Genomic DNA, 143,720 nt, shown 5'->3' with positions numbered 1-143,720 from the left:
GTCCTTTGGGATTTAGGAAGTCCAGAGTGGTGCAGGACAGGAGCTCAGCGCTGGGGCCTCTCTCTGGGCTGCGGCAGAAAGGATGAGAGCTGGTCAGACAGAGAAGCAAGTTGATCTGAACTGCTCCACTCTTGTCCCTGTATCAGAGCCCCGAGATATCCCTCCAACCCTCAGCTCAGGAAATCCCTCGCTGGCTGGATTTGGGTAATGTCCTCCTGTGCATTGCTCCTGGAAACTTCCCAGCCCCCTGTGCCACCATCCAACTCCATGGACCCACTGGAGTGCAAGAGGCTCAGCACCTGGAATTCTGGTTTTCAGTCACCAAAGCAGTCATGCTGGGAGTATTTAGCACATCTGAGTGTTTCATCTGTGCCCTGAATGCTTTTCTTAGACAGCATAAAATTAAAAAGCTGAGAAGTAAACCTGAAGATGCTGACAGCCTTACACAGCACAATTTCACATCCTTGAGAACAAACACTCCGAATTCCTCTTCTGAGGAGGAAGAAGGGCAGGAAAATCTTTGAACTCCCTCATCTAGTAGGTTCTGACCACGTCCATTTATTCAGCTCTGTGTAATTATTGCTCTTGCCTTTTGGTGATTATTTTACTATCCATGAAGAATTATAAAGTCATTAACCTGGAAGAGAAAAAGACAAAAGCCTGGGCATGTGAGAAAGACTTTGAACACCAAATTCATTCACCAGCTAGAAACAAAAGTGCGTGTTCAGAAAGTTAATTAACAAGAAGTCTGTCTCAAGGCAACTTCTGCTTACTACTAACGGATATAATGAAAATTCATAAACTTATTGGTCCCAATGGGAGGATTTGCTGACTGGAGACTGCTGTGTGGGACCACATCTCTCTATTCCTTTGCAATGGGGAGGTGGGGGATGGCCAGAAAAGCCCCTCATCCATGTGAAGGGGTAAATTCCTGATGAGTTCAGCAAGGAAAGCTTTCACATGCTGTGTTCTTGTCTGCCAGGAACACACATCATCCTGTGCTCAGGGAAAGGTTTAAATGGCAGCCTTTGCTATTTGAAGAAAAACTGAAAGTTATTGACCCAGAATTAGCACTGCCAACTGCACTTCAGGCAGCACTTTCACTTTGCTCTAGATGTGATGTGAAGCAGGAAGGTCCAGAATACAAAAGCTTGGGGACCCATTCCCACAGATGGCAGCCATGTGCAGGCAGAGCCTGTGTGTGATGAGAAGCAGGAGCTCACAGGTGCTCTGGAAAGTGATGGCTTTCCCATTAATGGCTGTATCCTGTCCCTCCCTGGCCACAGTCAAAGTGAATTCCTGGAGGAAAATGCAAAAAAACCTACTTGCCCTGGGTGCAGCCTGGCTGCCAGAGCCTTCCTGAGGTGTGTGTGGCTCTCCTCTTCTAAATAGCCTTTTGTGAATCTGCCCAGCCTCTCCTTAAACTCACAATCATTTTTATCATTTGCAATAGAATTGCACCAAAGGGATATAAGTCACATGGGGTCATGTTCTGCCTTCCTTCACCAGGGCACAGCTGATACTAGCAGAGGCAGAGGGGATTTAGGACATCTGCATTGGAAGGGCTCAGTGCATTTGGAAGCTGTTATAGATCAGCTTGCACAGAGCTTTTCTTCAGGCCCCTCTGCAATGACTGTGATTTCTTGTCCCTGAGCTTTAGTGATTCACCTGAGTGGAGTCATGCACAAGGCAGTGTGGCTCTGGAGGGCTTCCCACCACAACTGGTGTGCTCAGCAAGTCCATCAGCTGAATACAAGGGATCTTGCAACTGCTAAGCCTTCTAGGGTAGGGGGGAGACTTAAAAGAGATTAAGTAATTGCCTGCACTAATCAGAACCATAGATTTTACAAATCAATCTTGGCTCAGTTGCTGGAGAAAAGCAGCTTCTGGATTTGAAGGGAGATGACATAGCTAGAAGGCTGGTTTTGGGAGACAGGAATGGGTGTTGGGAGGGTAGGATGGACTTCCTAAAAATGACAGAAGCCAAAGAGCCAAAAAGCAACACAGAATTGACTCCAGAGCCTATCTTCCCGCAGCAGGCATGGGGCAAATAGTATAGCCTGGGTGAATGAGTGAAAACCTGGTTAGCAAGACAGAAGAGAAGGCAGAGAGATACCATAAGGCACCAGGGGCAGCATCACTAGGGGTCTAGGGAGGAGCCTGGCAGTCAGTGCTGCAGGTGGCATTGCCAGTCAAAACAGAGAGTGGAAGAATACACAGCATTCCTCAGCACCCAATCCTATGCTCATTCCAATCAGGAGCTAAGCTGCTGGTCCTTTCAGCAGGGCATGATGGAACAGGGAAGAGGGGTGCAAGGCTTTGCATAATTTCAGCAACACTTCCCCTCACCACTGCTATGCAGCAGTTCTACTATCCAGAGTATTATTAAGAGGGTTTTTATTGACCAAATGACACATCATTTAGCCCCACCTGTGTCTATTCATACTATCTGTGTGTTGTACTGTCCATACCAACCCTCTGAAGCCACTGCCAGCATAAACTGAATGTGCTCTCAAGGTGGGATTGCAGTAGCTTACTCAGAGGACACAGCAGCAAGGCAGGGCAGGAAGTGAGCAATCAGCCCTGCAAGTCCATGGGCAGATAGATGTCCACACAGACATTCCAGATGCACAGAACCACCCCAGCTGCAGAAGGGAGGGCATCAGACAAGAAAACTTGTCCACTTGCAATTCAGCACCTTGAATAGGCAGAATCCATGGTGGCATTAACATTTCTGGTTTAATTTTCAAGATCTGTGTTGCTTGAACTTGTTTATCTTGTGTCTAGCTCTATGATCTGATTAAATCACAAGCCAGCAAAAGAAGTAAACTCAAAATTTTGGGGTATGCCCAGCAGTTCTCTTTAAGGTGTTAGAATAGAATAGGATAGTTCCAGTTGGAAGGGATCTGCAATGATCATCCTGTCCAGCATCAATATTTACCTATAAAAAGTTGTGCCTGTTCTCCTCAAAGCCACCTGCCTTGTCTGGTAGATATGCCCAGTACCTCTCACAGAGGATCAGACTGAGCAGAATATTCCAGGTGAAGTCTCACCCACATCTGTTCTAGGGCCTTTGTCCTGCCTTCTATCTGCTGGAAATCCATCCCCACCCGTAACAACCTAGGAGAGGACACACCACTGTCAAGGCCACGGCAGCTGGTGGATCTCAGTCCTCCTGCCCTCAGTGGAGCATGGATGTGTTCTCCTTCCCAGTCATTCCTAAGTCTTGACTACCTGTTTGATAGCAGAAACTCTATTGTTACTCCATCAGTTCATGCTCACAGCAACTGAATTTCCTCCCTATCTCCTACTTTTTCCATCTGTGACCTACTGGGACACCCCATCTGCCCTGTACCGGCAATGATTTTCCAGTCTTTGTATGGAATGTCTCCAGCAGCTTCCCCCAAGGCTTTCCCTGCTACTCACATTGCCCTGGCCAGTTTCTTACCTCACCACAACATTTCTACCACTTCCCATCTTAGGGCATAATTTCCCAAATGGCACTTTACCAATTGCTCTGAGAGACCAGGCAAGCAGTGTATCAGTGCAGTAGATCTTATCTGGAAGATCAGCTCTCTTATCGAAGGAAGGTAACAGGTTAGGCTGGCATGGTGGACTTTGGGTAAGCTCTGTTGCATCTTATCTCATTTTCTGTTTGCTCCCATGTTGGATAAGTACTTATCCCTTCAAAGCTTCTTTCAAAGCCTTTCATCCCACTGAAGTGAGATTACTCCAACCTGTGTTTGTCCTGATTTCACCCTTCCTCTCTGCTTCTTCCAAATTTGTGCACAGATGGAGTGTGTAACTTGTCCTAATATGTGAGCTTCTCCAGGTCAGAGCATGTGTGCTGCCTTCCTTCCTGCAGAAGGTTTCACTGCAAGCTTTTAGCAAACAGCAACAGTAATAAAACAGAAGTAACCCAACCACCCCATAACAGGATGGTTCCAGCACTTCAGGGAGAGGAAAGATGAGGGATCAGGGAGTGTAGGGACACAACAAGGGCTAGCAGTTTTAAAGGTAGATTTAGATATCAGGAAGAAATTCTTTACTGGGAGGGTGCTGAGGCCCTGGCACAGGTTGTTCAGAAAGGTTTGGAATGCCCCATCCCTGGGAGTGTTCAAAGCCAGGCCCAGCCAGGCTGAGAAACTTGGTCTGGTGGAAGGTGTCCCTGCCCATAGCAAGGGGTTTGGAACTGGATGATCTTTAAGGTCCCTTCCAACCCAAACCAATTTATGTTTCTGTGATTCCAAGGTGCAGTGAGGTGGGGAAGGAAAGCATGGCCTCATTTCTCCTGTGCAGGCTTTGGAAGATAACACACTGTCATTGGCCATGTGTCCACCCACCTGCAATAATTCTACAGCTCCCCATCAGCTTTTAGATGCACACTCGGGATAATTAGTTTACCCCCTCCTGAGGCAGTGAAATTAAACTTGTTTTTTCCATTTTACAGAATAAAAAATAAGTCACAGGGGGACTAGATCTGTGTCACGTAATATCATAATAGCATAAATACAAATAATAGCCATGTAATGACTATTTAACAATCTTTAGTCACACTCTTTATTATTTATCTAGCTTTCTATCTACTGGACATGCATTCTCTTACACCCTAGGAGTGGACCATGGCAGCTGCTGGATCTCAGTCTTCCTGCTGTCACGGAGGCACATTTTTTACAGTGCAGTGAAAATCAAAATGTGGTTTTGGTTGCTCAGTGCACAAAAATTGCTTACTGTTACCAAAAATATAAAGTAGGTTTTCACAGAAAAAGAAAAAAAAAAAAAAAAACCCATAGCCTCAAAGGTGGTTTCACTTACCTTTTTTAGCAAAATACATTTATACTCAAAATACGCCCCTTACAGAAACTACTGTAATCTATAGGTGCATCATACACATTTTAAATTATTTTAAGGTGTTTGCCTACAGCAGGTCTTCCATTTTTGATGTACCTGGCCACATCGATACGTTTAACATTATGAAATGGCTGGCACTTAGTTTCACTCCAGGATCAGCAGATGGGAGCTGCCCTCACAGGCTCAGCCCATGGGGGTTTGGGTTCTGTCACCTCCTCCTGAAGCCAGCCCGGGGTGGTGCCAAGCACCCACTGCCTGTGTGTGCATTCCCCCTTTTGCCAGCAGCTTTGGCGCTGCGCTTTTCCTTTTGGAGGCGAGGTGCGAGCGCTGCCTTCCATCCACACTAGAGGATGCTCTTGGGCAGCAGTGAGAGGCAAACCTCCTCTCCCTTCTCAATCCGCTCGGCTTCCAGGCTCCCGAGGGCTTAGCCAAGGTTTAGGCGGCGTTTCAAGGCTTAACAAGATAAGAAGAGAACGTTCACACGTACGGAGGTGTAATGCAAGTGACAAAGTAGTGACAAAAACTACTTACCCTGCTTTTGCAATGCTGTTACCGCTCAATATGCATTTTGAACCAGCATGGAGGCAGGCAGGGATACTTCGATAAGGCCAAGAGTTGTTTGCTGGGGTTTTTTTCAGTCACCTGTTTGTGATACATTCTGTGGGACATAAGAGAAAGCTCCAGGGAGACCCTCCAGTACCTAAAGGAGAATACAGGGGACATGGAGAGGGGCTTTTCACATGGGCAAGTAGTGACTGGGGAAGGGGGAATGGCTTTAGACTGAAAGAGGGCAGGTAGAGATTAGATATTTGGAAGAAAATTGTGTCTGGGAGTGGTGAGGTACTGGAACAGCCATAGAAGCTGGGATGTCCCATCCCTGGGAGTGTTCAAGGATGGAGCTCTGAGCAGCCTGGCCTGGTGGAAGGTGTCCCTGGCCACGGAGGAGGTTGGAACTGGATGATTTTTAAGGTCCCTTCCAACCCAAATTCTGTGATTCTGTGATTTTGACAGCAAATAAGGGGCAAATTAAAGGACGCTTATAAATCCTTATGTCTCTTTATCATAGACAACAAGGAAGGAAATGAGGAAATTTGGGTTGTTATGCATTTCTCTAGCACTGTGCAGATGCACCCACCCCACCACAGCACCCATCTCCCAACAGGCAGGAGTTCCCAAGGCTCAGTGAATATTCTGAATTTCAGCCCCTCCCACTGGAACAAGGGAATTTCTGCAGATGTTTGTGTTTGCACCAAACACTTGTTTATAATGGCAATAGTCTCTTGCTCTACCATGGTTTCATTTTTCTGGTTTGATAGACTTCCTCTAAAACCCCCCTTTTCTGCAAACTGCCTCATTTTGAAGGATGAAACTCATTTGTGGCACACAAATCCAGTCTAACAAAACACCTGGATGCAAGTTGAGACTGTCCAGTGAAATCCAAACTAATAATAAAAATGGACTTTAAATGAAGGGCTTGATATTTCAGGGGAAGCTGGAAAACCCAGGGGGGAATTTTTTGTTTTTTAAAAATGGTCCTGGCATTCTCAAAACAAAAGTGAAAGAAAACCCAACCATTAAAAAGCACATTAATTTCAACACGATGTGACTACAGGAGTCACAGTTTTGTGCTCATCAAAACTATACCAAACCTCCAGCTCAGGTGGCTCTTCAGGGGCCCTGTGAGGCTGCAGCCAGGAGAAATATTCCCAGGAAGAAGGCTTCCTCCAGCCTTCAGCCTTGCAAGCCCATCCAGCAGAGCTTATTTCATACACAAAACTTCCTGTGGTTTGCTCCTGTCTGAAGGGAAGGCACATTTTGACCTCTCCCACAGCACAAAGTCACCCATCAGCTGGAGTGATGAGGAAAGCCACTAATGCCTTTGCTGCCCACATAAGAAATCATTAAGCCCCGTGTATCATAGTGCTGGTATGGCCCAAGGAGGAAGGTAACAAACTGTACCACTGCTGAAACTCCTCTGGTGGGGAAGTTTGTGCTGCTGGGTGAACTGGTGGTAGGAGAAACAATTATGAAAGCAAGTTAACAGCATAACCAGTAGTTGTGATGCTCACTGCAGGTTGCAATTCAAGACCTTGCTGCAGTCCAGAGAGCATCTTAATCATTCAAACTGAAGCTAAAACTCCTGCTCTGAACTTCAGACCCCTCATTCAAATTTGAACCTTTTTCCTTGGAAAATCTGCTTTCCATATAAATCCCCAGACACCCTTTCCTCCCCCCAGAGACATGTGAAATGTTTGGCCTAAGCAGCTCCATGTGGTAACAAATCCCAAAGGCTAATTGTGTGGAAAAGCATTTCCTTTCATCAGATTTAAATTTTCTGCCTTTTAGCATCGACTGCACCCTTTTTCTTGCATCATGGGAAAGCAATGTTTAATGCACAGAGCTGGAAAGAGCCCAAGACCACCGAGTCGATGCGTGAAGGCCAGTGGGCTGCCAGCAGCTTTGAACAACTGTTGATCATCACCACCACCACCAAATTCCAAACAGATTACCCAAAAAGGCCAAGGCCAAATCCCTATTTCTAGGCTAGAAAAACAGATTCTTCCAACTGTTGTTATGGTGAGGAATTCAGCTCATTTGCAGATGACAGGCAGAGTGGAGCTGTCAGTCAAGGGCAGGGGGAGAACACCCAGGGCTTGGGAGGTTGTACCTTTCTCCTCTGTTTTGCCTGGGTAGCTGCTAACATTGCAAGCAGCTTTTCAGAAGAAAATGCCAAATCAATCCTCTATTATCTTGAAACAAAGCAGTAGTTATTCTGACTTGCCTCAGCAGCATCTCTGGGGAGGTAGATGCTCGTTTCAGAGTAAGTTTTATGAAGAGCTGCTGAGAGAGCTCGGGGTGTTTAGCCTGGATAAAAAGACACTCAGGGGAGACCTTATCACTCTCTACAACATTCTGAAAGGACTCAGGTGAGGGTCAGCCTTTTCTTCCAGGCAGCCAGTGACAGGATGAGAAGAACTGGCCTGAGGCTGCACCAGAGGAGGTTCAGGTTGGACATCAGGAAGAAGCTTTTCACTGAAAGGGTGGTTTAAGCATTCCAATGTGCTGCCCAGGGAGGTGGTGAAGTCACCATCCCTGAAATGCCTGGATGAGGCACTCAGTGGCATGGTTTAGCTGCCAAGGTGGCATTGATTGAAAGGCTGGACTCGATGACCCTGGAGGTCTTTCCCAACCTTGAAGATTCCATGCCTCTGGGATGTCTGCAACATCGTTTTCCTCCTTCATCCCCAACCTCACTTTGTCCTCCCGAGCATCTACAGGGCTCCTGGAAAGTTTCCTGCTTTTGCATGAGGGGTTGTGTATGTGGGCTCTGCAGAGCTCAGGCAGAGGCACTGAATTTGCCCCTGCTGGGAGAGTGACACAGGTTTGGCTGGACCAGGGGGAGGATGCCCTTGTACCTCCCTTGCAGCCCAGCTACTCCAACAGGGATGAAATAACTAGCTGAGATAATCCTAATGAAATTGCAATTTAAAAAAATTAGGTATTACCACCCAAATCTTTTGCTGTAACAATGTATAGGGGAAGCTTGCAGCACATTAGTTGGCAGCTCTCAGCTATCCCCTATTCATGTGCATAAACTCCACTTTCAAAAAACAGCTGTTCCTGCATCCTCAGATAAATCAGTCCTGCTTTGCTCCTATCTCTGAGAAGATGTGGTGTGCAGGGGTAAATGCTCATCAGAGGCAAGAAAGCTCTGGGGTAAATCTCCTTTTTGTTGTCTGTAGATGTAAACAGGGGCTGGAAAGAAGTCAGCTCAGAAAATACCTGGCTCAGAAAACACATGAAAAAGTGGTGTTTGGGGATATTATCTGAAGGGCAGCAGCCTGCTTAGGGCTCAAATCTTCTTCCATCTAAGTCAATAAACATGAATTTCAGCTATTTTAGCAGAGATTTCTTCATAGATCCTTTTTTCAAAATATTTGAGTGAAAGAAAGCGTGATTATGATTCTTTGTAGTTTTGTGGCCAAGAAAATATAACCAGGTTGTTAGAGTGGAAATAGTGTCACTTGTATCACCATGGGGACAATCTCAAAGTTGGGGTTGAGGCAGAGATATGAATATGCAATTTTGGGGAAAAGTTTGAAAATACACATTTGTCTCTACAATATAGCCAAACATAGGAATAAGTAAATTTGAAAATTCAGAGGTCTGAGACCTTTGTTGTTGTTTCTGAGGGGTGTTTTGCTCTTCATATTTGAAAATGGCTGAATAACAGTTTTTAATACAATCTCCTTAATAATTGGTCTGATTTCCTCAAACAAAATTAATCTAGGATAAAAAAATCCCACCCTTCACTTTATCCATCCTCACAGTCATCTCTGACTTAAAAAAGCTTCCACACTAAGTTCAGCATGAACATCTCTTCTGTGCATGTCCTACACACAGTTGGATGGGCTGGTTTGTGTGTTCATAACCTCAGCAGTTAAAATTTTGCTTAAAAAAATTTGTCTAAACAACTCTGGAACAGCCACTTTTGTTGCCTGCTGTACACAGGCCTCAGAGCAAGGCCTGATTGCATTCACATGTGGCTAAAGGCAATATTAATGAATTAAATGAAAAGGTACAAGTGGAAAAAGGCTTCAAACACTTGACAATAATGCAACGATAATTTTACATTGAAATAGAAATTTCAATATAAAATTGAAAAAGAGCTGCTTTACTCCAAAGAAGCAGAGAAGGAAGTGGAAGCAGCAAAAGTGCAGACAAATGCTAAGGCAGCCTCTACATGCAGAGGAGGAGACAGGGGAAGAAACTGAGCTACGGGTTCTGTTTGTTGTCAGCTACAACCAGCAGAAGATAGATAATTTTCTCATCCCAGTTTATTTCCCTTTCTTTATGTTTATGATGCACATACCCAATTTTAAACTAATCCTGAACTCTTGCATAAATTCAAGTTCTACAGATAGTTCGGAGGGAAAAAAGAAAGATAAGTGTATGAAACCGAAATATTTTTACAATTGGTTTCTTTAGGAGAATGGAGGTAATTTTGTTGTGTTTCTCTGTAACGAAGAGCCAGATGGATATTATTTTTTCACCTCAAAGGGTAAAAGCTTGGCTTGACAAAGCTTGAGGCAGGGTTAGAACCCACATTCTGACAACATTCATCTCTGACATACCTTCAAAATAATTTTCTTCTGCTTTTTTTTGTTGTCTTCCCACTGCCTTTTCCCTACTGCCTTCTATAAAAGGGTCTGTGCTCATGGCATCCCCCATGTGGGGGTGGAGGGGCTCACCTGGGCGTGCTAAAAACCCACTGTCCCTTCTGTGCTGGACAGTGGCTTTGATTTAGTTCCATTTGTTGCACAGTTTTGCATGCTCAAATTATGGAAAAAATTGCACAACAGGCTCAGTTTGATTTTTTTAAAGGGATTGAGAGGTAATATGGAAAAACAGCACGTCAAGACTCCTCCGTGACCCAGGTTTCCTCTCCCACATCCCACGCTGCAAATGTTTCATATCCTCGATTTGGTTTCTGGGTCGTTCTGGCACTTCTCCCAGCCCAGCCACGAGGAGCTCAGCACGGCAAGCAGACCCTGCTCCATCACCCCACCCTGCTAAGGCACTCCCAGCCCCACATGGAGACTGCTTTGGCTGGGAAATGCTTTCCAGCTGGGTGTGCAGGACCAGGCACCAAGGGCACCCTGCTGCTGGCAATAGCAGAGCTCTCCTCCGTCTCACAGGACACAAGATTTCACCCAAATATATTTGGCTGTTCTGCATTCTAAGGAGAAAGGGATGCCTGTGGGAGATGGCAATACTGCAGAAGTGACTCCAGCAGTACTGGCTCTACCACAGCCAAGAGACAAACCCTTTCTGCTCTTTACTCCTCAAACTCTGGGTAATATTTACAGTACTGCCCTCAATGCATTAGTGAAGACATTCCCTCACATTCACTGCTTGCCAAAAAGCAAGTAAATTTAACTCAGCGATTCAATTCAAAGCAGTTTGAATCATCTACATCCTTGGCTATGGGTGTCCAGACACCACATCCAGCCACACATGCATTAATAAAGACTTCAAAATAGACCATCAGTTCCTCCAGACCTGGAGTGACACATCTGATCCCAGCTAAGCAAGAGACCCAGCAGGGACCACCACCTCAGCGAGGGGGTGCAGTGCAGGTGGTTTTCCTAATGTACCTCCAGTGCTGGTGGCTGGGTCCTCCTGCTCTCCTGGTGGCTGGGGAGGGGACCCTGGAGATGCTGTGGCAGTGCCAGCGCTCCTGCCTTGCCTGGGCTTAGGTGCTGACAAACAGAGGATCAATTATTCATCAACTAAAAGGCAGACTTCTATTACAACAGATGTTTCTCCGAATGTTTGACACTGCCCATTAACTCACCCTTTAATTTTAATTGCTTAACTAATGGCTGTGTTCAAGGTTAAATGAGCTTAAATCTTTATTCTTCTCTTGTGCTGCTTAATATAAAGATACCATTGGACTAACAGGGAAAAGGGAGGGAGAAGGAATCAAACCAAGTAACACCTTTGACCAGACACAAACAGGCAGCCAGTTTATCCTCCACATGCCTGCCTAGGGATAGACACAGCACTTGGATGTGGTTTTCTCTGAAGCAGAGAAGTGATGGAAGGATCTCTCAGGCTGAAGGGGTCTGTGGGTTTGTAAAGCCAGGCTGAACCCGAGTCAGGAAGGAGGTGTCTTGGGCTGAGCATCCTTCCTAAAGCTGACATAGAGAGGAAGTACCTGCTCAGGGAGGCGAGAAGTGTTTGAACACGCTGTTTAGGTACCCTCCAAACCAAGAATTCAGTTTTTAGGAGTAATTTAGGTTTGTAAGCCACAGAAGTGATGGCCTGGCATGACCATGCTCCTATGCTTCCTCCTTTAAATATTTATAGCCCATCTGAAGAGTGGAGTTTCCTGGCCATCAGGGCAGGAGCTCCAAGGAAAAGAAGAGGTTCACCTCACTGCCTGGACAACAAGGAGGGATCATGTCTCAGAGGATACAACCTCAAAGAAGTACTGGGCTTCAGGGCAGGGGACATGGTCCTTACCTCACTGTAGCCATAGTTTTGCTATGTGCCAAACCAGTGTTTACCATGCATTTTAGCTCTACAGCTTGGCTCCCTCTAGGAATGAGCAATGTAGGCACTGCCAATGTCACAAACAAAGCACGCCCTGTCCACATCCTGCTCCCCACCAGTGTCCCCCCAGCAGTACCTCCCTGCCAGAATCAGTCCCTTCAAGTCACACCAGAAGAAAACAAAAGGATGCATCCTGGAGAGGTCACATCACCAGGCAGGAGGCTTTTCTTCAGCTCAGGCAGGTTCAAAGATACCTTTGGCATCACATCTGTTGACCTAATTCAGGAATACATGGCACCATTTTTCTAGCAAGGCCCATGGATTTAGTTTGGATAGCTCGGATCTACTCCCAAAAAATAAATTACCAGTATCAGTAGGAACAATGGGAGAGGCAGGACCAGACCCAGCACTCCTCAGCCCAGTGAGTAGCAGTGCCACAGCACCTCCATCCCAGGAGAGGGATTTGATAAACATGGTCGAGAAAAACACTTTATTTTCTGTATCTTACCACACTAAGGACATGAGGAAAGGAAAGAGGAAACTGGCAGATAAGTAAGCTTTTTTTCCCTCAACATAGAGGAGAAAAGGAAGCACATCTCTTTCCTTTCTGGCTTGCTTTCCTTCCTTTTGTGCCTCTCTTAAGAGGTGAAGGAGCAGAGATACCTAGTTGAAGATCAGATAAAAGGGCACATAGCAATAGGAAAACCAGGAGGTGTGGTTTTAAGCTGACAGAGGACAGGTTTAGATTAGATATTGGGAAGAAATTCTTTACTGTGAGGGCAGTGAGGCACTGGCACAGGCTGCCCAGAGAAGCTGAGCCTGCCCCATCCCTGGAAGTGCTCAAGGGCAGGTTAGATTGGGTTTTGAATAACCTGGTCTGGCAGAAGGTGTCCCTGCCCATGGCAGTGGTGTTGGAACTAGATTATCTTTAAGGCCCCTTCCAACCCCAACCATTCTGTCATTCTGTGAGGATGTCCCTGCTCATTGCTGGAGGCTTGGACTGAATGAACTTTAAAGTTAACTTCCAACACAAATTATTCTATGATTACCCAAGGAAGTTATAACCAGTTGCTTCACTATCATTGTGCATAAGCCACTGCTACGATCATGACCTGGAGCATGCCCAGGGCTGGTTGTCCATGTGGGAAGAGGGAAAACCATTAAAGGACATCAGCCCATCCCCTGTTGGCACTATCAACATTACGCCACACCTGTCAAGACCAGGGCTGGCCATGGTTAAACATTCCTCTGTGCCCTATGGACAGTTTAACATAAGATGCTCCCTCCTTCCTGACAGAGTCTCTCCTGCTACAAATCAGTACCAAGGAAGACAAAAACCTGTGGCCTTCCAATTCTGCATGCAGCAGGAATGCTTCCCAGCCCTCCTTCTCAGCTAAGCTATTACAAAGTGGAACCAGCCTCTTTAGCTCATTTTCTAAACTGAAAAGAAGTTCTTCGTTTAAGTTGCCTTTTTTTTTTTTTCCTCTCTCCCCCAAGCAGGCTCACAAGGACATCCACTCATTTGATTTTGGCTCCAGCTCAGCAGCGTTCGGTAGTGACAACCATCAATCCTGCCAGACAGCCGATGGCACAGACTGCTCGGAGTGGGCGATCTCCGTTTCTTTGCAGCTCCGCTGCAATTTGCGTGGCGGCTCGACGCGGGCTGGCGGCCGGCCAGGCGCTCAGCATCCTCCTCCCACCCTGAAAGGTGTCTCTGCACAGCAAGGTGCCGGGGCTGCGCCGCGCCTGCCAAGACCACGGCGTCAACCGTGCCAGTCCTGCAAATAGACACCGGAGCGCAGAGCTGCTAATCCCACACACCGCGGCGTCGCAGAGTTCACCACCGAGAGGAGCCTTCTCGGGCCACCGAGTTCAGCCTGAGTAGCATTAAGCTTAAGTTTATGGATGGTTCAGTGCAGCCCAATTTTTGGCAGGTTGCGCCAAGCAGCGGCGATGTCGAGGTCTGGTTACTGGCTGGCCCCTACCCTTGGGTGAATATTGGGTTTCTGAGTGCAGAAGTGAGAGTTTCATTCTTTGTTCTTGAACTCATTCTTTCCATCCCAAGGGCCAGTGGAATGTAATCTCTCCAGATGCCAGCACCTCTTAGGAAATTGTAATATAGCAGCTATGCCTTGTAAGTGCCTTATTCATACATGGAGAAAATAATAGTAATATCCTTGGGGGACGGTTTTTAAACAGCACACAGTGACACAATCCAAGGGACAGGTGGGATTTCACTTCAGATGAGGACTGTCCCCAAAACCACTAATTTTCAAGAGCAGCAGCAGAACTGACATTTTGTCTTTTACTCTTAGTTTGTTTAAAGGCTTTTCTTTCTGTATAAAACCATCAGTGCTTCCTTCCTGGGGAGGCAGTCAATGCTTTTAGGGTTACAGTAAACAAATCAGTCTGCTGAGCAAATTATCCTGTCCACTGACACTAACAGATTCCACGAGCTACCAGGAACTTGATCAGCCTTTTCTCCCCTCTCCCTATTGTTATAATAAAAAAAAGATTTGCCAAAAGACCCCTCTTTGCAGCAAAGTAAAAGAAATGCCTTGTGGACAGAGATTCCAGGGAGTATTCTCAGAACTCTCATTGACCAATTCTGAATTAAGAGGTTTGTCAAAAATAAAAGGCACACAAGAGAACAAGGGAGCCCGAAGAGCCAGCTGACAGATTACCACACGACAAAACTAAAAGGGAACTCTAAACCCTGCCAGTGTGGCTGCCCACAGAGTCTGCCAAGAGCCAGATGCTGCCACGGGGATAATATCCTCCAGGGCTGGGGAGCCAGGCACTTCCCAGACTTCCAAGCTGAGAACAAGGGGATGGTGGGGCAGCTGTGCACCCCAAGCCCATCATATCTACATGAAAAAGCCTCAAGAGGAATAGGCAGGTCTCTTCAAAAAAAAAAACAAAAAAAAAAAAAAAACAAAAAAAAAAAAAAAACCAAAAAAACAACCCACCAGGGTATCTGCTTCTTACTCAGAAAGTCCATTAGGGAAAAAAAAAAATAAAAGCTGGGGGAAAAGAAAATTGGAGTTCTTCTGGGTAGTGCTTTTCCTCCTTATGCAAAGCAAACTGCCACTGGCAGCAGGGGAAGAGCAAACAGGTCAGGCAGGGGAAGAAATGACACACAGCAAGGGAATAAGCAACATACTTTGAAGAATTAGGAACCAAACACATATTCAGGAGCCCAGCACTCACCCTGCTCCAAGCAGACTTCTATTAGTAACCAATCCCGACGGTCTGCTGAGATTCCGCTGAGAAAAGGGCAAGTTAACACAGACACATCGGTGTTAACATTACCCTTGAACGCAAGCGGTGTAAACACAAAATATTTGTTTCGCTGCTACTGTGCAACATCTGTTCCCAGCGACTTACTCATTCCGCGTCTCCCTCCCTCGGGGTTCCAAAGTACACGAGGGAGAGGGAGAGGCTGGCAGGTGCCCGCGGCGCCCGCTCGGACCTTGTGCCACCCCCGAGCCCGTCCCGCAGCCTCTCCTGGGCGCAGTTCGGCACCACCGAGCCGGAGTTTGTCCCCACCGCGCCGCTGAGCCTCGCAGGATGCAGCCAGCGCTCCAGGCACTTCCTATTTTCTGCAATTCGATCCGCGGGGATGGCAAACCTGCAGACTTTTAACGGAAAGGTTGCCAATCTTATACTTGACTTAGCAGATTAAAAGAAAAAAAAAATTAAAAGGGGAAAAAAAAAAAATCAGACTTCGATTTTTTGAAACCAACCGAATCAGTCAGCTTTTGCTGCAGTGCCAGAAGTCAGCGATGCAATAAGAGCTCTCACTACATCTATTTTCCTTCCACAGAACCCTTTAACACCACACAGTTGTAAAAGCTAAGGGAGTTTGTGCCAGGTCATGATGTGGAGACAGGCTCTCCCAGGGAAACTCCCAGCACTGACATTTTAGCAAAAAGGCTGTTAGATATGTCAACTTGAGAGGAGAATTAAGACATCCAGATATCATGACTGTGCATGAAATCATCCTGGGGGACAAATTCGGGTTTTGTAGTTACATTCCTGATACCTCCCCACACTCCCCTGTGCTCCATCAGCTGTGCACAGCCACATTGCAGACCCTGAAGACCCAGTAAACAGAGAAAAACACACACAAAAAGGCATGTTTTGAAAAATCATTTCCAAGACAAATCTCCTAAGTTTCCATATTCCAAAAGCAGTTGGCATTTTTTTTTTTTTTGAGCTTGAAGTAAACGAAACAAAAAGCCAGAATTTTATGATTTGAAGATGAACACAAAGCATTGCAAGAACTTGCCAGAATGCTACTGGAGGCACAGTGAACACCACGAGGAAGGCACTGTGCTCATACCTAACTTCAGAGCAGTGCTCAGTAAGTTTTGTCATCTTTTGATGTCTGAAAATACTGTAGAACAAAGTGTTGTCTGATCTTTTAAATTCTGGTTTTACAAGCAGGAAGGTTTAAAAAACCTGAGCCAAATAAAACAGGTGGCTTTTTTGTTGGAAGTCACGGGTGACTTTTTAGCCTAATATTAGGGGAAAGAAGCATTTCTGATTCTGCTGATGGTGAGAAATTAAATGCAGCCTTTGGAAGTATTGCAGCTTTTCTGCCCTGCTGGAATTTGGGGCTGCTGGGAGCCAGAGCACCTCAGTCCTGTTACACAAGCAACAAGAAGCAGCAGCAGTGTCACCATGATTTTAGGGTCAGAGCCCTGTTCTTTGCTCTGAAAACTATGACACTTTTTGTGCTCAAGTCTGCAACCTCAGACTGTGACCTCCCCAAAACTGTCCTCATCCAGTGGGTGCAGAGCCCAGCTGTCTTCTCTCTCTCTTTGGACAAATCTTGCCCTTGCAGGAGGGGATCCCTGCTGGGAAAGTGCTGCTATCCCAGGCTTATTGCACTGAATGGCATCACTGACTTTACCTCCTTTCTTTCCCAGCTTCAAAAAGGTCCAGGCAAGACCTTACCAAGTGCTTGTGGCTGTACCACCTCTGGATACATGGAACTGAATGGAATTCAGTGCTCCACTTTCATGGCATGAAACTAAGACTGGATTTCAGCTGAGTGGCTCGACAGAGCACCCTCCCTCAGACCTGCTCCAGACCTAAAGCAAAACTCCATCCCCTGGGTAAACTTGAACTTAAGGAAAATTCTCACACTCCCTGAAAGTCATGGAGCTGGAAGTTTTTCTGCCAGGTGCATGAGAAGCACCAGGAGACAAAGGGCTGCCCAGACCAGGGGATGACCGAGCAGGAGATCAGGCACCTGCAGCACCAGGTCTCACAGAACAGGCACAGGTTTCTCTGCACTCCCCCAGCAGCCCCAGATCCTTTTCCCTCCAGCAGTGAGTTTCTCCACTATGCTCTTTCCAGCTGAAGCATTCAGATCTTATCACACCAAAGGCAGGAAGGACCCTCACATTCACTACCCCATCCACTTGCCAACACCACCACAGGCTACACAGTCCCACACTGGCCCAGCTCCAGCCCAATAGGTCTCACAAGGTTAATAACCCCTGGTGTAACCTGGTCCCTATCCCCCTTTTCCTAGCATGCTCTATCTGAATACCCTTGTTTTGAATTAATGCAAGAGAAATTACTTTCATTAGTAAGAGGCTAATGAGGTTATTTCTGAAGTCAGAGCCAGATGATCAGTTTGAAGGCTACAAGAAAGGGAAGACAATCTCACTTGGGGTTTCCCTTCCACACCTCTAAAAATTTAAATTGTGTTCATTAAAAAGAGATCTAAATCCTACCTTAAGCAAAAGCCTAAGACAAGGCCCAGAAGAACTCAGCCTACTGCTGGCCAAGCAGGGGTCAGTCCCCAGGAGTGTCCTGAAAGAACAAACACAGCCTCAATCTTGCATGTTTTATTGAAGGCACTTGTGCAGGCATTAACCCAACAGCCTGTTTCCCTTGCTGGCCACCTACAGACATCAGATTATGCCCTGGAGCCTCCTAGATCTTCCTGGCTGTGAAATAAAACACCCAGGGGGCTTCAGAATAAGCTCGTTCTGCTGTTCAGCTGCTTTGCCTAAGACTGCATCCAGGTATAGTTTATAAACTGGGTCAGTCCCCCACACAGACCATTTTTACATCTCAGGTATCACACTGACAGTAGAGCCTGCCTCTTTATCCACCTAAAAAGGTGACACATCAGAGCCAATGACCCGCACTAAATATCAGGGTGAGAAAAAAGGCTTTCTAAGCTAAGGGAGAGGTGAGCATCATGACAGACTGCCCAAGGAGGTTCCTACAAGCAGGTTAGACACATATTCCTCAGGTAAAACTAATGGCAAGTTGCCCCTCACCAGGAATAGGGCAGACCACATCCCAGACAAGGTCTTTTCCCCTCTTGTGCCAAGGATTTAGTGCATATCCTTCGACAGCAACACAGCAAAAGGTTTTGCTTACAAAACATTTTCAGAAACAGAACTGTTAGATTTATAAAAACTTCTCTGAGGAAATGATTAAAAGGAAAGCAGCTTCTTCTGACAGCTGATTAGACATCAAAAGGGTTGAAACCCCAGTCAGTGTGACTACTCCTAGTCTACTAAAATGAAGATATTTTTGCTGAATTTACAGAGTGAGAAAGAGAGCACCTTCTGCTCCTCCAAATGTCACTGGTCCTCCATGAGCTAAAAACACCTTCCAGTACATGAGAAATTTAATGTTCCTGGTCCTCTTTCAGCACTCATTGCCACAACCCATTGCACAGATGTGATGGATTTTTGAACACAAGATCTATTATGTTTCCTACCAGAGGCTCAAATGCATACAGGCACTGAAAACACGATGCCAGGTAGTTACTTTTTATACTGACTCAGTATTTGCTGGCAGTCGCTGCCAAGCATTACTTGACTCTTACCAATAGGTTGGAAAGTCAGCACTGCTAATGAAATTCTTCATGTTATCTGAAAGATCATCTTTCCCCCCATCCCAGAGTAAAAATCCAGTGATTTTCACACTCAAAGAGCAGGCAAAAGGCAAAGCAAATTCTTACCCCAAGGAATTTGTGATACCCAAGGCAGAACTAGCATCACCCTGTCTACCCTGCTCCTGTCCCACACAGCATTTGTTCTGCAAAATCCTGCTGGACCGGAGCTGCCTTACGGCCCCGCAGGGGAATTCATCCCTTTACTGCCCCCACCTTGGAGAGCTTTATACTCTGGTGCTTTTCAGCACTCTCAGCATGACCTTGGGAAGGAAAATGGCACCGTCTCGTTCCCATCTTGCGCCAGCCAGGAAGCCCAGCGCCTGCCAGACACCGCAGAACACCACAAAGTGCAAGGGAACCTCTTCCCTCCCCAGGCCAAATCAGCCATTTGATAATTAACCAGCGGGCCAGACGAGCCCCGTGGAGGAGGCTGAAGCTGGCGGGGCTCTCCCACGGGCCCCGGGAGGCCGGGGCTGACCCCGGCCCCGCTCGCAGACACGGTGGCAGATGTGCCGGGCTTCCCCACGGCCTCCCCCTTGCCTGGCAGATGCCGGCCTCTCTGGGAAAGCGCTAAATGGATTCTGCTGAATCACTGCAGCAGATGGTTCGTAACACCACCTGGATAGCACAGAAGAGAGAGAGAGATAAAGAAGGTTGGAGAACACAGAGTACCTAGTGTGTGGGCCGAGTTATCCCCAGGGATAAGTAACCTGTGGATAAGGTCGGCATTTGAACTTTTGTTTTCCCAAATTCCTGCGTTATTAAGACTGAGAACATCAATTTTCTAGAAATTATATCCTGACATCTCAACATATATTGTTTAAAACCCTTCAAAACCCACTGGGATGCCAGAGCCCACTCTTTGCCACTGGGAAATGCTGGCAGCACTGCCTGGCCCAGGTTGCTTTGCTGGTGGGAGCATCAGCCTTCATCCATGCCTGAACCAAGATCCTCTAGCTGGGGTTGGGTACAGAGGAGGCTGATGTGTTGGAGGTCGAAGAATATTAAGAAGGATTTAGGAGAAGTTGTTGGGTTTTTGTTGTTTGAGGGGTTTTTTAGAGCCAGGTTGGCAAATGCTTCAGTTTGCTGCAACAGATAATTTTGAAAGGGCAGGGGAGCCAGCTGTGCACAGAAGTGAGCAGCTGTACAAAAGAGAACAACAAACAGGAAACAGGTAACAATAACCAATGTGTTTGCTTGATCTCCTCCCGTTAAACAGCAATTTATTTATTTTTTTTTATTGGGATGAAAAGAGCATGTTAGGAAGAGAAGAGAGCTACAGCACATACACAGAGGGTGCCTACTTGGAAAGCACTTGGAATCCCACCTCTGAAAAGTAAGAACCTAGGATCCCTTGGACTGATTGTCAGGAGACATGGCTGCACAACCTGCAGCACTTCCAGCTGGGTCTCCCTGGCACAACACACCAAGTCCTTTGAGATAATGTGCTCTCCAGGCAGTCAGTTGCAGCTCTGCTCATGATTCCTCCTCCTCCTCCTCCCAGGACAAGGCGTTTTCACACACCAACTGCACCGTAGGCTTGACTCCATTTCACTGGAGCCCAGCTTTGTCCTACATAGGCTGTTTTTGCTGGGTCACACCTGCCATTGATTCCCTCAGAAAACAGCTGCTGTTCATGTTCTGCTGTTCACCTTGCTCAGCACAACGGTGCAGAAAGACACTCGTGGGCAAGCAAAGCTCAGGGTGGCACGAGCTGACCTCGAGCACAGTAGAAACTGGAAGGTGACAGTACTGCCAACCAGCTGGGCAGTAACACAAAGATTCCTCTGCCCCAACTACTTCACATGGGGGACCTCCCTCATTAAAATCATGCAAGAATTTAACCAATTTAAGCAATAAAAGAGATCCATCCTCACAGTGCTTCCCCACTATGAATCCAACAGCACCAGGGACACTCTTATGGGTCAGCATGAACTCTCCTTATGCTTTGGAGGCACTTGCTCCAAACCCAGACCCCATCACCTAATCCAGGAAAAAGCCATTTCTCCACAGTCTCCAGCTGCACTGCAGCATTTGGTGACGCATGGCCAGATGCACCCGGATAGCCACAGCCACCTCTGTGCCTACCAGACCACTTCCAGAAGGCACTTCAAAACAAAAGCTAAAAATAAACAAAACCAGTTCCCAACACTCATTCCAAGGAGAACCAGGCTCTGGAAGGGTGGCACAAACCCCAGCTGCTGGCATGGGCACAGCTGACCCCTGCCAACGTAAGGAGTCCATGATGTGCTGTAATCCTGGAAGATGACAGCCCTTGCAGCATGGGATTAGGACAGCAGATGCTCCTGGGGGTCACCCCCTTTCCTGTAGGTCACAGGTCCCAACGTGGCCAAGAGCTGGCAGGCAGGGAATCCTGTCTAGAGCGTGCCCATTGCCTATTTGGTACATACACAGCCTGCACACACCCCTTCCCAGGATCCGCTTAGCGGCCTGGTTTCTTCCCAAAGCTTTTTATATTTCACATTCCTAAGATTTAATTATGTTATCAGAACAACAGGCATCAGGATTTGGAGTGCCAGAATTCACATTAGCAATTGCTATCAACAAAGAAAATGGGCACAGCATGCCCATGCCAGAGGAGATGTGGGCTGCTCTCCTCAATCTACTCATGGTTATTTATAGCCTGTTTGCAAAGCCATCCACCTCCCAGGTTTAGCTTCAAGCTTGCTTCTTTCTGAGCACCCTCTCTCTCAAAGAAAAGCCTTTTGCCTCCTCCTTCCCCAGCACCACACTCGGATTTGGGCAAATTATTTAATTTTTTTGGGGAGGCAAGGGCAATAAAAAAACACCTTTGAATCCACCACAGCAAAAAAAACTGGAAACAGAGAGCTGCAGGGACACCTAACTCTCAGCAGCAGAAATTAAAAAAAAAAAACCTAAAAAAAAAATATGTATTTATAGTTTTTAACACTTCACCACATTGCAGCAGATCACCACGTATCTTCAGCAGCTTTCAGCCCTCCCCACAGATGGGGATGCAGGCACAGGATCTCTAAGGAAGGGACACATGCTTGAAGGCAAGAAATACCCACCTATTTTGAGACGATTGCAAAGAAACCACTACGTGGTAGCAGGAGGGGAGTGATAGCTGTGCCTCCCCACCAGCATTAACTATAACTTGCCCATCCTTTAAGCAGCACCACTTTGAGGCAGTCCCACTCTGCCAGGATCTTTTGCTTCCAGGTAATTAAGAAAAAGACACAGTGCTCATGGTACAGGTGCAAACCTCCCCACCAGCTTAGTGCCCTCCCCTGAGCAGCAGGGACAGCTCGTGCCTTCCTCCTCCCAGCGCCAGCTCCTGCTAAACTCAGCCCAGGGATGGAGGTGGGTGTTGAGAGGAGTGGGTCAGAGCTCAGCTCCCCAAGGCTGGGAGAGACTCTGCATTTAGGAGAACACCCTCACACCAGTTAGCCAGTTAGCCGAGGGTGTCGGGCTGTCCTCGCACGCCACGTCACCCCCGTGCTCACGGGTTTGTCACCTGGCCACCACCACCATCACTGGGGACAGGGCTGGCCCACAGCTCCCCCAGCTAGCGCCGAGCCCCTTCAAACAGCCCCAAAATGGTCAAAATGCAGAAGTGGTGCTAGGTTAGGTCCAGCCCAGTCACTAAGGAAATGTTCCGTCAGGCTCTGACTGAGACACGGCAGCTCCTTACATGCCTAAAATTCCAGATGGCCCTGAAAAACAAAGAAAATATTAGAGCACATAGTAATAAAATTTTTTTTAAGTGGCAAATTATAAAAATACTTGCAATTAAAGTAATCATTATTAATACATCATAAAAAATGGCAAACACCACACCCCTTTCTGCTAAAGGGGGGAGGAAGCTCAAGCTTACAATTCTAGCACGTTTTATTTCATGTAAATTTATAAAGACAACAATCCTAGTCACGATTGTCACATTGTACAGCACATACCAATACAGTTGCAAACAGAACTCCACGCAAAACTAAGCGCTAACAGTAGCCTGAATCACTCTTCCTGCGATTGTCGTATCTAGACTAACAGTATTACACTAACACTGAAGGAAAAATAGTTCACTATAAAACAGTGATAGAACATTTTTATAAAATATATTCCATTCCAATAGCTTTTCTACATACTGTATACTATAAAACTCTCCCACAAAAAATTAGTGTCTTTAAATATACATATTTAATCTGAACTGCACCAAGATTAAAAACAATTAAAAATATCAATGATTTTTTTTTTTACATTAACTTCACAGTATTTGTTTGTAGTAGAAGACAAATCCAGTGTTTAAAATGCAGAGCAGGACTGTTCCCTATGGAGACAGCAACTGCCCCACAGAGAAATAGTTTATGAAGAGACAAGCGTTAAGTGTGCCATGTTTTAGTACTTCTCCATAGAGCCATGAACCATTTTGAAAACATGCTCCGAGCTATTGCAACTTAAAAATAAGAGACACACAGAGAAATAGCCAAAAAAAAGTCACCTTAAGAACAAAAATAAGTGCAAACATTTCTTTACTTTAGAAATTCAAGCTAAGAGGAGGGGGAACACAAATACCAGACTATGAGAACAGTGTGTTCATGATGTAGTCAAGGATGAGAAAGTCTTTTCTTTTCTTATTTAAAAAAAACAAAACAAAAACAACTTTTGCCCCATATTCACTGCAGCACAGAGCATGCTCATAGCATCAGTTTAATGAATTATTTCTATACTAAGATCAGACAAAAACTTGTTTCAACTTTTCCCTGCTCCATATGCTAATGATGTTCTTATGGCACATCCTATTTTATGATCTTCTAAAAAAAATAAAAACAAACAGTAATTGAGGACTGAAATGCAAACAAAAGTGTCACAAGAATGCAAAATTAAGATTACCAGCTTCAGTAATGCTGACTCTACATTAAACTCTTCACATGTTGCTCAACATGCAAAACCCATTGTTATAAAATTTAAAGTGTAAATTAACTAGTTTTGAAATAGATTAACAGTAATAATTCCACTTCAAAAACAAAACAAAACAAAAATCTAATAAATACTATATCAAGTATCTTCAGGAGAAAAAAAATAACTTAATTTTAGTAGAAAGAAAAATAACTTAATTTTACTAGATTTTGTTCAGTGCTATTTCCAATCACAGCAAAAATAAAAAAGGGAAAAAAAAGAGAAAACTGATTAAGTAGAATAAGACCACAGTACCAAAGCCACTTATGTTCAAGATACAGTACTCTCCCACAACTTTCATATGTAACAGGTTCAGCAAAAATATTTTACAGTTGAGAAATTAAACTGAAAACAAACCCCAAAACTATAAATAAAAGCAAAATTTCACATTACATGTACATTCATAGTTTAAGAGATGAATAATAAGAGGCTGTAACAAGTATATCCTGATTTTCCTTAAAGAGGAAGTACTTAATTAAAAAAAAAAGTCAATCCCATATTATTTATGTAGGTAGTGCTCAGTTTTTGGACCAGAGGGGGAAAGGCATTGGGAGGTTTTTTTCTTCATAAGATGCAATACAGTATTTTAAGCACAACTTTTAAAAATAATCTAAATCAGTGCTTCAAATTCATTTTAAATCACACACTTAAGTTTCACCAAACAACTCCAGGAGTGTCAAGAAAGCTGGTGAAGCAATGCTAATGCAGCAGAAGGACATTCACACCCCTCAGATATTATTATTATTATATTTCAGTCCTGTGTACATGTACCTTGAATGGGTCATTTGACTGGAAGGGAACAAAGTGATATCCACCGACATGCACAGACAAAATTATGCTCTAATAGGCAAGAAACTGAATCATCTGGAGTAAAACTGGCTATAGTTACAGGCAGCCTCAGTTTACAAACAAACAAAAAAACCCAAAACATCAAAACCCCCAACAGCTTCCCCTGAAAAGGTGGGACTTGGGGAAAAAGTTAGGCCACTCTTTCCCTTCAGCAGTTTATCTTCTTGCTGCCTCTTGGGAACACCAGCAATTGCACACAATTTGGCTCAGAGGGAATTGCCAACTTCATAAAAATAAAATAAAATATAATTTCATGCTGCTGGTTTTAGCACGGCAGCAAATTTTTCAGGCAAGACAGCAGGGCATCTCCTAATGCACAAGGCATGAGTACCTTGAACTACAAAACCCCAAAAACCTGGTAACAGGAGGGGTATTTGGCCACTTTACAGCTGCCATCCCCTCCAAGGGAGATGGGATCAGCCTCTGGATGTCAATATGGGAAGGAAAATATTCATGTATTATACAATTTTTTGTATGTCCTAGTGTGCATCCTTCAACATTTCAGGAGTGAATACCCTGCAGACAGAAAGTGTTTTTCCATCCACATTTTATGCTCAAAAGCAGCTTTTCAGCAGGTCAGCCCAGTGAGGAGGATGGGTGGGAAGGGAAAATTTTAGTCAAGTCCCAAGGCAAAAACTTCTCATTTAGATTTTAGGACCAACTGCAGAGCAGTATTAATGGAATAAAGAGAATAAAAAATGACCAGTACCAAAGACGCAGCCAGGAATCTTCAACCCCTTTAAAATTTGGGCCAATTCAATGTCTCATCTAACTCTATAAAATAAAAGTACATCTGCCCACTCTGCAATGTGTGGACAGATTTCTCTACACCAAAATGTATTTAAATCACAGTTCATCTCTTCAGATGTTTCTCTGCAACACACAGAGAGCATTTGGGGAACTTAATGGAAGCCAAATTTTTCTCCAGAATGTGCTGAAAATATTTTTTCCAAAAAAAAGGTTAAAAAAAAAAAAAGGAAAAGAAACCCAAACCAACAAAACCCTGACCACAAAGCAAGTACTTCCAGTGTGAAAAGTGATGCTAAATCATTGCAGAATTACTTAAGATCATTTCACATTAATAATGTAACATGGGTGCACCAGAGAAGACCTAAAGGACTGTGCTAGGAAGGGAGGGTGGGTGGCAGGGGAAGGGGAGAGATGGAGAAGTGGAAGGATTGCATTAAAAGGCCTCTGGAGTGTATACCGCTGCATCTTTTAAAGATCATATACCTGAAGTGAATATCACCAAAACAAAATAAAGGGAGGAGGAAAACCAAAATTAGAATTCAGATGCTGCCTTTTTTTTTTTTTTGTTCTGTTTTGTTTTAAACGGGATGGGGGGGGGGGGGGTGTAGATATTTAAAAACAAACGAACAAAACGAAAGTCACACATCTCAAACAACCAAGGACTTTACAAGGCCACAATGAAATTTGCGGATATGTCTGTACAGATCCCCGGACTGCGTGAAGCGTCTCTCGCACCACTTGCACCCGTGGGGTTTCTCCCGGGTGTGCACGACCGCGTGGCGGCTGAGGTTGTGGGAATACTGGAAGCTCTTCCCGCACTGGCCGCAGGTGTAGGGCTTCTCCCCCGAGTGAGTCCTCTCGTGCCTCTTTAGCGTGTACATGCAGGAAAAAGTCTTTCCGCAGAGGGTGCAAGTGGGGACCGACCCGTCGGGGGACAGGCGGGTCCGGGAGCCGTCCTTGTCGCGGAAGTGAGAGCTCAGGTGCAGCTGAAGGATGTGCGGGCTCGGGAACACCTTGCTACAGAGGGGACAAATGCAGATATGCCCAGGAGGCACCAGGACGCCCGAGGAGATGTCCGACGAATCCATGTCGTCCTCGCTCTCGTCTCGCTCTTGATCTATATCCTCCTCTCGGGCATGAGAGCTGCCATTCCCCGCGAACATGTGTCCTAACCCTGTCACTAGGCTTTTGGCTGAATTCCCAAAATGCTGACTCTCTGGACTCCTGGCTTCGCCGTCCTCCTGATCTGACAGCAAGTCTTGTTCATCTTTAACAAGTGGCTCGGTACCCTGCTGCTGGCTGTCGGAAGCCAGCTGTCCAAAGACATAGGAGGGGTGTAAGGAATCTCTCCCCGGCACGGGCTTGAAAGACAAATCCAGCGCGCAGTCCACATCACTCGAAGCCAGGGGATGGTTAACAGACCTTTGGGACAAAGGTCCTGTGGAACTATTGACATTAGCCTTTGTTTTTCCAGCTGCTGCGGCGCACGGTTCTGCCTCTGTCGGCACAGAGCTGACACTTATATGATCAGAGGACCAGGCGGGGTGACTGCTGACCTTTTCTTTGCCTGCTGCTCTCTCGTATTCTGCAACGCTGAATTTTTGTTTGTTTCCTGGGTCAAACTCGTGGACCAGGGGCACTCCGGCGTCTAGAAAATGCTCCGCTTTCTCCAAACTAGCCGCCTCATCATTAATCTTCTCTTCCGAACATAATTCTTTATCTTTCAACTTGCCCTTGCAGACTTTCACAATGTCATACATGTGAAGGTAGCTCGCCGCAGCCAGCACATCTTCCACTGGGAGACTGTTGAATTCCAGCTTTCCCTCGTACATGAATTCAAGCAGCAGGCTGAAGGCAGGGGCTGTGACAATGTCACTGTTCAGATGCACAATATCCCTTTTGTCTAACTGGTCCCTGTAGAAAAGATGGAAGTACATACTGCAAGAGGCAAGAACGGCTCTGTGAGCTCTGAATTGAGCTTCTCCAACTAAAACAGTACAGTCACACAGGAAGCCCTGGTGACGCTGCTGACTCAGACACTGCAGCAACTGGCGGCTATGGTCTGGAAACTCCATTCTTCCTTCATAACCTGTTCAAAACAGGAAAAACTTGAATGCTACTGTAAACTAAAGCCTCCTAGCAGCTGTAACAAACAGATCGGCTTTTTGGTAACCCAAGCCAAAGAAACAGCCTTGGAGATAACATTTACTGTTAATTGTCTGTAATAGTTTTATTAAAGGGGGGGGGCGGGGGGAGGAAAAAAAAAAACCACCAACACAACATGTTTCTCATCCTTTCGCACCTGCTCCGAACAGGAAAAACTTGATTGTAAGTAAACAAAAGCTAGTAAAGCAGCAGCCCCTCCAACCTTTGTTTCTCCCACTAAACACTTTAATAAAATTATGCAGAGGAAAGCGCACACACCCCCGAAAAGAAAAAAAGCATCAACTCGCAGGCTGTCTTCCCAGCAACGCTAACTTGGGGCATCTTTTAATAAAGCATATTCCCCGCGACACGCACGCACACACTCACACGCACATTTAAACTTTATCCTCAGTCGTTATGCACCGAATCACAACAAAACAGCGGCGGCTGGCGCTGGGGGAGCGGCGGCTCTGCGGGGAGGGGGGCGAGAGGCCCCGGCCCCCGCACGCCAAAAGGGCGGGGGGGATAAAGGGGGGGAAGGAAAAAAAAAAGTTTTCCTTGAAGTTATTAAAAGGCAAGGAGGGAAATAAGCGGCGGAAGGCCGGCGGGAGGGCAGGACGGAGGCTGCAGCCGGCTGCGTGCCGCGGCCAGGCGCTTACCTTGCGCGGGGCGCGGCGGGGCCGGCCGCGGGCGCGGAGCCGGGCGGGCAGGAGGGAGCGCGGTGCGAGTGCGACCGAGGCGCGGCGGGAGGGAGGGAGGGGGAGAGAGAGGCAGGCGGGAGGGAGGAGGAGGGAGGGAAGGAGGAGTGCTCGGTTTGCTAATTACACCGCAAGCTGGAGAGTCAGCTGCTCTGACTTCACTGCGATGGAAATGCTACCTCCAGCTGTGCGCCTTTTAATGCCATATGTTACTCCAAATCTCGCTACCAGCCAACCACAGCTTGCTGCCTTTTAAAGTTCCAGCAGCCCCATTTATAGCCCGCGATTAAATCCCACAAACTTGCCCCGAGCCCGCCCCCCCACCTCCGACACTCTCGCCACCACCAGCCCCCAGCCCGGACCCCACCTCCCGCCGCAAAGTTGCTCCCCGCAGCCCGCCGCTGTGACCTTCGCCGGTGCCCGGCTCCGCGCCGCGCCGGTGGGGCCGGCAAGGGGAAGCACCGCGGAGCCGCTCCCGGGATCTCCCCCTTTCACAGCCGCGCTCCCCCAACTTTGCGGGGAGGACTTTCCCCCGCCGGGGTGTGGCGCGGCGGCGAGTTCCCCGCCGCGTTTCCCCGCTCCGCGGCTCTCCCCGCGGTACTCACCGGCGGGCGGCGGCGGCGCTCGGCGTCCGCATGTGCGCGGCGGCGGCGCGGGCGCTCCGCGGGCGCGGCGCGGGGCTGTGGCGGAGCAGGTTGTTCTCCGGCCGCTCTCGCGATACTTTCGCTGCTGCGAGCCGCGGGTGCGGGCTGGGTGCGGTACGAGCGGCCGTGTCCCCGTCTGGAGCACACAATGGCCCCGCCGCCCCGGCCAGCCCCGCCGCCGCCGGCCGGTGCGCGCTGCCGGCTGCGCCCTCCCCTTCGCCGCCTCCGCCTCCTCCGCCTCCTCCTCCTCCTCCTCCTCCTCCCGCTGCTGCCGCCGCCGCTGCCGCTGCTGCCGCCCTCCCCTCGCGGCCGCTGCATTGGCAGCGCCGCCGTCCCGCTCCCAACTCCGCTGCGCCGCCGCGGACAGGGCGCGCCCGCCCGGCCGCTGCAGCCCGACGTGCCGCGGAGCGCGGCCGGGGCAGCGGCCGCGGGGCTGGGGCGAGGGGCGCGGCTGCTCCCCCGGCACACACACACACACACACACACACACACACACGCACACGCACACGCACACACACACACACACGCACACACACACACACACACACACACCGGGTTTGTCTGTAGTTGCGCGCCAGCTGATAAATTCCAAACGCCGACGGATTTTTCAAGATGACCTTTCCGATCGTTGATTTGAATTTTAAATTTTAATTAGCTGCAATCGCATCAAAAGTGAGCGCCCTGCGAGGAGCGGGGTTCCCGCCGGGGCTCCCGCCCCGGTCGGGGCCGGCGGACGCGGCCGAAAGCCGCCGGGAAGCCGCGGCCGCCGGAGCCGCTCCGACCCCGCTGGGAGCTGCCGGGATGTCGCGGCTCTGCCTTGTCCCAGAGCCTCGGGGCTGCAGCAGCGCCGGGAGGGGAGGCAGCGGGCTGTGGATTGAGGCTCCGGGTCGAGGGGGGTGTTGACGTTTTTGAGGGATGAATGTGAGGGTGCTGGTGGGTAAGGGAGAGTGGAGGGGTAGCGGAGCACCGGGTGCACTTCAGAGCTCCCCTGCCAACGCCGTACGTGGTGCCAGCTGAAGTCTCCAGACTGTGCTTTAGTCTCCAACAAGTACAGCAGGGAAACTCCTTTCCCTTTCCTTCCTCTAGGTTGCCTTGCCTCGATTGCAATATCTGCAAAATAACAACTTTTTTTTTTTAATTGATCCATTTTGTTCCTACTTTTTTTTTTTTTTTTACAATGGTAGCACTAGAACCTTAAAACATCAGGTTTAATTTGGATTTAATCTAATTTGGTTTGGGTCTCTAATACATTAAGGCTCTTTGTCACAGGAGCTGGGGTCTGCATCACCAACACCGCTTTTCTTCCACAAACCTCAACTGTTTAACTCCACTAACAGTGAATGGCAGGATATTTGGATGGCTTTGAGCATTAATGATTGTGTTGTCACAAAGCTCTTCAGAGTAACAGGATTTGGTAATACTGTCAGCTCTAGGGTTCAAATTGGAAAATTCCAGCTCAGAATGTGGAGGTGCCCAGCAAAAGAGTTAAAGGTCCTGGGGTTAAATCTGTCACCATTCAGTAAAGCTGAGGGCTTTATCTATTTGTCCACTATGGCAGACAGGACTGGGGAGCTCTATCCTTTTAAAGAGGGTGTCATCCTGCAGTCACAGCCTGCGCAGGCTCGACCAAAACTGGAGCAATTTCTTCCCCAAAATGCAAGGGCAATCTCCACAAAGTTACTCTGTGGATTGCCTAACTTGTGGAGTTTTGTTGTCTTTGTACATTGGAAATGTTAGGCAGAATTTTGTACTCGTATGAATTAGGCTTCTTGGCAGTTTTGTGAAACTAATAGTTCATCTTATCCTCTCCCCTTTAATAAATAAATTGAGAAAAAAAACAAGATTACAAATAGAACCAAGATCTTAATTCCTATTTGGGCGCTGTAAGCTAGGTATAATTGTCTGCAATCTAACAGCATCTTATTTTTAGGAAGCCAATTACAATTTCACAGTAAGTCTGTGGTCATTATCGAGTTTAAAGTGTCAGAAAATAACAACAGCATTCCCATTTCCTCTAAGTATCCATTTGGCATGTTGCTGGCTTGCTTTTTCAGGACTCAGAAATACTATACTCACCTTCACACCAAGGCAATGCTGGGTACAATACAGGTGTTGTACTGATTTAGCTACGGTTGTATAAAATACTGGTAGTACAACTTGCTAATGTAAACAAGCACAAAGTCATTACTGGAAGCAAGGCAACAGGAAGAACTGCCCCAGAAACTTTATTCCAAGAGCTCCTGCATTTCTGACAGCCCTCGTGAGAGCACGACAGGGTGAGCAAACGATCTGCTTTCCTCTCCCTGGCCCCTGAGCCCTTCTCAGGCTGAGGGCTCCCCTCCCACCAAGCCCAGAGCAGGCTCTGTTTTCAGTCCTTCCTCAGTGGAGCAGAGCCAGGCAGAGCTGCTTGGCCAATACAGAGCTTTGTGACTGGTGCCTGTGCTCAGAGGAGATCACAACCACCGTGCCACCAAACAGCAGGCTGCCTGAATGTGGATGGGGACTGATGGAAGCTGTTGGGAGTGACTATGTTGGGCATCTTTGTGCGGCTGTGTGCATTCCTGGGTCTGGCTAAAACTCTCCTGGGCTCCAACAAGCCTTTTGCTGCCTATGGAGCTTTCCAAAGTTGAGCAGAAAGCCCAGCTTTAGGGCAGAGAGAGAAAAAATCAGTGGTGCTGGCAGGGCTTTCACTTGCCAGGCAAGGCTAGCCCTGCTCCTGGTTGATTTTGCTGCCTGGACACCAGCCAAAGCCCACAGAAATTAGTAGAAAAACCAACTGGATCAGGTCCATAAAGCCTGAGGACTTGCTTCCATTCTTACCCCTTTGATCCAACAAGAGTAGGTATTTACTGAGTGGGGCCTCTCTAGCCCTCTTTGTTGGCCAGATGCAGAAGCAGTAGCAACAGGTTTTTCATGCAATTTAATTGTTTTCTCTCTCACCGCATTGGGCAGAAGCCTCTTTGTGTTTGTTTCTACATGATTTCAGTGCTTTTATGTTCTTTTTTCTTTTAATAGGACATCTTCTTTGTGATAGTCCAGTTGTATCTCAGAGGGAGAGTCGGGGCCTGAGACTGTGTAATACTTGCAGGATTGAAGCTATTTTAAGTGCATTGGTCATAGTGAGGTTTATTTGCAGAAGTTCTTCCAAACTTTTTCAAAGGCTGTTTTATCCCTTGCAGACAGCAGCGAGCATTAGAAGGACTGAATGCTTCATTCCCTCCTGTGAAACAGGGAGGAATTTAACTCCAAAAGATGCAGAGATGCTGGTGGCAAGACAAGGAGCTGCCCTTGGCATCCACGGGACTTCCCCAATTAGCAATCTCCTCCAGCACTTACCCTGCAGTCAAATCCAAGGTCAGCATTTGGGGGGGTTGCTCAGTTTGCAGTCAAGTCATAAAAGTGGGCACGACTTTCCCAAAGATCTTTTCAAGCATGTCATCCAAGACTCCAGAAAGCATTAACTTGCACTGCTGCCATTCCAGACATTAATCAGAGCATATATTGCAGACAGCCTCCTCAGCAGTGTGCTTATGTGAGTCGTATTTGTTTTATGGCTGTCCTGCTGATTTCTCCCCGATAACGAGACCCTGCGTGTGCTGCAGTATTTGTGAATATATATTGGAGCAGCCAGGGCCATTGTCAAACCATCCTACCAAATGGAGAGGCTGGTGGCACTAAGCTGCATGTATAAATCACATATTGTTCTATTTGCCGTAACGTGGCTGTCAATAAGGCTGCATCAATCTAGGAACACATATTAAAATCAAAAAGGACTCTGCAGAGGTACCACTGGCACAGGTCACATTCTACTCTGCAGTGAGAGCTTGCAACATCCCTGTCCAAGCCAGCCAAGCATTTAATATAACACCTGTACCTTGGCTCCCCTGTCAGCATCTGGGAGGCAACTTTCACTCAGTTATTCATCTTCCATAGTTTCACTTACCCTTAGCTTCTGGTTATGTAGGGTTTTTTTACAGTTTACTGTGTTCTGTTTTTCTAGAAATAGTAAATGAAGGTACCTTTTCAGCCTTTATCAAGCCATTGCTTTTTCAGTAAAGAGAGAATGCTTCTTGCTTTGCAATGGTGAAGGAAATTTGCATGGCATTGACAAGGCACACTCTTCTTTCAGAGTTTTTTTCCTCTTTCACTCTTGTTCATCACCCTGGCAACTGTATTTTAACATTGCTTGGGATTTCTTTGTCAAATTAATCTAAAATTTCAAATAAAATTAATCATGTTCCTTTCTTTTTAATATTTATTTATTTATCAATGGCCAGGAAGGAACCTGAGAACCCACATTATAAAATAACAGGTGTATAGAAGTTTGCAGCAGGATATATAGAGAAGGATGGTGAAAGACCATAAATACTAGTGGACAGAGACAAAATTGGTGTCTGCTTTGGGAGCAGACATAAAATTTATCAGACTCAGACAAAACTATTTAAATCAGAATCTGCTGTATCCTCAATAAGGGTCCAGTGTAGAGTTACTAAATTCTTATTAAAGGAGAGAATTTAATTGGCGTTGCTCTATTTGTAAGCAAATAATGCACTGTGTTAACAATGCACTTTATTTTGGTAACTCCCAGAAGAGACCTTAATACTGCAGAAGTGTTTTGCTAGACTAGGACTGGGAAATCTCAGGATGAAAACACTTGCTAAGCAAAAAATATAACCTAGAATAAAGGACTTTTGTTCTAAAGATGTTCTTATACCACTGTTGAAGCAGTTCCTCAGAAAACACTTCATCCCAGGACGAATCAATGTTAGCCACAACCACTGCCCTGAGTTTTGTAAGGCAGAGATCTGGCATATTTATCCCACTATCTGCAAAAGGTCTCTTAAGCAGGATCCATTCCTCTCCTGGGACTTGTGGGGTTGGCAGAACGTGTTCTTAGAAGAAGTGTTGGGTTCCTCCTTATATAAATCATCAATCTCAAGGCATAAAAGTATCTGTCTTTTCACACATGTGGAGTATATAATATGAATCTTCTCTTTTGCTTTTCCAGGGGGTTTCCAAATCTACCTAGCATGAGTGCAAACAAACAAGTAATCCCAGATGCCTGTTAAATAAGAAAATCCCAAAGATCTCACTTTTCTCCATTGCCCATTCTAAAACCTCCTGTGTTACACAGTTCAGACTCCTTGCTGCAATGTCTGACAGTGATACCCATGACTGCCCTCCCAAACACATCCCCATAGCTGCAGCAATCACCTCTACTCTTCCTTTATCCTCTTATCAGGTACTGAGTCAAAACCACCCTGCCTGTTCCCACCTCCAAGACCCTTTGTAACTTGGAATGCTCACACTGGTGTCATCTTCTAACCCTATTCGTTATCCTCCTGGGATGTTTTTCTCTTCCCTCACCCTTGTATCCTTTTTGTGCTAGCCCCCTCAGCAAAGGCAAGTCCTGTTCTTTGCTGTGCCTCAACCTTGCCTAGATGTTGCTCACAATGTAGTCAGAGGAGCTGGGGTGAAGATTTTGGTGACACTGGATAGGAAGGATTTCAGGGTGATTCAGGGAGCTCTGTGCAGAGAGAAGCTGGGCTCAGTGGGCTGTCACTGCTTGACTCCTTTGGGAGCTTGAATTCCAAACTCATGCCTCTGAGAGCAGCCCAGCTCCAGGTATGGAGAGAGAAATGGGAGGCTGGGCATGAAGAGAGCAAGACAGATAATTTTTCTGGTCAAAATGAGCTGCTTTTGTCTCAGAGCTGTACAGTAGCCATCACACTGGTTGCTCCACTTCCCTCTGATGTATTCCAGGTGGAGGGGAAGTCCAGAGAATGTCATGTAAGAAATGCAAATAAAAATGTCTTTCTAGACTTCCTTCTCTTATGTACTGTCTGCCAGAGCCTTTGCTCCCCTCTTTTACTGTTTTGCCTATGGATGCATTTTATGCTTTTATGTTGCTCTTCTGGTAAAAGAAGAATTACTTGCTGTGAGTTTACATAACTTGCCTTTTACTGCTCTGGAAATGAATATGGGACTTCAGTCTTAATTAGACTTTCAGTGTAAGTCCTGCTTTAATGAATCACTGAAAGATGTGAATAACATTAAGCTTCAGAATGTGGCTGCAGAGTTGGATACCTGAAGCTGATGACCCAGCTGGGTCTGTGGGAGGATGAGCACTTAGTACAGAGGTGAAGGTGCAGTGAGGGGGAATAGCCTCCCTGAAATCTGAGTAAGTTTGAATTTGCATGCAGGTAGACCCCTGCCTGTGAAGAGTTTGGATTTCAGAGCCTGTGCTTGTGTATTCAACACTTGGCTCCTGCATCATGGCTTCACAACAAAGCAGCAGACTTCACTGCATCAGGAAGTTCAGGCTGCAGTCTGAGATCCAGGCTATCACGTTACCCAGTTCCTCTTGCAACACAGCGAGCAGCCTGAGCTCCACCTGCACCCAGGGAGGAGAGGGATTTCAGTAGTTTGCTCTTGGAAATAAAGTGGGATGGTAGAGATGTCAGAAAATGTACAAAGCCTTGGGAAAAAAAATATCGGCTCATTAAGATATACTCCTGATGCTTTTGCAAAGTGTCTGTCTCATCTGGTGAACCTGGTGACACTTGCTAAAAAGCAAAAGACACTCAGCACCACACTTAACCTGGAGGCCAGCCCATAACAGTTAGTAAGTGAAAGGAACAACCTGGAATGGGGATCACCTGCTGGAGACCTGGGGTGTCGCTGGTAGGATGTCACCTGGTCACAGCAGAGGGGTGGAAATGGTGCTGTTTGTAGACAAAAAGGGGTTTTGTCTACACTCTTTTGCAGAAGACAAAGTGGGGCCAAACTAAAAGTAAGACTAAATGGACAGGGAGAGTTGCAGAAGTAGCAGTGGGCCAAAACCCTGTGGTTTTTACATCTCCCTTTTTTGTCCGACCTTCATGACCCAGACTTGATGATATGCCTAGAGGGTCCATTGGGCTGGGGTGACTGTAGGACCCAAGGTTTTTGTAGCCAGCAGTGTCCATGGTGTGATGTGCTGCTGCTCATGCCTGCCTTTAATTCCATAGTCCAAAAGGCTAAGTACTTATTTTCAGCTGAGTGAAGTAGAGATAGCCTCCAGCTCTAGTCCAGAGCAATGTTCAAACTACACCTTTTTAATCAGGATACTCTCAAGCTCTCTGCTGCATCTTAATGATGAATATAGGAGAGGATTTGTGACTACATGCATTAAGACCAGATTCCTAAGAAGGCAGGGACAGAAAAGGAAAGCAGAGGTCCTTTTAAGATCAGTTCTAACAAAACTATAGTTAAAGAGGAATTTGTTTTTATTTGGTTATTGAGAGTTACCTGAATCCCCCCAGCTCTTCCAGTACTGCATTTGATGTAGAGTCAATACTGAGAAGATCAGCTCTGATGCAGAAACTGAAATCCGAACAATTTCTCCCTCCTAATTTGGAGATCAGATTGCCCATTTGATTCATGTATACAGGTAAGGTGGGCAAAAGTAGCAAAACTTATATAGAGCAGAGATGAGAAAGAAAGGAATTGCAAGGTAAATGGTGTTTGGAATCATAAGGAAGTCTGGGGAAATAAGCAAACATCAAGGAACAGTGAAAGGATAAAAATGACAAAAAGTACATTTTATTTACTGGAAAAATAAGATGGGTAAAGGCTGAACCTCACAATCCTTTACTCATGCAAGGATTCCTGTTGACTCCAATACTTGTGTAAAAGTATTTCTCTGGGTAAAGGATTTGTTGGACTGTGTCCAAAACCGGGTTAAGGTTGATGTTTCCACAGAGGCGGCAGTCTTTCCTATGCCACCCTGGGTAGTAAATGACAACCACGGGACACGTCTTACGGGACACACCAAACAAATGAACAAACAACAGCAAAAAAGCAACCTCTGCCGAGGTGCCTGGGGGGCTGAGGGTGGCAGGGCTGGCAGGAAGGTGGCTCAGTGGCCGGGGAGGGAGGGTTGGTGGTGTCGGACCCTCGGCCGGCGCACGCGGCTGCCAGCACAAACTCACACGAGTTGTTCTGGCGCCCGGCCTAGAACAACACGGGGCTGTTTTTTCCCTTCTGTGCTCAACTCTGTTGCTCTGGGACAATGTGAGAGTTTTAATTTTATATGCAGAAGGAAGAAAGAACTCGACCTTTTCCTTTTTTTTCTTTTTTTTCTTTTTTTTTTTTTTTAACTTTTCTGTTTCTCCACTGTACTTATCTTTATGTGTGGTGGTGTTACAAGGCCAGGTCAGCAAATACTTTATTCCAGTGACAAGTTTTTGTGCAAAGGTCACAAGGGGTGGCCGTTGAGTGATCAGGGCACTTCTAATTGTCACAGACAGATGTGCTGCTCCCACCTTTAATTTTCTGCTTCTTCTGTGGGCTGCCAGGTCCAGCTGTTGCATAAAGAGGGAGAGAACAATGAGTAGAGCAGTAGAAGGGAGGAGTTTGGTGCTTAAAGCCTGACAGACAAATGAGATAAAAAGTCTGTGCCCTGCTCTTGGCACCAGTGACTCAGGGAGCTGCATTGCACACCTTGCACTTGTCCAGGTGTGCCTCGATGGAGAGGCAGAACTCTGGCCAGCCACAGCTCTTCCCACATCTTCAGCAGAACCATCAGAGTGAGCCTGCATGTACCTGCCCAGCAGCACCTGGGAGGGCTCCACTGTGCCAGCATAAGCCCAGCCTGATGAAGAACTGCTCATCACCCTCATCCTCCTCCAGGAGTTAGCATTAGGTGCCATGAACATGCACAGCCTTGGTGTCACTGAGGCTTAACTCTAGGCAGGTGCTCCCTGGATCAGGACCTAAATGGTTAATTTTCAAGTGGCTTCTTAGAGCAGATGTTCCCATGTGTATCCCCTCCTTCCTTCTTCTGACACATTTCCTACACAAACAGCAGATTGCATTGCTGCTGTCCTTTTGATCTGAGGGAGGGGGAGGAAAATCCCACACAAATGATATTAGTTCTCTTTTCAGGCAGGCTGGTGACGGTGGGTATGGACATGTGCCTCCCTCCCACCTCTCCCTGCCCAGATGCTTTTTCTGGGACTTTCTTCTTTAGTCCCTGCCCACTTCTGGAGCTGCTTTTAAGGTTGCTTACCTTAAAGTCTGGAAAGAAAGAAGAGGTAAGAGGGGGGAAATTGTGGAAAAATTGTTGTTGCAAAACACTGCTGTCTGTCCAAATACATCCAGAGGCTGGGGTACTGTCTGCTCCATCTCCTGCCATGCTGCTGGCTCTCATGCATGCACTTGGCTACCTCCACTCATCATTGGGCACTGATGAGTTAAGCCACACTGCCTGGATGAGGCTTAAGTTCTTACCAGTCAGGAGACTCTCTTTGAGCTTGTGTCTAGATCATTCCCAATCCCAACTTACTGTCCAGACTAGTGGAGATGGCCACGTAGTCTCAGGCCGCTTGCAGAGGGACAGTTCGTGCAGCCTCTGTGAGAGGTGACTCAGGGTGGGGTGGCAGGACACTGCAGGATCAGATCATTATGGGGACAACAGACCTTCCCTCTTTCTTCCAGGAAAAGAACCAGGAACAGCAGAAATCTCAGCAAGATTGTGGGTTCAAGATGAATTAAAGGTGATTCTCTATGGGATTGTAGTTAAGCTGTGCATCTCCTTGATGCAGCACCTCTAGGGTGTCAAGACTGCACAGGTTTGGAGGACTATGAGAAAATTTAATGGTTAATAAATTCATCAAAAGGTGTTAAATGCAATGCATAGATTTGGGCTTACAAAGCCACACAGTGCTGACAGTGTGAAGAATACTCTGGGGTAGAATCCCCGATTGCTTACCCCAATCTTACATTCATTTGACCACATCACTGCTGTTCTATTTTGGAGAGAAGACACTAGACTTGATGTACCTTTGGTCTGTCCCAGGATGGTCTTTTTACATTATTATCCTGAGACAGAGAAGAAAGCTTCCTGTCACTCTGCTACGAGTGGCAGCCGCAGAAGCCCTCTAGATGTGTGATGGAGATAATGGAGGTAAGGTATGGTGCCACTAATTTTTCTAGCATCACTCACCTGTGACTTGACTGGTGTGAAAAAGACAAACAGTTCTGCCTGAGCTCCTTCCTAGAAGCCCAGGAATCTCTGCCCAGGGAGAGTCTTTGGGATGTCTGGGAGGCTTTACACTGCCAGTGTCTCTGGCCTTGCCACAGCAGCACTGTGGGTGCACTGACCCAGGGCAGGATGCACATGTGAAGTAGCTTAGCACTGAGCTGGCTGCAGCTGAGACATCTAAATGTAGCCAGTGGAGTTTCAGAAATCAGATATTTTTCTTTATTTAATTTTGTCTTTTTTCCCTGCTTTAGCATCATCCTCGTTTCTAACCCTCAGCAGTGGGCTTATAGCATCAGTGCTCTCTCCTGTTGCCTTTGGAGGCTCCCATAAAAATACCTGATTATTATGAGGATGATGTTTCTTGAGGCAGGGGATGGGAAGGCTCAAACGTGACACTGTGACCAGCCAAAGCAGCAAGGCAGGGAGTGACTGATTGAAATGTTCTAAATAAAAAATTCCTTTAAACCAAAACCAATTCCAAAGAGACTCAGCATATTTGCAGATGTTATTCATATAGAAGAAGAATCAAATATCATCAAATAACCCACTAAGCCTGACTTGCTCACTGACTTAGATGGGATAAGCTAAGCTTTGCATGTTATTTCGCTCGATTTCTTGAGCTTGTAACCAGAACCAGGCAGTTTGCAGCACTCAGCCAGCACGTTCAATTCAGCTCCTTCTTCTGTTGCTAAATTTATTAAAATTGCCCAAGAGTGTGCACTGGAGCCGTCTCCATGTGGCTGTTGAGCAGCGTTTCTGCAGAGACATCAAGCACACAAGGCTCCTGGGCGGGCTGGGTGTGTGCAGCCGTGCGGGCTGGCCCGGGCACTGCCAGCACCTCTGCTTTCCCAGAACATCTGGGGAAGTGCCAGAACATCTGCCCCTGGCACAGGCAGCGGCGTCAAGCAGCGCTGCTCTTGCAATTCTCTCCCAGCAACAGGCAGCAGTGGGGAAAGGGAAGAACATTCCTGCAAGGAAAAGTGCAGGCTGCTTTTCTTTCACGGTGTTTCAAATGCAGTGGTTTTTACAATTGCATTTGGGATGTTTCCTAGATGGTGATTTATGGATATCTTTGTATTTCACAAAGGTCCGATGTTTAGTGTTTCACCCTGTCTGCAGGGGGAAAAAAAATAACCTGCCCAGTTCTTTGTTTTCCTCATTTACATTTTTTCATTATTCTTTCTTTGCAACCCATCAAGTGAGCTCTCATTTCAAAAAGTATGGGGGTAGAAAAGCTAGTTTGCTGTATTTTCATTTCCCTGAAACTTTTTTGAAGTTTATGAAGTGATGAGAAGTTAGAGACTGCAAAGAAAAAGCAGCCAGAAAAATGGGGACAAGTGAATCCCTCCCACTCACCACCCTGGCATCACCCCAACATCTTTCATTTCATTTTGTTCAGCAATAACAATAATAGGAAACAGACTTTTTTATCAAGTTATCAAGTGTCCTTTGTGAATACTCAAAAAGGTGATTTTTTTTTTTTTTAGTTTATTATCATAAGCATTGGGCTTCGTTGCTCAACAATTGGAAATGGAAAAGTTAAAAAGAAAAGCAGGTTATGGTAGGCACAGTCCCAGTCACTGGGAGCTCAGACTGAATCCTTGGGAGACAAGGATTTCCCCACAAGCATCAGAACCCTGAGGTCTCCACAGGGTTCTGATGCTTAGAATATGGTCTGATGGACAGAATGTTCTTAGACATTCTGTCCATCAGACCATATTGGCTCTGCAATATCAGTAAAAGCTGAAAGCAATTTCTCTGTGCCTTTCCCAAAGCTGCCAGCATCCCTCAGTCCCACCCAGCATCTGTCACGAGCTCTCCTTCCCCGATGCCTTCACAGGTCATCCCAGGAGTGTTATCAGAGCTCAGGGCTTAGGTGGTTGCCCTTCACATCAGGAGACTGTATGATACATTTCAGCACTTAAAAAGATAAGCTTATCAGTTTCATTGCCTTGTGTGTAATACATGTTTATGAAGAGTGTGTCCATACAATTTATACCACTAAATTTTCAACCCTGTGGCAACCCTTAGTAGCCTTAGATACAGCAAGAATCAAATTCTTTCCCTTTAACATCAAATTGTTCGTTATTGTGTGATTTATTCAAAGGCTGCAGCGTGGAAAGTAAGAAATGCCAGTTGTTGCCAATAATATAATCACATGTGGGGCTTAATCCTGTAAACATGCACAAGGAAAGTTACTTACATATCTAAGTCTTTGGTGCCAGCAGCTATTTGAATAAACTCCTCAGCCTGAACATGCATCTGTACAGTATTTAACACGTAGGGTTTGAGCCAGCCTGGGGTCTTTGTGCTAAATATATAATAATTATTATAATGAGGGTATTAATGATTTGTTTGTGTGCTGTTCTTACATCTAGTGCCAAATATTATACAGAATGTGAATCTGGGAAGAATTTAGCCCTTCACATTTTATATCTGTAATAATCCATGACTGAATTGCTGGATTCCATCTCATTTGTATATGCCATATTTTTTTCCAGAACATCTGTTTAAACCCACACTGGATAGCTGCCAGATTAGTGGAAAGGATATGGTATAAAGAAGACTTTTGTTTCCTCCAAGCAAGGAGAAAAAATAAGTTACAAGTTGGTGCAGATTGCCGAGAAGAAGCAACTTTTTCTCTCCAGAAGCAGATGTCCTGTAGTGTTTGAAAATGAAATGTTTTTGTGTCTTGCAGGCAAAGGTTCTGTGCTTCAACAATATTGATTGTCAGTTAGTGCAGGCTGTCAGCCTGCCGTGGTTAACCTACCAGTTGTTGGAGAGACAATCACGAGCAATTAAGAATCACATTTCGCAGTTTCAAATGCATCCATATTGCCACTTCATTCAAAATCCTTTTTTTTTTTCCATGTTGGAAAGTACATTGGTGAGAGAGAGAGGAGTTTTCTTTTTTCCTCCTGCCAACCATATTTTCATTGCTGGCCAAATTAAGAAAGATATATAATGCTCATAAAGTTTCTGCAGTTTCTTGATTAAAATCTTACATCCAGCACTCCTTTCAACATCAATCTATATTAATAAGGAGGGAGCACATTGCATTGCATGTCTCTGTGTTGTGCCTTAGACACAAAGCACCAGGGAAGCATCAAGGAAAGATTCAGCTGCAGAACAAGCAGTAGCACAAAGAGGAAAGGACTGTTCTTCATGAGGATGGACCTTTGTGATTTGAAACAGGAAAATGGATAGGAAGATTAAAACTAAGAAGAGCCAAGGGGCTTAGCAGCTGAAATTACAGCAGTGCTGGCTGTGCAGCAGTTATGGGAATGGCTGATAGAGGCAAGGTAGCAAAGTGCTGAAATCAACCTGATACACTGAGAAAAACAGCCCACAAGAGATGAAAATGGAGTACTACACATTCCCAAAATCAGCAGTGCCTGGAAAGCCTGTGGCTCCTGCCACCCCTCTGCCCACCATCCTTCAAGGCTTTGGTAGCTGGTGGCCCTTTAAAGAGAAATATCAGAATCATTAGGTCTGGGCACTGTCTTACCATAACTCAATTTGTCACAAAGCCTGTGCCAGGTACTATGCACGTTGTGCTGTGACAAACTGTGCATACTGTCACCTTAGTTGGTGGTTTCAGTCCAAACACCTGGGAACCATCTCAACATCATAAACCAGCGTGACTTAGAAGGACTTTAGGCAAAGACAAATCCTGCCTCCTTTTCCAGAACTTTTCCATACAAAATCATTTCCTAAAAGCAGCAAAAAAATCCATCAGTTCTTTCAAGACAGCACACCCTTCACAGCCTCAAAAGAGGTTTCTGACCATCAGATGACACCCACCATGGGGTTTCTCCACACCCCAAACCTCAGAAGCCCTTCCTGTGCCTCTGTAACCCACCTCTCATGAAATCCATGTGTTGTCTGGGTCTATAATGCTTGGGAGAATGGGACTGGGAGCAGCACTTGCAGGTTTTGTTGGTGAGAATATGCCCCTTGCAGACACATGGGTTTCTGCCTTATACACAGGGAGAACAAGAAAATGTCAAATCCTAAGCAAACCCATATACATCGTTCAGAGATTGTCAAGAGCAACAGTAGAAAATGTCAGCATATGCTTCACAGCTCAGAGGATCAGAAAAAGAAGTTGGCTGTGACCCTGTCCCTGGGAAGGGTTTTTTCCCCATCCTGCCCTCCCTTCCAACAGCATTATAAACCCCCCCGAAACACAGAACAGCATCCAAACTCACTTAGCCAGCAATGGACTTGAGCTGAGTCCCACAGAGCTGCTGTGGCATTGCAGCACTGATGGATTAATACAGTGAAATCTTCATGATTTGGGATCTCAGCAGAAGTATTTCAGAAAGGATGGGCAATTTGGGTCAGCAGTACTGGAAATGAAAGATTCTCAAACTGGGGAATCCAAAGAAAAAAGGGAAATTATGCAGCTGAATAATATTGAAAAATCATTTCCTACATGCAAATGTACACAGGTTCTGATACCAAGGCTGATATGAGTATAGAAGTGAAGGGTTTCATCTTTAGTAAGACTTTGTCAATTCAAAACTTAGATTAAAGGGATTTCTGTGCAGTAGTTCTCTGACCATCTTCACCTCTTCTCTGTACAAAACACAAGTTTGTGGTTTCACAATCACATTTTCCTATTTTTAAAACATATTTTCTCTGCTGTCTTGCTCTGTGAGAAAGACATTGAAACTGCAAGAGAAACTGTCTCAACAGAGGAAACTGAAATGGTTTTCGTGTATGACATGTGAACAAGGGAACAAAGTAAACACCGACAAAAATAGAAGGCAGTGCTTTATTTTCTCTCTGATCTTTCATTTTTAGGGGATATTTGTGATTAAGAGAACTTCCAACATTTCAGGCAAATGGGAAATTTTTAAACAACAGATGTAATAGAGAGTTTAGGTGCTAGCATGCGATGAAACAATATCTTATTCTTACTGACAGCAGGATACAAAGATTGTTTGAGTTTAGGACTCTTCCTGAACTGAGCAAGAGCAATGGATAAATGGCTTTAAAAGGACTGCAGATCTTTGCAGCACACTCCATAACTCTGATAGCTCTGTATCTTTGATTCATCTAGGAATGAATTTAATAAACCCAAGAATTAAATAAGCATTCAAGAAAACTAAACATGATTTTTTTTCCCCTTATCCTGTGTCTGTCTTTGAGCTGAGGAAGAGGTTTCTGTCAAGCAATTCAAGCTGTGGAAAAGTACCCTGAGCACCTCACTGTTATTTATAAACCCCAAAATCTTGCTCCTGGTACCAGAGATGAGAAACTTGAGAAAATCATTTGGTTTTATGCTAATCTCGATCAAACTGTTGACACTGACATTAAGCAAACATACTGGGGTGTAATTACATTTCACACTGATCTATGAAATATTCATGTAATAATAACGAATACATACATGCAATCGTACAATATCATCACCATAAACTGTGGTCAAATACCTATGGTATTTGCAATTCTTATACCTTGTTCATATAAATAAATATTCATTAGAACTGAAACTAATTACTGCATGGTTGATGACAGCTGAGAATATTAAGCACCACTACTGAATTATGCCTTCAAAGGCAATGAAATGACATTCATTTTTAAGTTGGGTCAGTTTATTTGTCCAGCTATGATAATATTTTTTTCCAATGGAAAGAATAATGTTTATACTAATTGTCATGAGAATGTCTAAGCATTTTCTGTGACTAGTAATCAAATTAGGGAGCTGCAAGTGTCTGTAACTACACCAATGTTAGTCTATTTTCATATTTAAAATTGGCCTTTCCCACAGCTCATTCAAGTTTATGTTCTAGCCACATGTCCCACAGATAAATAAACAGATGCTCTATATAAAGAGTTAGATCATATTCTGAATGAGTGAGGAACATATGTCATCATTAAGGGAAGCTTCAGTGCCAACGCTGGCATTAAGGTAGAGGAAAGAAAACAAGGAGGAACTTGAAATAGAGCAACATAATCCCAAGGAAGTTGTCAAAACCAGAAGAGAGGTTATTTGTGCTAGAGTTGGCAAGAAAATGTTGTTTGGCAGTTTTTACTGAAAAACAAAAGAATAGCTAGAGGAAATTTTGATTTTTAATTAAAAAACATCCTCTGTTGTTGGTAGTTCTGGCCTGAAACCAAAGAGTATGTTTTTTTACCTTAACATGCCAAATTGTTATGTTTTGTTTTCACTGAACTTTTTGTGCTGTGTTTGAGGTGCCCAGTGAAAACAAGAAAACAAATAAAACTGAAATTTCCCAAGAATATTTCTTTTTGTTGGAAATTTAATTTTTTTTTCAACTGAGAATTTTTCATGTAAGTTTGTTTTTACATACTGCTGATGAAAGGAGGATATCCAGATATAGCTGATGATAGATCTTTGCTGTCTGAATGCAACCAGATGACATTGCTTTTATTGTTACTGTAGTGTTGTGTGCTTCATAAATAGAGACTGGAAAGACAGTTCATGCCCAAGAGATCATTGTAATCTAAATATAAATCTAGAGGCTTTATTTATAAAATGTACAGAATCAGGGGTTTTTAATTGCATGCAGAAATATTGTTCAGAGCAAAGTACTATGCACACATAAAAAGAATTTTAGTTCTGAAGTTTTGAGAAAATCGTAAGTGAAAACTCATGCTATAAGTGACAATTAAAAAAAAAAAAAAGAAGAAGAGAAGAGAAAATGTATTTGCAAATACCTTAAGGATTTAACTGCAATTCAATCACAGCAAATGAGCAGAGGACTGACACAGAAAACCTGGAAAAGACCAAAGATCTCCCTGAAGAACCAAAAGAGGGAGGTGAAGTCTGTGATGGGCAGAGATCACTGATGCAATCAGAGGGTTTATGCAGGCTATTGATCCAGGTGATGGTTGATTTCCCTAAATAACAATCTTTCTAAGATACATCTGAAAGTGTGGTGAATAATGATGCACAAGGTATTGGAAAGCAGCAGAGCTGCTGCTACTCCGATTTTTATCGTTAAATTCCCTAAAAAAGGGTTAATTTTTTGGTTTTGGGGTATCCAAGGGTGGGAAGGGAGAGACTGTCTAGAGGAAAAGGAAAGACCCAGTTCACTGCTACCAGCATGGGGGGATGAGGATCAGGAAATTGGGGGCAGGCTGGGGAGGCTCTGGCTGATGGTAGATGGAGAGGAGGGATGTTCTGCATCTGCACCTCGTGCACCACCTCCGGAGGAGGCTGCTGGATTTAGCAACCACTTTTGGCAGGCAGTTGCATCGGTCAGTGGCAGCGTGTAAAGGTTTGGCAGTACACAGCCGGATCTGTGTGAGACTTGGCTGCCTGCACCATCTTTTTATGTACTTGATTTGAGAAATGAGTACACGACAGAAATTTCTCATGGCCTGATGCGGCAGAAAACATCTAGTGCTTTGTAAGCTGGAAACCTCCCTTAAAGCCCCAGATCCAGAAACACCCGCCTGGCACTCTGGATTTGGAAAAGAAACTTTACAGGAAAGTTGTTGAAAGGCTATTTGGGGCAGGATTGCTTATAAACCAATAAGCTTTATTCTATTTCATGTCCATGGCTGTGCAAGTGCCCTTCTGTCCAGGTGTCCAGCATTGCCACTAAATGAGTCTACACCAACCAGCCCCTGCCAACAGGCCCTGACCTCCTGAAAAAGGAGTGAGGGAAAGGGCAGCCTAGGCCAAGGTGGCCACTGTAATTGTCTGCTCACAGCTGTTGTGGCCTTGACCACCTGCTCTGGGTCCCTTGGATGGGCCAGTCTTCTGAGGCTGCCTGGAAGAAGAGCAGAGCCACAGGTTGCCAAACCCAGTCAGCAGGCACTGGCAGGCAGCTGGCAATCAGGTGTGTTCCTACCTTGCTCCAGCTATTTAATTTATGTGACCATTTGGGGGAAACATCTGGCACAACATCTGACTGACACATAACCAGCTACAGAAAACTGATAAAAACCAAAGCAGCCATTAGGGATAACAAAATGCATTTTTGTTCATCTTAAGCCTCATTCTCTTCTCTCAGCCACCAGGAGTGAGCCAGGAGTAACTCAGTTGTGGTCAGTGAAGGACAGGCTAAAGATGGTATGAGTTTTGGTAAAAATGTTCCTGCCTGATGAGACATTTTCTTAACCAAGCCATCCAAATTTCCCCACTTGCATCATCACTGATTTTGTGTAGGACCTGGGATAGTAATTTTTCTTTCTCTCACTTCAGTTTCTCTAAACAAGGGAAACAAAAAGTCTGCTTTGGTCACACAAGTTGCTATCTGCCAGTGCATTCTAGAAGAGTTGAACATAATTACAGCCATTCTGGCTCCATCGATGATTGCATGTAACATTTAACAACTAAAGGTAAAACAAGATCAGGAGCTGGAAAGTGAAATACTTGCAGTTTATCCTGACTGTATGTTTTCACTGCCACAGCTTCCCAGCAACCATGGTAGATTCTCCATGCAGAGCATTTACAGGCTGCCTAGCTTTTTTCCTGACATTAAAGACAGAGAATCTAGAGGACTAGAAATGTGTTTTAACATTTAGCTTTCCTGTATCAACCAGCTGCTGTCCTCACTATTTAAATTAAAGATAACAGTGTGATGTGAGGGAAGCCCAGGTCCCCGTGGGGCTCAGATGCACGATCCAGCTCTGCAAGCGAACAAGCTGCCTCATGTCAGCTGAGCTGTGGTAACTCCGTGGGTGCTTGCTCCTACAAGCAGTAACAATAGCTCCCTACAGCAACTGGAGTGTGCTATCTCAGCCCTGCTTTCACCACCAGCAAGTGCCATTCTGCTGCCTTTCCTGGAGGCAGAGCAGCCCCATGGATACAGCAGTCACCCCACTCAGCTGGGCAGGAACTCAACTGAGACCTCTCCAGGGATGTGGCCATTCTCCAGACAACTTAGAATTGGACTGTGGTTGTGCAGTGGCAAAGTGCAAATGAGAAGCTCACAATCTTCTCCCCAGGTCTACATGAAGTTCTACAGCTTCACAAGCAGTCACTGCTGCTGCTATCCAAAGTAAATGCTTAAAATACTTTCTGCTGTTGGAATATGCCAGAACAGCCCTCCTCCCACATCCAGCCCCCATATGGAACGATCTAAATGCAAAAGAAATGACTAAAAGGGTGTTTTTGAAAATAATTAGGTCAATTAGAATGTAACAAGGAGAGTGGTCTAGACATAGAGAGCATTTAAATTAGAAACAAACTACTCCATTTGGGTTCTTCAGTTCAATCAGCTATTTAATCATCAATTCGTCTATGTGAATTCTTAGCGAATTAGGGAATTTGCTAATTTAATGTACCCTCAAGGTGGTGACTAAATTATGTATCAATGTCACTGATGCCTGCTCTGTCTAAAGCATGGAAACACAGTCAAGCTCTTCAGAGCAGGGCTTTGGTGTCACACACTCTCCAGGGATCCCACAAATGGATGTGTTTTAGAAAGGTCTGTAAGGTTAAAAATGAGACTTTGGTTCTGCATTAGCCAATCTGAATTTTGCTTAATGTTTCCTTGCCCAAACCTCAAGCCCAAGCACAAAGCTGCTAATAAATGAGAGGGAACTGAAATTAATTTGTTTCTCAGCATGTCCTGTACTCTAAAGTGGCAGGTGGCCATTTTTTAAGCCAAAGATAATAAACAATAATCACTTTTATAACTGATACAGTATAAGCAGATCTAAAAGTGGAAGGTGATATAGGAAACCATAGCATCCTCTTACATGGCATGTTAAGAAACTAGTCCTGTAGCATGTACAGCATGTCTCCCAGGCAATATAAAATGCCATCAGTCTCTCCTAGTGGAGCTAACCCTTACCTGGGTGAACCTGGCCCCTGTGCAAAGCTGCACAAGAGTTATCCATCACTCAGGTCAGTCTTCTCATTGTAACTGACACATTAAAAAGATCTGTTCTGACTCTATAATTGATGCCCTGCCAGAAGCCAAAGTGTCCCTCCTCTGGGGCTCAGATGTGATCATCTCACATCCTTTAGGACTGACACAGACTTTGGTGAGACTGAAGTCAAGCTCTGAAGAAAACAAGTGTGTGGTATGTCTCTGAAAGGGACCTTTGCAGAAAACATGGGTGGGGAGGAAATGGAAGATGAGAAAGTTGGGTAGAAAGGAAAACAAAACTGGAATTTTGGAAAAATTTTATTTTGTGCTGCACAACATGCATGTTTTACCCTCTTTGCCATTCCCTTTCATTTAGACTCAGCAATTTGAGGAAGCCCCCACTGTGTAGTCAGGATTCAATCTTGGGTCCTGCCTAGAGCAAAATGGATGCTATTATTTGTCACACGATAACTCTGCTTAAACACCCTGTGCTCCTGTGTGGTGAGAGCAGGCTGACAGCCCCAGAGATCCTTTCTGACTGGAGTGGTACCTCTACAGGTAAGAGGCAGCATCATTCCAGCACGAGGTGCTCTTTGTCAGACACTGTCATCTGCAGGGGTTCCTGGGAGGTTACACGGTGACAGGAAAACAGGCTGAACGTCACAGAGTTCAGATGTTCCTTGAGTGGTATTCAAATGCCTGGAGATAGAGGGATGGGTGCAGCCTTGGCAAGATCTTAAAAGCAAGATAAGGAGCAAAGAATAATTAGGCATCTGACTGGAGCTGAAAATTCACATCTCTCCTCAGGATTGGTGAACAGCTTTGGCTAAAATAAGATGCAATTTGAATCTCTGCCAGTTGCCTGTATTAATCTGAGCCCTGCTTTTCTTTTCTTTTTTATTTTTTTCTACTTAAGATCAGAGATTGCTTTGTTCAATGTTGGAGCACGTCAGAAATTCTTCTGTGATCCTTGGAAGTCTAAGTGGAGGGGAGTGGAGAAGAAGGAGTTGCCATATTGCTGCATTTCACACCTGGTGCAACCAAGTCAATGCTGCCTCCAGGTCTGGGTCTGGGATTCAGCAGGGATTTTGTGAAATTACAGAAGCTGCATAGTTAGTTACCCAGTTTGCTTCCTCTCTGTGCCTGTTTTTAGGACATTTCTTTTGATTAAATATAAATTCTAAAGAGAGGGATCCTCTGTTCATGCTGGGGCTGGCTGTTTTCAAAGAAGTTTGCCCTTCAGCCCAGGACCTTATACAGAGATCAGCTTCCTCCAGTAGCTATTTGCTGGCTTTAAAATGACTTGCACCCTTCCCACATGGGCCTGAGATGGCATAGAGCTGGCCTCCCCACATCTTTGGGATTCTGAAAGCTTGCAGGCACCATCACTGAAGCCCAGAGCAGACCCAGGAGTGGGGTTTCAAAAGTACCCCTTGACTTCAGAAAATGAGATTATTTGGGCAATAAATGAATACACCAAGTATAGACTAATGTGGTCAGATCTGAAATGAAAATAAAGACAATTTTAACATTCCTTTACAGTGCCTGATTGAAGAATTTGGTCACATGGCAGGAAAGAAGGTCACTGAAGAGAGCTCTTTTAACAGAAGCTCATTCGTATTTTAAACTGGTCATATGCCTTTTCATTTGTGTCTTCTCAAATGTGAGTCCCCTCTTCCTTCATCTTTATTTACACTAATCTGTTTTCATAACTTGCTTTGAATTGCAAGCAGACTTTTTTCTGTCAGCCAGTTTGAAGGGGCAGCAGAGGCATCCCCCTCAACTCCTGCTTGCCTTGTGCCCAAGAGGAATCATTTCTCCTAAGGAAAGAGCATCATGGCAACTGCTTTGACATGATGCATTTCATGCTGACTGGTCAAGATCAATTTTAGGAACAAACTGTAGCATGCAAGTGTTGCCACTCTTCCATTTGTCTCTGCAGTCAGGCTCACATCAAACACACTCCACGTCACGTCATGGACCAGAAGAAAAGGTTTGCATCTAAAACAGTGGGACTCACAGCCAACACTATCAGAAGTGTTCCATAGTGATGGCACTGTGGCAAAACACAGATTTCTATCAGAGAAACACAGATCATGCTCAGGAGGACAGCAGTGTTTGTAAAAGCGTGGAGTACATAATGAGGAGAATTTCACCATGCACAGCAAGGAGATGTGTCGGCAGCTACAAAGCAATAGATTTAATTCATACCTGCAAATAATTTGATCTTCAATTTTCCTCCACGTTACTTTCTACACCCAAACAGCTTGTACGAGCTATCAACGGGCAGAAATTGTCAAGGAGTTATGGCTTTTTAAGATCTGACTTTCTCAGCAGTTGCAAACACAAGAGCAGAATGCTGATTAGCCCTAAGATGACATGTGCATAAAAAAAAAGGACCCCAGGAATATAATAATTCAAGGCTACTTACAATGGATTGTGTTTTTGTAAACACTTCACAAATAGTGAATTGGGGAATCTGAGCCCCGAGCTGAAAGCCAGGCTGAATGCATTTCCAGGAGACATGCAGTTAGTACCTTGACTGTGGTAAGATTACAATGAGCATTTTTCACTATTGCTAAGTATACATTTGAGCCGTGTGGGTCAGCATGGTGACTCAGCAATCAAAGTTACTTCATCCTGCTGCAGAGGACTGCAGTTTGGTTTCCAGCACCACATTTAGGATTTCCAGGGGGAGCAGGAGATGAGTCAGGGAATTAGAGCAACCTTGCATTACTTAACTAGTGCTTGTGGCTTGATCAATGGCACTGGGAAGGCTCTGCTGTAGGGAACCCCTGCAACAGTGTCGCAGTGTGCTCAGTGCTACAGGGCGCTGTGGAGGCTGCCACTGCCCTCAGAAATAGGGGAAAATAGAGAACACAAAAAAAGGTACATACTGTGAGCAAATAATGCGAAAAATTACTGTAGCATCACATGGCAGGTAGTATTTACCTTACTGAGTGTGAACTGATGCATACTGTATCCCATCTGTGATGCAGGCACACATAAAACTTCATATTGCATGGCAAAAAAATACTGCTATTTTTGGAGGTATAGCAAATCCCTGGTAAACTGGAATGTACACAAACCCCACAACATTCCTTAGAGCAGGAGTGTGTCCTCGCTGGTCAGCTGCAACATCGGGCAGGTAATTAAAAAATGCCTGGATAAAATGAGCAAGGTCTTGTTTATCAATCAACATCCTATTAATTAGTTCACATGCCAATTTTAATTGAAGTGATTTGTATTAATAATGGTCGTCTGTGCAAGTTGTGTGGCTTACCTGCAGGAATCTGTCCTTGCTCCTGGGCTTAAATTTTGGCAAATATCCCAGCCTAGGAAATACCATCACAATTTCAGAACACTGATTTTTTGAGCACTAAATAGCTGTGTAACTGATAGCTACTTATTAATAGAACCCTTACATGGGAAACCATCATCTGATAACTACATCTGAAGTGAAAACAGAATAACAGTGTTATGTAAGAAACTCTCTAGCTGAATCCATATCATAAAAAAGCTCCAATGACACACATAAGGGGGTAACATTATTTGCAAATTATAATAATGGCTTTCCACATCTGTTCTCATGAAGAGGGAAAGCTGTGTAGCTGCTGGTATTTTATTTAAGGTTTGAATACATCCCATATTGCTTTACATTTTGCAAAAAAAAAAAAAAAACCAAAAAAAAAAAAAAACAAACCAACTACAAAACTATTACTTTTCTTCATTTTACCTTTTCTTATTTTGTTAAAGTCAGTGCTGTAGCTCAGGTTACTTGGAGATTGTCCTAATCCCAAGATCAGGTCAAGCCTCTTCTGGAACTGAATTATCCCAGGTGTGCTTTCAATTAAAAAATTACTCTGTGAGGACAAATATTAGGACAATCACAGCTGCTTCTGTGCTACTGCACGTGATTGTTATTTTATCATTTATAGACTTGCCAGAGCTCCCTGGTGCTGTGTGCTGTCCTCACACTTCACAAGAGGCAATGCCTGCCCCAAGGAGCTTAGAATCAAAAACCACAGAATGGGCTGGGAGAAGGGAATTAATCAATTATTGACTTTCTCAGCATTAAATACAGGAGTATCTGAGGCATGGAGATTCAATGACTTGGCTAGGTTATGCAGAGAGTCTATAAAAGAATTGGGAATTGAAAGTAGCCCTCTTCCATCTAAATCCAGACATGTTGAGTCATCAGTCAATAACAAGACTGATTTCCATGGCAGTGGTGTTTGGAGGCTTTAATCAGGTTTCATGTCCTATTATGCCGGGTACTGTGTAAATATAGAATAACAGATACTCTCTGCCGGCATGTCCTTAAACAGATCCCTGCTGATTTCAGTGGAACTCTACACGTCCAGAAGGATACCCTGGGGTAGATCTGATTTTCTAAATAGGGACGAGGCACAGTAGGTGGGAGTAAAATCTGCAGGATTTATGGGTAACATACCATTATAGGTAACGGGTAGCAACTTTGATCCCTTGTTTTATTTTGGAAGAGGGTAAATGAATGCGGGAGAATCATAAACTTTTGCAGTGATAGCCTGGTACCCACACACTTCGAAGCATCTCAGTAATGGTGTTTAACTGAAATGTAAAGTTTTTCTGCCCAAGAATAAATCAAATACACTTAAAACAACTTTGGCAAAGCTTTTCTCCAGTTTTGGGACACAGTCTTTAGCAAAGAGTGACCTCTTTTCTAGCTGAAAAGGTGGGACTGTGAAAAGTGGATGGAAAATAAAGATGCTATAATGGGAGAACTGTGAGCACGTTTGGAGGACATCTGCTAAGATGTTATCGGTGGCAAAGAAGCCCTGCCCATTCGGTGACATCATTCCCTACAACTGCCAGCCTGTCCTGGCAGGCTCCGGGGCTGCAGCGGAGCGCTGTGTGAGAGCCAGGCTGGATGCGGCAGAGGAACACAGTGGGCTCGATTCCCTCCGGGCTGACAGGCAATAAATGGCTGAGGAGCAGTCGCTCCTCCAGCTGAATGCAGATGACAAGGCTGAGGGCAGTGAAGACCTCAAGGCCAGTCAACAGATTGATTTCTTTGTGGTCACCTTTGTCATTTTAAAAGTTAGTATGTTATGTGAGCATCAAGAAGCTCCTGCAGAGATGGTGCTCAGCACTGGACATGGACATGTGGAGAGGTGGGTTCCCACACAGCCCTGGGGGGATAGTCCTGTCCTGACCTACACAGGCTCCTCTTGGACCCAGTTCATGCATGAACCCTTCTGTTCAAGGCTGGGATGGGAAGCTCTGCAGACAGGCAGTGTCCAAGAAAACTGATGCTAGTGACAAGTATGCTGAGGGGTGGGGTGGGCAACCAAACGGGTACTTGTTACATCAGCATGTGTGCAGGGGTTTTGACCCTGAATTTTGCAGTGCATGTGTCTGATTCTTGCTCCTAATATCTTCTTAAACTTCTCCCTAATATCTACTTCTGGTTTCAATGCCTTACTCTCTAACAGTGTACTTGAATCAGGACTGTGTTGTTGAGGCAGACCTCCAGATCACATTGATTTATTGCAGTTAGGTTTGTATCACAGACCAGTCTGGGAGTGTATGAACTGAGTGCCCTTCCAGTGAACCTAAAGCAGTGTGATCCGCCAGAGCAGTTCACATGAACTCTGGCCATCACTGAATATATTGTCCATGGGATCCCATTAAAGCTAGCCTCAAGCACCCCCACTTCCCTGAAACACCTTTGGTTTGGAGATGGGGTCCTCAACATCCGCAGAATCACTCCAGAAAACCACTCCTCCAGGGCCACTACTGGTCACACACACCAAGTGCATTGCAGCTTGTTGCTCTCAGGGAACTTCAGCTGAGGGCAGAGGAAGAGGGTTTGGGCTTGGAGAGGAGCCCAACCCCCTCAGAGCAGGATGGACATAACTCACTCTGGCCACAGAGTGCAGCAGCCACAAGCCTATCTGTAGGCACAGCTAACAAAACCAGTATAGAAGTAGCCAAAGGCTAGAAAAACACTCAAAAGTTTTGTGACAATAAGACATCTTGCAGAAAAGGAGAACTCAGTGATTTTACTGAAGGCAAGTGGTAGCATAAGCTTAGACATCAAAGAAACACAGGAGAGTGATTCTCAAACAAACAAAAATAAATTTATAATATATAAATTATTTCTGCACCTTTCCTTTCACAGGACTGCTTCTTATATCACAAATAAAACAGATTCTGAATATAGATAAAGACATCAGTAAGCACAATTTTGTGGTTGCAGTAGCCAGTGTCAGACCAGAATGATGATGGAACAGTCACTTTTCCCCTTAATTTTCCCAACTATATAATTTTGAGCAGGTGATTCAAAGCATAGCAGATTGTTGTATGCATGCAGATGCCATTAAAAACACACTGAAGAAATTACAAGCAATCTCCTCTCTTCTAGCATTATGAAAATGATAAAAACACTTGCCTGTCCACTGGGTAAATGGCAAAGGTATATACACTTTACAGGATATGGGAAGCCCCTGTCACCATAATGCTTAAAACCTTAAAAACTTGATTGAAACTCTTGCTCTAGGAAACTGCAAATGTCATGATGAAGACTGAGCTGCTCTGTGCTCCTGTCAGCTGGAGATCCATGTGGCCAGAACCAGTGCTCCAAGAACCCACTGCTGAGCCTGTGCCCATCCAGCAGAGTGGCTGCTGCTCCTTTGACAGAGATCTGTATGTGGGGATCTGCAGGGGTAATCAACCACTGAAATAGCCCCCAGGTTAATATGCCCACATTGTGCTTAGCTCTGTAATTTTAGGTGAAGAACATAATCAGCACTGGGTGTGTGAGTGTTGGGAATGCAACAGGAACCTGAAAGTTTTTGGCTTTTATTTTAGTATGTGCCTATAATGTCAGTATTTCAGTCTCAGAGGATTTGCCTACCTGACTATAGTTAAGATCGTGATGTTCTCTCACACAGATCATTGGAGTTTAGCTTTTTTGGGTATCTTTCCTGATCTAAGAATTCATGACAAGTCACTTTACAAGGAAGGGAGAAAACCAGCAGTTTGAAGCAGACTTCAGTCCCTTAGGATCAAAGCCCAAGTCTTCTGATGAGCCTACAGCACCAAACGGTGCCTAGTCCAGACTGAGAGTCGTGGTTATTGCAGTGGGGTATGGCATAGAACTGAATATCTGCTATTTTTGCATGCTTTATTTAGTGAATTTTCTATGCAAACCACTTGGGTTCCTGTTTATGTATCAAACTCCCCACAGCATATCTGCCCCTTGTCATGGCTATCATTATTTCTGGTGAAGAGGAGTGTACTGCTCTCACTTGGGAGTTAACAGCAGTGACACCCTGCCATCCTAGGGCTGTCTGGCTTTAGCATCCCAGGAACAGAGGCAGGAAACCAAAGCAAGGTCTCCTGTCTAGCCTATTCTAGGACTTTCAGCAAGCCATGAGGAAGGGCACCAAGGCCTCATTCAGTGCTGCTCTCCAGCAATGTTACCAGTTCAGATGATAGCAGTTTTGTAGGAAATTCATTGGAGAATTACAGACGAACTCATACATCTATTTAGTCTCCAGATGAATTTCTATAAAGCAAATGCACAATGTTTCAGCATGACTATATTTATTATTTTTTTCCAGAGAGCCTGCTATTGTTTTGCTATTGAGAAATACACCTTCAAACATTGGATTAGTTAAGTTTTAGAAGCACAAGTATGTTTATTATATTTGGCACTGTGAAAAGCACTTCTAATTTCTATTTATATTGAGCTAGATTCTTCACTGAGACCAAAACTGTGTTGTTTGTTTAAAAGCTATTAATGCCTAGACTGAGATACCAGCTCTGTGATCCTAATAAGATGTCATACAGTTTTTTCCTCTGAGTACAGCCCACCTTTTAAAAAGGGAGGAACAAATTCACTGTTGGCCCACAGAGGTGCTGTCATTACTTGAATCATGGAACAGAGCTTGTTCTACTGGGGGTTAACTCAGTAATTCCACTTCATCTTACCATTCTAATCTTTCCTCTAATGCCTGACTGTATTTTTATCCAAAGCTTCATAATTTAAAAATTTAGAAATAATTTTTAAAAGTGATACTGAATTAATTGTTACCTATATATGTGTTAAAAATGGGTGGGAACAGGAGTGCCTGCTCTTTTGGCGTGGTATCAATACACTGTCTGGAAATCATCCATTCTTTGCCACTAAATCCTACATTCGGTATTTTTGGGTAATGTAATACCAAGGCTCAGTTGATGCATCTTATCCTGAAGCACTTAATAAACTAGAGTTAACAGATGTGAAATTTGAAGAAGCGCTCAGGGAATCTAGGGACTTCCCTGAAAATTAGGGTTTATAGACTATAATCCCACTGATGATAGCTGAGTGATAAAACCCACATTGTTTGTATTTATAACAATTCTTGAGTGATTTCATTGTTCTCAAAGAAAAAAAAAAGCTGCTTTTGTTCATTGTTGATACAAAGTCACTCTTGTTGTTGCAGACCAGGCACTTCCTACTTTACCTGGGTATTTTTATCCACAGTACTTTGCTGTGTTTGAGAGATAAGCCCTTACTCCAGACTCTGAATCACACTTCCCTCTCAGATTTGGGGAATGTCAGATCCAGATCGGGATCCAAACTTTCTAGTTTGGGCCTGTCTTTCATCATGGTAAATCAACAGTCGGCAAATCTAAACAATATGTTCATGTTGAAATCTGGAGGGTTTTTTTAATTGTACTTCCTTTCTAGCAAACAACGGACGTTTATTTTCTTCTCTTCAGGACAGAAAACTGTTTACTCTGTGATCTTATTTTTTAAACTGCTGCTTCATTTGCAGGGGGAAGTCCTAATGACCTTGCTCACCACGAAGCCTGGGAGCTTATCAATCAGGAGAGGGTTTGTCAGGAAGGTGAGAAAGCTCTCCTGAAATCAGATCTATTACCAGAGATCCCCCTGCCCCCACTGTCTCACAGCCAGTGAACTCCTATACTTACATGCACTCTTTACTTCTAGATGTAACTACAGCCTGAAGACTCAAAATTAGTTGATAAATTAATTTTGTCCGTGTTTTTGTTAAGGAAAATACATGTCCTCTGAGCTGCCCGCAAGTTTTCCACACTGATGATGAATTTAATTTTAAATACATCTTTAAGGACTACCTACATTTTAATACACACTACGTATTTTGTAAGTAATGCATGGTAGGTCAAAATGTGATCACAAACCCAGATTTTTCCTTTCCATTAGCTTTACATCTTAGAGAGTTCCCACAGCCATTCAATTCTGCCCTGGGTAACTGGGCCAGTACCACGGGGCCTGCTTACTCTGCTAAAGTACCTGAATTGTACATTTTTAAAATTGTGCTGAAATATGCCCCAGTAAACCTAAAGGTGACGCACAGAAAATCCCACACTGGCGTAGCTGCTCTGCCAGCAGGAACTACTCTGTACATTGGTGGGAAAGGAGGCATTACTCTTTCTTCACCCTCCATGAAGAAATGGGAAACATTTCTCCTCTGCCTTATCGTTGGCTCCTCTAGCACACCAGCGTACCCAAAATCCAGGAATCCATTTGACACTCGGTAACCCTGATTACAGATATGATCAGTCAGACCTAGCTGATCAAAACGGAAGAAGAAAGTGAATTTCAATAAACATTTACAATCGTCAAAATGATGTGGTAAAAAAGCCTCTTATTATATCCAATAAGTTTGTAAAGACAGAGCTGTATTCCCCAGCTTTACTGCTGTAAATGCGTTTTATGCACTTTTATATTGCCAACGGTGCATAGCTGTGGGAAGATGTGCTGTTTCCTAAATTCCAGCCAGCTTCGGATTGCAGAAATGTGATCATCAGTGATCGTATGTTTCTGAAGAAATCCAATCAGTTCTTACAACCCAGTTAACGTTTATGGCACTGTCAATTTGAGAATAAGCAAGATCTCTTAATGACCGAAGAAGACAAATTTTGATAGTGGAAGGGCAGAGAAATGTTAATCTGTCATAGGGGTTTCCACAGCATTGTTTTTAGAGCAGAATGGCTCTCAAAAACCTTACCAAAAATATTGTCATGCTGTAAGCAATAGTTTAAGCAATTTGTCATGTTTTGAGCCATTCCTACTGTGAAAGCAGGATGGCCTCGAGTGCAACATCCAGAATCACTACCCCAGCCCCTCCATGGGCAATTCCTTAATGCAGCCTGTCCAATGTGGAAAGGGATATTGAGCATCCTCCCAGGTACTCTGGTACCTCGTTATTTAATCATCTGGTATATTATAGGAATACTGTAAGGGAAAACTCTGAGGGCAGAGAAGCAGAACTGGCATCCCATGCTTTTGGGGAAGCTTGCTGGAAGCACCCCAAGAGGTTTAAAGGAGCCTGGCCCTTCCTAGAGTCTAAAATGCTGGGGCTGCCTGAGCCTCTCACCTATGTGGGGCAGGATGCCTCATTTTTGGGGATGCCCTTTGTCCAGAGAAGGGCACTAATCTGGTGAAGGGCCTGGAGAAAAAGTCTTACAAGGAACAGCTGAAAGAGCTGAGGGTTTTTAGCCTGGAAAAAAAGGAGGCTCAAAGAGGATCTTATAATTCTACAGAACTCCCTGACAGGAGGGTGTAGGCAGGTGGAGCTCAGTCTCTTCCCGGACAATCAATGACAGGACCAGAGAACACAGTCTTATGCTGCACCGAGAAAGGTTTAGGCTGGACATTAGCAATAAATTCTTCACAGGAAGGGTGTTTTGACATTGGAATGGGCTGCCCATTCCAGTGGGAGGTGATGGAGTCACTGTCCCTGGAGGTGTTTAAGGAACGACTGAAGTGGCACTTAGCGCCATGGTCTGGTTGACATGGGGCGATCGGTCATAGTTTGGACTCGCTAACCTGTCTTTTCAAACCTAATTGATTCTGTGATTCTGTGAAATTGTCCATGCTCCAGGCAGCCGGCTCACAGGCCGAGTCAGGAGAAGCCTCGTCCCTCCCCTCCCGGGGCACAGCGTCCCCACCGCTCCGGCCCAAGGCCGGGCCGGTGCCAGGGGAAGGGGGAACACGGAGCCGCCCGGGGCCAGGAAACGCCGCCCCCGGGGCCTGGGGCCGGGCCGGCGGGTGGGCGGAGGGGCCGGGCAGGCGGGCGCTGCTCCGCCGCGCTGCGGGAGCTCGGAGGGTGGCGAGGCCGCGAGCCCCGTCCGGGGAGCGGCGCTGAGCGAGCGGGGCGGCCCCTCGGCTCGGGCGGGAAGCGGCGGCGGCGGGGCCCGGCGGCCGCGCCGCGGAGGGTGCGAGCGAGCGCCGCGGGACGAGCCCGGCCCGGGCGGCGGCAGCGGGCCCGGGGCTGCGGGGGGAGGCGGCGGCGGAGCGAGGCGAGGGGCGGCCTCGCAGGGCGGAGCGGCGGGGAAGGCGAGCCGGCTGCCGGAGCGGGCGTGCGAGCCCCACGGGCCGAGCGCCTGCGAGAGGGGGAGGAGGAGCCGCCCCGCCGCCCGGGGATGGTGAGGAGGAGGCGGCGGCTGCCGGGAGCCCAGTGAGGCCTTCGCTCGGCGCCCGCCGCAGAGCCCGCCCGCCTCGCCGGCCGCCCCCTTCCCCCGCTCGCTCGCTCGCTGGCTCGCTCCCCCCTTCCCTCCCCTTCCCCTGACTCCCTCCCCAGCTCCCTTCCCCTGCCGCCGCCGCCGCCGCCTCCTCCGGGGCTCCAGCCATGTAAGTGACCCGCTCTCCGGCTGGGAAGGGCTGGGGGAAGGAAGCGCCGGGGCCGGGGCCTGCTCGGCGCGGCCGCATTGTGCGGGGCCGGGAGGGAAGGGAAGGGCCGGGAAAGGGGGCGGCCGCTTTCCCTTCGCCTTCCCCGGGTGTGCGCTGCCCCCGCGGCCCCCGGGCACGGCCAGGCGGGGTGGGGAAGAGGAGGCCCGGGCTGCGGCCGCCCCGGCCGGTCGGTCGGTCCTGCCGGCGGCCCGGGGCGGACAGGAAGCTGTTGGCTCCCCGGGGATGCGGTGGGAGAGAGGGCGGCGGGGCGGGGGGCTCCTCCCGGGCCTGCCCCCGCCCCGGGCCCTGCGCGAGCATCCCCCGGGGAAGCGGCGGTGGGGGCGGCTGGGGGGTGGTTTGTGCTATTTGTGAAACAGCGGCGAGCAAAGTAGCCGAGGGCCCCCCATTTTCCCACCTCCCCCGCCCCCATTTTCTCCTCTTGTCTTCTGCGGCCGCGTTGTTCAGCCCAGCTCCGCTTTGCGGACCACTGAGTGTTTGCCGACGGGGTTGTGATTCCCTCCGTGGGCATTTCGCGTGTGTAGGTGGCTGTGCAGCGCTTGTGGACTTGAATTTTTTTTTTTTCTTTTTTTTTTCTTTTTTTTTTCTTTTTGCAGTCGTGTTTTGCAGAGGTGTAGGGAGCTGTCTGCCGAATTCCCCCCCACCCCTCCAGGTGAAGCAGCTGCCGAAATGTTCTTAGAGACTTGTAGGACTTGTGTCTGCTTCGTTGTAAAACCCATAATCAAACATATAAACGTTCTGGTACTTTCAATTTATTTTACTGACAGGACGCTAGTGATGCAGATACAGCTTGCACCTTATTGGTGGTGTGTGCCCCCCCTCCCCGGCCACCCCTTTGGGAAATATTTAACTGTTTTGCTTTGTTTTCCTACCACCTTTATCATGTAAGAAGCAAATTAATGATTTGCGCTAGTTTGTTTTATTTATACCACAGGAGGGACGTACATTTCAAAATACAGTTATAAAAGGGAGTTACTAACACTTAATGCTGAAGAGTATTTGTTTGCAGGTAAATAAATTTGACATACTGCATGACTAGTAATTACTTTCATGTAGTAGTTTCATGGTGACAGCCACAACATTTGTCTGAGTTAGCAGATTTAAAGACCCTGTGGAACTACCTTTGATATTTTTAAATAATAGGGTTTGTGTTGTGTGTGGCGTTTATAGAACTGTTTTTGGTGTGCAGCAGCGGTAAATCAAATTTAAAAATTGATCCAGTGTCCACAATTCACTTTCAGCTCCAGTGTTCACTTTACAGTCTTATGAAAATGTCCTGTAAGTGATTACATTAACAATTAAATAGTTACACAACTGTCTTGATTTCTTTGGGGACTGAACAAAACTTCAATTACAAATACTTCAAAATGGAATTTGATTAAATCTATCTCAGGTAGGCAGCGAAGTTCTGAGCAGCACAGTTCTTAAATCATATGAGCATAAACTGTAAAAGGACTTGTTCTTGTTTGGGAACATAAAGAAGATTTTGTCTGGGCTGCAGAGGGGCTTATGAAGAAGTCACTTTTCTGCCATCCCTCAGTTTTGAAATAGGTAGCTTAGTTTGTCCTATCAAACTGTTGTTGTGTTTGCAGCATGGACAGTTGGATGTCGTAACTGTGGCCCCTCGCCTGAACAGCGTTAACCTCCTGTCTATTGATCAGCAGAGGCAGGAGAACACAAATATTTCAAATTACTGTTTTGTAAACCTAGATTAGGCTAATAGATTGAAAGAAAAAAAAAAAGGGTGAGATGTGGCTGTAGAGATTTTTGTTTTCCAATTACCATTTTCCCCATAACTTAGTATCTGTGAATCCGTTGCGAACCTTGTGATCTGCTGCACTTGCTGCCATGAAATTCCAGCTTAGATGTGGTGTCATTGGACACACACAGCGCACAGTAGTAAATACTGGTGGCCACACCTAAGTCGTGGCCCACAATGCCTTTTTTGTAAGGGAAGCTAAGATGGTGGCACAACCTGGTCCTTCTAAGCTTCCTTGAAAGCTGTCTGCCCAGATTTGGTAACTGGGTCATGGTGCGAAGCTGCTGCAGGCACAGAGGGCCTTGAGCACGTTGGAATCACTGTTGCTCCTGTGAAACAGCCAGGGCAGGATTTGCGTAACGCGGGAGATGTACTTCACTGGTCAAAGCCTGGTGGGAACATCTATCTGTACGCTCCACTTGAAATGTTGGCTGGAGCCCAACTTTGTTGTGTCTGTGCTGTTTAGGTGCCGTTGGCTGTCAGCTGGGAGCACTGGGAGGAGAGAGTAGGTTGCTGGTGGCATCCCGTGTAACGGGCCTGAACGCACCGCCCTGGCCCAGTCCAGTGCTCGTGTACCTTGTCTGCTCTCATGAAAGTGTCATGTGGCCACAGTAGGCAAACTTGGGTAGCTGGATTCCGTTTTGCCTGGTCCTGCTGCTGTGCATTATGAGAACGTGTACGGATGTGTAGCACGTTTGAGCTCAGAGTGTCCCGGGAGAATCACGAATGTGCCACACCAGGGCAGTGGGCATCAGTAACTGGTGGTGTGACAGGGCAAAGTGTTAGCCCAGGGGAATGCTTTTTTGTAATCTGCTTTGTGATCTGGGCTAACAAGTGCAGCCCAGAAACAGTCTGATGTGCCAGGACTGAGGCTGGTGGGTCAGTCTCCCTTTAGTCCCTTGCTTACTCTCCCTCATAAAGATGAGGTGATTACCATAGGTGCTCCTGCATCCCGTAAGCTTAAGCTTCAGCTTAATGGAAGACTTCCTTTTCTTTCTGATCTGCTCTAGGGCATGAGTGGAAACAAATACAAAACTTTACATTGAAAAGAGGACAGGAAGTACAGATTTGTATTTCTACTTTCTTAGAGAAAAAAGAAGGTGAGGATAATGTATAGAAGAGAATGAGAGAAAGAGCTCTAACACAATTCTCCCAAATACGGAAAAAGGGGTCCTGCTCCACCTTCTGTTGGATGGTTGGTTTGACTGACTCCTTAAAGCAGGTTTAATTGCTCCAGTGCCTACAGAAGTGAGTTATCTCATTATTTACGAAGAACTTAATAACCTTTAAGGAGTTAATATGTACGCAAAACTGGTGTCACCATGATACGATGCTGATGTCATACCATTCATGATTTACAGCACTTCAGCTGCGTGAGGACTACTGCAGTGTTAAAAAAAGTATTACAGAAATGCGTAATGAAAAACAAGCAAAGAGGAGACTAAGAGAAAGACCAGGTTGTTTAGCTTTTGACAGTATTCAGTCCTGTGCAGACATAGACTGGAGCAGCCAGGTCATACTTACCTCAGATGCCCTCTCTTCACTGGGAACCATTCCTAGATGGCCATAAATGAGGACTGTAATCATTCCTTTTCTTTTTTTTTTTTTTTTTTCCCTCTAAGGATTTTATGGAAAAGGAACTTTTTCTGGTTTACACATCTTCAGTAGTACATTGACCTATAGTTAACTTGCTCTTCTATTCCAAGAAATTACTCTTGCTTGCTGCCACTGTCTTCAATAACATCTCTTATAAAATAGATGTATTAGACACAGCTTCAATATGTGTTTGAAAATACAGTAGATAGAGCAGTTTTGCTGCTGCTGAAGCTGTGCCTATGGACATCTTGTTAGACAGTGAGAAGGGATCCCCAGCTCTTCACATTGCAAATTAAAAATAGCTTAAGTTTCTCCATGTGAAGTAAGTGCTCTGACATGGCTGACTGAAGGACTGAGGTGGGACCCGTGATGCAGGTTGGTGTCAGGAAGTGTTTAATGTTTTTCCACTTTGTTGTGCCACAGCTTCTTTACAAAACTCTCCGCCCCCTTCACCACCCCTCTCCCCTGAAAGGAGGAGGGCAGGTAAAGACACATCCCTGAGAGCATGGCTTCAATAGTAAGTGGGAAATGTTTCTTGGGTAGGAATGGTAGGGAAAAGGCAGTCCAAGCTGCTTGGACACCACAGAGAGTAGAAAAAATAGTCCCTCTGAACTTTGTATTTCTTAGTTGATCTGCTTTTTTTGGCTCTGTTGTCATTCAAATTTGGATTATTAAATGACAGTTTAGCTGATGACAAGCAGGAAGCTGCCAAGTTGTAATCCTGGCAAGTGTTAACGCAGGAAAAACGGGAGTAAGTTAGCTGCAGATTGGAGAATTCTGGTCCTTCATCCTTTTGCATGTTTTTAATAACAGTATTGCCCTTTCTACAGTCTAGTTTGTCTTGTAGCTTCCTTTTTTTTATGTATGGTTGTTGGAAAGGATACTGATTGCTCAGTGCCTCTAAATGGTTGAGTTCAGGATGCAGAGGTAGGATTGCACAGTCCCTGCACCCTGTATGACACAAAGTTAGAAGCGTTAATTTTCACACCTGGGTGTTGCATTTCCATACTCAAGCTGTGATAATCTTGGGGGTTTTGTTCAACACTTTGCAAATTGCTCAAGCCTCTAAGTGAGGTCTAGTCTCCTCTTGACATCAGCAAGCAAGTCTAGCTTGCATGGCTATTGTGCATTTTCCATGGCCATTTTGAAAGGAAGGAGCATGCTGTGTTTGTCAGGTTTCCATCCTAATTGCTCTGGAGCTCAAGGAGTTTGTTCCAAGGTATCTCTCGCAGCTGTGGATTACTGGTCTCTATTCTGCAGCATACAGTTTTCTCATATTTATTTATGAAATTAGGAATAACTTCACGTCACTTGTTCCAATGTAATTTTTTTGTGTTTCTTGCCTCCCTTAGGCAAACATCTGTTTCATGGAGTTGATAATTCTAACTAGTGAGATCGGCAGATTTGTAATTTGGGAAAAAAACCCAAACTCACCTTGCTTTTGGGAGAACTCAGCATAAACTGTTAACTGGAAAAGCTGAGGAACAGTAACAAACAGTGTAGGTTTGTAGGCAGAGTGTCAGGGCCATGACCTCCTTTCTCCATCCATTTCTGCTGGCAGTGATGGAGCTTGTTCAAATTCGAGCTTTGTGCTTTGAACGCTGCCTGTTTCAGATCACTCGGCTGTAGTACAAAGCCCCCTGCCCCTGCTGGGGTTTCAATTCTAGGTTGGATTCATTTTGACCACCTGTTTTCTTCCATCCAGTGTTGTGTCTTAGTGAATTATGGGGAATTAGTTGCTTTTTAATCTAGTTTCTGATGGATGGCTATCACCTGCATGCTCAGAGATAATTGATGCGCACGTGCCAAATGCATGCAGAGATGGTATATATTTGTCAGGTGGGAATGGGATGTCTCTGTGGTAGGTGAGAGACTCCAGTAAAAGCCAGGTCTTTGGTGGCAGTTTGCAAATGCTGCTGGGTTTTTGTTTTATTAAACTTGTTGGTTACTGCTGGGAATTTGTCACCAATTAGGTTTTTTGATCACTCAAGTAATACTAAGTTGAATAGCAGCATGGACACTTGAAGAGCACAAAAGAATGAAAAAAATAGGGAATATTTGTAATCAGAAGCAGAAAAATAATCAGATTCAATTTAGAAAAATAATAAAAGTTAATGCATTTGGGAAGAGATTACATTCAGTGAGGGAGATAAATGCACAGAATGTTTCTGTGGTAGTCAGCCATAAGCAAGACACATTTTCAATAAGAAATGGCAATCTTGAGCTATATAGAGAGGGATTTTGTCTCATAAAGCAGAGGAATAAAAATCCCAAGTTGTGCTTGGGTATATTGTGAGAAAGGCAGCAGCAAACTGCAACACGGTTAAAGAAGAGCAATAAAATTGATCAGGGTGCTGTAAGGGCTAATTTGGCATAACAGTAAGGTACGTGAGCTTATCTGTGGTTGTTTGTATATCTCTAGGAGAGGTAGAAGTTAGAAATATCAAAGGTGGAGAAGATACTTTTTGGGGAGTTAGGAGATCTGAATGAGATTGAGGGGATGATGCTGAAGGTAGGAAAATCTGAAGCAGGATAGAAATACTTACTGACAGAGATTTATCTCTAAGACACGCTGTGTGCTGGTTAATAGACTATTATCAGGCTGTAAAGAAACCTTTCAGGAGAAGTTTTGGAAATCTTCCTCACCAGGAAACATTGAAAACTGTTTTTTTGTGATATTTCAGAATTTTTATTGTTGCAAAGAATGAGGTGATGTTGCAGAGACGGAGGTCTACTAGGTAAGGTCTTGAATCCACCTGTAATTCAGACAGCACCTGGCAATATTTGAGTCTGCCCATGATCAGCCTACTCAGCGAAGAAGCAGGACTTTAGCAAACCTGTATTTTGGCACCTCCACCTGCCGAGATAAATTATTTTGGAAAGCTAAGCCCTTGTTTAAGATTTGTAATAATAATAGAAAAATCCCAAACTTAACAATGCGGCAGTGAAAACTACTCCCTGTTGTATACGTTGTTGTACATCTGTGACATGCTTTGAAATGATGGTGTACTCTTCTTTTGATCCTTTTAGAAATAGCTGGAAAGGAGGAAAACGGAGGAAAAACCCTTGTCCCTCTTGTGGAGCTGTCTACTGGAGTTCAAGAATTTCAGCTGAGTGATCTTTTGCCATAAACTGGTTTTTAAGAGACATTCCTGCCATTATGAATGAAGTAGCGATAGTGAAGGAGGGCTGGCTTCACAAACGAGGTAAGTGACTCTTCCCTTCTGGACAGTACTATGATCCATCCCTCTCTAATCTGGTGTTTAGCAGCATGTACTCAAGTAATCCATTATTTTCCTGTTCATCCTAGTGGGAAACAGCACATAGGTAGCATACCTGACTTTTTTTCAAGCTTTAGAAAATGCATGTATAAGGGGTTTTCTTGTGTGTGTGTGTGTGTGTGTGTTCACCAAAAATGGGTGTCAAGTGCTTTGAAAATGATGATAAAGGTAGCAAGTGAAGGAGATTAAATTACTTAGAATGGTAGAGGTTAAATAATTTTGGTTTGTGTATGTAGGTCTGTAGCTTTCCTTTTTGTACTAGAAGGGAGAACTAAGATGAATGTTTTTGAACAGTGAAAAATATGCCTGTATTTTGTGAGCAGTGCTGTGCTCTTGCAGAGACTTGCTAGAATATGTGCTCTTCTGCTATTCTGTGTGTGTCTGAACTGCTCTGGGTACCTGTCCTGGACAGGAAGAATAGCCTTGAGTTTCTGCACTCTGTATATTTTGGTCGTACCATGAACGACATTTTATTTTTCTACAAAGTCTTTATTCTTGACAGACTGGCAAAACTGAAAAGACAGTCACATGTATGGTTAGGCTTTTTGCCTTCTTAAATGTTTTCTTCCTATTACAGTGAGTTTGTTTTTTTTGGGGACGTGTTCATTTTCAAGTACCTCAGCATTGATTCTATAGGGTATTACCTGTTCCTTTGTATTCTGCTATTGTTTCTTGGAAAGGAGAGAGCAGTGTTAGGTACTTTCCATGATAGTGTCATTTTTTTGGACCAAAACCAGAATCTCTGTGAATCTGTGTGCTCCAGCAGTAGGGAAGCTTACATGGTTCTGCAGACTCAGGATTTTTCTAGAGGGTTTGCAGCAACTTGCCTGAAGGTGCAAAGGTGTAGCATAATTATTTATGGAAGAAATTTGAAATACATTATCATAACCTTGGTAAAGGCTGATGGTTCTTCGGCAGCAATAAGAAATATCTAGGAATTTAGAAAACATGTTGATAATGTGTATTTAAGAGGGTGGAAGTGTATATTTCTAACAGTTGGATATGCAGTGTAGTTTAGCAGATTGATGCTTGATGTACAAATGTTTTGTTCAAGTTTTTTTAGGGGGGGTGTGTGGGATTTTTTTTTTGTTCTGGTTTATTTCGTTTGGAAACACCTTTGCACTCATTAGCTTAACTAGCTAATTCTGGTGTACCCAGGCTGCTTTGTTCTGACAAAGTATTTGAGAACTATTCTGTGTTTGGATAAAATAGAAGAAGGAAACAAAGAGTTATACTTCCCATTCCCATTTATGAATGAAGAAACTCTTTAAATCAGAGATATTTTTTTAGTTTTAAGCAATGTTTTCAGGCTGAGTGTTTTTAACCATCTGTTGTTGCAATTCTTCCTGCACTTACCTGTAATTAAAAAAAAATTCTGTTATTTTGAGGAGCACAGCACAAAAATCTGAGGGAGAAACATTTATTTTAAACAATATGGAAAAGGCATTGTTAGGATGTTTCAGAGGCACATGTGTCTGAAACTTTTAAGAAATCATGTTGTAGTTCAGGTTTGTCTGTGTTTAGTTTTGGAAACTGAATTTTTATTGTTTCTAGGATTACAAGAAAGCTACTTTTAAGTGAGGAGACCTCTGGAGGAGGTCTTAGTAAAAGATGCCCAGATCTCCTGATCTGATTTTTTTTGTTGTTTTAAAATTGCCTTAGAGAAACAGATTATTATCTCTGATGGATTGCTGATAATATTATGATGAGATTACGTGCTGAGCACATTCCCATTTTCAAAATGTTGCTCTGCATGTTCCACATATTCAATACTGCAAATTTGTGCCCAAACTCCTAAACTGTTAAACATACCTTGGCATTTTTTGGATGCCAGGGTTCCTAATCTTTTTAACCTGTTTCCCCATGTCCTTTTGCCCTCTTGGTATGTGCAGTGACACCTATTTCATTCCACTCCATTGACTCTGCAACTGTTAATTCAGTGTTGTCCTAGTGAGGACGTTTTTAGAAAGCAGTGCTCTATTTTCTCTTCAGCCTGCTGGTGTCAGCCCTGGGAATCTCTTGGTTTTTGTAGCTGTTCAGGGATAGGTTGACAAATTCAGTTCATTTGGCTCTGTCTTTGCTGGGGAGTAACTTAATCCACTCTGTATATGTGTGTGTTTTGTTAGGCATCTTTTTTTTTTTAAATAATCTACATTTATTACTAGACATTATCAGTTTGCTGGCTCTGCTAGATCAAGTGCTTCAACCACAGGATGTTTCCAAAACTGATGTCTGATACGGTGAGCTTCTGAAGTCAAGGCATAAACAATAATTAGTGCAGGGAGGGACTGCTAAAGGGGTATAAGAAACATATGTAAGAAACATATATATGTGTGTGTGTATATAAATATATATATATATATATATATAAAGAGAGAGAGAGAGTATTTTAGATAATTTATAAAACCAGAGGTTGCACTGCATGTGTTCTCTAAAGATCCTAGGGCTTTCCACATGCAAGTATATTAGTGACTGGACAAAATCCAGATTGGGCAATAATGTTCTCTCAACCTAACGTTCCCCATAGCTTTGGTTGGATTTGGTGTCTCTTACAGTTCCTGTCCTGAGCAGTCTGCATGGCTGCGTGCAGTTAAACAGTTGCCACATCTCACCCCAGCAGTGGCTTAATTTTGGTGGTTTTAATGATTTGTGTATGTATAAATCAAGCTGCAAAGTGCTCTGGAGCCCTTGTGGATGGCAGGTGTAAGTAAGCATAAAGCCATCATTAGCAGGAGCAGGTGTTTCAGCCTGGCAGGGAAGTAGCAGGGCTTTCTAGAATTGTGTAGTTGTTTTCTTCTGTCAGCATGCTTTACATTTATGTTTTTGTTTCCAAGATTAAAAATACTAATGGAGAAATGAAATTAAACATTGCTGCCTGACAGAGAACTCTTGGCAGTTCTCTAAGTCAGTCAGTGAAGGAAGCTCCACTTCCAGTAGTGCAGATGTTTGTTTGTGCAAGGGCCAGTTGTGTCCATGACATGTCGAACCTCAATCAGGCAGAAACAGAAGAATTCATGGATGAACTTTCCCCTCCCCATCCCTTTCTCCATTGGCAGTGCTTGGTGCAGCAAGGATAGACTCTTGTGACCACTCTTTGTGTACCTGCATGGCTGGACTCTTCCAGCACACAGGTGGCAGGTATGAAGGAGCTCAGGCTTGGGGTTTGTGCATCCAGCCTGTGTGTGTGCATCCAGGGTGTGCAGTCCCTGGTTATGTGATGCTGAAGGTTTTGTTTAGTGGGAAAGGATGGGGGAAATGATTCGATGCAGAGATGCTATAATTGTGATTGAATATGAGGGGAGAAGAAAGAAATTATCTTCCCAAATTGCTGCTTGTTGAGCTCGGAGATTGTAGGTTTTCTGAATGTATATCATGAGGATTCTTAATTTTGGTTGTGTGTGGGGAACTTCTTGGAGAACAGAGGTGTGCTCAGGTGTTTTTACTTGCATTACTGATCCATTTCAAAGGTTTAATTGGATTTCTTGCATCCTTCTGCTCTGGTCCCTGTTTATAAAGGTCCTTCTATTGTTTTCAGTCTTCATCCTGTTTTTTTTTTTTTTTTAAAAAGTCTTTCTGCATGGCTAACAAAGAGGGGATTGTGCATTTTGATACTCTGTCATCTCTGTCCTCCCTAGTATGTCCGGTTTTCTTATTAGGGCATAAACTTGTATGAAAAAAAGGAGTCTTTTGGAGGCAGGGAAAGAGGAGGAAGGAAAAATACACACTGACATTTGAAAAAGGAAATTGAAAAATCTCCATTTCTAAGTCTGAGAAATCTGAAGCAATTATAAGGAGCTGGAGAGACCTGTGTATTCATCCATTAATATTTAGCAGGAAATGCAGAGCTATTTTGTTTTTAAATAGCATATTAACACCACATAGTAATTTTAACCATGAAAACCATAACATGTCCTCCAAATGCCAATTTTTATGGACTTCAGGCAGGTAAGACTGATGGAGTCTGTAGCTTACAAGTTGATCCAAACTAATAGAGACCCTAAAATGAGAAATAATACATAAGACACCTACTCCACTTCTGGATATAATACCTTTCTTTTTCTTTTGGCTAAAGAATTATTTCTGTAATGAATGGAGTGAAACAGACAACCTAATAAATAACAATTGGCCCGTTGTGATTTTTCTTGCTATAGCTTCATTGCATAAAGTGGATGCAGGATCCATATGTAAAATTCAAACTAGGACTAAGATGCTGATTCCTGCTCTTTTAACTTTCTCTAGCAGAATAGCACAGATGGTGAACTTTACCTTTGTTATTTTGAGCACAGGTTTATACTTTGAGTATTCTGTTAGTGTGAATCAAAAGAGGATTTTACAAGGTATGACCAGATATATTTTTAAGCCAGGGAGTCTTTGGTGTTGCTGTTTTTCTTCACCTCTTCTCTCTTCTCTCTTTTCTGTCCTCACCATGTTCCCTATCTCTTTTCTGTATGTGTGTGTGTGTTTTTTATTTTGGGGTGTTTTTTTGTTTTTACCTTGGCTTCTGTCTGTCCCTGGGATGTAGTGATGGACTGTCTTGGTGACCTCTGTAATCAGAGGTTCAGATTAGTTCAAGGATCATCTGGCTTTCATGGTATTTTAAAGAATGGCTGTGGCACTTGATGCAAATTATCCTAAGAGCCATCTGAACTCTGAAGATGCCAGCTATACAGGACACAGCTGCTTCAGAGAAAAAGCTGGGGGGAATGGAAAGGTAAGAAACAAGATAGGGACTGAACAAAAAACAGAGTGGGGCTGAATGAAGAATGGAGTGGGGAAGTTGTGACAGAGGGAAAGAAGCTGATGCTGTTTCTCTGATGGTTCAGAGCTGAAGGGTTTGGTTTATAGGGAAATCTGTTGTGCTTCTTGTTGGAAACAAAAGATAAGCTGTGTCAGTTTGTGGTTTTCCTTGTGTGTCTCTTTTTCAACACAAGGGGCAATAGTTTTGCAATTCTAGCTCTTGGTTGCTTTCATTTTGCTTGTCCTGTTCTGGGAAAAGGGGACTGGGGAGGAACCAGGAAATTGTCAACTAATAAATCTGACCTTGGTAGTAGGCAAGATGCTAGAGACATTAAGAAGGGATGAGATCACAAAACATCTGGAGAAATATGAGCTGATAATGGCTAGTCAGCTAGACTTTTGGAGGGTAATCTCATCTGATGGAATTATTTGTGGAGAGATCATAGGAAACAGGCTGGATCCAGTGTACTGCAAAAGTTTTCTCTGGATGACACGGGAAGTCAGAAACTGAGAATCAGCTGGTGCAGTGTAACTGTACTGTACTTCATCTTCGAAAGAGCTGGTGTAGCCTAGAAATGGCTCATCTTCCTTTCACAGAGCAGACTACTTGTCTTGGAGTGTTTCTGTTACTTTCCAGCAACCTTTCAGAAAACTGTCTTCCAGAACATTTTTGCATGAAACCCATTCTTTATTCTACAGCTTTGTATTTTTGAAGGGTGACATCCAAATGTTTCTTTCTTCAGTAAAAATTACTTCCCAAAAGTCTTTATTCTAACATTTTCACAAAACACTTTCAGTTCTTTAGAGAAGTGATGCTGGGTTAGATGTGTTTTTCATTGATTGTAAACTGACTGGAACTTACTTGGAAGCGAAGCGAGACTGAGCACTCTCTTTGAATGGCAAAGAGGAAGAGCTGGGATGTTGATGCCCTGGTTATTTATGTCAGTCCTGGAAGTTTACTTTCATATTCTGTTTTATTGCACATCAGAAGCAAAACAAACTAGGTCTCAAATTTATCTCTAAAAGTGGGGTAGCGTCATAGATTAATGTTACTTGTTATTAAAAGGGATTTGAGAGTGAGGGATCTAGGACGTTGCAAGCCCTGTAAAAGCAAGCCTGGGAATGCTTGATACAGTGGATCATGCAGAAAGTGCCTTATTGGTTTTGATTTTATTTTTCATGGTTCCTTTCTTTTCAAAAGGGAAAGGTAGGCCTCTGAAAAAAAAAAGCTCTCCATGTTTTCTGTTCTTTTTTCTCTCAGTAGGCATATTGAGAAGTCATCAGGTTTGGATGTAGGAAGAAAGAAGTACTGAGTGAGTATGCTATTTTGAGGTGAAGAGAGATCAAGAGAATAAAGCTTGCTCTTTCTTGCAGGGGTGGTTTTAGGCAAGGTGCTGTGCCATGCATTTAAAATTTGGCACCTTGTCCTCGCTTGGAAATGTCTTCCCCTGCAGCCCCTGTGTGGATGCCAGAAGGTTCCTTCCCTTCCAACTGGTGCTGCTGCCACTGTGTAAGCACCACCAGTTGCACTCCTTGTCTGTGCCTGTGGCTTCCCCTGCCCAAACTTGCTCCTGGTTATCCATCGTAGCCTGAGATTTTGCCATCTGAAAAAGCTGATGAGGACTTTGGTGCTATTAGAGCAGTACATGGTGACATGTGGTGCCTCTCGTTTCATACACTTTCTGTGTCACTAATAATTCTCTTAAAAACTGGGGTGGTGGTTGCTGTCAGATGCATTTGGGAAACCGACCTTAATATCTATTGCAGAAATAAAAAGGATTTGCTTAATAGCTCAACATTTAATTTTAATGTATTTTAAAAGGGAGAGCATGGTAAAAAACAAATACTTGTCAGCTTTTACATATGTATTGGAGTAGCTGATTTATGAAGAAAAGAATTAGTTGTCTTATTTAAAAGTCATCTCTCATGGGGGAAGACAGAGGAGGTATTATTATTTTCAGATGTATTATGTTGTAGGTACAATGTGCTTCTTAAAGGGGGAACAAAAACCAGGAAACTATATGAGGAAAGAGGAAGAAAAATAATGGAGAAAGAAAAGCACCATATTAGGTGTGAAATAGTGTGTTTTTGTGAGAAATATTTACTGCAGCTGAAAGGGGGGAAATAATGAAGACTGAGTGCAATTGGTAAGCATGCTGCAGACCTCTGGGATTATTCTCCCACCTCTTCCAAGTTGAGCCAAAAAATGTGAAAAAAGAGATAGCTAGTCAAATAACATTGTGAAACTTGTCAGTTTATTCAAAAGTGCATGGTCATATTTGAGGACAGCTGAGGTAAACAATCATCACAGACTGTGGGCAAGTCAGTTACTGTTTCCCCTGAGTCTCTTGGGTAAGTTGGGAGAGCATGTTTTGAAGTGCTGTCCAAAACCTAGGCCTTTGGTGAGCTGCATGTAGAAATACACTTTGGAGTCAGTGGTTTTGTGCATGGTGCAGTGGTATTTCATGCTCATATGGAGAATGAGTGCAATATCTGAGTCATTTATGGGGCTGTCAAATCAGTCTCCTCTGCCTGGGCTTTGCTAATGGACTCCTAATGAGAACCACAGGATAAGCATGCCAGAGAAGTGGTCTTTGTGTTGGTGGTGAACCACAGCCTTCACAGGAGATACCTGTTTTGGGAGGGAGCTCTAGCCTTAGAGTGGTTGGGGTTGGAAGAGACCTTTAAAGATCATGCAGTTCAACCCCTGTGTCATAGGCAGGCACACCTTGCACTAACTAGACCATGTTGCTCAAAGCCCTATCCAGCCTGGCCTGGGACAGTGACAGTTCTAGGGATGGGACTTCCACAATTTCACTGGGCCACCTGTGCCAGTGCCTCACCATCTTCAGAGTGAAGAATTTCTTTATTAAATATTAGGTAGTCGAAATCTGCTCTCCTATATTTTAAAACCATAACTTGTCACAATAGGCCCTGATAAAAAGCCTCTCTTAGTCTTTCTTAAAAGCCCTCAGTATGCATAAAAAGTGAGCAGTAAGGTCTCTCCAGAGCATCCTCTTTTCAGGCTGAACAGCCCCAAACTCTCTCAGCCTGTTTCCTTAGGAGAGGTCTTCAAGACAAGCATTAGTTGCTGATGGAGACTCAAGTGGTTGACACTAGTGTGCCTTGAAGTGAACTTCAGGTGCTGATGGAAGTCAGGCTGCTTCCAGCAATTGCTACTAATTCTCAAATTTTAAATGCAGCCCTTATGTTTATGTTGGCTGTATAAATCAATTCCCAGATGTAGAAGTCCCAAGATTTTGAAAGTTTTGCCTGAATTTTCTTCATGAAGCAGTGAAGCCTGCTAGTCCTCATGACATTGAGAAAAATAGGAAAAGATAACCCAAATACCTGCTTTGTGGTTTAGGCTAAGCAGAACAAGAAGGGCTGTTTAATGACTTGTCAGAAAAAAAGCTCAAAAAATAGAGGATTTGAAATAATGTGTAGTGTATTTTTTTTTCTGGCCTCCTAGCCTTAGCAGTATCAGTACCCTGCTATTTCTGCAATTGTGTCAGACGGTCTGGGGATCACAGAACACATCCTGATACACTTCAGAAAGCAGGTGATATGAAAACATAAATTTCTGATTATCTGCAAGATGCTTGACAGGTTTCATTGTTAATAGAAACATAGAAATGAAGCTGTATTTGAACTGCTTTTTTATTTATTAAATTCCTAAAATAAATCTTAAGATTTATGAGAAAAAAATACTTAGCTAAAATTTTGCAATGTCTTCCCATACAAACCTTCGTATGTGCCGTATTACAAATGACAACATACTGCTGCTTTGTGCAGAACGATGTAGTTAAACTGGTGTGGAAAATATTTGCACTGAGTAGTGTTTATGCCCAGAATTACAAGACTGCATACAATTCTGTATATTTTTGGTTTTATGCCTACACTGGGGTGTCTCAGTTGGAGTATTAGTCAATAGTAACACCCTTGAACAACCTGTTAAGCAGCTCAAAATCCATTGCCAGGCCTCTGCAGAGTGGGAATACAGCCTTTTATTTGCTGGTTGCTTTTCAGGGGCTTCCAGCCATGGATTTTCTGGACAGGTGTTTTTACATGTCATATGTATCCCTGCCCTGTCTGTGGTCTATAAACCATCTATAAATAGCAATAATTTAACTAACTGAAAGTGTTTTCTTTGTAATGTAGTTTTTTCTTTGTCTTTTTCTATTATTTTTAACTTCTGATCATGCAGTCTCCTTGCCTCCCTATGCTCATTAAGTAGAATGAAAATTTGGGAACACCAAGGAATAATTGAAGACTCAAATGTGTAGTTGGATAGATTTAGGTGTATTAAATGTTTATTACTCTACTTGAAGTTTATGCATGGATCAGTGTGGAATCCAGTTGTGATTATCTGTGATGACAATGCTGGTTGTAGGATTTGGAAGTAGTTTTCTAGGTGGACTTTGATTTCTGGGCAGAGGATATGAGTCCTATGCCAGTATAAATTCACTGATGAAGTAATTTTATATGAAGTGCTCTTCATGCTGCTGGGGCAATGTATGGAGAAGACCACGCTTCAGCTCATCATGGGTTTTTTTCCATAATTTTTTAAAAAAAGAAATCTTACCTTTTTACATAGTTGTTACTAAAAAAAATTGTTTATCTGCTTTAATCATAGAATTGATTGAGTTGGAATGGATCTTAGAAATCATATAATTCAACCTCCCTTCCATGGACAGGGACACCTTCCACTAGTTCAGGTTGCTCAAAGCCCCATCCAAACTGGTCTTGAACACTTCTAGGGATGGGATATTCACAGCTTCTCTGGGCAGCTCTTTCTAGCACCTCACCACCCACAGCCTACAGAATTTCTGACCTCATCTAATCTAAATCTTTTCTCTTAGACTGAAACCATTCTCTGTTGTCCTGTCACTGTCTGCCTGTGTAAGAAGTCACTCTCACTTTAATTGCTCTTAAACTATGAAATGAGTGACTTTATTACTGTCTTTGGTATTCTTTTTCAAACAGTGGAAGAATAGTATACTATTTGAATTTTTCAATTTGAAGTTTTCTTTGCATTAGGGATAGCTGTAAATTTGGTCTTCTTTTGTGATGTAGGTATATTTTTACTCCAGCGGGAACATTTGAAAGGTATATAACTGATGCATCTCCTGATGTAGAAGTCAAAGTTGGCTTATCACTTGCATGATAAGAAAACCATTTATTCTAAATAAGAATTAGTTGAAAATAGCATTTTCATTTGTGGAAAACCGCTGCAAACCCGCTAGCAACAACCTCCAGCTGACTTGCAGTATTTCTGTAATGCCTATTGAACAGTTGTGACAGCTTGTTTCTGTTGTTTCTGCTGAAGTTTAGCTTGTAAAGTCAAGATATCTTGATCTGAGAGATGGGAAGATGGTTAAATTACATCATCATGGAAGAATAGCGGCATACTTAGCTTTAAAGCCATTCAGGACTACATTGGCACCCCTTTGTTATACAGTGTAGCTGAAAACGAACTGCAGCAATAATGAACCAATCCATCTAAATCACAGCAGCTGAACAACTGACTGTTCTATCTCAAAATGCAAATGCTTTGTGCAGAATGGATTTAATTGTAAATGTTTGCTTAGTAGGGAATATGAGCCTTTTAGTTTGTGACAATAATTGTGAATACAAAGACCCACAGAATTTTAGGGTTTACATAGCTTGTCCCTGCTCTCATAACAATATTTCAAAGTCACTTTTTTAAAATGTACCATTTGGCTTTTTTCTAGCCAGTGAATAGAACTCTAAATGCCCAATCTCCAAGTGGTGTTTTGGAAACTGAGGGATAAATTTAGCTCTATGTACTTAGATCAGGCAGAATTTTCTGTTGTATTTCTTTCAATCTATGTTAGGGCTTTTTTGTAGCTTCAGATAATAAGAGAGAAAAATGCTGACTTTCAGAGCTTGAATTTGTTTTGCTGTGCAGAAACGCCAAGTGTAACTTAGAGTATTAAGCATTTTCTTTGAGATTCTAGTAAGGTGCCTCTCAAACAATTAAAAGGTTACTGTGAGGAATTTCTTTTGTAGTCAAACTAACAAGCAAACCCCTTCTCTATTAAAATCTTCATTCTTTGTTAGATTCCTGAAGCCTGACTGCTTGAGTGCAGCTTAAGAGGGTGAATCTCTCTCACTGATTTGAATGAATTAAAATTAAAGCAGCATTGTCATTTTGGGAAAGGCAAAAACTCACCAAGCTCCATCAAAAAAAGCAAGAAAGCAGAAATAGCTGCCTCCAGGCTGTTCTTAGGTATCTGTGTAAGGAAAACCAGATACAACTTGGAAAACAGGCGCACACAAAATGTGTGTGTTTATGCTGGTTGGCATTTTGTGTGTTCTTTAATAGCCTTCACATGTGGATTAGTCCTTCTGAAAAAAAGGCAACCAAGCCCCCTGAAGAATAGGCCTTTGTGACACTGGAGAAGTTTACTGTGCCAAAGTTATGGTAAGAATTTGTAAATTTTGGCTGCTGAAGTACTTCCTTCCCCTGCTATGTTTTCATGTTGGAAACTTGTAAGTGTGGAATAGAGGGTGTTTTTTGGTTTGGGTTGGTTTTTTTTTGGTTTTTTTTCTTTTTGTTTTAATGACAATGCAAACATTCATTTCACAAATTAAACCGCCCGTTCACATGATGCTGCTGCTGTATATAAACACCCTGTTGATCTTGTTCTGCAGAAGTGTTTGTTGGGCTTCCTGAGTCATACGGAAGTGCTCCACTGCTGTTCTTGGTACTGTGCTGTGGATTTGGGCTGTATCTGCTCAGATTAAGTTTCCAAATTAATGTCCCTGAAAGACATGTTTTTACTTCGAACAGGGCCCTCTAAGTTGTGATGTTTTTCTATGCCTCATTTTGTCTCTGTGTTTAGTATTTTACATTCTGCTCTCTCAGGAGTAGGTTTTGTCTTAGTTAAAGCTGAACCTATTGGGAAGGTGTTTGGTGCTTCATAGTTGAAAATCTTTCTTCCTCTTATATGTGATATTGTTTCTTCACACAGATCTTGTTTTGTGGGAGGCAATAACTCAGGCTGAAAGGGCTGTGCAGAACACACAGGCCCAAGAGGACGCTGGTGTCTGCACTGCCAGGTGAGCCTTCCCGGCAGCCTGGGATGCAGTGATGAGCTGTGCAACACAGTTGACTTCACAGGGGTTTTCTGGAGTAACCAAGGGCAGAATTAGAGTCCAGGACTAGACTGTCATGGTGACAAAATATTTAGAAAACATTTTCTTGCTTGAAACAAAAGCTTGGATTATGCAACACAAAGCACTGTCCCAGTGTAATAAACGATGCTGTGTATTTTTAAAGGGTTCTGTGTGTTCCCTGACTGTTAGTTCTTGCCAGATTGAGCACGTTCAGGTAAAATGAGGCATTTTTCCTGCAGACTGTTGCTTTTAAAAGCTGGGTTAATTCTCACCCTTTATGCGGTGGAGTTGCAAAGATGTGGCAGCCAAATGTGACCTCACATTTTTAACACAGTAGGACAGCCCTGTTAAAGACTGATGGAATGGAGCAGTGTCTTCCCTTCAGCCATGGTGGCACAGCTGCATTAAGAGCAGTTGCTTAAAACTTACACCTTGTAATTGGCATAGACTGATCTGATTTCTTGTGTGCCTAGACTTGGTGATTGTTTTTATTGGGTTAGAATGTGCTGTTCTTGCTGCAGTAGGGACTTCTTGTTCTGTAGGTGTTTCATCCTTCCGTAATAACTCATGGAACTTTCTTTTTATTAATGCCTGAGGTTTTGTGATGCCCCAGTCTTACCAGTATCTACACTCTGATTTGAACAGAAGCCACAGGTCTCAAGTAGATTGATTGGTCTGTAGAAGATTGTTCATTGGGAATAATATAAAATAATTTTAAGATGAGCAAATTTATGAGTACAGAATGAAGGCTGCTAGCCAGCCATGTTCAGTTCAGCACACTGCACCATTTGGAATTAATGCATATTTTTCCTAGTCTAGTCTGTGTTTCCTGGGTAATATCAGTTGTAATTTCAGAGAAAGCGTGATTTTACATATGTCCCGCCTTCTCTGCTTAGAGCAGCAGGTGGCCAGATTTCTTTCTGAAAAATAGCGAGTTGTCTCTGTTCTGCAGCAGCTCTAAGCAGATCAGCTGCAGAGACTTTATTAATCTCAAAAGTTGATTTTTCCAAAGTTACTGTAGTTGTTAGACTATACTGTTATTCTTGAAAACGGAAAACAGAAGCAAAACATGGAGGGGGAGGGAATATACTTTCCTAAGGTTTGCATCATCTTGCATCTTTGTATGCTTGGCATGTAACCGTGTCCCATTCAGAATGCTGCGCTGAACAGAGCAGAGCTCGTTCTTTAGGCTGCTGCTTTGTCCCTACCACTAGTTTTTCTGTTGCATTGAGCTACAAAACCAGCTGCTTTTGCTTTTCATACCTATTTTTACCATCTCTAATTTGCTATTAAGATGTTAACTTCTGCCTCCCGTTAGCCTAGCATGTGTCTATACTGTGACTACAACGTAGAGGCAAGCAAGTAGTTTTACGTGCTTTCTCTTGTGCTACCCTTTCACACTTGGGAAATGGTCCCTGTAAACAGCTGCAGTGCTGCTTTATTGTCCTCTTCAAAAGCTCTGGCTCCTTGTGTTGCTTATAAAAGGCCCCAATGAACTTGTAATGTGTGTGTACTGAGAGTGCTGTTCCCAGCAGCCCAGTATCGGTCCCCCTTTTTGTGTGTCTGTGTCTGGCTTTCCATTGTCCCTGTCCTGTGACAGGCAACTCTGCAGAGCAGGGTCTGTCTCATTGTTCCATGTGTACAGCAAGTGGCTCAGATCCAGATGTGTATCTGGAGTTGCTGTGTACTGCAGTAACACAAATCATTATGTTACAGAAAAACTGCAACTAAAATGGGCGGAAAATTTAGATACACTGTAGTACGTTTTATGCACTTTTAAGGGTTGGGGTTTAGGTTTGTTTTTTGATTAATCCTCTGACATATTACATTATGCAATAAATGGATATGCATGAAGTTTTCTTCACATTTTAAGAAACCTTTCCTATAGCTAGAGAAAAGCTTTCTTCTTGGGAGCTGCTCCAGGCTACTAGGAATGGGCTACTTGACAACAGCTCTTGTTGGTTTCTTGGAGAGGTTTGTTTATTCCTGTGAATAGAGTGGGTGTGCTTATGGTGAAACCTCATGTTTCTGAAGACTTTCCTCTTTTCAGGCATTATTTTAGAAACGGAATGACACACAACAGGATGTGTGGTTGTAGATACATGTTCACCCTTCAGGGGCCATGCATACCTTTGTGACCATGTACAATCCTGTGCTTTTTCTTTCATCATTCATGTGGTGAAATAAACCATGGGGAACAGTGGATTCATTTCTCCTTTTTATGCCTAGAACACACAGAGAATGTATTGATACTCGTCTTTCTGTTGACTCTTAAAATGCTCAGACCAGTTATTTGAGGTAAGAAGATAAAAATGAGGGCACATGCCCATGCAGGCTTAAGATTTTATTCCTCAAATTTGGTTTGAAAATTGCAATTTGATAAAATTGCATTTGTTCTATTTCTTGTGTTTGTATGCTTTTTAATTCTGAATTACCTTCATGCAGTATTAGTTTAAGTAATCTCTTACAGCATTCTGAGTGGTCCCACTTTGGGAAGGGTGAGCAGACCGGATCACATGAAATAGCTCTTATTGACATAAAGTATTCTGTGATTCGTGACCAGTTTAATACTGGGATATTGGGAATCTCATGCAAAGCCCACTTTAATTTTGAAGGAGAGTAACAACTTCATATGTACAGGTGTTCGGCTTTATTTTTCATATTTCTTGTGATGGCCATCAAAGAGAAAATAAATAGCAGTTCCTCAGTTGTCAAGAGGCATTTTCATTTTTCTGTGTTGGCTGGTCTGTTCGTATACAGAAGTTGGGATTTTTCAAGGGAAGGGTTCAAAACTTGGAATAAACAAACTGTGCTTATTTACAACTTTTTGTAAGTGTTCTGGGTCTGAACCCAAAAGTTTTTTGCTTTAATTGCTAGAATGTCTAGTTTACTAAAATTGCTGTGTAGCTGTGAAGCTGCTGGAAGTTTTGCTTTCATTTGTTTATTTGGCTCTTGTTGCTGTGAGGCTTGCTGTCAGAATGTAGAAATGTTTCTAACCTCATCCCAGCCTTTCTCCTTCTCTTTTTTATAACACTGATGTGAAAGAAAGGGGTGAAATTTGGGTGTAGCAGGATGTCTGGTAGAACTAGCTCTGTTCTTTCTGGTCACCTTCAAGGAGGGCTTCTATTTTGTCACTGACAGGAGTTAAATTAGGTGCCTGATGGTGCTGCCTTCAGAAGAAACAGCTCCTTCAGACTCTGTGGCAGAAGAAGTGTGCTTTAGATGCATGTTGTGTTGCTGGTGGCTGCAGTTTACAGCAACAGCCTGTTGTGGAAGTTGAGGTCTGGGCCATGGGGTCCAGCTTATCAGCAGCAATTGACAGAATAGTCCGTGGATAGCAGAAGTGACCTGGAAGTTCATCATGGCTTATCTGGTGTCCTCAGCTACCACCAACTCACAGATTTCTTCCTTTGATTAAATCAATGGTCAGAGAAAGAAATTTGAATGACTGTGTCATTCATCAAGGCTTGTTTGTGATGGATTAGTAGCAGTCTTGTCATTTTTTGGCCATTGAGATGAGCAGTCACCTTTTGGAGTCAGATTCAGTAAACCCAGTGATCCGTACTGTGATGGATCTCTGCTGTGTGTTCCAAGTTAGTAGTCACCTCAAACAGTTGACATTAAATGCTGCTTTATGAATGCCCTTAAATTGTAGATTATTTCATAACAGGTTCTCTGGATGGTTGCAACTGGAGTCCCAAAGGACAGAGTAAGTTTTGGACCTGATATGCTGTTTCACCTAAAAAAGAGAGCCTTTGAAGGCAGGAGTGAAGCCTGGCTCAGCCAGGAATAGGAAACCTTGAGTAGTATTCAGCCTCTGGAATTTGTTTTATCTGAGACAGTATTGTGTGAAGTCTGGAGCCAAGGTCTCCATATGAAACTACATTAGGCCTGTGTTTGGATCTGTGTATGAAATGAGATAGCTGTAGTACCATAGGGACTTTTTGTTATTTCTGATTGTTGTATTACCTAAACTCTCTAGAGCAGGGAGATCCTTGAAGGATGCATGTCTAATACAAGCTTCCTGTTAAACTTTCACTAATTATTTTAAAATTATACTTAGAATCTGCTGTGGATGTTTTTAATTTTCTGCTTTGAAAACTTGATATGTCTTCCTTCCTTTTCCCACAATACCAGGATAGCAGTGGTTATTTTGGAAATTGTTTTCCTTGTTCGGGTTTGGATTTTTGCATGCAAACAGCCCTTATGTCTGATACCCTCTTCCATTTTTCTTGGGCTGGAAATGCTGTTGCTAAAAGGCCTATCTATTACCCATTCCTTGTGGCCTAGGGGAACAGGTCAGTCATATTGAAGGTGGAGCATCCAAGAGCTGAAGAGGTGTCTGATGCATGAGAGTACCATCCTGGAACTGAGAATTGAAGCCAGTTTTCCCCTGCTCTGCCACAAACTTCCTCCTTATACAATCACCTCGGACAGGGTTATTTTTCTCTCTCGGTGCCCCAGTTCCCTATCTGTAAAGTGGTGATAACAGCACTTCCTTACTTCACGGGGATGTTGTGAGGACAAATGCAGCTCAAACTGTGGGGCTCTTGGATATTGTGGTAACTGGGAGCACAGATGGAAGAAGGGAAATGTTCCACATAAAAGCTTTTTGTTCTTTGAGCCCAGAGGTAGATTATGGCACTGATGTGAGTGTGGCTTCACTGAAGTCATGGCTTGACTAGTGCCATGTCTTCCCTTCAAAGGTTTCCTTCCTTCCATGTGCTGACAGGGAAAGTCCTTAACGTCCTTCTGGATGTGTTTGTTTGGGTCCTTGGCTGCAGGCTCCGTGAGCCCAAGAGCCTGAGTGACTCTTGCTGTCTGTTTTCCAGCCTGGCCTGCTCACAGTTTCTGAATGGAGTGTGTGCTTCTGGCACCAGCCACCTAGGGTATTTCACAGACTAACTCACACCCTGGAAGGAGTTAAAAATATGTATGAATGGATTTTCACTTGCGAAATCCAGACTATGGTAACAGTTACTCTGAGCAAACCCTGGACTGCAATGTGACCAGAAGAAAGCAATTGTCCCTAACATAACTGGTTAAATTTCATAGAAACCACATCCTTTATGTTGCCACTGGCAACATAACATTCCTTAATGTTTGATTTCAAGCAAAGCTTTATTACCCAGCTGTACATGAAAGCATACTTCTAAAGAATTTCTGTCCAGAGTCACCACAGTGTGAAGCTCTTTCATTTTAATGTGGACTTTATAGTCTTGTTTATTTATGCTACAAACAGGTAAGAGACAGGAAACCTATGTGCTTAATATGTACTTTGTGACATGTCTGAAAGGAAGGAGGCAGTGAGTTGAGTAATTTGTTCAATTGAATCTTGCTCATGCAAATAAGTTTGGTTTTGGAAGCTTTTTTGGCCAGGAGGTAGAAGTATACTTCATTTATTTCTTGCCTCTTGGAACATGGGGCTTATGTCATCTTTCTTGTTCACCTGCCTTGATAAATTCTATATTTAGTTGTCTCTGCCATTCCACTTGAACGGGACAAAAATAACTTCAGTGTAATCCATCCTCTCTGTCCTTTCCTTCCCCCCCCCCCCTTCCCTCCCCTTTCCTTTCCTGCTGCTAGGTTTAGGGCATTCAGTTGTTTGGGAAGTGGTGTTTGTTTTGCTTTGTTTCCTTACAAGTAGGGTTGGAGGGCAAGAGAAAACATTTATACTCTGGCCTAAAGTTGTTGTGAAGAGTATGCAAACTGTCAGAAACACTTCCTTCTCTCTTACAACATTTGCTGAGGGGTCAGAGTGTGTGCAGAGTGTGTGGAGGGAGGTGGAGCAGAGAGGTTGGGAAATGACTTGCATGTGGCATACATCTGTCTGACAAAAAGCCAACCGTGCCAGGGGATAAATGGACAAACAAATAGTGTTTCAGTTCTGAACTCAGAGGTTCAGAACTTAAAGTTTGCACAGGAGCAACTCTTCAGATAAGCTTCCAATTGGACCTTGACTTGTGTTGTGCAAACACCTGGTAGTTAGTACAGAGGAGTCTGTCCTCTAAAACCCTGCCTGGGAGAGGATCTGGCCACAGGCTGTGTTTTGCATGGCCTCTCCTGTGTCCTGCAATGGGCATATACATGCATAGTCTAATACAGATCAGCACTGGCCAAAACCCCCAAAGTATTTAAGCCTTAACCCCTCGCCTTTAGCATGAATTAAGGTGAAGTTGCATTTCTGTTAATCTGGCTGTGAACATTGGCTATTTTTGGATTGGATAAAGAATGTCCCCTGAATTTACCAAAATGCTTGCTGTCTGTGTTATCTGAAATATTATGGTCTTCCACTATTAAGCTGATAGGGATTTAAGGGAAACTGTATTGTTTAGGTGAAACGGCTTTGAAATATGGCCTGCCACTTTCTTGTATCCTGAGCTGAGTGTTGGGTATGTTGTTCCTGACAGACGCATTGTCTGGAGATGCAGGGGGACTGATGTTGCTTTTTGTAACTCAAGCATTTTTTTATTAACGGTGTTAAAGAGGGTGATGTGGAGCAGAAAGATTGAGGGGTGTTTAATTGATGCCTAACAAAAATCAAGTTGTTTTTCACTAAATTTTTCATTTCAGTCATCTGCTTTTCAAAAGAAAGTGAGATATTTTCTCTTTTTTATTTTTTGCTTATTTTTGTAATCATAGAATTGCTGCAGGACAGAAGGAAGAAAGAGTTGGTTTTGAAAATTGGTCACAATTTGCCTGTTTGTCAGTAAAAGCCTGAGCCGTGTAGCAGTGTCAGAGTGGCAGTGCAGCCCTGTCTTGAGTTGCAGCCTGATTGATGGGGGTGTGAAGGATAATTGATTGGAGGACACTGACCATGTAGGGTCTTCTGTGGTGTGAGCTGTGTTGGGCAGTGCAGTGGAACCACTCACCAGACCTGGCTTGCACTCGAGCCAAAATCCTGGTTTGAATCTCCACGCTGTGAATTTGTCACTACCAGAGCCCACCTCGCCTCTGTGCAGTGGTGTCAGGGTGCTTTGGCCCCCTTGCTCAGCCCTGCTTTTAAAGCAAAGGGCACTTGAGTTTCCAGGAATGTTAATTCCTTACTTTGCAAGCACAAATACATGTTCTGAGTGTTTGGAAAGGAGCAGGCCCTGAATTTAGAGCTTGCACTCCCAGGCACGGGGTAATCCTGTTAGGAGCCTGGGCTGCTGCGTTGGGCCCGGGCAGCCTGTGCTGCCTCGCAGGCATCTGCTTCTCTGCCGACTGAGTCAAGTCAATATCCTCAAAATTGTAATTTACACTGTAATGATGGATTACACTTGTCATGGCTTACAGAATTTTGTGTTGTGCCTTTAATAAAGGAAAACGCTTTCTAATGCTTATTATGTCTGAAGTCCAACACGTCTGAACTAAAGCTCAGTGTATGCAAGGCAAACTATGCTTTAATTTTACAATTGTCTGATGGGACTTTGCGATTTATTTGTTGTTACTTCCTTAATGATGTTGCAGTCAGAGGCACTGTTTTGCTAAATGTTGTGTAAAAAGTAAATTGTAGCACAGCAGATGTTGGTATTTGGATGGATGTCGGTGCAATGGGGGGACAGCAACAGTCATCTCTGTCAGCTGTCTTCAGGCTCGGCAGGCCTGCTGCGTGGTTACTTTGGTGTGTAAAAACAGCTCGTTTTGCAACTGGGAAGTTTGGCATTACATTTGGCACTGAGCCATGTAGCTGGGTTAACACAAGTGTTTATCCAGTGATTTTCTCAAAATTGGTAACTTGGAGAGAGTGTTATTAAACTTCAGTACAAAGAAAGGGGGAATATGGATGGATCTCTTTCTAAAAGGCATTGATGTTTATAAATTCCATTAAAAAAATTCCTTTTATTTCCTTCAGCTCTGTCTTTTTTGCTTTTTCATTATCCTTTTTCCAGCTTACTGTTTACAGTTTCCTTTTCAAGGATTAATACATGGAAGCATACCTAATGAAATGCCATAACCACATTTTTCTCCAACCTGTCCTGAATTAAGTGCAAAGAATAGAGGACTGCAAATGAAGCTGCTTAATTGCCACCATCCAAAATTTGGTAGAAATTCAAACTGCAGCATGAAACGAGAACCTGCTCATATGCATATCTGCAGAGCAGTTGATTTCTGTATGATAAATTACTGTAAATTTTACCTTTGGATTAAGTACAACAATCCTTGCAGGCCATCAAGAGTTTTTTTCATAGAACTCCTGTTAATATCGGATGTATTTCTTTATGGAAGTAGCAATTTAGACTGCATTTTCAGTAAGGACAGGCAGGAGCATGTGGTAGCTTTGCAGAGCAGCAGTTTCAATCAGATTTTATACCTGAAATTTGGAACCTGTTGATTTAATGTTCATTGGGAAACTTTATCATAAAGGATTAATTTTTCAAAGCCATTTTAATCTTGTATTGCATCTGTGATTAAATAACTAGATGTCTTCATTGCTTGGAAAGGCTTCTATTTCTTTTGAAATTGGGCAAATGATTAAACTAGGAAATTTGGATTCTCTGATGAGGGGAAGAAAAGTGTATAGAAAAACATTTTCTCAAAGCAGTGATAGCGACCCAGTAGTGGACTTGTGCTTAGTTAATCTTGTAGCTGAGCTGCAATTTTACCACCAAACAAAATACCAGGACAGTAATTTTCATTTGGGTCCTTTCTTCTCTCTCTTTTATTCTTTTTTAAAGAAGAGGCTGTTACCTGTATTGTCCAATTTCTATAGCTAAATGTGTCTTCATTTAGAAAACTGTAATTTGCTGTAAGTCTGCCCACGACCAAGGTTCAGTTAGTATGCTTTGGATAAATGAAAATTTTAAGTGTTCAGTGACTGCTTCTTGGAAACATTTTTGTCTCTTAGTTTGATACTCAGGCTGTAATCCCGAAGTTAAAAAGGTTTTCTCGTAGGAGATGGAGACATAAATGTGCAAAAGCAGTAATAGGAGAATAATCTAAACTGTACAGCTTCCTCAGACCAGAAGGTGGTACATCTCTGTGGCCAGTGTGACACTGGAAGGTTTTCCTGGGAGTGTTGGCTGTGCCTGTGAAGGAGCAGGGTCAGTGCAGCGACCCTGTGCTCCCAGCCAGGCTCCAGTTAGCTCTGTGGAACATACCTACGTGTCTGTGTGTATCTAAAGGATGTAACTTTGAGGTTCCAGCTTGCTGGATTTGGCTGCATGTTAGCAAGGAGGTGCTGAGTGGCAGCATACTCTCCTCACAGACTGGGCACAACCTGTGCTTCCAGCTGCCTGCATTGGTGCTGGGGCAGGAGCAGGAGATGCTGGTGATGGCCACAGGCACAGCTGGCATGGCCCCTCCTGGGGTGGGGGTCAGGCTGCAGCCTCTCCCTGCCCTGCCTGTGCCCTCAGCCCCATCAGCGCCTTCCCTGCTGCCCACCAGAGACCCAGCTTGTCCCTTTGTCAACACTGCTCCAATGCAGCTCTTTCAGCCAGAATGGTAGCCACATCTTAACTCTTGTCTAGCACAGTTCTCTGCCTCCCAAAGGTGCCTCTATCCCCCGCCTCCTTTTCTCCTCCTGCTCCCCTCCCACCTTACTGGCAGCAGCAGGGTTTGCAGGGTGGCCTGGCTTGGCTTGACCCCTGGAGTGGCAGAGGAGCCTCCAGCAGCTGCCACCTGAGCTGGAAGCATCAGTTCAGGGGCCAGTGGCAGGAAATGCTGTGAAACAGGGTGTACTAAGCATGGAGCAGTGCTTGCATGCAGGCTTTTCTGTGTGGCTGTACCTTCCTCCTATGTGTGGCTGTACCTTCCTTGTATATGTGGCTGTATCTTCCTTGCCAGAAGTCCCTGAGGCACAGGCATAGTCCTAGATGGCCTTCAGGAATGTTACCCCAGGTGACCTGTAGGGCTCTTTCTCTCTCCTTTTTAAAATAAACCCAAAACCTGTAAACAAGAAAAAGCAAAAAGCTGTCATTTAAAGCTTTATTTATGGTTTTCTGGTGTTCTCAAAGTGTGGCAATCTGACTTTCCTGGAGAGCTGTTGTAATTGTTGCAAGTTGTACACCTGATGGGAAGCTGTAATGCTGTTAGGTGAGGGATGTGCTTAGGAGTTTGTTTTACTTCTGTTCTTTGGGGACATCCTAGGGAGAGTGGGAAGATGGAACTAGAGAGTGTGTTTGTTTATGGGATGGGGCTTTCAGGATTCAGGTGGATGAAGAAATGTGTGTGGTGAGGAGCAGTTGTGTGGTGTGCTGTGCATGGAAAACCAGGTGTGAAGGAAAGGTGGGGCTGATGTGGCAGTCCCTGACCTCAGAAGATCCAGTGAGGCAAGTGTCAGATTTGATGCCCACAGAAACTGGTGTGAGTTCAGGGCAGGGTGGGCGTGATGTTTATTTTAACACTGCTTATAGGAGCAATTTGAATATAAAAGATTGGAATTTTTGCCATGTCCTTCCAAACCAAAAATAAGAGGCACTGCAGACTGGAAACTGTAATTCAGGCTCCCATCTTCTGTGTCCATCTGCTTCCCACTTCTGTGTGGGATATGCTGTTCATTTTTATGCTATTTTTAAAATGAAAAGTGACTTTAGTGTAGCAAGATGCTGTTGGCAACAAGGAATTAATTTATGGTAGCAGTGTCAAGGTAGGTGGGTCTTTATTGTGTCTTTTTTCAGGTTGGTCTTTATTTCATTTGTCCTTGTGTAAGAAACAGATCTTTGTGTGTCTGAAATGCATTCTTTCCTAGAGCTTGGAGCTGTTAGAAAGAAGTATAATGAGCTTAATATAATAGATACTTTTGGGGTTAAAAAATAATTGTTATTATATGTATGTGGTTTTAACTGTATTTTAGACGTGTTTTAATGTCACAGGGCTAAATTGTGGTACCACTGAAATCCAGCATGAATTTTTCCTGTTTGATTATATTAAGACTCAACATTTTTACTGTCTATTATAAAAATAAATGAGATGTAATAGTGTGACTGAGTGATCTTGTGACCCTGTTGAAGCAGCAGTGTGGACTATACTCTGCTTTACAGTGACAACACACCTGAGTTCAAGGCACAGAAATCCTTGGCAGAGTTTCTTATGCCTGTGTTACTTGGCTAAGCTTAGCACCAGAGCTGTGGTGGTGGTTGTTCTTCTCTTACTCTACCCAGTGGTGAAGTTGCTTTAATAAATTCTCAGCATGCAATTAAGTTACTTTGCAAAATTCCTCTGAAGTGAGGCAGCACTCCTGTTATCTGGAGGAGATTTTCATTGCTGAGTTTGGGGTAGTGACTCAATAAAACTTATCTGTGGAATACTAAATTTGGAGGCGTAACCAGGAGGTTGCCATTATAACAAATATTAGGACTTGCTTTCTGGGAAGTGCTCCTAATTCTTCCATTGGCCATTAAATGCCTCAAGATAAATGAAACTTTTCATTAGAGCTAACATGGTCTCCTTGTGCTTCTCCAGGCTTTTGTAGACTTGCTAGTGACAAAATGAAGAAGGGAAGTCCAAATTAGCCCCAGCCCTATAAAGACACCACCTCTTTTTTAATGTTGTTTCTTATTTTTTCCAGTGAAATGTTTGCTTAACTTAGCTTTCATTCATAATTCTACGAAATATTTATCAGTTTGTATAAACATTTTAAAATTCTACATTGGTTTTATTTTCTTGGCACTTTTAAGAAATTTCCTGATGCACAGCATGATCACACAATTACTGGTAGAGCTTTTATTGTAAGTGACCAAAAACAACTCTGTGCATTTATGTTGAAAATTAGGACTCAAACCCAGAAGCTAAAGGATAACAATACAATGTGTTGATTTCTTACTCTCCATAAATTGCTTATTTATTAAAATCCATGTTCTGCAGCTTAGTTTTTACAAAGAGACCTTTTTTCCCCTCTTCAAACTGCCTAAAATAGGTTCATACCTATTTTAGAAATGCTGCTGTTTTCATAAATCTCTCCTAATGTACTTTAACCTTTTTTTTCCCTCCATTTCTTTACAATTCCCTGAGGTTTTGATTCACAATGTGAATGACACAATGATGTGGTAATGGGAGCCTAGGAGAGCAAGCCAGGGACTCGGAGCAATGGTGGAGGAAAACATCCTCAAGGTGGATGTTTTCTGTTTCCTTAGTGGCTGTGTCCTGCTTTTTCCCTCCCCTGCTCTTAACTTTCTCATGGGCACCCATGCCCCAAGCTTCCAGGTTGTCTCTCAGCCTCACCAATTTTGGGATTTTAATGAGGAACCTCTGCTGAGTACTCTCCAGGTTTAATGTTCGTAAAACAAATCACAAAAATCATTCTTGCTCGAGTCTTTGACTCACCTAATTTTTTTTTTTAGGGGGGCAGAGTGAGAGAAGGGACCTAAAATAATTTTTAATCAATTAATGATGCTTTTCCTGAGCATCCCCTATGTTTAGGTTGCTTGAGGAATAAAAGTTTAAAAACTGTGATTTTAGTCTTAATTTGTTCTGGAAGAGCTTTAGTTTGTGTATGTTTTTTTGCTTTGTCCCCTCAGACACTCTGCCAGTCTCTAGATGGGATTTACTGAATAGCAAAACTGGGTATGTGATATTCAAATCAAGCATGTGTTCAGATAAGCACAAATGTCATGCCTAAGGATTCTTAGGCAAAAAGGTAAAATCATTGAATCAACTTTCAGAGGCTGTCTAGAAAAGCCCATCCTTGTTCAAATACACCAGGGTGTGGTGTGTTTGGTGTTTCTGGTTTAGTTTTTATTTTTCTTTGCATTTGTAGTAGACATAAAATCTTTGGAGGACCAAGTCACGCTGTTTGTGTAAGTACATGGGGTGTATTTAAGAGCCTGATTTGCCTGATTTGCAGAAATACTGAACATATTCAGACTGAGCTTGAGGAATAGTTGTAGCTACTTCCTTCCTCTAAGGGAAGATATTTAAAAACGTGGAGAGGCTTATTAGCTTAAGTGCCTTGTTAGCTGCATGTGCTGTTTTCCATCATAGTGTCAAGGTAAAAATTACTTGGGGAGAAATAATTGTTCTAAGTATGCTTAATTCAGTTCAGTGAATCTGACACCTCCTCTGTCATTTTTTTTTATTTATAAAAATAAGAGAGAGTTGGGCACCTGTCAAAAGCAGAGAAATACATGATGGCACTTTCTGTTACAGGAATGTTTTATTTTGTTAAAATCCTGTAGCTGCTTGCAAGTTTATTGCAGAAAATTTCTCTAATCGTGTTGGACACCACATGGTAGTTTTAAGTCCTTTTGTTCACACCATGAAGTAGTGAAGATGCAATTCACTCGATGAGATTGTTTTCAGTATAGCTTAAGAAATCACTTTATATATTCCTGTAATTTATGTGGCTATCCTTAAAACTGCTGTTTTTAATGAAATTTCATTTACATCTTCTCCCACTGGAGACAGCTGTAGGTTAGGACTAGCCTGACTAAGCTGTGCCAAAGGTAGGAGTAAGGAGTTTTTTACATGCTGATTAATTCTCTTTTGCTCCTTTGGGAATATCTGGTATTGCTTAAATTGATTGCTGTAAGCAATATGGCAACATTTTTGACCTTCTAAACTGAAATTCAGCAAAAAAAGAAAAAGAAAAATATAAACCTCCGTGTTTCAGTTTTACATAACTATACAGTTGGAGTAAGTATAGTGGTAAAAAATACAGGGGTGTCATCTTCTGCAGTGGTGCTGTTGGCTGGTGATCTCAAACCCTTTGGCAGAGATAGAATCTGAGAACGTGGTAATTGTCCATCCCCTGCACAGAGAAAGTATTGGGTGAGAATCTGTTTTTCCTTCTCTGTAATCTGGCTTCTCATCTCTCCTATGGCCAGCTTTGTGAATCGGAGCACCCGTTGCCTTCCTTAGGTGTTTCCCACCTGCACTGCTGTGTAACTACAGACGGGCAGCTTGCAGTACGTTTACTGTTCTCCACAGCTCTGTGGGAAGCCCGAAGCCAAGGCTATGTGCTGCTTTCTGAAGTGAATTTACAGATGCGGGGTGCCAGGTGACCAGGAGCTGTCCTTCCAGGCTCCCTTTGTCGCTCGAAGGCCAGACGGCTCATCTGGCTCATCCGTCACCCTCCGCCCCACCTCCGGTGCCCACCTCCCTCCCTCTCTCCCCATATTCCCTCAGGATATGATAATGAAGCAGGTGCCCTGGACTGCAGCTCTCCCTGAGCTGGAGAAGCGGCAGGAGGCTTAGAAAAGCCGAAACCGAGGAGGATGAGGAGGAGGCGGCACTTCTGCTGAACCTGTTGGCAGTCACGGCCGTGCACCGCACAGCCTGCGGGGCAGAAAGTGAGGAGCCGGTTGCCGCACCCAGTCAGGCTCTGGGTCGGCCGAGCCGGGCTGGGCTGGCCGGCGGTGGCCGTGCTCGGAGCAGCCGAGCTGCTCGCTCGGCGCTGGCCCCTGCGCTGCGGGTGACCTCCCCACCGGGAGCAGCCCCGTCGGCAGCCCCAGCCGCCTCATTGAGATTCCAGGCACAGGGAGCGCCTCTGCAGCTGTACGCTGGAGGCGGTGGCCGAGGAGCCGTCCAGAGAGGGGCCCCAAAAAATCATCAAAGAGCCGGCCCCTTCGCTGCGCCTCTGAATAGGCAGACAAACCAGAGGTCCTCCTCTCTCTCCCTGCCAGCGTGTTGGGAACGGCATTAACATAACCTCCTTTTTTTTTTTTCCCTTTCTTTTTAATTTCCCCAAGCTACTGAAAATCTACTGTGTTTAAATATCTTGTTATGACAGTTTGCAACGGGGAGCGAAGAGTGGTGTACCAGCTTGGTGGGTGTCTGTGCAGCTATTTTTATAAAAAACGAAACATACTTGAGCTAAGAGTTTTCATTCAGGTCACCCTAGACTTAATTGTTTGGTGTCAGGTCGTTAAGATCCAGAATTAGCTCCCTGCACTTGGAAAGGGCTTGCTTCCGAGTGCTTTAGAAATGCAAAGGCAAGTTTTCAAGCCCTGCTTTCTTCTTCCAAATCTGTTTTGATTTCAGCTGTTTTTGAAGCGAGTGGACACTTACTCAGTTTACTCAAGCAGTAAGAACTGTAAATCCCCATCCCACTCCTCAGCACGAACGAGATGGCAGCTCCTGAAAGCTTCACATCTTTAAGGAAATTGGCGCTTGTTTGCCGAGCCCTTATTAGGCCGACAGGATGCAGACCACTTCTCATGGCCATTGAGGCTCAGAAATGAGTCACTGTGCCTTTGATGGGTGGCACATTAGCGTTTCGATTGGCATAACTTTCATGTTCCCTCGGACAGGAACTGGGGCTGTACAAGCAGGGAGTGCCCTACATCATCAGAGCGTGTGGGAATGTAGAGAAGGCTTGCATAACTGAAAAGCTTTAATTTTTTGAGTGTTATGCTTAAGCGCAATTAAAGGTGCTACTTCTGATGCTCAGAGCAGAAAGTTTAATGCATTATTTATTGGTAGATTTGTGGTAGCCACTTGACTGCATTTCATGTAACTGAGACTTTGTCAATGCTCCTGGGCTTGTTACTTGGTTACTTTGGGCCATAAGAAAGTTAATAGTCGGTCGGGCGCGTTTGTAAATATCAAGGATAGCATTGGATGCTGACTTGGTTAACCTAATGATTTTTTTTTCAAACCATTGGTATGTATGAGTTGATTAAAACAAAAGCAGAGGCTTCTTAAATATAGTCTGTTCTGAATTAAAGGGTGTGGTGTTGGCTTTGAATGAGCTTGATGCAGCAACAAGCATGCAGCAGTTGGTAAATAAAGATGGATTTTCTTTTGTTCTGCTGGTGCTTGCTGCTCATTATTCTCCACTTACCCCGTGAGCTTCCCAGGGAGTGGCAGCTGTTTCTGATGTTAGACACTCTATCAGTGGTAGACAGCTCCAGATTCGGTGAGATACTGTTGTGGGGAGGAGAGGAAAATAATCTAACCCTGCATTATTGTAAATCCTCAGTAGAATTAACTTTTCATGAGCCAAAGGAGTTTTGTGTTTAACTTTTTCTGAAATACTCAGGCATAAGTGTGCTTTGCAGTATATGTTACAGCGAAAAAGCTTTTCTGGCATGAGATGGATTTACATTCTGAGTGTGTGTTAAGTATTTTAATGTGCAGTGTGTGGGGGCAGGCACAAGGCAATAAAGGGAAATCAGTCTGTAACAATCTTTGTGTATGTTTCCAGATATATACAGTTTGGGAATCTTTGCAATTTGGAAATTGCTTGGAGTAAACAGAATGATACATAAAGATTTTAAATAATAAAGCTAGCAAGCTACAGAGGAGTCTGTTTGGTTCCAGGATTTTATATGTAGGATTTATAACCCATGCTTTAGCTTTCCTGTCTCTGCAGTGTTAGCATTCTGTTACTGAAAACAAAGAAGGCTCTGCCAGGGCATTACACAAGCAATGAATCACAGAGGAAAAAATGTTTTGCTTTGTAAATTGTTCACTTTTCCATGGTGGATCTTTTTTTTTTTCTTTTTTTTTTTAGTGTTGTCTGATAGAATTTGCCACACATGCTTGCATTTACTGTACTCAGTATGATTCTTTCTAGTGTGACTACTTAACTGCTAATATTAGTGACTTCAAGCAACTTCTTCTTGTGATTCTTAAAAACAAAACCACAACAGGAACAAAGAACACAGGGTAAAAATTGAAACAGCTCAGTTCACTCTTGAGGCATGACAGCTTGCTGTGTATATCGGAGGAAGGAAAAGGTGTTGATGTTTTTCAGACAGCTTTGTCCCAGCAGTTCCACATAATTATTTTTTTTGTTTATATTGACAAACTTCTTTTCTGCCTCCAGTACTCAGATTTGCTGTCACCTTTTGATGTGGTCCTCGTGGGCTGTAGGCCATTTATAGTGTTTTAGCTAGTCATAAAAATATAAACTTGTTTCTTAAGAATATGCACTCTGTACATATTTTTGATGACTGTTGGTAAATTTATGTTTCTGAGCTTCTGGAGAGGAATGATAGCTTGCTCAGGCTTAAATTAAAATTATACTTAGAGATCATCTCTTTGGGAAGTCACACACCAGGCAGTGTCTTGCCATTTTTTTGCAGGATGCAGAAGTAAAACCTCGGTGTGTTATATAACAAAAATTTGTAGTACAGATGCTGCACTGTGCCTCATACTCTCCTTGGCAAGAACAATAATCAATAATATTTTGGATTGCCATATTACAGTATTCATTAAGCTCCAGACATGTGGAAAAAAATTTAAATAAAATCATATTACTTTTTTACCAATTAAAAAGGTGGATCAGGAGCCATAACCAGCTAAAGCAATGCTCAAAGGAAGATCCAAGTAGAATGATCCCTGCAGAAAGGCTGGTGGTAATGAAATCCTTGATTTTTCACACAGAAGCAGTGAGTGTGGAGGAGGATGCTATATATGTATGGAATGCACCATTTTAAAGACTGTGTGATTAATCCTGTTAGAGGATGTGTTTCTAACAGAGAAGCAGGTTGGTGGGATAAAGCTGTAAGAAAGTATGAGAGCCAAACATAAGCATCTAATCTTAGAGAAAGTCTCTTATGACAGTACAGTCTAATTCTGTTTAAAATTGTGTGTAGTTCACTGCAAATAACCAGATAATAATTTCATAATCTGCAAAAAATTATTTTCCCCTCTGTAAATGCCAGTGGGGAAGATGTGTAGCATAAGTTACAGAGTAAGAGAAGTAGAAACTCTCAGTCTTACCCTATTCAGATATTATTTGTCCCATCCAGTCTGGATTTAGTCCTGAGTGTGGGTATGGTAAGGGGTGTGTGGCGGTCATTAGGTCTCCTGGGTGTGCTTTATGCAAGAGAAGAAAATGCCAATGAGTCAGGTATGTAAGAGCATGTTCCAAAATCCTGATTGTCTGGGCAGCCACCTCCCCAACCTGCTTACCTGGCAAACCTCTAGTCAGGAGCTGGGCTGAGCATGCCACGTGTCTTCTCATCACATCTGTGGTGTAATAGTAATGAGATTGGAGTAATCTCACTGATCTGCGCCGAGTTGGACTGGTAATTTAAATGTGAAAGGCTTCATAATCTCCTGCTGATCCCAGAAAGTTTTCGGCATTTAATTAAGGTCAGAGTTAAAAAGATGATGACAACAAAACCTTCTACATTTACCTCCTTGCCTATAAATGTTAAACCATGACAGGAGAGTTCTGAAATTCCTGGAGCAATGATGATACTTTCATAAACGCCTTATAGATTGGTGTAACACTTAGAGCAGTAACAGCCATCTCTGAAAGAAACAATGAGGAGATTTGTGCTCCTTTTCCTCTCTTTCTTTCCCCATACCTATTTCATCAATTCAAATGGATGTTTTCTGCAGACATGGCCACTGCAAAGGTGGCTCTGTGTGACTCTCCCTAACAGTTCAGTAGCACTTCATTTTTTGTTTAGATTAGGAAACTTAAAGCCCAGTGACGACTGAAGAGGTGAAAGCAGCTGGTGGGGGCTCTGCTCACTCGCGTCTGTGTTGTGTGGGCATAGTTGGGGTTGCTTCTGCTTCTGTGTGCAGGAGGGAGAAGGATGAGTGTGAATGGAGAAGTGACACAGCTGCTGCCCAGAGCAGGTTGAAACTGCACTGCAGATGGGGAGGAGGTCTGTGGGGACAGGAAGGAGACAAAGCAGCTGCAAGGGAGTTCCTGGGGCAGGGTGCACTTCACTGGGAGAGAAATCACCAGTGGAGGAAACCTAAGCAGCAGGAAAGTATGAGAGGAGCCTTGGAGAACAGGAGAGCAGCAGAAGGTTGCCAGAGCCAGTAAATATGGTGAGCCCTCTCCTCTCACTGTTCTTGGTTGTTTGAAGAGCTTGCCAGCAGGTGAACCTGTGGGCACTGGGCACCAGCCACTGCAGGGCAGCATTACAGGGTGCACAGGCGTGGTTCTATTGTGGCAGGCTGGAAAGGAGTTCAGCTCCTAGTGTGCTCTCTCATCTTCTCCCCAGTGTTAAACAAACCAGTGAGAAACCCTACAGAAACGAGGAGGGTGTGGTTGATGCGCAGCTGTGGGTGCTTTGTAGTTGACCATTTGCTTTTAAAATTTCTAAATTGGTTGTTGGCGTGAGAAGAATTGGAAAAGTGTGATCAGTGCTGTGTTTAGAATAACACCTCAAATTAGAGTTTTGTGACTCAGTTGAGTAGAAACATCACTGCAGGAGCTTTTAGGACCTAGAGGGGCAGCTTGGCACCATGAGAAGCTATTTGAGGTTCTTGAAAGACTGCCTCAGAAAACAGTGATCTGGTTAATAAGCAAAAAACTCAGATATACTGACCATCATCCAGAAGAGCCATTGATGAGATTTGTGTCTTCCTTCCCTGAAGACCTTAATAAATCCAGGAAATAACTGAGGTTTTGATTAGCTCTTTTCTTCTTATTCTACTGCTGAATGTTTTGAACATGGCTGTAACAGTCACACAAGTGTCACCTGTGCAGGTTACTCAGATGAGCAGAGTGTGGTGAGAGCAATGGGTGTTTCTTGAGACAAAGAAAGGTGGCATATCTTTCAAAGTAGATATTTGTTTTCGACTTTGTGGTGGCTATACATCATCCAGTGTTTTCCCCTTCGTATTGTGATATATCATCTTGTGTTTCATGCTTGAGATGTTGTGAGAGAAGTGAGTGATGTTATGTAACATAAGCAGAGAATTATCTTCTTATGGTCTGAAAGTGACTGTTGGTTTGATAAAGCAGTTGACTAATTAGTAAATTACCCATTCTTGTTTAAAATACTTGCGCTGCAAAATGTAAATGAAAAGAATTTCTCCACTTGTCAGTATGAAAAATGACAATAGCAAAAATAATACATAGGACATCTGCTCTGATTTTTTTAAAATTTAAAATGCATTTAAGGCAGATGTTGCAGAATTTGAATGGAAATCAAAGTAGATGGAAGAACAAAACATAGCTGTTTACCTTTTATGAAGTCCCATTTTTATGGCTAACATCGCTATCAGTATGTGACTCAGTGCCTGTATTTTTCCACTGTTTGTATCAGACTGAACTGAATGTTCTTAAAACTGCTGCTGTCAGGATGACATATAGTTCCAATATTAACAGAAATTATTGGTGTGTCAGTAATTTGGGGTGTTTTCTGATGTTGCTTCCCTTTGCCCATCCTCTCTTTCCAGGAGAATACATCAAAACATGGAGGCCGCGGTATTTTCTGTTGAAGAATGATGGCACCTTCATTGGCTACAAGGAACGGCCACAGGATGTTGACCAGCGGGAGTCACCTTTAAATAACTTCTCAGTAGCTCGTAAGTGTTTTTAACTGCTTCCTTGTCCAGTTTGGGAGGGGGTTGATGTCTTCTTGTAACAATAGCTGATGTCTTCTTGTAACAATAGCTGCATCAGTAGCATTCAGATCTGCCCAGAGCTCGGTATCTAAATACTAAGTATGTTTATTTGAGTTGATAAATCCCACTGTGTTTCTCAGGAATGATTGTAATGTTGGAGGTTTGATGCTCTGCTTATTTTTCTTGTCTTTTAAGTTTTCTAGTAATTTAGTGTTTCTGGTTATTGAATAAAACGGGCTTATTTGTTAATACTTTGTATGTATGTTAACAAATTGCTTTAAAGTGAAAATTCACCCAGGTATTTCTGCCACCAGATCTGGATGCCAGTGACATTGACATTGGTCAGAGTTATTTAATTGTTAGCATAAGAGAATGCAGAGTGAGCACATGTTTTAATGAGGCACACTTAGATTGTCTTAATTTTGAGCACAAACCTATAGTTCTATCAAAGCCAACAAAAAGGTTTTGAAATAACATCTCCTAACCTCTGCACTCTCTATTATGCAAACATTTCCGACTTTGCTCAGGTGCTGCAGCACAGGATGTGATAGAAGACTCTGAAGATAATTTCCTTTTCTTGCTCATGTTTTTAACTTTTCACTGTATACTTCCAGCTTTTATTTTCTCCTGGTCTTAATCTTTCCTGTCTCGTGATCTGCCTGTGTCTCGTTCCACCAGTTAAAAATAGATCATTGTGGCACCTGTTATTAAGAATGATCTGTTCCATGTTCCTGGTGACTACCAGAAGCAAAACTCTGCAGAGGGAAGGGTAGGGGCTTTCCCTCTTCATTACAAGGTAGCTCCAAATACACGGGGTTCATCTTTGAAGCTGATCATTAAGCAGGTATTTATTTTGAAACACCCTGCTCCTGGAAGAGAGCTGGGCAGCAATAGGAATTTATGGGAATGTTCATTACTTTCCCTCCAGTAGAAGCATATACTTGTTCTGAGTGAGTGATAATGGGAACACCAGTGCCTGGTGCTCCTGTGCAGGATTTCAAGAGTGCTTTGAGGCTTCTTGTGTTGTTTGAGAGGCAGAGTTCTTGTAGTGTTTTCATTTCAGTAATGACATGGTACTTTCCTCTTCAGACTGGTATCTTCTTACAGATCAGGAAGGTAAAGCAAAGCAGAAGAAAACCATTAATTCATAAATTAATTCAGTACTTGGTCTATAGCCAGAGGCTTTTAACAAATGCACTTTCTGAAGGACACTTCCATCCTCTTGCCACTGCTAACTGCATTACTTGGGCAGCTCAGTGCCAAGGAATAAAAATGTGTCCATCACCTTTTCTTTGTCTAAGTTGCCTTTAAAATGGGTTTACTTAAATCAGTTTTCACAACAGGAATATGGTGGTTTTTTGGCAGATTGAGCCCATCAGTCTCAGCATTTATAGATAAACCAGTTTGTTACCATGGTATTGGAGCATTGTCAAAGACACAGCACATGCCTATAGATGAGTTGTAAGTGGCATCATGGGCTGGGTGGTGGGTGGGAGGATGTTCTTAGCAGTGGCTCTTGCCTGGTGACAGGTCAAGAAGGCCTTGAAGATTGGAGTGGGGCTTCCTTGCTAGAAGCCATTATTGTGGATTTGGGCCCACAGAAGCAGCTGTTTCCCCACCAGGATTTAATTTCTCATGTAGGCAGTAGCAGGCAGTGCTGCCAGCACTTCTGTCCCTTCTGGGTGCCCACCACACTTTCACAGATTGACAGAGTGCTCTGAGTTGGACGGGACCCACAGGATCATCAAGTCCAACTCTTCAAGTAACTGGCCCATATGGGGACTGAGTCCACAAACTTGGTGTTATTAGCACCAGGCTCTAACTAGCTGAGCTCATCTCAGGGATCGCTGGATGTATTTTTGTACCACGGGTTTTCCCTTTGAACATGCTTGCCTAATCCTTTCATTGAGGTTAACATGTTGCATTAGTGTGAATGAATTTGAGATGTCTCTGGAGCAAGGCTCAGACCAGAGCACAGCCCTGTAGAAGCCTCCTGCCAGTGAAAGGTGGGGGAAATAAGTTATTTTGTAAAAGAAAAAATATTTTAAATATTAAGATTAAATATTTTGTGAAAATTAATTTCTGTTTTCTTTTCATCCAAGAGACCACAGTAGTCCCTGCCTTTTTTTGTTAATTAGTGAACCAGATTTTTTTTTTTAATGAGATGGCAGGCTGTCTTTGTCAGTCTGTTCTTTGGAAGTGGTCCCATGTTTCTGATTAAAATCTTTACCCACTTCTGCTGTACAAAAATGTAGGCTGTTTTATCTTTGCAAGTAAAAGGAAGGGTTTTTTTAATAGGGGAATTTTATTACTTACAGTGTAAAATTCATATTGAGTGATTTTGTCAGCACATGAGAAGTGGGAAATAATTAATGAGAAAGCTATGACAGAAGATAACAACTAATGGTCACCTGTCTTTTCCTTTAATGGGTATGAAGAAAGTATTAGCAATAAATAGTGTGTGATTTCCATGTGCTTGACAGTCTCTTCTTTCTCCTACACTAGCCTTTTCCTTTTGATTTGTGAGGGTTTGGATTGTGCATTTTTGAGAACTTGTTTCTTAAGCCCCTCTAGCTAAAGAGAGGTGTACTATTTATTTTAAATAACCTTTTCTCCACCTAATTTTCCTTTTAAAATGGCCATAGACTAATGTTTCCTGTATTTAAGGAGTTTATTTTCTCTGGAATCAACCTATTGATGATTTATTAAGAAAAAACCACAAAACAAAACAACAGCAAACAAAAAACAAATACAGAAAAACCCAAAGTAACACTCGTGAAACATTGTTGCGTGAGTGAATCTTATTTGTGTTTGTGTTCTGTATTTTACTACTAATAAAGTAGAAGGAATAAAAAAAGTCTGTACCTCAAAGTTCTGCTCCAGAGCTCATGCAGATGAATAACCAATAGAGGCTGAGTTGTAAATCTGTGAGATAAGTAGCCTTCATACCAATTGTAATCTCGGATTATCATGTATGTCTCCCTATTAGGTTATAAGCCTTTAAAACCATATAGCTGAAAAAAGCAGTATATTGTGAAAAACCACATGGAGAGAAAGGCTGTTCCCGTTAGAAAGGGATTATTGCTCCTGGCTGTCAAAAAGGAAGATGGACTGTGGTGGTTTTGTTGTACTGCTGAAAACATAATTGCTCAACAATACGAGAGCTCCTTTTGGGACAGGACTGCGTGTCTGCAGTCAAGTGTTTTTGAGAGGGCACAGGATGGCCAGATCAGTGGTTGGATTTTTGCTGCGGTTACTAAGAGCCACCTTTGTGCAGGTCTGTAACTTGGTGCTCCTGGCCCCTCACTTTTGCCATGCTGAATCTATCCAGACTTGAATCTATCCAGTGGTGTTAGCCAAAAACAAACACTTCATCATAATCTTTGTGTTTGTCTTCTGAAAGTTTTATTTCTTCATCATTCTATTTTCCTTATTTACCCTTTTTTTTACCTTTTTCTTCTTTCTGTTTGTCCATACCCTTCCTTAAAGAAACCAAACCACAAATAGGAAAGATTCTTCCTTGACATTATTGTTTTAAGTGTGATGTCATTATATAGGGAGCAGAGTTTGACACTTTCATCGAAAGTAATCTGCCTTTTAGCTTAAGTGCTGGGAAAGCAAATATTGTGACATTTTAGAAAGTCACTGGGATAATACTAAGTGTCTTTCAAATACAGAATGGTAATTTACATTTGAATGCCTTGGTGTCTATTCCTGTTAGGAACAATTTCTCTGTCCTACTTACTTTAAAAGACCAAACGCCAGGAGAGAATCAAGAGGTTCTTTGGAGAAATTTAAATAAATTTTAACAGGCTGCTGTTTATTGTACCTACTATGTTTCACAGGAAAAACTTCCTTCAAAGTGGGCAAGTGACCCTCAGCCCCTATTTAAAATTGAATGTTTTTACAGCAGAATCCCCAAACATGCCATAAATCAGATCTAATACTTCACAGCATCGCTGTCTGTGCTCTCTTGGAGTGGTGCACGTTGCAGTAATATATTGATGATTAGAGAAGGTGGTTTTGGTGCTTCTCTAACTTCAACTACAGTGAAGAGTACACAGTTGGGTTTAAAAGTAAGAAAAAAAATACTGTTCATTCATTTCATTGATAAAATCCATGTGATTATCATACATGGTGAGAAATAAGTGGTAGTTTCAAACTTCTAGAACCTATATGGTACAGCACTTTGGTAGAGTCTTCTGTATTTCTTGATATGTGCTGTTATGATTGAGCAGGGTAATTAGACAGCATATTGTTCACTAAACAAAACAATTCTGGGTGACATTCCTGAATTATAGTGGTTATTAACTGACAAATCTCTATTATTCATCTTGCTCTATGCCTTAAAGATTGCTGGATCAGCAAGCTTAACAAATATCAATGGACAATGCTGATTTAGGGGAGGAGTGACATGTAACTGGTCCCTGTCTATGACAGGAAAAACCTTGTGTGGTTTATCATGCTGAAATTAAATGGTTAAATCTAGAGTTCATGGCTAGTTTAAGTATCTCTGCAGCTACTTCAGAATATGAATCTAAAGTGTTTTTAAAATCTCAGCAAAGCCTGTGTTTATTTCTTTATGATGTTATAATGTGGGGTAAGTATGAGAGAACAGCTCTGGATTAGCACAAGGTTAGGAAATAGCCTGATGTTGTTCTTCCAGTCTTCAGCCAGATTTAGTGTTTTAGGACTGCATTGTGCAGGTTCCTAGAGGACAACCCCAGCCTTCATCTAATCACATTAAGCAGATAAAAACGGGAGGCAGAACAAACAAATAACAAAAAAAGAAGGGCAGCTAAACGGAGGTGGGAGTTCTGGAAGCAGGAGTGAGATCTTTTGAATGGAATTTATCAGCACCAGGCTCATGGGGCTGCCATCCCAGGCAGTTGTGTTTGGCTTTCTCCGCCGTTCTGTGAGAGGACAGAGGTGGCTGCAAGGCCGAGCCCAGCGCGGCCGCATCACTGCGTGGAAGTTGTTTAATCTGAATGAAGGAGTGCCCTTTATTGCACTAGAGCCTTGGCATGACTCATTAATAAACTTTCTCTTATCTAACTGGAGTGCTTCAGTAGGATGCAGTATAACCTCAGTGTGCTGTTGAAGAAAAATTATATTTTCTTGTAATGAAAAATGCAGAGTTACTAATTGAAAATCTTATAATTCCAGCAGCAAATGAGGCATGAAATATATTGCCAAAAATACAGTGCTCAAAAACACTGGCAGTAAATATTTTATCTTTGTGCTAATTAAGAACTTGAACTTAAAACTGAGCATTCTAAATGCACACAATAATGAAATTAACCTAATGGTACCAGTGTCGCCTTAGTAATGTATACTGTTATTCTGGTGGATTCTGTCCTCCACTTGCATGTTACTGATTGTGGAGGAAGTTCATACCTCTAGCAGCAAACAGAAATTTCTTGTCTTCATAGTGCCTTTTTATTTATTTAGAAGTCTATTTAGAAACTGAAGACCAAATACCAGCAAGCTTGTGGTTTCATTACCTGCAAGGAAAATAATTTCATGCAAGAAAAAAATGCCCACAATTATATTTTTTCCCCCCTGCTCACTTGGTTTCTTAATTTGACTTTCCTCTAGCAGGATCTGTTTAATTAACTAGCTTTTCTATTAGCATTTATCCAAAAAATGTAGTGGTTTGGGTCCTGATGTAATTTCATTGATTTTCTTTTGTTTTTCAGATCTCTGTTAGTAGAGTTAAAGTGTACCCTTTATCCAGGAGTATTTTCTGGCCCAAATTTAAAGCATAAACACTTATAACATGTTAAGAAGCTTGAAGTAGTACATGTAATATAATTTCTTCTTTTAAATTACACTGAGCTCTCAGCAGAACATTTTGATGAAGGAAGTGGTGGCTTAGCATGTTGCTGTACTTCTGTAGCCTTTTTGGGCTGTGCCTAAACCCTGGCAGGGGTGGCAGCTGCTCGCTGCGTGTCCGTGCAGCATCCGACTCCCACAGCTCTCCCGAAGGCTTTTGGAACAGGGTCTTCTCAGGGGGTGCCTTTGCAGTTTGATGTTCCCTCTAGTGTTTGAGGACTGGAAATGCTGAGTCTGATCTTCATCAGATTGCTGCAAAATGTTCAGATGTTCTCCTGCAGCTCCCTGGAACCCATGGACAGGGTTTTATATGAGAAAGTCAATAGGAGGAAACCCCACTTGGGGGCTTGGCTGTAGTTTCAGTGTATGTAATTGTTGCATTATCAAATGGCTTTGGCCATGTGCTGTGCTCTGGGTGACCTTTAGAGTATGAGACCCGAGTCTGAATGGCTTCTGTGTTATCACATCACATTTCTGCTTACCTCTATGGGCAGACCAAATGTGGAGCCTTTCAAAGCAGAATTTTATTTCATAGCTGCTTAGATGGCTATCTCCCAAGCTATTTATTGGTTTCATCAACACAGTAAATTGTCTCAAGTCTCCTAAAGAAGTACTTACAGAGATTTCTATGGCTGATTAATTGCAAAGGTTTGCTAGATAAGAATAAAGACAAATGATTATTTAAACCTGCTTATGTACCATGACTCTTTCTTCCTTCATTGTGGTAGAGTGCCAGCTGATGAAGACAGAGCGACCTAAACCAAACACATTTATCATTAGATGCCTCCAGTGGACCACAGTAATTGAAAGAACATTTCATGTGGAGACTCCAGAGGAGCGGTATGTTTCATTCATATTTAATGCATAAACTCCTTGTAAAAGCAGATGCAAGTGTTCAGCATTAATAGTGAGTCCTCTGTTGAAGCTCTTATTTATCAGATGATGTACATCTGGACTGAAAAGTGACAAATAATTTTCAAGTGCCTTCAGTTTTAGTGTGTTTTCCAGTATAAAAGCAGCCCTAAAGGGAGGGTTTCAGAGAGTGGATTTTGAGCAGTGTTTGTAAGTGAATTGTTGCTAGGTTGGGTATCCAAAATGGACAGGTGCAGGTGTGCACCAGCACACAGGTAGTTATTTCTGGAATGTAAGGTTCATTTCTCACTGGAAATGTTGTGGTATGTAAAATGAAGGGTTTCTGACCTGGGAGTTTCTGGAAGGATGAGCACAAGTGAAACAGAGAAGAGATTCAGGCAGAGTTGAGTTATATCAAAATACTGACCTTTTAAAGTCTATTTAGACACCCTAGTTCTAAAGGAAAAGTTAGTTGTATCATTGCTGATTGCTAATGTTTTATGCAAATTAGATAATAAAGGTGATAGTTATCTGCTGCAGGTGCAGATTTCTGTTTCATCTTTTAGGAAACAAAGCTAAGAGCAGAGCTACATCCTGTGCTCTTATCATTGGAGAACTGATCTCTTACCTCCAGAGAGAAGAGTTTTCTAGCACAGCTATAATACAACTATGGGTACTTAAATATTTACTTGCCCTTCAGAAACTGAACTTAAATTATTCCAGTATCATTGCCCTAAGGGAGTGGGTATCTTAAAACACTGGTCCTCCCTAGATATGATACTAATACATGTTTATTTTGAAGACCAGTAAATCCTACTCAGTATTACTCACTTACTACTTTCATAGTCTTTGTATGCACTTCACATGCTCCTTATTATTGCTTTTGATTCTGTTACAGTGATCAGAAGAAGGTTTAGTCAAATTAAAAGCAAAGAAAAAGAAACTGCTCCTTGTTTCTTTTAGGAACTTTGTGGTCAGTGACCCTAAAGGGAGTGAATAGCAGTTTCCACTTGGAGGAAGATTGTATTTCAGTCTTGTTTTGTTCCCTCCTAGCCAATTAAGTCAGCTTTGTGACACTTCAGGGCTCAGAGTGTTAGTCACCTCTGTTGTGTACTCTTGAGACATTAAAGCTGAGGGTGAAATTCTGTTCTCCCAGAAATCAAAGATACTCACTTCAGGAGGGCTGAGATCTAAACCAAGTCAGTAGCGAAAGAGATAAGAAGGTCAATATACCTTTAGCTTTCTATATGCCTTTAGAACCAATGTTTGTTTTTTTGAAAGAAATGGAGAGAGAAGAGTGCAGAAGTTCTTTTTGCAATCGTTTTGTATGTAAAAATATGACTAGTAAATATGACTAGGAATGTGTTAGTGATAGTGAATAGAGCAGTCTGTGCTGGGAGTATAGGGAGAATGTTCTGAATATTTGACATTACCTTGCTGCCCCAGACAGGGCTGGATGAATTGTGCACAATTCAGGCAAAATCCAAAATAAAAATACACCAGGTAGGGAAAACCTTACGTGGTGCCATTTTGTGTTGGATACTTTTTCCCATGGACTTTGCTTCCTGTGGGGAATGATCAGCCTCTTGAATCCATTATAAACGGAAACTCACGTGTTCAGATATAATCTTTAAAAAAAAACAACTTCATAGTGAAAAATTGGACATTGATAAGGATGGCATGGGTGCACTGCAGATTGTGCACAGAGTTGTTCAGCATTGGCTGCTGCTGATCCTGCTCTAGTAGCAAAATATTTTATCTGGGATGTCCTTAGGAGAAGAATTTAACCAGTCCCTAGAAAACACCAACTAAATCACCACATCCTTTTCCCTGCATGTACAAAAGACAGTAAACATGTTAAGTTCAGATAGTCCACTGGATGTGTCTTCAGCCCTTGTGTGTGTCTTTAAAGCCTGTCCCGAGACCCTGGAAGCCCTTACAAATTGTATTCTTCATGTTCAATAAATTTGCAGTGAAATCGAGTGAAGGCCAAGAACTTCCACTTCAGTAGCTTCAAAGGTGTGAAATCTCCCAAAGGACACTGGAGTGGAAGTGTTCTCCGTGGGAGTTGAAGGGGTCACTGTTAGAGCACTGGTTGCTGAAACAGCTGTGGAAACTTTATTGTAGCCAAGACCTGTGCCTGAGATGAAATGTCACTGCTTTTGCTGACATTCTGCTAAAGTTTACACAGCAATTGCTGTACTAATGTCATCATCTTTACAACAGAAGAATAACCTAAGTGCCCTGAGCTTTAAGACCTTCTCCAAGAACATCCTTGCCACTACAGCCACTAAAATTTGGGATACGTGTGTGAAGAGGTGCCATAGTTCCCCAGGAGTTGGATGTGTGTTTCAATGCACCACAGCAGTGTAGAAACTGTCTTTAATTGCTTTGTGCATCATGTAAACCTTTTGCTTTTTGGCTTTGGCAAGTCTATTTTGGTTATGTAAATCTCTGTATCACCAGGTCATATCCTGAGCTGTTGACTGAATACCCATTAGAAATTCTGTTATTCAAAAAGCCTTGTATTATGTCCAGACTGGGAAGACTTAAGTTGTCTCTTGTTTCTAGTATGATTAATAAAGATTTTAAAAATGCATTTTTATAGTGCTTGAAAATGTGCATAATTCATCATATCTTCCATTGATTCATGAGAGAGTATTAGTGGCTCTGTATTCCTTGGTGATCCTTGCCATGGCAGATGGTAATCTAAAGCCACAAGTAATTAATATCTTTGCCTATATTTTGCCAGGGAAGAATGGACAAAAGCCATCCAAACAGTAGCAGACAGCCTCAAGAAACAAGAGGAAGAGATGATGGATTTCAGATCTGGCTCTCCCAGTGATAATTCAGGTGCCGAAGAAATGGAAGTTTCTATGACAAAGCCAAAACACAAAGTGGTAAGTGGGCATAGCAGGAATGACTGTTTTTTAGGTCTTCTCAAATACAGACAAGAAACAGCCATCAAGCCATGTCTGTACCCCTGACAATTACATGATTGGCTGTAGCTGCAGCTTCTGAAGGAAACAATTGTCTCAGCAGAGCAGAGCCTGTCTGGGTCTGCCAGAGTTCTGCGTTCACGTGTGCTTACTGGAGGGCTTTCAAGACCAGCTCAGGGCTGGGTTTGGTTTGCCTATTTTCCTGCAGTACAGAGCCTGAAACCAAAGCTCCTGCTGGACCTTGTGACTCTGTAAACTCCTTGCAGGCTGGTGCAGAGGTATTCTGATGGATTTGCAAGATTTAGGGTGGGTCCATAGGTTTAATTGCTCTGGATTAAGGGTTTAGGTTAACTCCAGCCAGCCATTGCAATGTCTGTCTGTAGTGCTTCTACAACTTGGGGTTTTGCATTAAGCACTATATAGCCTGAATGTGGAAGGCCAGATAAGGAATGGCCTTCCATGACATGAGTATGTGCCAGAGGAGATCTTTGCCCTCTTGAGCCTTTTTAGGTATCTATCTTCAACATCCCTTTGTTTCTTTCTATCTCATTGTATTCTTGTCGTATTTCTGTTTTCGAAAGTGTTCCCACCAGTTCTTGCAAGAGGGAATTGATGGAACCTTTCCCCATGTAAATGCATTGTCTGTGGAGTTTAGGTGGGCACTTCCTTGTGTCTTCATCTCACCATTGTCATCCTCACCCACTCTCATAAATCTGTTTCAGTTCTGGGAAAACAGATGAAATTTTTCTATAAAAAGATATCCACTAGTGCCTTCACTGAGTCAGAGCTTGCCAGCAGGCTTCTGGATCTTTGGTTGAACAGATCCTGCTCTTGCTGAGAAGTCTTCATAGAAATGCAAGAACCATCTCATTCATCAGATGGATACAGTGTTCTGAAACAGTGAATGTCTCTTCCTGGCATGTTAGTGAGGATAACCAAAATTATTACTGGGGTCCTGGCATGAACTCTGTTGAGCAGTTTAACAGAAATTCTCCTCAACCCAGCTCTGGGGAAGAATATGGAAAAGTTTGCTGTTGGGGGCATCTTAAATTTTTTCCCAAACTGAGGCTGCAGCAGCCTTTGGTTGTGTCAGTCCTACTGTTGCCGTGTTGGCAGTGGTCACTGATCCGACAGTCTCTGCTCAGATTCTGATTCCTCCAGTGTTTTTCCTCATGGTGAAACAAATCAGAGCAAATGGCTGATCTGAGAGGCGGTGTCAGAGACTGTAAAGATGTCTCAAGACATTTTGGGATGCATGTGTGTGGGGGAAGGGGCAGGTCAGGCCTTGCCTGTGAGACAGTGAAGTGCCCCACACCTCCCAGAGCCTATATCCCAGCCTGGCAGAGCTGCCAGTCACTGACACACCAGAGGCAGTGCTCCATTCTCCCCTAACCCAGCTCCTGAGTGGTCAAATGACCTAAAGTCCCACCTGGTGGAAAAACCCATGAAGGCCAGAGGAGTGTTTAGGGTCGAACACAAGGCCATCACCTTGTCTGGATCCTGCCTGTTCTTGTTGTTTCTGCCTGGACACAGCTGGAACCCAGGAGTTGGTAGCTGTATGTGTGCTTTTCTAGATCTCTTCTGTCTTTTTTTCCTCATTCCCTCTTGTTGGAATATTTTGAGTAATTTACCATGGAATGAGTTTAAAGTTTGCTAAGGTGAATGGTCCACATTAATGCTGTGAGAAGTGTTTCATGTTGATTGGATGTTGTAGTAGACCTTTAGCCAAAGTTGTCTGATTTTCTAAAGTTTGCTAGTAAGCGCTGTGTGTTGTTTTGACCTCATGAGAACATCTGGTTGGTATTTCTCCCATGTGTCCAGCTCAGAAGAAGGAGAAGGTAGTTTATAGTCAAAACCGATGTTTTCTGACAAAAAGGTCATGGAATCCCGGATTAGACACAGATATGTGGTCTGAGAAGAATATTGGAGCTTTGTCAAAAGAAGGGAAAAAACTGCCCGGTCAGGGTTCCGGTTCGGAGTCCTAAATGGCTGCCCAAAAAGATAAAAGAAGCATGTGTTGGAAGGGACGGAGAAAGAGTTGATGAAGTTGCAAATTGCCTTGGAGGCTGAAACAATAGCTCGCCTCAGGGTGGAATGAGAATTAACAGCCCAAAAGCAACTAGCCCCAAACCTGAGAAACCTGTTAAACAACTTTGTGCTGAACCAAAGAGCTTTAGAGTTGCAAATAACACCGTTGAGGAAGCTGCGGAGGATGAACCAGGGTCTTGTGCCTCCCTGAAGGTGATTTCAGCCCTCTCAGCTCTTCGGAGGAGTTTGATGCAACAAAGCCAGACCTCTCCCCAAACCATAAACTGCACCCATCGGTAAAAAATGAGGAGCTGGGAGTCGCTGAGCATGATGTCACTGTTGTCACCTCCCTCCACTCCTTGGAGGAGGGATTTGACTCAGCAAAGCCAACTTCCACTGCCCCTACCTCAAGTCCTGCAATCCAGAGGCAGATATTATGGTGATGATATCGTAGTCTGCAACAGAATTGGTTCATTTAAAAGGGAAAATTATCAATAGTTTTAAAGAAAATAAAACTGAGAATGTTTTGAAAATTTTACTGATGGGGAGTGAAATAAAGCTTTCTGAGGAGGGAGTGGCCTATTGTGTGAAAAGTTTAAACCTGTTGGATGTATATTTGTTAGAGAGGGAAGAACTCATCCCTCTCCCCCCTCCAACATGTGGTAAAATTACTGTGAGAGCATGGGAGGCAGTGGGCTTCCAACCACTGCATGGGAAACAGCTGGTGCTCTATTGGCCTTTTCCAATGCAATTGTTATTTATTGCAAAATTTAAGGATCAAGCCCGAGACAAAAAAACTCTGTGCCAAAAAGTTGGAGAGGGTGGTGAATTCAAATACCCTCAAGGTTTCCTTGTGTTTGCAATGAAGCTTTGCAAGCTCCTCCTGCACTGCCTCCTCTTGGCAGCAGTGGGTATTGAGCCTTACCGACACCAGAGGCCAGAGGTGGAACTGCAGAATCCCTAACCCCTTGGGGAAAATATACTTTTGTCATTGTGCAAGTTTGTTGTTTTAGTCTTGGTGATAACTTTGCATGTTCAAGTATATCCTGACCAGGCAGTAGTAGACTGGGTGTATGTCTGGAAGTGGAATAAAGAGGTACTTAAGCAGAAGCGGAGAGGACTCTTAACTATACACACAGCTATGAGATCTGCAGCTGGAAATATCTAAATTACTTGAATAAAGTCAGCTCTGGATAAAGAGGAGCACAGAGGGACCATATTGGATAATGTAGTAAACAGAAAATCTGATAGGAGATAAAGCTGCAATGAAATCTGAAATCTAAAATGAAATACGTTAAATGGTTTATCATTTTTATTTTCAGAACAGTGTCCCCAGTGTGCCACCACAGTTGTTTGCTCCTGAGTTAGTTGGCCATCCTAGCAGGACTTTGTGACTAACAATTGTAGTAGCAAGTATGGCTTCAATGCAGTAAGCAAGAAAGAAAAGAGAGTGGTGTCTTTTTCCCTAAGGACCACTCTAACATCATACACACACACAACAAATACGTGTTACTGGTTGGCTTTTGGACTGGAGTCTGAATTTGCAAAATTGGATGTAACAGAATATGTAGATCCAATGAAAACTGTTTTCTCTAAAGTGAAAAGGCCTCAAAAGAATGGCTGGCTGCTCTAACTCAAGTTGGCCTACATGGCTAAGAATGTTCATTAGTATTGTTAAGGTACTACATAAGTTTCATTAGTAATGGTTGCATTTTTTATATGTTCTAAGGTTATTTTCATAGGCTTCTATTTATTCAATGAAACATTTTATAGCAGAGAACAAAAAATATTGCCAAGTAGTTGTGTCTTCTTTTTGAAGCAGGTCTGAGTGGGACCAGGTTTTCTCCTTCTAGAAGTGTTCCATGAGAGGATGAAGTGGTGATAGGACAGAGGAGTTGCTGTCCTTTGCTGCATCAAGCATTTACATGTTTTTATCTTGAAAGGTTTTAAGATATTTATGTTCATAGATGTTTATATAAGTTTGTTGCTGCAATATTTTGAGATGTTAATATTTTCCCTCTGGTTGCCAGAGTGGAAAGATTCCTCCCTCCAGTTTAGTTTGGGAGTTCACACAGAGGATTTCATATGATGATGGAAACAAGTTTGTGTACCTCTTCCTATCTTCTCAGTGCAGAGTATAAAATCACTGTATTGAGGGAAGTGTGTGTAGTAATGGTAAGCAATGTGTGAGGCATGATTGCACAGAAGAAGGAATGTTGAACTGTTGGTGGCCCTGTAATGAAGGAGAATAGGGGCTGACAATGGAACTGAAGTGGAGCTGGGAAGTTCCAGCTGTAGATGAAGAAGGCATAAGTGATTAAGAGAAAAAATATTTGGGGTTTGAGAACTGCTGAAGAGTCTGGTAAAGTTGAAAAGTATTTGGTCCAAACTCAGGACCTTGACTAAAATTATGTGCTGAGCATGTTGGAATGACTGAATGTTGTTATATATTGGACCCCACAACCAAGGCAATTCAGACAATTAGGTAGTAGAATTTTACTGAATGTTTTTTCCCATGGTGCCCAGTAACTTCTTCCTCTTTCTCTGGGTACAGGTTCTGGTAATCCCCATGAAACCTGCTTGGTGGGAGAGATAATAGTAGCAATTTGGGATATGTATGTTTGTTCAGGTGGTGCTGATACTTGGACCTGTAAGATAATGGACTCCAAAAGGCAAAGCAGCCTAAACTATTGATCCTTACAGAGTTTGACAAGGAGTGCAATGTATGGCACTATCAGTAAATCATAGAGAATCCTAAGTTGAACTCACCGAGCTATTTTGGAACCCAGCTTACAGGTCCAGCAAGTACCAAAAATAATTGTATAAAATTGTATAAAACCTCACAGAAAAAGAGTGCTGTCTCAAGGTACACAGAGGAAATTACAGACCAAACTGCTGGAATCTTCAGGCACTGCAGCTGAAGGAATGCTTCATGAATTCTTCCCCCAAATCCTGATGTGCATTGCAACTCACCTGCAGTTCTAGAGACTCAGGGAGTGGGGAGCACTGAATTGTATAGGAGGATATGTTTGAGTTATTGGAATAGCAGTTGCCCATTATATGAGTTTTAGTGTACTTTCCTCTTCTTTCTGCTCTGTTTGCTTGATTAGACCACAAGAGGAAAGTTACCATTACCGTGGTCCTGTCTTGAGGCATGGGGTGGTTCTCAGAGACTGGAAAGATGTGATGTTTCAAGAAATTTTGGGGTGCATATGTGTGAGGGAAGGGGCAGGTTAGGCTGTGTCCTGGTGAGACAGTGAAGTGCCCCACATCTCCCAGAGCCCTGTATATCCCAGCCTGGCAGAGCTGCTAGTCACTGACACACCAGAGACTTTGCTCCATTCTCCCCTAACCCAGCTCCTGAGTGGTCAAATGACCTCAAGTCCCACCTGGGGGAAAGACCCATGAAGGCCAGAGGAGTGTTTAGGGTCAAACACAAGGCCATCACCTTGTCTGGATCCTGCCTGTTCTTGTTGTTTCTGTCTGGACACAGCTGGAACCCAGGAGTTGGTAGCTGTATGTGTGCTTTTCTAGATCTCTTCTGTCTTTTTCTCCTCATTCCCTCCTGTTGGATATTTTGAGTAATTTACCATGGAATGAGTTTAAAATTTGCTAAGGTGAATGGTCCACATTAATGCTGTGAGAAGTGTTTTATGTTGATTGGATGTTGTAGTAGACCTTTAGCCAAAGTTGTCTGATTTTCTGAAGTTTAAACAACACACAGTAAGCGCTGTGTGTTGTTTTGACCTCATGAGAACATCTGGTTGGTATTTCTCCCATGTGTCCAGCTCAGAGTGCATGAACCACTGGAAAGCCCTTTCAAGACCCTTACAGGGAGTAATTTTGTCTCTGTTTTTTGGTACTGTTCTATGAAACACAAGAAACCCGGTGTCCTAGAGAGGTGGGGAACATCAGAAAAAAGGTGTGGGTTTAATCCCTGGAATGAGAGCAGCGTGTGCCTTCTAAGGAATGTCTGCACTGGCTAAAAGGTCAGAATGGCTATGGATTCATATGTTCAGTGTTACTTTTACAGTTCAGTTTTGAGTCATGCAACAGAGCGTTCAGTTAATTGAAAGCTTATCGTTTTCTGTAGGTAGTTTGATTGATTATCTTTGGGAGCGCACTGGCATTCATTTTTGCAGAATCATTTCTGCTCCTGAATTCTACTAAACAAAAGGATTAAAAAACCCACATGTGCGACATATGCGATGCATTCTCATGTGAATGAGAAATTCCAGTCAGAGAATAATGCACTTCTTGTTAGATCATGTAATTAATTTCTTCTTTATCTGTATCATTAACAGACCATGAATGAGTTTGAATACCTTAAGCTACTGGGAAAAGGCACTTTTGGAAAGGTTATTTTAGTTAAAGAAAAAGCAACTGGACGGTATTACGCTATGAAAATTCTGAAGAAGGAAGTTATTGTAGCAAAGGTGAGTAGATGGGAAACTTTGGGATGTGGTTTACCCTTGATACAGCCTTTGTCAAAGTCATGGGAACGATTCTAAGGGTAGTTGTAAATAATTGCTCTGTTAGTGTTTGAAATGGACGCCTGATCTGGGGAATCACTTTGCTGGTTTCCTTCTGCTTGTGTTTCAGGATGAAGTAGCTCACACGCTGACAGAAAACCGGGTTTTACAGAACTCTCGGCACCCCTTCTTAACAGTAAGCATTTCTGCCTCTGCACAGTGTAACTTGATATCACCACCACCGAGGCTTTCCTTATTTTTTGTTTCTTACTTAATACATCTGAGAGTTGTGTTTCCAGAGTGGCTGTGTAGTTTTGTAGCTTTCCATTTTAGGGGAGCATAAATGAAAATACTTTTTCAAGTTTTCTGATTCTTGCAGGGCAGGTCCTTAGCACCTCTTGAAGACAGTATTTTCAGGCTGTGGTTTGACATGAGGGCTCACCCATTTAATGAGAGTCTCTGAGAGGAGTATCTGCTTTCCTTACCCTTCAAATGTTTGGTCTCCCCTTTGTAGCAGAGGTCAGGGTGATTCTGCTTTTGTGACAAACAAATTCAGGGAGATATACTGGGGAGAAAAACCTTTGATTTTGTCTTTGTTGTTTTTTTAAATACCCAGATACAGCTCACCAGTAGAATCAGAGCACTGGTAATGCCAGCCAAAGGATAGCGGTAGGAGCATGTGGAATGGGAAGAAGAGCAGGACTGTGCTTTTATCTGCTGCTTTCCTTTTGAATTGTAAAGTCAATCCATACTCTTATTTTAGACCTCTTATTTTAGAGTGCCAGCAGTCTCTCTGGGCTGAGTTCAGATATCCAAGTTCCATCTCAAGATTTGGTTTCTAATATTTATTACAAGTTGTCTCTGAATTGTTTACACCTGCTCAAAGCCTCTAAGAGACTGGTTGTTTCATTTGGCCAGGTACAAGGGCTAAGGTGGAACTCAGACCTTTTAAGCATGACCTCTAGAAGTAAATATTGCCTTTATTGAGTAAAATCAATAATCTTGACATGTCTAAAACCTGGTCCTTAATTTTTCTGGAAAAAACTATTACTTGTTTAAAAGTGCCATCTTTCGTAATGAAGACAGCAATATCATATGCAGTATTTTCTTTGTAATGCTTTTATAAACTCAAATATCCAGAACAAGGGCTGTCTTGAGAAATTAGCTTTAAGACTGGGTTTAGCTTGGGTACCAGGAAAAGGTTCTTACCCAGAGAATAGCTGGGCCCTGGAATAGGCTCCCCAGGGAAGTGATCACAGCACCAGCTGGACAGAGTTCAAGAAGAATTTGGAGGACACTCTGGGGCCCCTGTTGAGATACTTGGGGTGGTCCTGTGCAGGGCCAGGAGTTGGACTCGATGACCTTTTTGGGCCCTTTCCAGCTCAGCATATTCTGTGGTGAAAAACCTTAATACTATGGCAAACAAGTTGAGGTTACTCTTGCCACGGGAATACATGTGACAGGACTATACACAGGCACCGTGTGACTCTCCATCACAGCCTCCATCTGGTCTGTTTTTGTGAACTGCTCACAGAGAGGTATTGCCAGTGTTGGCCAATCCCCTGGCAGGCTGTCAGCAGGGAGCAGTTGCAGGCAGCAGGGCAGAGGCCAGGGGGCTGGTGTGTGAAAATAAACATGTTTCATATAAGAGGTCTTGTAGCCAGTGTGGTAAACCTTGTGCTCCAGGGTTTGGTTGTGGCCTCTTTTCTGTCAGTTGAACTTGTGGCCAGAGGAGGAAACTTCAGTCACTGTTGGTACACTTTGAGTCCCTGTTAATGGGCCAGGACGTTGTTTTGCAGCATTTTAGGTGATGATAGCTTCTGCAAGGAATTTTTTTAATGTTTTATTGAATTTATTTAATGAAATAAGTTGGCAGTGAATCAGTCCTCAGCTGCAACAGGAAAATACAAATATTATATAAGGACAAAAAGTTCACTAAAATAGAAAATTTCATGTCTGCTTCTGAAAATCTATTAAAAATGCTTTTCTAAGTGTCACTATGATATCTCTTCTAAGTTTTGGTTTAAATCTGTTTCAGGCTTTAAAGTATTCCTTTCAGACACACGACCGCTTGTGTTTTGTTATGGAATATGCTAATGGAGGGGAGGTAAGGGAAATACTGTTTAATATGAAATAATGTTTAATGTTTAATACTTTAGGATTTTCCTGCTATACTACTCACTTTGCTTGACATTATTTATCTAAGGTCCATTTCTGCAATTCTAATTAATCCAAGTTGTCCCAATTAAACAGAGCTGTTCACAGGTTTAACTATTATGAAGAAGTAAGACTTAATTTTTTCAATTCCATTTTTAGAACATAGAGGTTTTAGGCATAAGTTCATATTTTACATGACAGCAATATATTGTAATCTGACATTTAGAAGTTCAAGAAGGCAAGGTTGCTTTCTAGTTGCTCTAGTTGTCAGACAAGTTTTAACACTTAAATTAATATTGTGAGTATATTTGGAGGGAGAACTAGAAACTGCTGTCTGCTTCTACAGTCAGGAAGGAAAAGTTGGAATATTAACATTTCTCTAAATCATGCATTAGGCTGTAGTTTTAATATGTAATTGTAGTTCAGTCAAAAATAGTTTCATAATTTTCTGGACCTGTAAGACTGTAGTACATGAACTGGTTATCAGTGTGCATCTGTGAATATGAGACATAATTATCTAATCATTTAATTTATGATGCTTTTTAACACATTTGGGAACACAGCTGGGTGAGGTTGGAAAGGGGTTTTCTCCTAGTTAATAGCACCTTCCAAGCAGGATGGCTTGTGAACTGCAAGACATAATTCAGAAACATTTAAAGTTAACAAATTACTGTTCTTGTAGTTGTTTTTCCATCTGTCAAGAGAACGTGTCTTCTCTGAAGACCGAGCTCGCTTTTATGGGGCTGAGATTGTTTCAGCGCTGGATTACCTGCATTCAGAGAAGAATGTGGTTTATAGAGATTTGAAGGTATGTAAGAAAATAATTTTCAGGCTTTTGAGGTTTGGCTTTTTTGTTTGTTGTTTAAAAAAAGCAAATGATCCTGAATGATTAGAAATTCTTTCCTGACTGAACTTTATCCAAACTGTTGTGGCTGTTGGGCTGGACTTTACAGGATATGTAAACCCTTTGATAGTCCAAGAAGCTGTGTAAGGCATTTATTGTGACTCTGGCAGCATTTCAGAGAACATGAAGGGTTACTGGGCTACAGGGGTTTCATTTTCTCTTGCCTGCTTATGTTCTGAGAGAAACTTCGCTGGTGCTTCTTCATGGTGGAACATAATCCTGGTCTTACCAGAGAGATGGAAGTTCACACTGCATGGATGTTTTGCTTCCTTGCAGTGTGCTCACATCATCTTCATAGTAGCTGCTTGCAGTTAGAAAACTAGCTATGCTTCAAGTTACTCATTTGTTTGGGGAGCACAGTAGGGGAAAAGAAACCCCAACCAAACAAGGTATTTCAGGGCAGACAAACTTGAGAAAATCTTGAGGAAAATGCAACAATAGCATTTTCTTTCTTCCTGAGAAGAGTTTTCAGAACAGGATGAAGGGATTCTGGTAGTTTATTTAGGGGCAGTCTAAAATGAAGCATGCTCTGTAATTTTCTCAGACTATGTCAGAATAATTTTGGGGTCTCTGCAGGGATTTTGTCTCCCATATCACTGTGATTCCCCTGCATGCACTTTATTGATACACTGAGGAAAGTGTCCTAACACCTGGTGATTTTCTCAAAAATCAGATGCTCAGGGTGGGATGTATACCCTGTGCTGAGTAAATGTATATAGTGATTCTCATTTATAGGGTCTCTTTGGAAGTGGTTCCTTAACCTTGCATATGATTTCTGTTTTATTTATTTCATGCTATTACTTTCTGCTACAGATTATTTAATAAAATCAGAGTAAAAGCGGGGATGAAGTTGTGTGAGGAGGAATATTTAATATACTTTCTAAAGAACTGGTGTTCTATCGATGATGATCTTGTAGAAGTACAGTGTTCATGTTCTGCATTCTTTCTGTATATATGGTTGGTTACCCCAAGTAACTACAAATTAGTTACTTAGTGTTCCCTAAAGGACTGAGGAAAATGTTACAAATGTATATTTACATTTTACATGCTCTGGCTCTGACCCCAGAGAGGATGCGGTTCAAAACTGATCTTCAGAATTCATGTCTTTGATTATCCTGCTCAGGATCAATGTATGTTACAGGTAATCATGTCTTTTAATTTGGCTTTTCTTCCCAGTTGGAAAATCTTATGCTGGATAAAGATGGACACATAAAAATAACAGACTTTGGACTATGTAAAGAAGGCATCAAGGATGGAGCAACAATGAAGACTTTCTGTGGCACTCCAGAGTATCTCGCACCAGAGGTATGCTTATGTTGGCAGTTGTGTTAAATTGCCTTCTTATGTGCCTTCCATGGTAGCAGTAGGAGTACAGAATAATTCCTGTGCCATGATGTGCTCATGCACTAACTACTGTTACATAATTACACATCCTGAGACTCCTTTATTCATCGTGATCTGGAACACATTTTTAGCATAATGATACATGATAATTTTTTGGCGGGGTAGTTTCTTCCACTTGATGGAATATGTACATTTTACTGTAACAGTGCTTGTTTCTTGTATCAAATACATAATTTAAAAAAATGCCCTTTTAATCAATTCAACTATTGTATGATAGATTACCGTTTTTGCAGGTTGCTATTTGTTGTCCTAGCTGAAAGGTTATCAATAGGACTTCACTTAAGAAGTAGAAGTATTGTCCAATTATTTTACTATTTGAGGACAGTAAAAGGTGATATGCGTTCAGAAACAGGACACACCAAGCTTTTTCTGCATTATTTAGCATGGCATGCATTAAAAATGCTGGCTGTTTTATGACTATAAAAGCACAAGATATTTCTCAGTGTTGATTTGAGCGCTCCAGTTTTAGAGGAAATAAATCCAGGCAGGGGATCTCAGTTCCTAAACAGTATGTTTTGGGTAATTTTTTTGTGCAATTTTTTTTTTCCTTTTCAAGTGCAAAACGCAGAAGCGTGTTTGCAGGTTTGTTCCTGGAATCACTCTGAGTTAGTTGTGCTGCAGAGGTGGTGTTACAGCTGGGAGTGAGTTGGGGGCAGTTGAGCAGTGAGGTCAGGGTTGCGCGTATGCTCAGTGCTCTGCAGGCACAGGCTGGTTTCTCTGTCCATGCTCAGAGCTGTGTGGAAGCAAACTCCTGCACTCATAGGGCACGAAGCCTGTGCCAAGGTGCTGTGCCTTGCACGAGGGCTGCTTCCCTTGCAGTGGGGCTTTGCCTCCCGTGGCATTTACGTTTCCATCCTGCTCAGAGCACACTCTCGGAGCCTTGGGCTGCCGGCAGGTTACGGATTGTTGGCACAGCTTTCCTCTAAATTGGGAGACTTGAGCATTGCAAACCTGCCTTGAATTGAACTGTGCAAAAGTAACAAAGATGGAAAACCAGTGTGGAGGAGGAATATTTCTGCTGCGAGCCAATGTCTTTGCTGATCAGCGCTTTTGTGCTCCCTGCTTTCATAGTGGTGGCAGCGTGCTCTTGGGTTTTGTTCGGTTTTTGTTTTTGTTTTTTTTTTAACTCCCAGCTGCTTTCAAGGGCCTCCAGTCCTTTGTAATAATGAAGAACATGGGCACCTGTCGAAGTAGCTTGCAGCAAAGAGGAGGAGCCAGTCTCATGATGACTGCCAGTTTTTCCATGGATCACCAGAAGTCTTCAGTGAATCTAAATTGGGGTCCATGCACCACAATTTGAGATTTACTGATGCAGAGAGTAATTAGCAGCATGACAGAGTGTTTATTATTCATAAACACGCCTTTTATTTTAGCTTCCCTCTTAAAATCAATTGCTGAACTTCAGTTTCTCATAAAGGATTTTATGAGGATGCTAAAAATATTTATTGTTTTGGTTTTTCCTATCTTGGAATCTGGGGATTCCCTGTGCTGGCAGTTGGGCTGTTTTTTCTGTTCTGTTACTTGCTATTATTTTCTCTTTTTTAATATTTATGATGAGTTGGCTCATCCAAAAACCCTGAAGGACAAATCCTTTTGATTAACTCAGTTCTCTCCCTTACTTGCAAATCCCATCTGTGAGTTGGAGTGTTAAATTCTGGGGAGGCTTTTGTCATCTGGTTAATAGCATGCAAAAATCTGGAAATTGTGTGCAAGTGATCTTCTGTGCATTTAAGGTCATACATCCTTAAAAGCAGGGGTGTCGATGCTCCTGTCTGCATTTGTAACTCGAGTCCAGCACAGCAGTGTGTCTGTACAGTTGTTGCATCGTTGTTTTTAGGTTCATACTGGAATCTCATGCATGGGTGACAGTGACTGACCCATGTCAACTTTGATGTGTCAGATGCATTGATGGCTGTGATGTGTACAGCTGTTCTGCCTTCTCTTTCAAATTCCATCTCACAACAGTCTAGAGCTGCTCGTTAAGAAATTATGATCCCTTTATTTAAGTGAAATGACCTTGTTACTTTACTGCTCCCCAGCTATCCAGTGTCTTGCACTAAATCATGGATGAGTGCAATCTCAATATCTTTTTTTTTGTCACAGTGCATTTTTGATATTCACTCCATTGCTCTCTTCCTACACAATCACTAATCTGATGATATGCTCATTGTGCTAAAAAACATTGAAGAAATAAGCACTTTTTATTCTGTTTAAAATTAATGGAGGTGAAGGAAATAGTTGTAGTTAGTAATCTAGTTTATAATACAGAGTATTAATACACTTTCTAAAGTAACATCTGAAGTGTTTACTACATTTCAAAAGTTCCTGTAATATTAACTACGTGCACAACAAAGGCCTCTGTGGTTTTCTTTTTCTTTCAGTCTCTCCTATTGCATCTCTTGCAGCAGTTTAAAAAACAAAAATACAAATCGGAGGCCATGTGAGTGTTTTATTTTAGGCAAGCCAAGTGTAGGGGAGTGTGAACAGGAAGCGCTGGTTGAGCGGGGTGACTCAGAGCGGGAACTGCATTGTCACACAATCTCCGTGAGCCGAGGGCTGCCGTGCCTCGGGAAGGACGGGGCCGGCTCCTGGAATCCCAGCCGGCGGCAGCTGTGCCGGCCGTGTACATGGAGGGGGCAGCTGCACAGCCAGCTGTCGTTTGGTGTGAATCATACGGCCGGGGATGCTGGAAATAGACCGACGTGGGGTAATCTAATACCTGGCAGCCTTTTGATTTTTACTGCAGGCCCTCTCCCTCGTTCAGATAATTAAGGGGAATAATTAGTGAATAAAGAGAGGCAGAGTGCAAACAGTTGTTACATTAAGTGCCTTGATGCTTCTTTTTCATGTGCAAAACCTTTATATCAAGATGTGTAAGACATTAAGATCTTGCTTTTGTTAAACTTGGACTGACTTGGGCTCTTTTACCTTTTAAATTTGAATGTTAAGTATTCTGAATCGCAGGAATGTAAGCTCACACAGACACTGTCCAGTAAGAAAACAGGATGGTGGTGCAGTTGTGGTTTGTGCTCTTAGCAAGAGTAAGCTGCTCGGTGCAGGACCATGCAAGGAGTAAAGATGATAACTAAAACCTGAGGACAGGGTCTGGAACATGAGATGTTGGTGTCAGCTATGGACAACTGCAAAGGAGACACAAAGTCTAGAGGAGTCCTTGTAACATTTCACTGCACAGGCCACAAAACACTCCCCACTCCCTTCAGCAGCCCACAGTGCAGAAATCAGAAATGCACTGTGGCAGGGCTTCTCTGGAGCCAAGCAGGAGAGGTGGAGAGCACTGCTGGAGTCCTGAGTCCCTGCACCAGCCACTGCTTTGCTAGGTAGAAGTACCCAGGGAAAGAGAAGAATAAACTGTGCTGGGCTCCTTTTGCTGTGAGACTGGCAGAAATCCACCCCACTGACTGTTCTGTGTTTGCAGCCCTCTGAGCAGGGGCAGAAGTGACTTTGGAGTGGGGCAAAGGGTTGGAGGGGAAACGTTTCCAGACAATTTGGCTGCCATTTTCCAGCCTTAGAGCTGGTCAGATATTAGAAGTGTTGTTCTGGCTCTTAGTGTTTAATGTAGATTAGTTACTGAGTATTTGTGGGTGGCCTTTTAGGATGTGCAGAGCCACCCCTTTGGGATGCAGGTTGATAAGAAGATTATGGATACTGTTGGCTTTTTGCTTGTGAAGGAACAGGTTTATGGCCTTTTCTCCCTGTACTGTCTCCTTGGTGGGTTGGGGTTTTTCTAAAAACTTGGATCCCGTTTGGAACAGTTTGTGATGAATAAGTGAGTGTTTAACAGCTAGCTCTGTAATGTGAGAACAGTTCTTGGCCTTTGGACTTTCAAAGGTTGTGCTTATCATGACCATAATGTGAGGGAGGATGGGAGAAGGAAGACAAGGAAGTTGCTGTAACATACCTGCTGCCTCATTTTCCTCCCTCTGCTCACCCAGGATGGTGAGCATGGATGCCAGTTCTTTTCACATGGTTCTTCTGCAAATACTCTGCTGGTAGATTTGGCTGTGTCGTGAAAGATGGACTTGCTGGGGTAAATTTTGTTTCTTGAGTTCTGTGTTCATGCCTGGTGTGGGAGTATTTTCTAAAGCCTTTTCCTTACAATCTGCAGGTTCTGGAGGATAATGACTATGGCCGTGCAGTGGACTGGTGGGGTTTAGGAGTTGTGATGTATGAAATGATGTGTGGTCGGCTCCCTTTCTACAATCAGGACCATGAAAAGCTCTTTGAACTCATCCTTATGGAGGAGATCAGATTTCCACGCACATTGTCACCTGAAGCAAAATCCCTCCTGTCAGGTTTGCTGAAGAAAGATCCTAAGCAAAGGTGAGGCTGTTGCTTAATAGTTGCACTTTTTTTAAGGTATTTGAGATAAAAATTGTAATTTAATTTTTAATCCATTCTAATTTATTATCAAACAAGATGCAGCAAGTGGATCTACTCATTTATTTTTAACTTTTTATATGAGCTGACAGCATAAATAGCAACATGAAGCAGCAGCTTTGGTGCTGATAGAGTTTGGTGGCTGCCATTAAAGCAAAACTATAGCCTGGGAGAAAGCACGTTAACCCTACCTTTGGCTGTAATGAATCCAATGGCTGCTGTGATGCTCTACACCAAATGCTTTTACCTTCTATTGCAATTAAGAGTGCTGTCCCTTTCCTGAATTTTTTGACTAGATATGTGCCAGTGATTTAGCATCCTGCTTTGGACAGTAGGTGGTGATGTTTGTACCAAGTTTGTGGTGGAGTTTATACGATGCTCAATTGACTTTTCTTATTTTCTCCTTGTGTTTTTGTTTTTCTTTTGTTGCTGTATTTTTAAAAAAATAGCCCTTGATTTAAAAACAGAAAAAAACCACAAAAACAGCCCCTAATGGCTAACAAACAAAAAATGGAACAAGATCCAAAAAGGATGTTGACCTTCACAGAGATAAACATCAGTTTAAAAACTTGCCATCTTGTCAACCCAGACATTTTTTAAACAAATAATATTGTGACTCTGCCCCTGATCTCCTGTCCTGAACCCTCCACTGTTAATGGCCCCAAATAGGAAAGCTTTCATGTGAGGTGCAGGCAGAGAATTCCGGTTTACTTCCTGGTGTTTGTTTAGTCTCCGTGCATGTGTGTGCACATAGCAGGAAAATGGGACTGCCACTACCTGGATACTTGCAGCAAGGATTTCTATCATCACTGTAGGCTATTTCCTTCACTTTTTTTGATGGAAGATCCTGTTGGGAGGTCTCGTAATGCAAATCCACAGGTTTTAATGTTGGAGGATTGATCTTGGCGATGCTGTGGGGAGGGGGCACAGCTGCCCAAACGTGGCCAGCCCTGCACAAGGTGGCAACAGCTGCACCCCCTCCTGATCCCGGTGCCTGTGAGGGGACCTCCAGGAGGAGGTTGTGTAATTGATGAGCAGCCCCCAGGCTCTGTGCTCTGCAAGCCTGGCTGCAGCCTCTGCCAGCAGCATTCCTGCCCAGTAAAGCACTGGGTTAAATGCCATTGTGACCCTTTCATAGCTTATTCAGGTGGGGCTTTTCAATCACTGGGAACACAGGCAGCATCTGCTGCAGTTTGTTCTTAAAGGAGCATCTCTGATGAACCAAAATGCAATTTGTTTACAAACAAAGAATACCCACTCGTTTCTAATTACAAGATTTTCCCAATGCCAATAATTACTCCACAATATGCTCACTTTATACAAATAGCCACTTCTTCACATGTATCTTCTGCAGGCTTAGAAGCAGCACTGCTCTGATCTGGTGGACAGATGATTTTCATGCTGCTGATAGAAATAACTGACAAGCCTGCACACATGCCTTATTGTAATTATGCCTAATTACACTGGTGCTTCCCAAGCTTTTTTGAATCATGGACTGTTCTTAAATACTGCTTTCTCCCCAGTCACTGTTCCATAACTTTAACTGAAGTTGTGGTTCAGCAAATCCACTGCACTTTGGGACATTTCAGGCAGCATGGAGAACTGATCTGGAAGCACTGGAAGCAGAAGTCCTGCATCCTGCCCCTTTAGTGTTATGTTCCTTTTTTCTGGGTGGTCTGGGTGCTGGGGAGGGCGCCTGGCATACTTGGTATTTGACTCACAGTGTGCTCATGGATCCATATGGACAAAAACCAGCCAGAGAGCTACTGAAATACATTCACTGAAATGTTATGTAATAATGTGACAGTCTGTGCTTTGGGGTACCACTGTGTAATTCAACAGAAATGCCCTCTGGTGCCCAGTGGTGGACAGAAGTTGGTGTCATTGTAATGTTTGTGGCAGAAAGCATCAGAATTGGCAGTGTATCTTTGGATGAACTTTAGAGTGAGATGGAGGAGACAGCCAAAATCAGGAGAAAAAGGAAACTGGGAGATGTTGTCATTTCCCCTAAAATCATCAAAAAAACAACCAACCCAACAATAAAGGTTGATATAATGAAGCTTAGTGCAAGGATACTTTAGGTTAAATATCAGGGAGCTAGGTAATTGTGATGACCTGTTGTACCTGAGCTGGATATACTGAAGCAGTGTTAGCACACTGTGTTCAGTAATACCACTTCAGTCTCAAACTCCCAGGCATATGGAGAAAATGGGAAGAACAATAAATTGTATTCTGCTTTTAATCATGGCTATTTCCTAAATTTGGTCATATGAAATCCATTTTGTAAGAGAAAAGGAATTTTGAAGTTTCTTTTGGGATTGATAGAAGTTTATTAATCTTGTAATGTGAGCCCTAATTTTCCTAAGAAGGAAAAAATCTATTCTGTAAATATTTCCTGTTAATGTGACCTGAAATTCCCCTTCGCTGCTTTGTGACATGGATCAAATGAAAGAAGGTAATCAGAGCATTTTTTCATAAATGAAACAACACAGTTTTTACTTTTTATTGTTCTTCCTTTGGCTGTAGAGACTGTAGCTTGTGAAAGTGGGCATGGATCAGAGCACCCTGTGTAAATGTGCTATGTTTAGATTTGGTGGATGGGTTTAAAATCAGTGTCTTGTAAGCTCTGAATCTTGTCAGGTTTTTAACTTGAGAGAACTTCAGGATGGCTTAATCTGAATTTTGATCATTGACTTCACTACGTGCCTTTGTCTCTGTCATAGGCCAGGGTTGTTCAGCCTGGGGTTTGTCACAGGCTGCTTTACCTGCCTCTGTGGTGCTGTTGGACCTTGCCATTCAGCAAGAATAATAGGAAGGTGATGGAGCATTTCAAAAACACCTGTTCAAAGATCTGATGACTTCAGAGAGTTGCAGTTGTGTCTTTGGAGAGCTGAAGGCACTCTGTGGGCCCTGGTGGTCAGTTTCTGCAGTCATACAAAGATCTGGTACTTCATTCTTCCATAGCCATGATGGTTCTTTCCATATCCACATGAAAGGTCAGTCACAGATGTTCAGGAATGTGAGAGTTGATCAAGCCCTTACTTGTATGAATACTGAACTCGTTGGTTTTTTCCCTAGTGAAAGGAGGAGATTTGTAGTTAAGCTGTGTGTCTGTCCTCTCTGCTGCTCTGCTACAGGAAGGTTAGGTGGCTCTTGAGCTCCCTTTTACTCAGGCACTGGGAGGTCTGCAGCCCTCACAGCGAATGCTCGTGTTGGAAGAGTTAGAAGTGACACTTGAGGGGACTTCAGGGGCCTGGGGTGGTCCCAGCTAGCTGGTGGCCAGCAGAAGGAGGTAGCCTTGGTCCTCTTGGACAGCACACTTGGGTGCCTTGTGGACATGCAGAGTTTTGGAGCCACACATGAGAGGTGGCTTGTGTTTGCTCTGAAACATGTGTGCCTTGAGTAGGAAGGTGCTTCTGTCTTCAGACAGCTTCAGGTTCCTGTGTATCAGCTGAAGTGCAGAATGCTCATGTCTTCATGTTTCACCAGGTGCTTTGAGATAGGCTGAGATTTAGCTGTTGTGTATGATAATTTTAGTCTAAATCAGTTCTGTCCACGGCAATTTAGACACATTCAAACAGTTCTCCCACAGAGATCTAAATTGAAGCTGAGAAAAACATAAAAGGCAAGTTTAAAGATTTTTTTTTTCTCCCAGCTTTCCAGAAATCGCTATTTTAGAGACTTCCCAAGCTTCACCAACCTCAAACATGACTCCTCTTGATTACTGATGTTGCAAAGTGGGAGCTTTTTCAGTGCTTTTTGTATCTACCATGTTTGTGTCACATGCATGTGGTTAATGAAGAAGTGGGGAAGTAAAGCTCAGCAAAGAGCTGGGAGTTAGCTGCATTAGGCTTTCCAAAAGTTTTAATCTCTGAGCAGGAAAACACCCAAAGACTCTGTGTACAGGGCTACAGGACTTTGGGAAGAATTTGGCCTTTTCCTTCCAAATCTAGAGTATTCAAATCATACTGTTCTGAAAGACAAAGACAGCTTCTCTGTGCTGATAGAGCCAGTCACAGGAAACTAATGTGAATACAGCTCCCAAATCCTTCCTGTGGCTCTTAGAAGCCTCTGAAGGTAAGGACTGTAGTAAAATGAGCTACTGGTGTCCATCTTGACTGTATCAGAGAAGGAGAAATAAGAATCTGTGTGCTTGGACCTGGTGAACACCAACAGCCTTTGCTGGGCTGTTGTTCTTGAGCCTGGTGGGGCTGTTTGTGCCATTGTAGAATTGGGGCAGGGCTGACTCAGAGAAATCATGTGAAGACAGGGCTGAGAACTAGAAGTGTGCAAGTTTCTTTTTAAAGAGCTGGGAATGGACCTGGGAGCTGAGCACGGTTTAGTTCTACGTGGGCAAATAGAGATACATATTATTTTTCACGTGATCCACTAATTGCAATCTTCCTATGTGTTTACAGACTATATTTATATACATATGTTAAAAATACAGTACAGCAAATTTTAAAATTATTTCTATATGATACATCTGTGGAATGATGGCTGATTGCCCTCAGTTTCTGGAGTACAGACATTTGTCATTAAATGGTTAAAGGGACTTAAAAGCAATATGCAGATTCATAAAAATTTAAAATGTGAAAATCATTTTGTTTTAATATTGATGTTGCATTTTATTAATAATTTTCACTTTTGGATTTAACTAAAATAAGAAAGTCTCTCAAGGGTAGATAGAAGTTGAATGAATAACCAGAATTGTTTGCTGGTTAGGTTTTGAGGGATGTTTTCTCTCGTTTTTCTTTAAATTGTTTTTTGGCCTCTATACTTTCTGTTCTATTTCTTTGTATACTGTGAATTTCTGTAGCTTCTGCTTTTCAAGTCCTATATATACTATTTTTGGTGCTGTCTGAGGACTTAAATGTGCAGAATTTAACTTTAATGATCCAGGAATCTCTTCAGAGCTCTTATTTCTGCTGCATTTTTATTTATTGCATGTCCATATGAAAGACAAACCTGCTGCTCTTTACATTCTCACTGGTGCTTAACCATGATTTTTGTGCTAGTTGCCAATTTAATTGTGTTGTCCTTGAGACGGACCTTTCGTAATAATTCTGGAAGACAAAACCATATTTTGGAATAAATCCATATCCAAAATACAAGGTTTGTGTTGTTTGACTAGATTTGTGTAATGTTCAAAAGGTAAGTAAAACATCTGGAGTCTTTCTTGGCATTTCCCTGAATATGTGTTTGCCCTTCATGGAACACAGGCTCGTATTAGATAACATATTCTGCAAAGCACTTGCACATGGCTGCAGCCAGCCAGCCTTCCTGCCTGCTTCTGCAGGACACCATTCAGGTGCTTCTGAGCTCAGAGTCACTGTGCCCTCCTGTGCAGTCTGTTGACATCTGTGGATAAAGAGGATTGACTCCACCCTCTTCATCAGCCATCATCATTGTGCTGTGGAAGCAACAAGGAGTCTGGCAGAGACTTGGCAAAGACACTACACCTGGAGGGAGCCAGCCGAGAAATGATTACTCACAGAGTTTGTTTCTGTTCCCAGGCTGCCCTGGAGTTTGTTCCAGGCTGCTCTGCAGCTGTATAAAGTGCTGCCAGGCAGATGGGAGAGCCCTTGGGTGGACTTGGGTTGGTCTTAGAGCTCACCTGGGAGGAGTGAGGTACTGGAAGGCTAGGGTGCTGTTCCACTGCACATTTTTTAAAGGATGATAAGGAGCAAATCCCTTAGGGCACTGTGGCACTGTCATGGGGGAGGGCAAGGAAGTAAGTACAGCCCCAGGACTGTCAGGCACCTGTGCTGCTGGGTGTCTCTGGTACAGCTGTGTCTCTGCCAGCTTGCCTTCTCTGCAGATGGTGCTCAGGCATGGCTGAGGGGTTGAATGCATCAGGATCCATTCCCAGTGAGCACTGAGAACAAAGTGTTGCAGTATGTGACTTTTCCATGCTGAACAGTCATCCAGTGCTGTCCCAACAGCATTGTGCTTTCATGCTGCATTCCAGAGCATGCAGTCTCAAGCTGTAAAAATACCACTTCAATGGCTTTTAGCAAAGCCTTCATATTTTCTCTGTTATTTTGAACCAAACCCCTCCCCTCTATCCCCAGATAATCATGAGCTGGGGCATAGGGTTACCACAGGTGGCCCAGAGGACATTCTGTTGCTTCCAGCTCTTCAAACAGGGTGAGGATCTCCGTTTGCCAGTGGCACCAAGCATGGGAGAGCAGGCAGATCCTAGAGATCAGCCTAGGTGAACATGGTAACACCTGAGCATTGTTTTAACCTTGTTACCTGAGTCTCCTGCTGCTTACCCAGTATGTGTTTTGTTTTCTCAGTGCCTGCCTTTGCTTGCAGATGTGGTTCAGTCTTTTAGAGAGCATTTTAACCTCCACAGCAAAATTTAAGCATCTGTTAGCTCAACACTGCAGCTAAACTGATTGCATCTATAAGCTGTGTGGACAGTTTTATTTTGGAATAAAAGTGCTCTATCTTGATATACCTCAAGTCAATAAAACACCCTTTGTGCTTTCCTGAAGCCAAGGAAGAGGAAAGATTTGCATATGCTGTGATATTATCACTGCAGTTGTCAACTGTTTTCTTTAATGGAAATTTAAATCAGGTTGCATAAATCAGTTTGCCTTAAAAAGCCTTGTTTCTTTTTCACTTCAAATTTGGTTTTACTGCTGGCATCACTGTACTGTAGAAGACTGTTAAGGGGTAGTTAGTTGCATATTAATGTAGAGAGAAGGATCTGTGGCTCAGACCTTTTACTTACAGGATCTGCTGTGGTCCCCAGGACAGCATCATTCCTGAAGGGCAGATCTTTTGAACTGTGGGTTGTTGTTTTTTTTTTTTTATTTGTCTAACAGAGACATTTTTTCTAATTCTGTTTGTTAGCCTCTTTTTAAATCTTTTAGTGGAACTGTGTTGAAGCCTAAAATAGGCCTTGCACAAAAAAACCAAACACACAGCAAATGCTAGAACTGCTCCCAAATGCATTATATAAACTCAGAATTTCTTCAGTACACTGCAATAAAAATTGCATTAGAAAAAATAACTGTACTCAAACATTTAATTACTTATTTTGCCTCCTACAGGTTAGGTGGCGGTCCTGATGATGCCAAGGAAATCATGCAGCACAAATTCTTTGCTGGCATTGTTTGGCAAGATGTATACGAGAAAAAGGTATTTATACAACTGTTCTCCCAAGGTGAATTGTAGCTGTGGATATATCAAATATTTCAGATTTTGTTGCTCTCTAAAGGTACACAGAAACCCTCCACAAAAAATGTTTCTAATTGTTTTTAGCAACAACTTAATATACTGTAATCACATAATTTCTGGATTTTTATTTTGCAGTGATAGGAGTATCTCTTAATGAGATACATGGTTTTATGGCTGAATAAATAGGTTGTAATCAAAATAGCTTCCTATCAACTCTTGCTGCCATTTCTTGTGTTGCCTGACACATCCCTTGCAAGCCCAGAGTTACTGCTGGCTCCTGAGCATCTGAAGCCAGACTTCTAGAGGGAGGAGCAGAAGATGGGCTCTTCTTTCCCATTTCATTTTTCCTGCCTTTTCAATCTAATGTTGTCAGCATTAAAGACAAGTCCAGACAAGTGTAGACTCTTACATCAATCCAAGCCTAATACTAGTTTTTGTGTGTGGCAAAGGACTGATATGAAGTGTCAGCACTTCATGGTATTTCTCATGGGTTTTCTTTGAGACCCACTGGGTTTGTTGGCTTTTCAATGGGAGCCACTGAAGTCAAAGAGCCCAGCCCTTCTTGTAAGAATGTGTTTCATCAGTTGACTGTGCCTCAGTGCCCCTTTCTTCTCAGATAACTATTTCACACTTCCAGGATGCCCTGCTTTGTGTTCTAAGGATGGTGTGCTGTTGTCCTCTCATGTTCAATTCTCAACAGCCACATTTTCATAACACTCATGAAATGCAGCCAAACGTGGTGGGTCTGCAGATTCAAGGCTCCCATCTACTGGTGCCACACAATCTTACTCAATCCCAGCAGTCCTTTGTGGTATCAGATCTCATTTGATCTCTAAATACAGTTTGGTTGTCCTTCCAGTTGGTGGGAGCAGGTAAGACACTTGGCAGATTCTGAGTCTCCATATTGTAGTGGGAGCATTGTCCAGTGCCTGTACACAGCTACAGAGAGAGCTCTGTTTCCTTCTCTTCTTTCACTTCCTCACAGATCTATGTGGCTAAAATAAGTGAAAAATCATAAAACAAATTTTTGTGCCTTGAAAGTATGGATAAGACATTAAGATCTCAGAGCATCCCTTGAGGGAGAGCTGCATGCAGTCATGAGGGCAGGAGAAAGTTCCATGGAGTTTATTCAATATAACATGAAAAGATCTGAATTCCTATTCTAAATAGGAAGTCGTCCCCCTTTTCACCCAGTTGACAAGCTGAATGCTTGAGGGTTTGCTGGTTTTATGCACTTGAAGGTAAAAAGCTGACAGTAGAGCTCAAATATTTTGATTAAAGCTATTTGTGATTGGTAGTAGTCCCAGTTCCCTGAACAGAAGTCACACAAGCTGGAGGCAATGTTTTATTTAGCCACAGGAATAAGAAAGCCTTCTTAAATTGTTCCATAGTGGTAATGATTCAGATTATTCTGAAAACTATCAGGAAATTCCAAATACTTGAATCTTTTAGAGCAAACCATGTGCTAATTGAGACTAATCCTGACCTTGGCCTATCCAGGAGTCTAGATCCTGGCTTTTCTTGTGTCCCATTAGTGTTTGCATCTCAGGTAGGCATGCTGTGCAAATAGAGAGCCTGTGAGTAGTTGCTGCCTATATTCTGGTGGTCCAAAGAGGGTCTTGCAGCATTTACCTGAAGTGCAGTCCCATGGATTGAAGCTGCATTTTGTCAGCTGCTGAGAGGTGTTTGTGTGCTGAGCTTGGTTCCCCGCCATCTCCAGTAATGCTGGGTTATGAGTATGGGCCTGGGTAAGCCAGAATGTTTGCTTTGTAATTAAACTTTTTGGAAGCATAGCTTTGCTTTAAATTATAAGGAGCTTTGAATAACTGGGGTTGTCCCCCAGATTTAAAATGTTTATTAGGCTCACTTGGAAGCATGCTGTCTGTCTCTGGTGCAGAGAAGGTGCAGTTTAATTTGCAGTAATTTGCCCACCCACAAGCAAAACATATGCAAAGAGATTTTAATCACATGGGGGCTTTTTTCTGGTCTTTTTTCTCTCTTAAACCAGCATGAGCCTGTGGGTACCAATGCTGGTCTGCAGCCGTGGGAGGCTACAGGTGGCAGCTCCCTGCCAGTTGAACTGCAGAGCTATTGCAGTGACAGCTTTTCAGTAAAGCAACATATTTGCTTGTTAAAGCCAGCGTTGGAGCTTTCTGCGGCTTCCCCTCTGTTTCCAGCTTAGCGCTCAGAATTTGACAGCTAGGGGGAAAAGATGTCTGGTGGGTGCATCATAATCTGTCTCAAATTGCTTTTAACAGATACTAAAATAAAAAGGAAAATGATACAGGCAGCGCTAGCCCGTTCCACATGTGTGCTGGCTTGGGATTGCTGCTCTGAGTCGCTCCAATGTGCTCAGTTCAGGTGGCTGCTGCAGTGCCCAAGTCCTAAATCACTCCGAGCTGTGCACAGCAAGCAGAGCAACTGGGGGCACTGTGAGTGCCAAAACCACCATTAGCTTAAAAGGACAGAGCTACAAACACATGCACAGCCTGTCAACCCCAGGGTTGCTTTGGGAAGTAGGCAGAAACTGCTGCAAGGAGAGGGAGGATAGAGTTACATGAGGAAGAATCTTCCTGCTCCACAGGGCTTTTATATGTAATATGGTAGTGTGATTTGATTGAGAAGTGTTATTAACATTATAATGTAAAGCATTCCCTCTTCAATAGCTTCAGGGGACTGCAAAGCTTCAGAGTAACTCCTGAATTTGGGATATCCTATTTCCTTTTCCTTTTTAAATTCAGGACATAAAATACCATTTCTAAGGACCTAATATTTTTTGGTAAGGGTAATGTACCCAGCTCCTTTATGCCATTCTTGGGCACAGAAAATTGTGAGTAATTGGGAAAAAAAGATGATGAATATATACTATAATTGTGCTCTCTTATAATAAACAGAGCTTTTATGTTTTAAATTTTTAAAGATTGATTTTAAACAGTAAATGCTTCTTTGCATGTGGGAACACACCCATATGTATACATTACATTTCTTACAGTCTTTACGTTGAAAATGAACACACTTGATTGGATTGATGTTTATAAGACAGGACACAGGTGCTCTTAAAACAGATCAGAAAGACCATTCTGGTGATAGGGAACTTGAAAGTTGGCAAACAAATGATTCTTCACGTCCAAGCAGGAGGCAAAGTCAGGGTTGGGGAGGAGGTGTTTTGTGTATTCAAGATTTGCTGATGTTTTCCAGGTAGTGATTTCTGTCACTGTTCATGTTTGTAGAAATGCAGAAGTGCATGTCTCGGGGTCACTGCATAGTTCCAGTTGTGGCAATTTACCATCCACCTTGCTAAAGCTCTCCCTGCAGTTTTGGATTGGAAGCTTGATGCTTCCTCAGTCACGCTCCTGAATGGCTGCCCGGTGTGGCTGTGTGCTATTAAAAGATGGCCACGCGTAACCCCGGCGGTGGGCGAGCCCGGGAGGGCTCAGAGCCCTGTTCACATCCTGCTTCTGCCCCTCCACGCAGGGGAAGGTGAGCAAGGTGTGAATCCCAGCTCCAGTGCCCTCCAGAGCTGTCCATGTTCCAAGTGTGTGCATCTGTATGCAGCCAGCTCCCCATCCCGCTTCCCGGGCGCTCCTCCTCCAGCCCCAGCCAGGCAGCTCCGCTCCATCTGGAGCTGCTCTTGCCAGAGCCTGCCTAGGTACACATGGATGATTTCCAGCCTGTCTGCCCGAGTGAGGCTCAGGAATAAACCCCAACGAGTGCAGCTCCTGGTGTAGCAGGAAGAGGATGTTCACTCCGACTGGGCTCAGGTTTTTGTAAGGGCTCCAGGTTCTTGAAGTTTAGAGTTGACATCAAGCTGCTTTTGGGGACCAGGAGTCTTAATTAAAGCTTAGTGCTGCTGCTGCCTTGGCCTAGATTCTGCTGGGTTGGTCAGACCTCCAGTGTGAGCTGCATGGGCACAGTAGTGCTGTAGCTGAAACTTTTTGTTGAACGTTACAACCTTTGTGGTGATACACAGGGTTAGCTGATAAATTTCATATCACTATGCATCTTTCTTACTGATTTTATTCTCCTTAAGCATAAATCTGACTAGATGAGGTTGACAATTTCCATATAACTATGTGGGGAACTAGTACATGTTATTTTTAAACATTGGTCATCATGTTATTACTTGAAGAAATTTTAGGATTCTAAGTTTTCTTTGTGCAGTTAAATCCTAGGGAAAAATGCCTTAAATGCCCCATTAATAGTAAGTGCACACTTAAGTAACTATTTTTTACTGTATGTGCTTCCTTCTTTGTGAGCTGGTGTTTTTTAGACATTTTAGGACTGTAGAAAAAGGCACTGTAGTTATAACTATGTCAAATTCTACTTGTTTCAAACATCACTTCAAGAACTTGTAAATGGACACTTTTTTTCTTTCCTTAGCTTGTACCTCCATTCAAGCCACAAGTTACATCTGAAACAGATACAAGATACTTTGATGAAGAATTTACAGCACAGATGATAACAATCACTCCTCCTGACCAAGGTAAAGTTTTTCCAAATGTTTTCCACTGTGTTCTCCACAGCACCAGAAATAATTTGCTATGATGTGTCTCTTCAGCCCATATAAAAAAGTATCAGTTTAAACTTGACGGTTTTCCATGTGTATTTGACCAAGAGTTGGTAAATTGATGTGAAACTTTCTACATCTTTCCAGTATTGGAAATGAAAAACCTGTTTAATGAAATTATTTGTACTGTTGTCTTTTCCAAATTTGCACATTCCCACTGGAAATCAGTGATAATAATGTTTAGCTCATGTCCATATCCACATGCACTGTGTGTATGCAAGCAGTCAGTTGAGCATGGGCTAATATCCCATCAAAATACTGTATTTTTGTGATAACTGAGCATGTTTGTTGCTCTCAAATAGCAATTGCCAGAAATTCAGAACAGTGAGTTCTTTAACATGCAGTATCTTATTGTTGATTTACTGAAAATAAAAATAAAGGTAGCAAATGTTACCTAATTTTTTCTTACTCTTTCAGATGACAGCATGGATTGTGTAGATAATGAGAGAAGGCCTCATTTTCCTCAGTTCTCCTACTCAGCCAGTGGAACCGCTTAATGTTTTGCCATTCAGAAACAAAACAGACTGCATTTTGGGGACCTTACTTCAATGGACACTAGAGAACTTTCTATATTATCAAGTTACAAACTGTGTTTGTATTACAACTTAGATGAATTTGTAGGAAGCCTCACAGATTCTGTATTTAAAACAATTCTTTGATGCATTTTTGAGAAGGAGAACAAATCCATTCTTTAAGTATTATGTCAAGGCTTTTATGCTGAATCACCATACATTTTTAAGAATATACACCAAAACTGTTTACTTTAGAAATAATTAAGGTATTCAACATATCAGCAGCTCTTACCAGAAAATCCCCTTATTTTATTTATTTCATACAGTTCATTATCTAAATACAGAATCTGCACTCTGATCAATTAGATTTATATAGGAAGATATAAGACTTTAGTAGCTAGTGCAATAATATAAGCAACAAAGTGAACAAACTCTGGAGGGTTAAGGTTCAAACTCATTTTGGACAGCAGTGAAGTGTCATCCAACTCCAGAAAACCAACTATAGGAACAGCATTAATGGCCTCAGTGAGGTAAATCAAAAAGCAAAAGTTATTTTTGTTATAACATCTGCTACAAGACATTACATATCAAACTGAATCGGTGGAACTGCCACGCCGTACAGATGAGTATTTCATTCTAGACAGTGCATTTAATTATTCCGTTTGCATAGAATCTAGGAATACTTCATAGGATTGGCTTCTCAGAACCTAGAAAACGCTTGATTTACCAATCTAATATGAAAGGCAACAACACAAAATCACCCACTTCCACCACTGTACAGAAATACCACACAGGTCTAAGAGAGAAATCATCCTCATGAGTGACTCAGCCAGACACGAGTACATTTGGCACTGAAGTAATGACTTGTTGCCGCCTTTTTTTTTTTTTTTACGAAAAGATATATGAATATATATAAACACTTAATGAATTTTTGCATCATGCCAGATCATTTCTTCTTTCTTGAGTGTACATTAAAGGTATCAACCAACAGTTCATGGTGCCTTCTCACTCTTGAAGGTTCAGTTTAACAGTGTTTCCCATGTATAAAAAAAACTAGGTTGAAACTTCATATGTGTTCGAATAATAATGATGTTCAGAAAGTGAACTCTTTTTTTGTTTTTCATTTTTAATCTTAGTGGGAAATTCCCCACACCCTATTTTTGTTGTATCATGTTTCTTTGTAATTTTCATAAAAGCAGTCTTACTCTGTCTCTGCTGCAAATAAAGTTATTCCATTGTAGGTTGCGTTCTTTAAATTGCGCTTTTTTTTTGGTTTTTTTCATTCTCTTGACTGTATAAAAAATAATGACATGTACTTCAATTAAGTAGCATTCAATATTTTTATTTGAAAGGAATTATATTATGAAAACCCTCCCTTCCCCTCTCCATCAGACACTGCTGTGCTTGCACAGAGAGCCCATCATCTTGATTTTTTTTTAACAGCACTCAACTCTAGTATTTTTACTCACAATATGAAAGTTTCCCTCCAAATAAATAAAATTGCTTTAATGAGTTAGGTTCTTATTTCTTGTTGTAGAGAATTTGTGGAGATGCAACAACTGCTCCCATTTCTCAAGTTTGATGTGCACATCACTGAAGGATTCAGGTTGTTCTGTTCCTCCTCAGTTGTTTCATCTATGTGCTGATCATTATGCAAAGATAATTTTGGAAAATGCTTGTTCAGAGAAAAGCAACCTGTGCCAGGAATAAATTGTCTTGAGGTGAATGAGGTCTGGCTTTGTTTTGCTGCCCTCCTGGTGCCAGCAAAAGGCCCTGATCTGCAGAGGTATTTCTGTTCCACCACTCAGGCCAGTCTGTGCTGCACAATCTCTAACACTCTCCAGGCACTAATGTTAATCACAGCTGAGAGGTGGTTAGAGAAGGCTGGAATGTCCTTTTTCAAACATGAATACAAAGAACGAGATCTGAACATCCAAGAACAACTGCAGTGTGCTTCAGAATAAGCAACAGGAGTTGCAACCGTGGTAAGCTATTAAACATCCAGCCTGTGTTTTGGTTCAAAGAATAAGCTGTAATTCCCAGTGCAATTTACTGCGTGTTTGTGCAAGGAGGGAAGGGGAAGAAGATCTGTGTCTCTGTAGAGGCTGGTGCTGGACAGCCTGTCCCGTTCAGCAAGTCTGATCTAACTGCTCTCCTTCCTTTGCTTCCAAATCTTCATCTACGTCTCCAGCCAGCCCAGGGACCAAGTCCAAGGAAACTCTTCTGCAAGTCTTGACAAGTTTTGAGCCAACACAACTTTGTGCATCCAAATATAGGCAACACTACTGAGCAAAGGTTACCATTATCTGCCCCAGGAAAACCTGCTCTGTCAAATGCAAGAGCAGGCATGGATCAGGTTGTTTTATTGAGGCTGATTACACCTCATTATTTTTCTGCCAGTTGTTGCTAATGGATTGTTTTAATTCCCTTATATAAAAGGGAACTCAAAAAAACTGGCAGAAATCTCTGACTCTTAGTATCATTAGCAACTGAGAGCTGTGAGGGCCACACCTGAATGCTGGATCTTCTGGATGCATTTTGCCAGTGATCTAAATACCTTACTTGTTGTTCGTAATTGAATGGTTATGGCTGTTACAGCTGTATATCTGCAAACATAAAATGTGTTCTTTACATTTTGAATCGGCACAGAAAATCCTAGTGCAAAAACCTGTGACCCGAGTGTCATTCACCTCAGAGATTGTGTTTGTACCACATATGCTGAGACTGCTTAAATCTTGCATGTTTCTTTAGCTCTTTGATTCTAAACCTCAAAACTTTTCTAACAATTTCTACAGCCAAAACCTCCCTATTCTTCCTTCTGGCATTCAGAAATGTCATCTTGCTCTGGTGTTGCACGTTGCAGCAAAGATGGTGCATCCCAGGTTCTGAGCACCAGTAGTGGATCTGTGTTACACCCCAGAACTTCATTGTAAATTCAGACTTTGAGAAAAACAGGAAAAAAAACTCTTGGCAAAGCACATAAGTAAGTTCTCTGTGTGCCTGTGACTGCAGTCTGGAATTGAGGTCAGCTGGGCAGTGGTTGAAACAGACACAGTCCTCTGAGTGCTGCTCGGGGTTGAGACATGGGCTGGAGCCAGGTAATTCTGCAAGTTCCAGTTTCTATTCTCTCGTGTAACTAAAGCATTCAGTAGAATCCCATTAGGATATGACAGGCTGTTCTCCCTTTAAAGTGGATGAAAATGACTGTTTCATAGCATTCCAAACTTTTGCATAAATTGTGCAAAGGTTCTAAAACTTTGCACAAACTGTGACCTCTACCCCCCCCCTCCCAGTACAATAAGCAGCTTTTTATTAATTTTTCTTTATGCACCTTCACTCCTCCAGCAGGTGACATCCACCTGCTCTCCAGCTCTCATCCTTGCTTCGAGTCCTAGCTGGTTTTTTTATTCATTCACAGTTTTCCACCTGAGAAACAAACAATGATAGTCTTTAGAGGTTTGAGGGCAAAAACTTGCCTGGATTGTTTGAATTGGATGGTCCTTGCTTTAACTAGTGGGAAATTTTGTCTGCTGCTTCGGACTGTGCCCATGTGTTGAAGTGCTCAGTACACCAGCACTGTGTTTTCATACTCCTGAGTGTTTGTGGGGCCTTTTCAATCTTTGTCAGAGAAAATACCCTTTGCTGCTTAGAGAGCGCATGCCAAAACAGATTTTTATCTCCAGTAGCTGTGTGTAGGATGGTGGTCTCAGATCAGAGGTCACAGCTCACAGTGGGAGTGCAAACTCCAAGGAGACAGAGATGCAGAAGAGGAGCCCACACACAGAAAGTTCCTGTGCAAGTTGTACAGATCTGCCTGAGAAGTTTGGGAAATGAAGACTTAGCACGTCTGGTTTATTTCACTGTATCTAGAAGAGCTTCAGAGGTAAAAACACAGTTGAAGAAACAGGTGAACGTAAAGGATCTTGTTTCTTCAGCGCTGCAAAAGGGTGTTTGTCTTCCACTTGGAGCTCAGTTTCTGTAATAACAGGGAGGTTCATTGCCACGAGGAGAGGCACGCAGGGAACACGCAGCGCCTGTAGCCAGCAGGATCATTGTCCCCCTGCAGCTGAGGTGCAGCCGTGTGCCCGCTCCTGCTGCAGCACACGCTGCATTCTAATCAGGGGATGGCTGCCTGCTCTGCCCGAAAGCATTTGAAACAAATGCCATTTGTTACAGCGGTTCCTGCTTGACATTTTTTTATATTTCTCTAACCGATGGTCGCCACCCTGGTTTTGTGAGGGTGGTGGGTTCTTAAGGACCAAATCAAGGTATTCATGTGTAAAAACTCTACTTCCCTCTGTGGTTTTTCAGCCTGCACATAGCTCAGTTCTGTTTCCCGTTCGCTGAAGTGCTGCTTCGCATGGGGTTTTTTTGCCTGTAACTGGGTTTTTTGGCCTCCCCCCAAAGATTGGCTTTGTGTTAAATGTAACCCTGTTTTTCACACTTTCTTCATGGCTTTTTTTCAGGTTACTGTAATTTCTTGTAATGTTGCATTTCATTGGGGCTTTGAGTTTGTTTCGAGAAGATAAATGGCAACACAGCATTTGCTGTATTTTCTGGATTCTGAAGGTCTCTCAAATTCTTTACATACTAATACATTCACCCTGCAGAAGATAGAATTATTTTTATGTTGGAGTGTAAAGTCTTCACAGAGGACACACAGACCCTTCCCCATATGCTGTCATCTTTAGTTAAATTCTCTGTATCTATTCCTTTGTGCTGCTGTGTCCTTACAGTACTGATGCTGTTACCCAGGAAGTTGTCGAGTACTGAAAAAATCTATATCAGAGCAAAAAATAGTGATTGTGATCTTCAGCAGAGTGCCTGAGAGTTCACTGAAATTGGATTAAAACAAACATGAAATTCATTCTTAAACATGCTGGACTCGATGGTCCTTGTGGGTCCCTTCCAATTTGCCTTATTCTGTGATTCTGTGATCCTGCTCTGCATTAGGACCTGCTGCACTTTAGAGGCTCCTTACTCTGAAATTGGCTTTTTATTTTAATTTACTGGGGCACAGATCTGACTTCAGAGAACAATTCCAGCACCTTCTCCCACACACAGGGCTAGAGCTCATGGAGCATTTGAGTGATTTTTTTTTTTTTTCTAAATAGCTAATGAATTTTTCTCACATACTTGATAAATTACTCCAGTGACTTTTAAAGGCTTTATACATATGCAGAAATATCAAAACATTAGCCTTTCAATGAACTTACAGAACAAAAAATGGAGTGATATTATTAGGATGGTTGCAGCACACAGTAAATTTTCCATATTATATGTTTAGTTGTTGTGATTGTTCCTTATCCTGATGATACTGGGAGAAATGAAACTAAACAGGAATACCTGGTCTCCATCCAGTAATGAGTGTAAAATGAAACTGAGAAAAAGCAGAGAGAACAAAGTGTCTTGGAGCAACTGCAGATTGGAAAGTTGCAGAGGAAAGGAAGTGGAAGAAAGTGGAACAAAATGTACTTATGTACGCAGGTGAGGTCATAAATTTAATGTGTAACTAAGATAAAGGGATTAAACTCAGTATCTCCTTTTATTTGATTGTAAAACTTAGAATCAGGTTACCTCTCCAAAGTTTTACCTTCTGTGGTGACTTGCTCAACGTGAAAGAAGTGGGGCTCAAAGGTGGCTGCTTGGTGTTTAAAATTATCTTTTTTTTTAAATTCCCATAAGCAGCAAAGGGGGTTGTAATGAGGGCAATGCTTCCTGGACAGGTAACTGAGAAACCTCTCATAGCTGTGCCTTGGTTGAGGTAGGAGAGGCATCCCAGCAATGCAGGAAAGCACTGAGTGTGGCTGGAGGTCAGTGTGAGTGGCACTGAGCTGTCTGGGGTTCCCCTGTGCACAACAGTTGTGTCAACTTTCAGATCACTGACAGTAACTTGGCTTTTATTAGCCATCTTTCTATAATCTCTCCTCACAAGAAAGGAGAAGTCAACAAGGACACCTCAAAGAGGAAGAAAACCCTGGATATAAATCCATTTATTTTCCTAACGGGTTCAGCTGCAGTTTTCTCTGAGCAGCACTGGATCAGGCACGCAGGCTGGTGGAGCCCCAAGCACCCGAGGGCTGCTGCACAGGAAGGCTGGAGCAGCACAAAGAAGATTCCAAGTCCCCATCTGGAAAAAGCCCCCACAGGAGCACAGGCAATGGCGATGCCATCTGTCTTCTGCCGAGCAGATCTCCTCTCCTGGGAGCAGGAAAAAAGCTGGCACATGGAGGTGGGCTTTCAGTTCCCTGCTGCACGGAGGTTGGATGCAGATTGCTGGGTGGCACCTGTAGAGACCAGCCTGCACTACTGAGTTTCTTTCCCCTTTTTAAATTTTTTTTTTTTTCAGAATTCCAGTTTTCTTTATTTGCCTTTTGCCGTATGACATCATTCTCCCATCTATTCCCAGCAGACAAGGAACAATGGATTTCTTCTTCCTCTTCTCCCTCTCTTTCATTCTTCCTTTGTGCCTTACCCTGTCTCTTGTCTTCTGCAGGCCCTTCTAGAGGGTGTGTTATCAACTGACAGAATGCCTCTTTAAATAATTATTTTCCTCATGCTGGATGCTCCTTGGGTCACTGTGGAGACTTCATCTGACCCCAGTCCACAGGAACACTTACAGCGTCAGTAAAGACCCACGTCCTCAAGTTTCATGTAGACTCTTAACTGGTGTATTTTGGCATACTGGCCTAAACAAAGAAAAGAGCAAGTCTCCCATTGAGTTTTAAAGTGATTTCCTATTTCTATTGATATTTTTTATATCAATTCAGCTACAGATAAGAGGAGGAGATAAGTGCCCAGTGCCTTTTGTCACACACTGTTGCTCCTTTAGTAGAGTTAGAAGAGAATTGATTGCTTTAAAAAATATTTGGTTACCCCTTACTATCTGGCATCCTTTTTGTGTTACATGACATACCTAAATTTGTGTGAATTTCCACCTGATAAATATAAAAAACCTGGGGAAAACAAAACAGAAAATTTGCCTGCCCTTTATCTCACTTTGCTTTGCTTTGTGGTATGAACTATCAAGTTTAACATATCTAGAGTTCTCTAAAAATGTAGAGTTAAGTACCTGATAAGACACTAAATGAAAATTGCTGATGGAAAATGTTTACATCTTCTCTTCAAAACTCTTACGAACACTTAAGAACTCTTTAAAATGTGGGAAACTAAAGCTACCCAAGCTACTTCAACATCCTCAAGTTCTCTGCCTCAGTCTGCAGCCCGGGACCAATTTACCCACTTTCCTAGCTGTGAAAGGCTTTCAGTTCAACTCAACAATATTGATAAAACTCTTGGAACTCAAGACTTAATCATGTCTTTTCCCATGCAGAACCAGGGAAAGCTTCCCCTCTCTGGCACCCA

The 143,720-nt window shown here is 43.0% G+C and overlaps 2 protein-coding genes across 7 annotated transcripts; one reads left to right on the top strand and one right to left on the bottom strand.

The window, feature by feature from the left end:
* Positions 1–25,978: 25,978 nt before the first annotated feature.
* On the bottom strand, positions 25,979–29,040 carry ZBTB42 (zinc finger and BTB domain containing 42). Of its 4 annotated transcripts, none has more exons than XM_021528924.3 (2): positions 28,824–29,040; positions 25,979–27,464 (listed from the first exon to the last, which is right to left on the bottom strand). In XM_021528924.3, the coding sequence occupies exon 2, from the start codon at positions 27,448–27,450 to the stop codon at positions 26,023–26,025; it is 1,428 nt and encodes a 475-aa protein (XP_021384599.1). In that variant the 5' UTR covers positions 27,451–27,464; positions 28,824–29,040; the 3' UTR covers positions 25,979–26,022. The 4 variants fall into 4 exon arrangements, with proteins under 4 accessions (XP_021384599.1, XP_085436984.1, XP_021384600.1 ...); XM_085580858.1 differs by lacking the exon at positions 28,824–29,040 and adding an exon at positions 28,586–28,609; XM_021528925.4 differs by lacking the exon at positions 28,824–29,040 and adding an exon at positions 28,180–28,300.
* A 31,080-nt stretch (positions 29,041–60,120) lies between these two features.
* On the top strand, positions 60,121–137,595 carry AKT1 (AKT serine/threonine kinase 1). Of its 3 annotated transcripts, XM_085580838.1 has the most exons (15): positions 60,121–60,339; positions 60,993–61,048; positions 66,782–66,957; positions 98,929–99,057; positions 105,660–105,771; positions 108,536–108,683; positions 115,055–115,186; positions 115,353–115,418; positions 117,261–117,329; positions 118,062–118,187; positions 119,460–119,588; positions 123,814–124,028; positions 131,150–131,237; positions 135,657–135,759; positions 136,261–137,595. In XM_085580838.1, the coding sequence occupies exons 3-15, from the start codon at positions 66,912–66,914 to the stop codon at positions 136,338–136,340; spliced, it is 1,443 nt and encodes a 480-aa protein (XP_085436964.1). In that variant the 5' UTR covers positions 60,121–60,339; positions 60,993–61,048; positions 66,782–66,911; the 3' UTR covers positions 136,341–137,595. The 3 variants fall into 3 exon arrangements, with proteins under 3 accessions (XP_085436964.1, XP_021384598.1, XP_085436966.1); XM_021528923.4 differs by lacking the exon at positions 60,993–61,048; XM_085580840.1 differs by lacking the exons at positions 60,121–60,339; positions 60,993–61,048; positions 66,782–66,957 and adding an exon at positions 66,983–84,154.
* Positions 137,596–143,720: the final 6,125 nt, after the last annotated feature.

The sequence above is a fragment of the Lonchura striata genome, chromosome 5 (assembly GCF_050655825.1).
Source record: "Lonchura striata isolate lonStrDom1 chromosome 5, ASM5065582v1, whole genome shotgun sequence".
Taxonomy (NCBI): domain Eukaryota; kingdom Metazoa; phylum Chordata; class Aves; order Passeriformes; family Estrildidae; genus Lonchura; species Lonchura striata.
This window is presented reverse-complemented; position numbering and strand designations above follow the sequence as displayed.

Bases quoted from the DNA above. Each gene is read 5' to 3' on its own strand.
- ZBTB42 (XM_021528924.3), bottom strand. From the start codon at position 27,450: ATGGAGTTTCCAGACCATAGCCGCCAGTTGCTGCAGTGTCTGAGTCAG.
- AKT1 (XM_021528923.4), top strand. From the start codon at position 66,912: ATGAATGAAGTAGCGATAGTGAAGGAGGGCTGGCTTCACAAACGAG. The intron at 118,188-119,459 runs GTATGTAAGAAA...TTTTCTTCCCAG, and splicing joins TGGTTTATAGAGATTTGAAG to TTGGAAAATCTTATGCTGGA. The intron at 131,238-135,656 runs GTATTTATACAA...TTCTTTCCTTAG, and splicing joins AAGATGTATACGAGAAAAAG to CTTGTACCTCCATTCAAGCC.